Below are 126,162 nucleotides of genomic sequence, written 5' to 3' on the forward strand. Positions count from 1 at the left end.
CCGCATTGATCGCCGTTTGCGTCAGGGGGAGCATGAGACACCGCCTATGGGAGAGGGTTTAGGTTCACGTGAGGTTGCTGCAGGTGAGCCCACAGAGCCTATGCAAATTGCAGGGGTGTCACATTTCAAGCATCGAGCCCCTGAGCTCAGGAAGCAGGGAGCCTGTTTTTACTGTGGTAAAACTGGTCATTTTATTAACATCTGTCCTCTGCTGCCTAAGAAAAACGCAACGTCGGAAAACTTCTGAGCTCAGAGGGTGTGGAGGAGACCAGTCTGAGCTTATGTATATCCTCCATGGTGGTTTCTCAGTGCATGCTCCCTGCTAAGGTTTTTGTTGCTGGTAGTGAGCTGCCAATTACTGTTTTTGTGGATAGTGGTTCAGCCACAAATCTCATTGATGAGGGGTTTGCGCGCACAGCAGGTTTTAGGATTGAAAAACTGTCTCATCCTATCCGCGTGGTCACCATCAATGCTGCTCCTCTCTCTCAGGGGGAGATTACTGAATTTGTGGCTGAGGTGAAACTCCACATTGGAGTTCTACATTTTGAGCGGGTTACATGTAAGGTGCTCAGGAATCTTCCTGCCCAGGTGGTTTTGGGTTTTCCTTGGTTGTCTATGCACAACCCGGTAATTGACTGGAAAACTCAGGACATAATTCGGTGGAGCGAGTTCTGCCAGGAGAATTGCCTGGCCACATGTGTGGCTGCGGTGACCTCAAGCGTTCCGGGAGTCACTTCAGGATTTTGTGGATGTGTTCTCTGAGAAGGGTTGTTCAGAGTTGCTGCCACATCGTCCTTATGACTGTTCTATCAGGTTTAAACCAGGGGCCAAATTACCTAAAGCAAGGATGTTTAACATCTCCGGTCCGGAGAGACAAGCGTTAAAAGATTACATTGCGGAAAGCTTGAGCAAAGGGCACATCAGGCCGTCATCCTCACCGGTGGCAGCAGGGTTCTTCTTTGTGAAGAAGAAAGATGGCGGATTACGCCCGTGTTTGGATTTCAGGGAGTTGAACCAGATTACGGTTCGTGATCCATACCCTATGCCTCTGATACCAGATTTGTTCAACCAGGTGGCAGGTGCTAAGTGGTTCACCAAGCTTGACCTCAGGGGGGCGTACAACCTCATAAGAGTCCGTCAAGGTGATGAGTGGAAGACGGCTTTTAATACCCCTGAGGGTCATTTTGAAAATTTGGTGATGCCGTTTGGGTTGACTAACGCACCTGCAGTGTTCCAACATTTCATCAATGATGTGTTCTCGCATGTTTTGGGGAAATTCGTTATCGTGTACCTAGATTACATTCTCATATATTCTTGCGACCGTGAGGCTCATTTAGATCATGTCAGGCAGGTGTTACAGCTTCTCAGAGAGAATAAGCTGTATGCTAAACTTGAGAAATGTGTATTTTCTGTTCAAGAGTTGTCTTTCTTGGGTTATATTGTGTCTGCTTCTGGTTTTAAAATGGACGCCGCTAAGGTGCAGGCGGTGCTGCATTGGGAACGTCCTGATAACCTGAAAGCACTTCAGCGGTTCCTTGGGTTTTCTAACTACTATAGGAAATTTATCAAGGATTGTTCCATCATTGCTAAACCGCTAACTGACATGACTAAAAAGGGTACCAATTTCTCTGTTTGGCCTGAGGCTGCTGTGCGCGCATTTGAATTTCTTAAGAACAGTTTTGTTTCAGCCCCCATTCTTGTGCAGCCAGACGTATCTAAACCATTTGTTGTGGAAGTCGATGCGTCTGAGGTTGGTGTGGGGGCGGTACTATCTCAAGGCTCATCTTTGAGTGGTTTACGTCCGTGCGCCTATTTCTCCAAGAAACTGTCGTCCGCCGAACGTAACTACGATATCGGCAACAGGGAGTTGTTGGCAATTAAGTTGGCCTTTGAGGAATGGCGACACTTCTTGGAGGGGTCGGTCCATCAGGTAACTTATTACAGATCATAAGAATCTGCTGTATTTGGAGTCAGCCAAGCGTCTGTCCCCCAGGCAGGCTCGCTGGGCATTGTTTTTCACGCGGTTCAATTTTGTGGTCACTTACAGACCGGGGTCTAAAAACACTAAGGCGGATGCTCTGTCCAGGTGTTTTCCGGGGGGAGAACCTCGGGAGGATCCAGTACCCATCCTCCAAAAGGGTGTTGTGGTTTCGGCTCTCACTACCGAGGTTGAGGCTGAGATTGCCGAGGCTCAGGAGGAGGTATCATCTGAGCTTCCCATCAACAAATCTTTTGTTCCGCTTCATCTCCGCCTAAAGGTTTTGGCGGAGCATCATGATGCCGTCCTGGCTGGTCACCCAGGGGTTAGAGGTACCTTGGAGTTGGTGTCACGTCGGTTTTGGTGGCCCAAGATCCGACAGGACGTGGTCTCATACGTGTCAGCTTGTACCACGTGCGCTAGGGCTAAGACGCCCCGCTCCCGTCCTGTTGGCACACTACTTCCTCTTGAGGTACCTAGTAAACCATGGACGGAAATCTCCATGGATTTCATCACTGATTTGCCCTCATCAGCTGGAAACACGGTCATCTTGGTGATTGTTGATCGTTTTTCTAAAATGTCGCACTTTGTGTCTTTGCCTGTGTTGCCTAACGCTAAGACTCTGGCTCAGGTATTTGTGCAGGAGGTGGTCAGACTTCATGGGGTTCCGTCTGACATCGTGTCTGATAGGGGGTCTCAGTTTGTGGCAAAATTTTGGAGAGCGTTTTGCTCACGGCTGGGAATCAAGTTATCTCATTCTTCGGCGTTTCATCCTCAGTCAAATGGTCAGACTGAGCGTATGAACCAAAATTTGGAACAGTACCTACGCTGCTTTGTCTCTGATAACCAGGAGGAGTGGTCTACCTTTCTTCCTTTGGCTGAGTTTGCCATCAATAATCACCGCCAGGAGTCGTCTGGGGAGTCTCCGTTTTTTTGTGTTTACGGGCTACATCCTTTGTACCTTGAGTCAGAGGGGCTCTTCCGGCGTTCCGGAGAAGGAACAGTTAGGAACACCATTGTCATCAGTCTGGAGGAGAGTTAAACAGCGCTTGTTGAGTGTGGGTGCTAGGTACAAACGTGTGGCTGACAGTAGGCATGTGCCAGGTCCGGACCTGAGTGTGGATGACTGGGTGTGGTTATCCACAAAAAACATAAGACTCAAGATACCGTCCCTTAAATTGGGTCCACGGTTTATTGGTCCATTTAGGGTCACCGCCGTCATTAACCCAGTTGCGTACCGATTGGAGCTCCCTATGGTGTATAAGATACATAACGTGTTCCACAGGTCTCTTCTAAAGAAGGTGGTGGGTTCTGTGGACGCGGCGCCTATGCCACCTCCAGTCTTGGTGGATGGTAATTTGGAGTTTGAAGTCTCCAAGGTGGTTGACTCTCATGTAGTGCATCGCACTTTACAGTACTTGGTACACTGGCGTGGTTATGGGCCTGAGGAGAGGTCCTGGGTACCAGCCTCGGACGTTCATGCTGACCGGCTGGTCAGGTTGTTTCACCGCCGTCATCCGGACAAGCCGGGTCCTATAAGCCGTGAGGGCCCTGGGGTCCCTCGTAGAAGGCGGGGTACTGTCATGTCGGACGCTGTTCAGACCAGGCCGTCCGACAGACAGCAGTAATTCCGCTTTTGACCACTATTTACTCATTGGCGTCTGCTAGATTTTGTCTAGCTGTTCCGGTGTTCTGAAATTTGTCGGCATGTCGTAGATAGTAGGGATGGGCGAGGCTACGGAGTCACGTGGCGCAAACTGACCAATCACGGCCAAGCAACAGCTGAAGATGCAGGGTGGAGAGAAGAGGAGCTCTGGGCGGCAACATGCCTGAAAATTTCAGGGACGGGCGTGAGTATGGCACCTGGGGGCCTGGTTAAAACCACAATAGTGAGGGAGGGGGCGTGACAAAGGGAGGGGGGCGTTACTATGCTCAGAAATTTCAGGGCGTCTTCATTTCTGCAAAGGGGGGTGATTAAAGCAGCGGGGAGTGACTACATGCCGAGAAGGGGAGTGTATACATGCCCAGAAATTTCACCAGAGGGCGTGATTAAGGCAGGGGGGAGTATATACATGCCCAGGAAGGAATTGAACACTCAGGACAGATAGCCGAGAGGAGAAAAGCAGTTATGGAGGACGCTACGGCGGTGAGTGCGCTACGACTGCGATCATCGCTCCATCTGAATGAGCCCCTATCTCATCTCTCTCTGTGAATGTGCCCCTATGGTACGATGCTGAAGTTGGTTTCTTATTCGTTCAGTTTCTTATTCGGGCTGAAGTTGGTTTCTTATTCAGCAGTTTCTTATTCGGCTATTTTTTATTTTCTGTTTTTTTCAGGTTTTTGTATAAAAATAAACCATTCTGAGTATATAATAATATGCGGTCATGTGTCCTTTTGTGAATACACTTTAAAACAGATACAAAATTTAGAAGGCTGGCACAAAAATGGGCATCAAAGTGGGCACTGAGGTATGGTATTGAAGGGGTTAAATGCCTTTGTGCCACTGATCTAACACCTGATTTACATACCTACTGATGCCCCACATGAAATCCATGTCACTCCAGCCTGGCACACATGGGTTCTGGGCATCAGAACTGGCATCAAAGTGGGCAAATCACCCATTTTCACAGATTTGAATAAGTAACAGCTATTTTTAAGGGGTTAAATGCCTTTGTGCCACTGATCTAACACCTGATTTACATACCTAGTGATGCCCCACATGAAATCCATGTCACTTCAGCCTGGCACAAATGGGTTCTGGGCATCAGAACTGGCATCAAAGTGGGCAAATTGCACATTTTCACAGATTTGAATAAGTAACAGCTATTTTTAAGGGGTTAAATGCCTTTGTGCCACTAATCTAACACCTGATTTACATACCTACTGGTACCCCACATGAAATCCATGTCACTGCAGCCTGGCACAAATGGGTTCTGGGCATCAGAACTGGCATCAAAGTGGGCAAATCACCCATTTTCACAGATTTGAATAAGTAACAGCTATTTTTAAGGGGTTAAATGCCTTTGTGCCACTAATCTAACACCTGATTTACATACCTACTGGTACCCCACATGAAATCCATGTCACTGCAGCCTGGCACAAATGGGTTCTGGGCATCAGAACTGGCATTAAAGTGGGCAAATTGCACATTTTCACAGATTTGAATAAGTAACAGCTATTTTTAAGGGGTTAAATGCCTTTGTGCCACTAATCTAACACCTGATTTACATACCTACTGATGCCCCACATGAAATCCATGTCACGGCAGCCTGGCACAAATGGGTTCTGGGCATCAAAACTGGCATCAAAGTGGACAAATCACCCATTTTCACAGATTTGAATAAGTAACAGCTATTTTTGAGGGGTTAAATGCCTTTGTGCCACTAATCTAACACCTGATTTACATACCTACTGATGCCCCACATGAAATCCATGTCACTTCAGCCTGGCACAAATGGGTTCTGGGCATCAGAACTGGCATCAAAGTGGGCAAATTGCACATTTTCACAGATTTGAATAAGTAACAGCTATTTTTAAGGGGTTAAATGCCTTTGTGCCACTGATCTAACACCTGATTTACATACCTACTGATGCCCCACATGAAATCCATGTCACTCCAGCCTGGCACAAATGGGTTCTGGGCATCAGAACTGGCATCAAAATGGGCAAATCACCCATTTTCACAGATTTGAATAAGTAACAGCTATTTTTAAGGGGTTAAATGCCTTTGTGCCACTGATATAGCACCTGATTTACATACCTACTGGTACCCCACATGAAATCCATGTCACTGCAGCCTGGCACAAATGGGTTCTGGGCATCAGAAGTGGCATCAAAGTGGGCAAATTGCACATTTTCACAGATTTGAATAAGTAACAGCTATTTTTAAGGGGTTAAATGCCTTTGTGCCACTAATCTAACACCTGATTTACATACCTACTGATGCCCCACATGAAATCCATGTCACTCCAGCCTGGCACAAATGGGTTCTGGGCATCAAAACTGGCATCAAAGTGGACAAATCACCCATTTTCACAGATTTGAATAAGTAACAGCTATTTTTGAGGGGTTAAATGCCTTTGTGCCACTGATATAACACCTGATTTACATACCTACTGGTACCCCACATGAAATCCATGTCACTGCAGCCTGGCACAAATGGGTTCTGGGCATCAGAACTGGCATCAAAGTGGGCAAATTGCACATTTTCACAGATTTGAATAAGTAACAGCTATTTTTGAGGGGTTAAATGCCTTTGTGCCACTGATCTAACACCTGATTTACATACCTACTGGTACCCCACATGAAATCCATGTCACTGCAGCCTGGCACAAATGGGTTCTAGGCATCAGAACTGGCATCAAAGTGGGCAAATTGCACATTTTCACAGATTTGAATAAGTAACAGCTATTTTTAAGGGGTTAAATGCCTTTGTGCCACTAATCTAACACCTGATTTACATACCTACTGGTACCCCACATGAAATCCATGTCACTGCAGCCTGGCACAAATGGGTTCTGGGCATCAGAACTGGCATCAAAGTGGGCAAATTGCACATTTTCACAGATTTGAATAAGTAACAGCTATTTTTAAGGGGTTAAATGCCTTTGTGCCACTGATCTAACACCTGATTTACATACCTACTGATGCCCCACATGAAATCCATGTCACTCCAGCCTGGCACACATGGGTTCTGGGCATCAGAACTGGCATCAAAGTGGGCAAATCACCCATTTTCACAGATTTGAATAAGTAACAGCTATTTTTAAGGGGTTAAATGCCTTTGTGCCACTAATCTAACACCTGATTTACATACCTACTGGTACCCCACATGAAATCCATGTCACTGCAGCCTGGCACAAATGGGTTCTGGGCATCAGAACTGGCATTAAAGTGGGCAAATTGCACATTTTCACAGATTTGAATAAGTAACAGCTATTTTTAAGGGGTTAAATGCCTTTGTGCCACTAATCTAACACCTGATTTACATACCTACTGATGCCCCACATGAAATCCATGTCACTCCAGCCTGGCACAAATGGGTTCTGGGCATCAAAACTGGCATCAAAGTGGGCAAATCACCCATTTTCACAGATTTGAATAAGTAACAGCTATTTTTGAGGGGTTAAATGCCTTTGTGCCACTAATCTAACACCTGATTTACATACCTAGTGATGCCCCACATGAAATCCATGTCACTTTAGCCTGGCACAAATGGGTTCTGGGCATCAGAACTGGCATCAAAGTGGGCAAATTGCACATTTTCACAGATTTGAATAAGTAACAGCTATTTTTAAGGGGTTAAATGCCTTTGTGCCACTGATCTAACACCTGATTTACATACCTACTGATGCCCCACATGAAATCCATGTCACTCCAGCCTGGCACAAATGGGTTCTGGGCATCAGAACTGGCATCAAAGTGGGCAAATCACCCATTTTCACAGATTTGAATAAGTAACAGCTATTTTTAAGGGGTTAAATGCCTTTGTGCCACTAATCTAACACCTGATTTACATACCTACTGGTACCCCACATGAAATCCATGTCACTGCAGCCTGGCACAAATGGGTTCTGGGCATCAGAACTGGCATCAAAGTGGGCAAATTGCACATTTTCACAGATTTGAATAAGTAACAGCTATTTTTAAGGGGTTAAATGCCTTTGTGCCACTAATCTAACACCTGATTTACATACCTACTGATGCCCCACATGAAATCCATGTCACTCCAGCCTGGCACAAATGGGTTCTGGGCATCAAAACTGGCATCAAAGTGGACAAATCACCCATTTTCACAGATTTGAATAAGTAACAGCTATTTTTAAGAGGTTAAATGCCTTTGTGCCACTGATTTAACACCTGATTAACATACCTAATGATGCCCCACATGAAATCCATGTCAATACAGCCTGGCACAAATGGGTTCTGGGCATCAAAACTGGCATCAAAGTACTCAAATCACCCATTTTCACAGATTTGAAAAAGTAACAGCTATTTTTAAGGGGTTAAATGCCTTTGTGCCACTAATCTAACACCTGATTTACATACCTACTGATGCCGCACATGAAATCCATGTCACTCCAGCCTGGCACAAATGGGTTCTGGGCATCAGAACTGGCATCAAATTGGGCAAATTGCACATTTTCACAGATTTGAATAAGTAACAGCTATTTTTAAGGGGTTAAATGCCTTTTTGCCACTAATCTAACACCTGATTTACATACCTAATGATGCCCCACATGAAATGCATGTCACTCCAGCCTGGCACAAATGGGTTCTGGGCATCAGAACTGGCATCAAAGTGGGCAAATCGTACATTTTCACATATTTGAATAAGTAACAGCTATTTTTAAGGGGTTAAATGCCTTTGTGCCACTGATTTAACACCTGATTTACATACCTACTGATGCCCCACATGAAATCCATGTCACTCCAGCCTGGCACAAATGGGTTCTGGGCATCAGAACTGGCATCAAAGTGGGCAAATTGCACATTTTCACAGATTTGAATAAGTAACAGCTATTTTTAAGGGGTTAAATGCCTTTGTGCCACTGATCTAACACCTGATTTACATACCTACTGATGCCCCACATGAAATCCATGTCACTCCAGCCTGGCACAAATGGGTTCTGGGCATCAGAACTGGCATCAAAGTGGGCAAATCGTACATTTTCACATATTTGAATAAGTAACAGCTATTTTTAAGGGGTTAAATGCCTTTGTGCCACTGATTTAATACCTGATTTACATACCTACTGATGCCCCACATGAAATCCATGTCACTCCAGCCTGGCACAAATGGGTTCTGGGCATCAGAACTGGCATCAAAGTGGGCAAATTGCACATTTTCACAGATTTGAATAAGTAACAGCTATTTTTAAGGGGTTAAATGCCTTTGTGCCACTGATATAGCACCTGATTTACATACCTACTGATGCCCCACATGAAATCCATGTCACTCCAGCCTGGCACAAATGGGTTCTGGGCATCAGAACTGGCATCAAAGTGGGCAAATCGTACATTTTCACATATTTGAATAAGTAACAGCTATTTTTAAGGGGTTAAATGCCTTTGTGCCACTGATTTAACACCTGATTTACATACCTACTGATGCCCCACATGAAATCCATGTCACTCCAGCCTGGCACAAATGGGTTCTGGGCATCAGAACTGGCATCAAAGTGGGCAAATTGCACATTTTCACAGATTTGAATAAGTAACAGCTATTTTTAAGGGGTTAAATGCCTTTGTGCCACTGATTTAACACCTGATTTACATATTTAATGATGCCCCACATGAAATCCATGTCACTCCAGCCTGGCACAAATGGGTTCTGGGCATCAAAACTGGCATCAAAGTGGTCAAATCGCCCATTTTCACAGATTTGAATAAGTAACAGCTATTTTTAAGGGGTTAAATGCCTTTGTGCCACTAATCTAACACCTGATTTACATACCTACTGGTACCCCACATGAAATCCATGTCACTGCAGCCTGGCACAAATGGGTTCTGGGCATCAGAACTGGCATCAAAGGGGGCAAATTGCACATTTTCACAGATTTGAATAAGTAACAGCTATTTTGAGGAGGTTAGATGCCTTTGTGCCACTGATCTAACACCTGATTTACATACCTACTGATGCCCCACATGAAATCCATGTCACTCCAGCCTGGCACAAATGGGTTCTGGGCATCAAAACTGGCATCAAAGTGGACAAATCACCCATTTTCACAGATTTGAATAAGTAACAGCTATTTTTAAGAGATTAAATGCCTTTGTGCCACTGATTTAACACCTGATTAACATACCTAATGATGCCCCACATGAAATGCATGTCAATACAGCCTGGCACAAATGGGTTCTGGGCATCAAAACTGGCATCAAAGTACTCAAATCACCCATTTTCACAGATTTGAATAAGTAACAGCTATTTTTAAGGGGTTAAATGCCTTTGTGCCACTAATCTAACACCTGATTTACATACCTACTGATGCCCCACATGAAACCCAGGTCTCTCCAGCCTGGCCCAAATGGGTTCTGGGCACCAGAACTGGCATCAAAGTGGGCAAACAGCCCATTTTCACAGATTTGAATAAGTAAGTGGTGTTTTTAAGGGGTTAAATTCCTTTGTGCCACTGATACCAGAGTGCATACATATAGAACAGGGAGCCCCACAATAAAACCAGGTCTCTTCAGCCTGGCCCTAATTAGTTCTGGGCATCAGAACTGTCATCAAACTGGGCAAACAGCCAATTTTAACAGATTTTAATAGGGACCTGCTGTTTTTAAGGGGTTAAATGGCTTTGGGCCACTGATCTGACACTTAAAATATACAAATAGCGATGCCCTGCATCAAACCCAGGTCCCTCCAGCCTAGCCCAAATGGGTTCTGGGCACCAGAATTAGCATCAAAGTGGGCAAATATAGTGGGTTGGTGTCGGGAATGCCTTGGTTACAGCATCAAAACCCTGTTATTAACTGGGTTAGGTTACTGAGGAAATTGTTCAATGGTCCTTATCTAAGTCCTTGAAGTCTGTATCTGTGTTGTCTGTCGGTCTGGAAGCTATTCCGGAGTATCTGAAGGTCTTTGAAGACGTGTTCTCTGAAAGCGAGGCTGAGGTTCTACCGCCACATCCATCTTTTAATTGTGCCATCAATTTAATCTGTCTTGTCCTGAGCGGCTGGCCATGAAGGAGTATATTGCCGAGAGTCTTCGTAAGGGGCATATCCGCCCTTATGTTTCTCCTATGGCAGCTGGCTTTTTCTTTGTAAAGAAAAAAGATGGTGGTTTGAGTCCTTGCCTCGACTTTCGGGAACTCAACAAAATCACTGTGAGAAACACTTACCCACTTCCTCTCATTCCTGACTTGTGTAACCAGTTGTCTGGGGCCAAATGATTTTCAAAGTTGGATTTGTGGGGAGCCTATAATTGGATAAGTGTTTGAGAGGGAGACGAGTGGAAGACGGCGTTTCTCACGTGAGAAGTTCTTTTTGAGAATCTTTTTACGTCCTTCGGGCTAACAAACACCCCTGGCCATTTTTCAAAATTTTATTAATATTGTGTTTGCTGATCTGATCGGTCACTTTGCGATTATTTACCTTGACGACATCTTGGTTTACTCCCCTGACAGTGAAACCCATTTTCACTATTCGCGTACTGTCCTTCATAGACTCAGGGAAAAACTACTTTTTTCAAAATTTGAAATGTTAATTTTTTGTACAGGAGTTATCATTTTTGGGTTTGATTGTTTCCAATGAGGGGTTTCGCATGGATCCCAAGAAGGTGCAGGCTATTAGTGATTGGGTTCAGCCCCGTGACTTGAAGGGTTTGCAACTAGTGATGAGTGAGTATACTCGTTACTTGGGTTTTCCCGAGCACACTCGGGTGGTCTCCAAGTATTTATGTCTGATCAGAGATTTAGTTTTCCTTGCCGCAGCTGCATGATTTACAGCTACTAGACAGCTTGATTACATGTGGGGATTCCCTGGCAAACAGGCAACCCCCACATGTACTCAGGCTGGCTAGCAGCCATACATTATGCAGCTGCATCAACAAAAACTAAATCTCTGAGCAGTCACAAATACTCGGGAGACCACCCGAGCGTGCTCGGGAAAGCCCGAGCAACGAGTATACTCGCTCATCACTATTTGCAACGCTTCTTGGGGTTTGCAAACTACTATCGAAAGTTCATCAAGTGTTTTTTGCAGGTAGTTAATAGTGATGAGCGAATATACTTGTTGCTCGGGAAATCTCCGAGTATTTGTGACTGCTCAGAGATTTAGTTTTTGTTGACGCAGCTGCATGATTTATGGCAATTATAGCACTTAGCCTCTCTCTTCCCACTGCCCTGTAGCGGTGGCAATGGGGTAATAGTTGGGTGGTTGATGTGACCTTTGAATTGTAAGGTCACATCAAGCCCGGCTTAGTAATGGAGAGGTGTCAATAAGACAGCTGTCCATTACTAATCCTATAGATCTCCTGTAATGAATAAAAAAAAACAAAACAACAATATACCTGTCCGTTGTTCTGTCCCACGCAGTAATCCATATCTGGTGAAAATACAGTTTGCAACCAGGACTGTGCTAAGATGCTACCAGCCCAGCTGCAAACTACTGGGGAATGAGGAGATGCTGCCAGCGCAGCCTCAGTGACTAGCGGTGAAGTCACTGAGTCTACCCTCCCTGCTTGCCTGACCCGCGCTGAACTCTGGAGCGTGGGAAAATGCCAGTTCATTTTCCCACGCTGCAGAGTTCATTGCAGTTCAAGCCGGAAGGGAGGGCAGACTATGTGACATCAGCACTAGTCTCTGTAGCTGCACTGGCAGCATCTCCTCATTCCCCAGTAGTTTGCAGCCATGGCGGTTGCATTTCAGCACCGCTCCTAGTTGCAAACTGTATTTTCCCCAGATATTGATTACTGCGTGGGACAGAACGACTGACAGGTATGGTATATTGTTGGGTTTTTGGTTTTGGTTTTTTTTAATTACAGGAGAACAAGGGCGTTGTATGTATTAGCTGCATAATAAGGATGAAAAACTGTGTTTAGTGTTTTATTTCATTAAAAGACTTTATCCTGGCTGCGTCTTTATTGAACCTGTAACAACTATAGGATTAGCAATGGATAGGTGTCTTCTTGACACTTCTCCATTACTAAGCCGGGCTTGATGTGACCTTACAATATAAAGGTCACATCAACCCCCAAACTATTACCCCATATACCACCGATACAGGGCAGCGGGAAGAGAGAGGCTAAGTGCTGAAATTGGTGAATCTTAAAAATGCGACATTTCTGGGGAGGCTGAGAGCTAGTGTTTGTAGCCATGAGGGGTCAATATCCATGGCCCCTTCCTAGGCTATGAATATCAGCCCGCAGCTGTCTGCATAGCTTTTTCTGGAATTTAATTATAAGGGTACCCCATGTCATTTTTGGGGGGCCACCCTATTTTAATAGCCAGTAAACACTAAAAATACAGCTGTGGGCTCATATTCATAGCCTGGGGAGATCCATGGGTATTAACCCCTTCTTAGGCTATAAACATTGGCCTCCAGTCGCTGGCTTTCCCTCTCTGGATTGGAAAATTATGCGGGAGCCCGCAACATTTTTTCCCCCCAAAATAATCTTTTATTAATTACATACATGTCCTCTAATTTGCACACACACTATACTAATTGTATTGATCACTGACATATACAGTACATATCTAACTATTCTGCATCTACTTAGTGTATGTAAACCATGTCTTCTATCCTGTCGGCTCCAGCAGTGATTTTAGAGAGGCTGACAAATGAATTACCGGCTATTCTTCTATGTATCTCTCTCTGCAATATAAAGACTATATATATATACAGTGTGTATATATATATATATATATATATATAAAACCATATGCAAGAAGAAAGAGAAGGCACTCACCGATCTAAATTTCCCAACTTTATTTCATCTTAATGTTAAAAAAATTCCATGGCCGGGGGAGTGAGGAGCGGAGTTCTTGTGAGCAGGGATAGACGATGGCCGTTTGTGCTTGCGCTTCCACGGGTCAGTATTTTTTTAACATGAAGATGAAATAAAGTTGGGAATTTTAGATCGGTGAGTGCCTTCTCTTTCTTCTTGCATATGGTCATGGATTTTCGTGTTTTTTCAGAAGAGCACCTATGATCTTGATGCATGGCTGATGCTAGGACTATTATTCATTAATACCTGAACCCGAAATTTTTGGATAACCTCGTTTCACAGACAGTGCCGTTCGTTTTTGGTCTTCTTGGCGTTAGATATATATATATATATATATATATATATATATATATATATATATACACACACCCACTAGCTATTGAACCTGTTCTACGCCCGGGTGGCGAGCATTTATATTGGTATATGGTCTCCATCCTGGTATGCGCCTCTTCCATCCTGCCCCCTAATCTTGTCATGTGCTGCTACCATCTTGCACCCCCATCCTGTCATACGCTGCTCCCATCCTGCGCCCCCTTCCTGTCATGTGCAGCCCCATCCTGCGCCCTCATCCTGTTTTGTGCGCCTCCATCTTGTCATGTGCTACTCTTTTCCTGTGCCCTCATCCTGTCATGTGCTGCTCCCATCCTGCGCCCCCATCCTGTCATGTGCTGCTTTCATCCTGCGCCCCATCCTGTCATGTGCTGCTCCCATTCTGCGCCCCCATTCTGTAATGTGCTGCTCCCATCCTGCGCCCCCATTCTGTCATGTGCTGCAACCATTCTGCGCCCCCATTCTGTCATGTGCTGCTCCCATCCTGTGCCCCCATTCTGTCATGTGCTGCTCCCAACCTGCGCCCCATTCTGTAATGTGCTGCACCCATTCTGCGCCCCCATTCTGTCCCATCGTTGATGGCCCCCATAAGATGCTCCATAGCATAATATGCCCCGTATGCTGATGCTGCGATTTAAAAAAAAAAAATGACAGACTCACCTCTCGTCGCTGGGCGCCGAGTGCCTAAGCAGGCGGGAACACCAGCGCACTATGGGGGTCAGGTGCTGGAGTCGCCGCTGGCTAAGGCCCCCGGTGTAACAGCTTGTCCCTCCCCCGGCCTGTGTCCCTGGACTGCTATGTAATCAGGCTTGAGTCAACAACCAGAAGGGGGAGCTTTCCCTCATGGAGGGATGGATCCCAGGACACAGAACAATAGACTCATGTGTTGGCTGATTCAATTGTGTGGTGACTTGCGAAGGGCTGGGATCGTATGCTGAGGCGAGATCCTGGTGCCCGTGTGTGGAGGATTAAAAGCTGCCACGTGGAATGGTGTTGTGTCCCTCATCTGCTGGATCCAGTAAACCCATCCCAGGATTATTTTTCTTTTCCCTGGCTTCGGATTGCCAGGTGGCGCCCCCGGATCTGCTCCCTTTGTGTGGACTCATTGTAGACTAATTACGGACGCTGCAGAATTACTTTGATTTGTGTTGTCCCAGTTCCCTGTTCCGATAAATTTTATTGGATTGATTACTGGCGTGGTGTCTCTTCCTGCTCTGTCGCATGCCCCGTCACACCCGGCACTTGCGATATTCACCTGTCCCTGTTCCACCGCCGCGCGCCACTCTGTCATCCGTGTCCTCTGGCTGTGACTGTTGAGGCAGGGGGCGTGCACTGACCACGTCATCGCGCCCTATGACCTGAACGTCACAGCCAGAGGATGCGGAAGACCCGGCGGTGGAACGGGGACAGGTGAATATAGCATGGCTCACCCTCCCCCTTCATACTCACCCTCCTGGTGCGTCTCTGCTTCTCCGTTGGAGATAGCGGTATGCGTTCAGTGCTTACTCATACCGCGATCTCCTGGGCCACAATCCTCCTCCCCGGATGTGTCACACTGTGGGATCCAGACTGTGCAGACGCGTCGCGCTTGCGCAGTCTATAAAGGCTTTGGACAGAGTGACGCTATCAGCGTTATAATATATATATATATATATATATATATATATATATATATATATATATATATACAATGGTGTTCAAAAGTCCTGCATAGGCGTGAAGAAAACTATATGTTTCATACTTCTGCATCTCTCTGTGGCATTGAGTGAACAAGCTTCTGCAGATGTTCACGAGTGATGATGTGGTTCCAGGCCTGTATCAGAGCCTCAATCACCTCACTCTTGGTCCTTGGCTGTTTTCTAGATATCTCTAATGATACCTTGTGCCACAAATTTTCAATTGGATTGAGGTCCGGGGACTGAGCTGGCCAGTCAATAGTAGCCACCTTGTTCTTTTTTTTCCTTTCCGTTACTGTCTTAGCTCTGTGACAAGGAGCATTATCATCCTGGAAGATGTAATCCCCTGAAAAGAGGTGTTGAGCAGAAGGAAGCATTTTCTTATTAAGGATGTCTATGTATTTTTTTGCATTAACCATACCCTCCACAATATGAAGCCTTCCATCACCATTGGCTGCCATACAGCCCCAGACCATTACTTTCATCGGATGTTTCACAGAGAAGCTCAAACACTCTGGCTTGTACTCTTCATGTGGGAACCTTCTCACATAAGACTTGCCATCATTTCCTAAAATGCAGAAAGTGCTTTCATCACTAAATAGCACTTTTTCCCACTCCTCCTTCCTCCATTTTAAATATTTCAATGCCCACAGTTTTCGCCTTTGTCTTTGTATGGCTGTCATCAATGGCTTCTTTTGGGCCTTGCACCCTCTCAATCCTGCTTCCAAACATCTCTTCCTAACAGTTGATGTTGCTACCTCAATATTGCACTTTTCTTGCCATTCTCGCAGAAGCTGAGGAGAGGTGAGTTTTCGATTGGCAAGGGATGTTCTTATGAGTACTCTATCCTCCCTTTTAGTTGACTTTCTGGGCCAACCAGATCTGGGCCTGTCCTGGGTAATTCCAAGCTGCTTATGTTTCTGCAAAATTCTTACGACTGTACTCTGATTACAGCCGACCTTCCTTGCGATCTGAGGGCCAGTATAACCCTCTTCATGTAGCACCACAACTCGCACACGATCCTCCGCTGAAAAAATCTGAAGGCTCCCATCATAAAACTCTACAGTATGATTCAGCTAGATAGACCAACAGATAAAACAAACAAACAAAGCAGCAGATGGGATGTAATGTGATTGGCTGCCATATCCAGGTTATGATTGGTCACAAGAACCTCATCTGTGATTGGCTAATTTTGGATCTGAAGCTGTACAATATTTAGTTGTGCTTTCAATTCCCATATTGTTGCAATAATATCAGGCAAAACTGCTTTAAAAGCTAAAAATATTACAGGGAGAGAATGCAAAATTGTATTCTGAACAAAACCATATATAATATGTCATATTAGCATTGAAGATATTCGACAGAAAACGTTTAAAACTTGAAAAATCAATTTATCCTATACCTATGCAGGACTTTTGAACACCACTGTATATATATACTGTATATATGTATACACACACACACACCACACATTTATTCTATGTGTATATCTCTATTCTATCGTAATCTAACCTGTCACTCTGATTAAAATGTACGTGGCTGATCATTTGCCGGCTTTTTATCTAGCTATCTAGAATATACAGTGGGGCAAAAAAGTATTTAGTCAGTCAGCAGTAGTGCAAGTTCCACCACTTAAAAAGATGAGAGGCGTCTGTAATTTACATCATAGGTAGACCTCAACTATGGGAGACAAACTGAGAAAAAAAAATCCAGAAAATCACATTGTCTGTTTTTTTATCATTTTATTTGCATTTTATGGTGGAAAATAAGTATTTGGTCAGAAACAAAATTTCATCTCAATACTTTGTAATATATCCTTTGTTGGCAATGACAGAGGTCAAACGTTTTCTGTAAGTCTTCACAAGGTTGCCACACACTGTTGTTGGTATGTTGGCCCATTCCTCCATGCAGATCTCCTCTAGAGCAGTGATGTTTTTGGCTTTTCGCTTGGCAACACGGACTTTCAACTCCCTCCAAAGGTTTTCTATAGGGTTGAGATCTGGAGACTGGCTAGGCCACTCCAGGACCTTGAAATGCTTCTTACGAAGCCACTCCTTCATTGCCCTGGCGGTGTGCTTTGGATCATTGTCATGTTGAAAGACCCAGCCACGTTTCATCTTCAATGCCCTTGGTGATGGAAGGAGGTTTGCACTCAAAATCTCACGATACATGGCCCCATTCATTCTTTCATGTACCCGGATCAGTCGTCCTGGCCCCTTTGCAGAGAAACAGCCCCAAAGCATGATGTTTCCACCACCATGCTTTACAGTAGGTATGGTGTTTGATGGATGCAACTCAGTATTCTTTTTCCTCCAAACACGACAAGTTGTGTTTCTAAGAAACAGTTCCAGTTTGGTTTCATCAGACCATAGGACCTTCTCCCAAAACTCCTCTGGATCATCCAAATGCTCTCTAGCAAACTTCAGACGGGCCCGGACATGTACTGGCTTAAGCAGTGGGACACGTCTGGCACTGCAGGATCTGAGTCCATGGTGGCGTAGTGTGTTACTTATGGTAGGCCTTGTTACATTGGTCCCAGCTCTCTGCAGTTCATTCACTAGGTCCCCCCGCGTGGTTCTGGGATTTTTGCTCACCGTTCTTGTGATCATTCTGAGCCCACGGGGTGGGATTTTGCGTGGAGCCCCAGATCGAGGGAGATTATCAGTGGTCTTGAATGTCTTCCATTTTCTAATTATTGCTCCCACTGTTGATTTCTTCACTCCAGGCTGGTTGGCTATTGCAGATTCAGTCTTCCCAGCCTGGTGCAGGGCTACAATTTTGTTTCTGGTGTCCTTTGACAGCTCTTTGGTCTTCACCATAGTGGAGTTTGGAGCCAGACTGTTTGAGGGTGTGCACAGGTGTCTTTTTATACTGATAACAAGTTTAAACAGGTGCCATTACTACAGGTAATGAGTGGAGGAAAGAGGAGACTCTTAAAGAAGAAGTTACAGGTCTGTGAGAGCCAGAAATCTTGATTGTTTGTTTCTGACCAAATACTTATTTTCCACCAGAATATGCAAATAAAATGATAAAAACACAGACAATGTGATATTCTAGATTTTTTTTCTCAGTTTGTCCCCCATAGTTGAGGTCTACCTATGATGTAAATTACAGACGCCTCTCATCTTTTTAAGTGGTGGAACTTGCACTATTGCTGACTGACTAAATACTTTTTTGCCCCACTGTATATATACATTTTGAAGAATATTACGTTTTAAAACTATGTGTAAATGATTAATAACATTTCTGTATGTAAAATCTCATGTTAAAATCGCACTGCAGTCGGATGTAGATCGGGTGTTAGGTGTGAGAAGTCAGATTGTACTCGCACAAAAAACGCCTGACACTCACATGACACTTGCATTGCACTCGTCAGACTTTCCTAGTGTGTAAATCGCTCGTGTGTCTCCAGCCTGTGTATGTAATAGTGGTGTGAGATCAGTGGCCAAGGTCATTTAACCCCTTAAAATTCAGTTACTTATTCAAATCATTAAAATCAATGCCAACTTTGATGCCAATTCTCACGGCCAGAACCCATTTGGGAAAAGCTAAAGTGACATGAATTTCATGCAGGGCATCAAAATGCATGTAATAATGGTGTCAGATCAGTGGCCCAAAGGCATTTAACCTCTTAAAAAATCACTTACTTATGCAAATATGTGAAAATGGGCTGTTTGCCCACTTTGATGCCAGTTCTGATGCCCAGTACCCATTTGGGCCAGGCTAAAGGGACCTGAGTTTGATGCAGGGCATCACTATCTGTGAATTGTAATCGTCAGATCAGTGGCCCAAAGTCATTTAACCCCTTGAAAACACCAGTTGCTTATTCAAATCTGTGAAAATGGGCTGTTTGCCGACTTTGATGCCAATTCTGGTGCCCAAAACCCATTTGGGCCAGGCTGAAGGGACCTGGGTTTGATGCAGGGCATCACTTTCTGTGTATCTTAAGTGTCAGATCAGGGGCCTAAAGGCATTTAACCCCTTAAAAACATCAGTTACTTATTCAAATGTGCGAGAATGGGCTGTTTGCCCACTTTGATGCCAATTCTGGTGCCCAGAACGCATTTGGGCCAGGCTGGAGTGACTTGGATTTCATGTGGGGCATCATTAGGTATGTTAATCAGGTGTTAAATCAGTGGCACAAAGGCATTTAACCCCTCAAAAATAGCTGTTACTTATTCAAATCTGTGAAAATGGGTGATTTGCCCACTTTGATGCCAGTTCTGATGCCCAGAACCCATTTGTGGCAGGCTGGAGTGACATGGATTTCATGTGGGGCATCATTAGGTATGTTAATCAGGTGTTAAATCAGTGGCACAAAGGCATTTAACCCCTCAAAAATAGCTGTTACTTATTCAAATCTGTGAAAATGTGCAATTTGCCCACTTTGATGCCAGTTCTGATGCCCAGAACCCATGTGTGCCAGGCTGGAGTGACATGGATTTCATGTGGGGCATCAGTAGGTATGTAAATCAGGTGTTAGATCAGTGGCACAAAGGCATTTAACCCCTTCAATACCATACCTCAGTGCCCACTTTGATGCCCATTTTTGTGCCAGCCTTCTAAATTTTGTATCTGTTTTAAAGTGTATTCACAAAAGGACACATGACCGCATATTATTATATACTCAGAATGGTTTATTTTTATACAAAAAACTGAAAAAAACAGAAAATAAAAAATAGCCGAATAAGAAACTGCTGAATAAGAAACCAACTTCAGCCCGAATAAGAAACTGAACGAATAAGAAACCAACTTCAGCATCGTACCATAGGGGCACATTCACAGAGAGAGATGAGATAGGGGCTCATTCAGATGGAGCGATGATCGCAGTCGTAGCGCACTCACCGCCGTAGCGTCCTCCATAACTGCTTTTCTCCTCTCGGCTATCTGTCCTGAGTGTTCAATTCCTTCCTGGGCATGTATATACTCCCCCCTGCCTTAATCACGCCCTCTGGTGAAATTTCTGGGCATGTATACACTCCCCTTCTCGGCATGTAGTCACTCCCCGCTGCTTTAATCACCCCCCTTTGCAGAAATGAAGACGCCCTGAAATTTCTGAGCATAGTAACGCCCCCCTCCCTTTGTCACGCCCCCTCCCTCACTATTGTGGTTTTAACCAGGCCCCCAGGTGCCATACTCACGCCCGTCCCTGAAATTTTCAGGCATGTTGCCGCCCAGAGCTCCTCTTCTCTCCACCCTGCATCTTCAGCTGTTGCTTGGCCGTGATTGGTCAGTTTGCGCCACGTGACTCCGTAGCCTCGCCCATCCCTACTATCTACGACATGCCGACAAATTTCAGAACACCGGGGTTAATTTACCTGATCCTCGGATTGGAAGCTGGGCCATTTCCATGGCCTTTAAATAGTTCTCCTGATCATTGGGCGTCGCCGATTATAGCTTCTGTCTTGCGTTGTTATCTCGGTCTGGAGTGGAGAGCTGGTGGTTGGAGATTCGTTGCTGGTGGTGTATATTCCTTTTTTCTTATTTACTCCTTCCTATATTTGTGTTTATTTTGCCCTGCACATTTATAGTGTATTCCTGAGTGTCTGCGGCGTGGTGTATATTTTCCTTTATCCTTGTCTGTGCTAACTGTGAGTATTACCTCTTCACTGGGTGGTGGGTGGAGGTTTTAGCCTAGGGCTGAGCTCAGGAGTTAGGGTGAGGTTCGAGGCCTGAACATGCACACCATCAGTGTAAACTTCAGGTAGAGGGTCAGTCAGGATTTCCCTAGTCTTAGGGAAATTGCAGGAGCCCGGGTTATTAGCTCTCGCTCACCTAGTCTCTCCCTGACACATGCAACACATTCACACTCCAGGCCACCAGGGGGAGCTTTTGATCCTATTTACTATGTGACTCCCCATATATATGGTAGCTTGTAGGGAATGTTAGTGAGTTCTTGCCAGGAAACAGAATGGAGCAGTCTGAGGCAGAAGAAGGTGTACGGAGCTGTGTAGCCGCAGTGCTGCAGCTCCTGGAAAGAGATAATACGAAAGCCAAATATATTGCAGTGAGCGTGTAGGAGAGCGAAGCACAGGAGAGGAGCACCAGTGGGAGACCAGCCACAAGAAGTCTGCCTCCTTCTGAGGCGCAGAGACCGGGTTGTAAGGCCCTCTACAACTTACATCAGAGACCGGCAGCACAGCTGAACTCCAAGTTACCTCTCCGCCTTAATACCCAGGAGGCACGGTGACACCCATAGAGCCCGGGGCATGCTAGAGTCCCTATAAACAGGCTCAAGTCACCAGTCATACGGGTTATGTCCTATCCTATACAGGGGACAGAGAGAGAACATCTGTGAGGACCTTATCTGAAGCCATAGGCAGTAAGGGAAAACACCACAGCGCTAGAGGAAGGCTTTGATTTCCACCTGGAAAAAGGGACTCCTAACTTGCCTCCAAGATGGCTGGATCCTACCTGTCCTGTGATCTGGTATCCTGGACTGTGGCTGCCTGAAGTCTTCAGTAAACAAGGTAGAGACTGCAAACCTGTGTCCTCGTTCCTTACTGCGACATTTACCATCTTCTATCTACACACCGGGAGCCCTAGGGATATACTTCACCTGTGGGAAGTTATACCATCTAGCTGCCATAGCATCACCCCAGAGGACCCCTTAAAGCAGCGTCGGTCCCCACTGACCGAATACCACAGGTGGCGTCACGAACATAAACTTTATTCCCTTTAAAGACCTTTCCCTTTTACATGGGCGCCCAGGGCCACGGACCGGGTCACCACCGTGACATCCCCCTGTGAACTCAGGACCCGGTACCGAGTACCCCACGGCCCAGGCGGGGAGACTCATCTGTGTGTGTGTGTGCGGAGGTGTGTGTGCGGAACTGTATGTGTGTGTGTGTGTGGGGCTGTGTGTGTGTGCGGGGCTGTGTGTGTGCGGGGCTGTGTGTGTGCGGGGCTGTGTGTGTGCGGGGCTGTCTGTGTGCGGGGCTGTCTGTGTGCGGGGCTGTCTGTGTGCGGGGCTGTGTGTGTGTGCGGGGCTGTGTGTGTGCGTGGGGCTGTGTGTGTGCGGGGCTGTGTGTGTATGCAGAGCTGTATGTGTGTGTGCGGGGCTGTATATGTGTGTGCGGGGCTATGCATGTGTGTGCGGGGCTGTGTGTGTGTGTGCGGGGCTGTGTGTGTGTGCGGGGCTTTGTGTGTGCGAGGCTGTGTGTGTGGGTATGCAGAGGCTGTGTGTGTGTGCGGGGCTGTGTGTGTGTGTGCGGGGCTGTGTATGTGTGTCAGGTATCGTCCGATGGGACAAATAGTCCCATCCGGCTATGCCTGCTACAGTGACAGGTAGCCGGATGATGAAACAGTAGTAGTCCCATCATCCGGATATTGTGTTCAAGGGTTAAAAAACAAACAAAAATAACACACATATATACATACAGTACATACAACATACAGTACATACCATACACCTAATCACGGAAGCCCTTGATCACCTGTAAAAAAACCAATAATAATAAACCAACAATATACTCCCTGATCCGATGTAATCCATGTAATAACGAGTGTCCCACGACAATCTCCCGCGGAGAGCTGTCACATCGGCAGATGCGACCGCTCTCCAGGGGCTTCGGGATACAATGACGGGAGGTATCCTTCCGCACTGTATCCTTCCGCCGCTGTGAGTACAGTACAGGAAAATTCTCACACAGCAGTGCCGTAAAGTGAGAGGCCATTGAACCCTCAGTGATAACATTGCAGGAGCCATTGTCTCCTGTCAGTGTGTCACTGGAGGCCTATAGAGCTGTCACATCTCCTGATGTAACAGCTCTATATGGGAGATCGTCGTGGGACGTTATTAATTGGACTGCGTCGGACCATGGAGTATTTTTCTTGGTTTATGATTTTTTATTTTTTGCAGGTGATCGATGGCTTCGGGGAATTAGGCGTGAATCTTAACCCTCTACCACTCCAGCTCTATTTCCCGCAGAGTGCCACCTCCTTTTGCTTCACTGACAGCCTCTATGCTGTGTTTCCTTCTGGAAAAAAGAGCTGTAAGTCGATCAGGAAGAGGTGGCACTGTGGGGGTATAGAGCTGGAGTAACAGATCTACTCCCTCATTTGCATATGTATGCAAACTTATTTCAGATGAAAGAACTGAACATGTAAAAATATTGCTGGAATTGTCTTTGAAAGAGCTACATGGGCATATACATAGATTCAGACACCTTACTCGTTCCCTATGGGACTTGCGAACTTGTGCGGCACTTGCAGTTTTGCACTTGCGGTGAGACAAAAAAAACACTGCTAGCAGCGTTTTTTTCCATTGCTGCAAGTACCGCATTTGCCAGATCACGGAAAAACTGCAAGTGCCGCACATGTCCGCAAGTCCCATAGGGAATGAATGATGCCGAAAGCAGTGTTGCCGTAAGTGATGCGTTACAAGGCAGATGCAGAAAAACTGCCGGATCTGCCGTGAATGCCAAAAATCGCTGATGTGAAAGTAGCCTAAGTCACTGCTGACAGTGTTTGCATTAGTCATACTCACCAAAGGGAGAGGCAGCACGAAAAGTGCCTAGGGCAGCAGGAACTCTAAATACGGCCCTGGCTGTGTTAATTGCTCAAACTCTAGTTATGGTGTTTTCATTTATTATCAGCAATTTGCATCAGCTTATTCTCTCTTATTGGACTCATATCTAGCTCCTTTGAGCTTTTGAAGGGCTGTTCATATAGATACCAATTTTTTTGCATTTTCTAGGTTTATTATACCACCTTTTGGGAGTATTTCAGGTGGCAGGCTATATTAAGAGCCATTTGATAAATGTGTTCAGGTCACATGTGTGACCGTTTTAAATGTTTTTAATATGTGTTGTGTAGGTTTCTTGTGTTCAATACAGATTTAAAATTTCATATTGATCCATGTTTCAGGTGATCCCCTTTGTTGTGATCTATTCCTCTTGCTCTCTTTATACAACTGGTTGTAGCATGGATCAGGTTGGATCTGTGTATTTCTGTGGTACCCCCTCTTATTTATCTGGCTAAACCACTGTTTGGGCGCATGGCAGAGCTTGGAAGGGAAGGAGCGCTGTTTGACTTGTCAATGCAAAATTGACTGGAATTGAGATGGGACGCAATGTCGCGTTTGGAGAGCCCCTGATGTGCCTAAACATTGAAACCCCCCACAAGTGATACCATTTTGGAACGTAGACCCCCTAAGGAACTTATCTAGATGTGTGGATTCGGGCCTGCATGGAGGAGGAGGTAGGAGACCCTCGGAGCAACACGATCACATCGCGTTGCTCCAAGGGTCTCAGGGAAGCACGCAGGGAGCCCCCTCCCTGCGCGATGCTTCCCTGTGCCTCCGGAACCCTGCGATCATGTGATTGCTCCTGGCAAATAGTGCCGAATGTCAGCTGTAATAATCAGCTGACACCCGGCGGCGATCGGCCGCGCTCCCCCCTAATGGGGGGAGCGCGGCCGATCGCCTATGACATACTATCCCATCACTGGGAATTAAGTCCCAGGTCACCTCGACGGGATAGTAAGTCATATGGGATAAAGGGGTTAAAGAAGAAGTTACAGGTTTGTGAGAGCCAGAAATCTTGCATGTTTTTAGGTGACCATTACTTATTTTCCACCATAATTTGCAAAATAAATCTTGCCAAATCAGACAAGGTGATTTTCTGGATTGGTTTTTTCATTTTGACTCTCACAGTTGTGGTCTACCTATGATGTCAATTACAGGCCTCTCTAATCTTTTTTTTAAGTGGGAGAACTTGTACAATTGGTGGCTGACTAAATACTTTTTGTTCCCACTGTATATCTTAATATTTTAATTAATATCTTAATTATATTAATGGGAACTTTTCAGAATATTTTCCCAGGCTTGAGTTCATATGAGTTCATCCAGCAGAGGGCGCATCACCGCGACTCGAGGTAACTACAGTACATTCCCCTGCATTCCATTCATTCACCAAGTTTTACAGTCAGGAGCACAGCTGCATTAGCAGAGCTCCTGGGTGTAAAATGATTTAACCTCTTCAGATGGATTTACAGCGTGGGACAAGACTGAACGACGGAAGGTATGGAATATTGTTGTTTGTTTTTTTAACAAGGGTCTTCAGGTGGATTAAGAGTATAATAAAATATTACAACACCATGTGTCTTTATTTCATTAAAATACTTTTTAATAATGTGTGTGTTTTATTAACCATTTCGTACTATTGGATTAATAATGGATAGGTGTCATAATTGACGCCTCTCCATTATTAACCTGGCTTAATGTCACCTTACAATAGCAAGGTGACATTAACCCTTCATTACCCCATATCCCACCGCTACACGGGAGTGGGAAGAGAGAGGCTAAGTGCCAGAATAGGCGCATCTTCCAGATGTGCCTTTTCTGGGGTGGCTGGGGGCAGATGTTTTTAGCCAGGGGGGGTCCTATAACCATGGTCCCTCTCTAGGCTATTAATATCTGCCCTCAGTCACTGGCTTTCCCACTCTGGCGGAGAAAATTGCGTGGGAGCCCACGCCAATTTTTTCCGGGATTTAACCCTTTAATTTAATATTTAGAGACCCCAAATTTTACACAGAGACACTTCTTACATTAGTAAAGGGGAATATGTAATAAAATAAGGGATATGAGATGGTTTACTGTATGTAAACCATGTCTCATATCCTGTCGGCTTTGTGAAGGAGATAGGAAAAGCTGGCAATTGAATTACCGGCCTTTCTGCTATCTAGCGCTGAATTAAATATATATATATATGTGTGTGTCTCACTGACATATATATATATATATATATATTTTATGTGTATACATTTATTCTACCTATTCTATTCTGTCAGTGTGATTTTACTGTACACCGCACTGAATTGCCGGCTTTACTATAGAACACCGGTGCGTATTTCTCGCAAGTCACACGCATGGTCCGTGTGTAATCCGTAATTTTCTCGCCCCCATAGACTTTCATTGGCGGATTTTTTGCGCAATACGCTGACAAACGCAGCATGCTGCGATTTTCTACGCCCGTAACATGCCGTATATTACGGATGCGTAATATACGGCAGATAGGAGCTGCCCCATAGAGAATCATTGGGCCGTGTGCAATGCGTATTTTCTGGACGTATTTTCTGCGCTCATACGTCCGGAAAACTCGCTAGTGTGACGCCGGCCTTAGTTGTTAGCACTAAAGTTCTGATTTTTACTGAGGAAATATCTTCACTACAAAGCTATGAGCTGAATTTATACCATCACCATCAGTTTGGGCTGACAGACTCCCTTTAATATTACATATGTGCATGCAAATAACAAATTAAAATGTGTACTTACCTTAGTGACCACTAGATGTCAGCACAATAAGCCTATACTGTGTATACCTTGCCACATGCTTCTTGGCTATCAGTATAAAATGCAGTAATCAGATGGAGCAGGGTGAATATTCATAACTGGATGTGGAATTTAGGATAAAAAAAAAACCAAAAAACAAAAAAGGGGGAATAGTGAAGAATTCTGGACAATGCTATTCTAAAATTATTGCCATGGGTCACGACCCTGTTTCTATGGTAAGCTATTATTATTATTATTATTTATTTTTAGTGCACCATGGTGCTGTATATGAGAGGGGTTTACATACAAAATATAAATACAAATGTCAATGAACAAACTAACAGTGACAGTCTGGTACAAAAGGGAGATGACCCTCACAGGCTTACAGTCTACAGGGTAATGGGGAAGAAGACAGTAGATTGAGGGGGCTGCAGCAGCTCCAGTGGTGGTGACGTACTAGCGGGGTCATTGCAGGCTGTAAGCTTTCACCAAAAGATGGGTTTTCCAGTTCAGTCTGAAAGTTCTGAGTCTTGGAGACAATTGGACGTGTTGGGTCACAGAATTCCAGGGGATGGAGGATCCTCGGGAGAGATCTTGGAGGTGATTGGGTGAGGAACATACAAGAATGAAGGAGAGAAGGAGGTCTTGGGAGGACCAGAGATTACATGTGGGAAGATATTGGGAGATTATTTAGGAGATATACAAAGAAGACAGATTATGGATGGCCTTGTAGGTCAGTGTTAGAAGCATAAACTGTATATGTTAGGAAATTGGGAGTCAATTAAATGGGTATTCCCATCTCCAAGATGCCAACCAAATATGAAGTAGATGTAATAATAATAATATTAGCAAACACCTCCAATAATGTAGTATAGTTTTTCTGATTTGCTATCTGTTTCCTCATATGAATGGATTGCAGGACCTTAGGTATCCATGGTTACGACCACTACCAACTAGCTGTCACTATATCAGTTTTCATAACCATGGATACCTTAGGACTAGGTCCTCCAATATCCGCACATACAGAAAGAGAGATAGCGAATCTGATGAACTATACTACATTTCTAATAGGAGGTATTTGCTATTATTATTATACCTACTACATATTGGGATAGGATATTGGAGAGGGGAATGCCCCGATTTGCTGAGCAAAGAGGAAGAGGAATAGGAGAGGGGTGAATTAGTCTGGCAGCAGAGTAAGGCTATGTGCACACTTTGCGGATTGGGGTGCAGAATTTTCCGCACAAAATCCGCATCTCCTGGCAGAAACCGCAGGTGCGGATTTGCCGCGGATTTTGTGCGGTTTTGATGCGGATTTTGTGCGGATTTTCTCGGTTTTTACCTGTGTGGATTTCTATTATGGAAGGGGTCAGAAACGCTGCAGTACCGCACAAAAGAAGTAGCATGCTACTTCTTTTGTACCGCAGCGGTCTTAATGCGGATTTTTCCGCACCATTAGCACAGCTTTTTTTTCCAATTGATTTACAATGTATTGTAAATCATTGTGCGGAACTGCAGCGTTTCTGCGCTGAAAAATCCGCTGCAGATCCGCACAAATTCCACATCGTGTGCACACAGTCTTTTAACGGTATGTGCACACGTTGCAGATTTCCTGCAGATCTGCAGCTTTTTTTCCCGCGCAGAAACGCTGCACAGTACAATGTAAATCAATGGGTACAAAAAAAAGCTGTGCGGAAAAATCAGTGCAGAAATGCTGCGGATTTAAAAGAAGTGCATGTCACTTCTTTTGTGCGGATCTGCAGCGTTTCTGCACCCTTCCATAATAGAAATTCATCAGTGGTAAAAACCGCAGAAAATCCGCATCAATTCCGCGGCAAATCCGCACAAAAAAAGCGGCAAATCCGCAGCTGCGGATTCTGCCAGGAGATGCGGATTTTGTGCAGAAAATTCTGCATCCCATTCTCTACATGTGCACATAGCCTTAGGACAGACTGGAGAGGTGTGAGAGTGTTAGGCTGGGGTCACACATGCGTGTTTTACGTACGTAAGAGCGCATAAACAACGTCCGTAAAACTCGCATTACATACGGCACAATGCTTCTCAATGGGTCTAGTCCTATTAGCCGTATATTACGGTTCAGTATTATACGGCTTTCTACGGCCGTACAAAATCGCAGCATGCTGCGTTTGTCAGCGTACTGCGCAAATAATACGCCAATGAAAGTCTATGGGGGCGAGAAAAATACGGATTCCACACGGACCAGCAGTGTGACTTGCGAGAAATACGCAGCGCTGTTAGTGAAAAGTCGGAAATTCAATTGCCGGCTTTTTCCTTCTCATGCACAAACCCGACAGGATATGAGACATGGTTTACATACAGTAAACCATCTCATATCCCCCTTTTTTTTGCATATTCCACACTACTAATGTTAGTAGTGTGTATGTGCAAAATTTCAGCGCTGTAGCTGCTAAAATAAAGGGTTAAATGGCGGAAAAAATTGGCGTGGGCTCCCGCGCAATTTTCTCCGCCAGAGTGGTAAAGCCAGTGACTGAGGGCAGATATTAATAGCCAGGAGAGGGTCCATGGTTATTGGCCCCCCCGTGGCTACAAACATCTGCCCCCAGCCACCCCAGAAAAGGCACATCTGGAAGATGCGCCTATTCTGGCACTTGGCCACTCTCTTCCCACTCCCTGTAGCGGTGGGATATGGGGTAATGAAGGGTTAATGCCACCTTGCTATTGTAAGGTGACATTAAGCCAGATTAATAATGGAGAGGCGTCAATTATGACACCTATCCATTATTAATCCAATTGTAGGAAAGGGTTAAAAAACACACACACACATGATTTAAAAGTATTTTAATGAAATAAACACAGCGGTTGTTGTAATAATTTATTGTTCTCGCAATCCATTTGCAAACCCTCGCTTGGCAAAATAATAAACGCACAAGATACATACCTTATGATGTCAGATAACGTCCAACGATGTAATCCATCTGAAGGGGTTAACTAATATTACAGGCAGGAGCCCTGCTAAATGCAGCTGTGCTCCGTGCCTGTAATCCCCGGCGAATGAATGAAATGTAGGTCATTGACCTACATTTCCTTCAGTCGCGGTGATGCGCCCCCTGGTGGATGTCCTCATATGACCTGGAGCGTGGGAAAAAGTTCCCAGGCTGCAGTTCATGAGAACATCCACCAGAGGGCGCCTCACCGCGACTGCATGTAAGTATAGATCACTGCTTTCCTTTCAGTACCCGGGGATTACAGGTACGAGCGAGAGGTTTATCGCAGCTCGTGCCTGTAATATTAGTTAACCCCTTCAGATGGATTACTTCGTGGGACATGATCTGACATCAGAAGGTATGTATCTTGTGCGTTTATTATTTTGCAAAGCGAGGGCCTGGAAATGGATTGCGAGAACAATAAATTATTACAACAACCGCTGTGTTTATTTCATTAAAATCCTTTTTAATCATGTGTGTGTTTTTTAACCCTTTCAAACAATTGAATTAATAATGGATAGGTGTCATCATTGACGCCTCTCCATTATTAATCTGGCTTAATGTCACCTTCCAATAGCAAGGTGGCATTAACCCTTCATTATCCCATATCCCACCGCTACAGGGAGTGGGAAGAGAGTGGCCAAGTGCCAGAATAGGCGCATCTTCCAGATGTGCCTTTTCTGGGGTGGCTGGGGGCAGATGTTTTTAGCCACGGGGGGGGCCAATAACCATGGACCCTCTCCTGGCTATTAATATCTGCCGTCAGTCACTGGCTTTACCATTCTGGCGGAGAAAATTGCGCGGGAGCCCACGCCAATTTTTTCCGCCATTTAACCCTTTATTTCAGCAGCTACAGCGCTGAAATTTTGCACATACACACTACTAACATTAGTAGTGTGGAATATGCCAAAAAAAAGGGGATATGAGATGGTTTACTGTATGTAAACCATGTCTCATATCATGTCGGGTTTGTGAAGGAGAAATGAAAAGCCGGCAATTGTATTACCGGCTGTTCACAGATATCGCGCTGAATGAAATCTAAATACAGAATATATATATATATATGTGTCTCAATGACATATATATATATACTGTATATATGTTTTAATGAACATTTGAGCACATAAATCCATTAGATGTCGGTTTTGCAAGCCTGCGCGAAAATCTCGCAGTACGGATGCCATACGGATTACATACGGAGGATGCCATGCGCAAAATACGCTGACACACCCTGACTACGGATCACTATTTTGGGAACATTTCTCCGTATTACGGCCGTAGTACGGACGTATAATACGTGGCGTATTGTCTTACGCCATGTGTGACCCCAGCCTTACTTGGGAGGCCACAGGAGGATAATGCAGTGGGAGATTTTAGTAGATTCGGGATTGAGGAAAGGATGAATTCTGTAACTATTTTTGAGTTGAAGGCAGGAGGTGGTGGTAAAAGCTTGGATGAAGGACAGGACAGAGTATATTCTTGTGATTTGCATTAGATGGTATATACATATACCTTACACACCACACACACAGCACTGAGCAAAAGTTTTAGGCAGTTGTTGGTAAAATTCTGCAAAATATGAATCGTTACAAAAGTAGAAGTGCTGTTAGCTTATTTTTATCAATTAATAATTTAATTCATCAACCATTTAATGAAGATCTTTCACCAAATTTTTCATGTTGAACTGGACATGCGATATTTATAATAGACACTGCAGAGAAGAATACTTTTTTAATTGTGCTTTTATATTGTAAAGATATAAGCAATCAAAGTATTTGACATTTAAACAGTGCATTTCATGTGGCACTAAAGGGCGTTAGCCTTATTTAACCTATTCAATAAATCATTTTAAAAAAACTAAGTGGGTCCCCCATATTTTTGATAACCGGCTATGGTAAAGCAAACAGCTGAGGGCTTATATTATCAGGTTGGGAAGGTCCCTTGTCATTGGGCCCTTCCCAGCCAAAAAATACCAGCCTGCAGCCACCCCAGAATTAGCTCATCACATGAGATATGCCAATTCTGGTACTTTTCCCCACCCTTCCCGGTTGTCCTGGTGCGGTGGCAATCGGGGTAATGGTATTAGTACTGATGACAGCTGTGATTTGTCAAAAATCACAGCTGCCATCAACTCCTGGGGTTAGTAATGGAGAGGTGTCTATCAGACACACCCATTAAATTAATAACCCAGTAATAAAATTATACACAAAGGAAAAAAAACACTTTATTTGAATAATGGCTCTCCTTCTCTCTCATCCAATTTATTGACAATAAAAATCCTATGTAGGTCCGACATAGTCCATCTAATCCAAAGTAGCCCAGAAAAGGATACCTGAAAAATATAAGAAGGCAGAAGAAAAAACTAAAGACAGTTCATCGTTCACCAATTTATTACCCAAAACATTCATACAAATCTCTGCCGTATTCTACGTTCCCCAATGTCTTCGGTGTCTGTGAATAGCAGTAGACTGCTATTCACAGGCGTTGGGTACTCACAGTGCTCATCAGCGTCACTGGATCCCGCTGCGCTCAGCGAGACCCAACAAGGCTGATGAATGCTGTCATCACTACCCAGCGCCTGTGAATAGCGGTCACTTTACTGCTATTCACAGATGCAGGGAACATCGGGGAACATGGACTACGGCGGAGCGTTGTGGGAACATTTTGGGTAATAAATTGGTGAACAAGGGACTGTCTTTTGTTTTTGTTTCTGTCTTTTTATGTTTTTCAGGTATCCTTTTTTGGACTACTTCAGATATGGTGGTCTCTGGCGGACCTGCATGGAATTTTTTTTTTCTTTCAATAAATTTATGAACAAGGGATAGTATGGGAGAGTCTTAAGTCAAATAAATTGTTTTTTTCTGTGTGTATGATTTTATTTTTTATTACTGGGTTAGAAATGGGGGTGTTTGATAGGCACTAATGATGAGCGAGTGTACTCGTTGCTCGGGTTTTCCCAAGCACGCTCGGGTGGTCTCCGAGTGTTTGTAACTGCTCAGAGATTTATATTTTGTTGAAGCAGCTGCATGATTTATGGCTGCTACCCAGCCTGAGTACATGTGGGAGTTGACTGGTTGCTAGGGAATCCCCACATGTATACAAGCTGTCTAGCAGCTGTAAATCATGCAGTTGAGGAAACGAAAACCAAATCTCCAAGCAGTTACAAATACACGGAGACCACCCGAGCAACGAGTATACTCGCTCATCACTAATAGGCACCTCTCCTTTACTAAACCCAGGGGTTGATGGCAGATGTGATTTTTGACAAATCACAGCTGTCATCAACCCCAATTACCAGTACCCTGATTGCCACCGCACCAGGGTAATTGTGAAGAGCCGAGCAAATCTCTAGAATTGGTGCATCTCATGTGATGCATCAATTCTGGGGTGGCTGCGGGATAGTATTTTTAGGCTGTGAAGGGCCCAATAACCAGGGACCCTCAAGGCCTGATAATATAAGCCTGCAGCTGTGTGCTTTACCTTAGCTGGTTATCAAAAATAGGGAGGACCCACATCGTTTAATTTAAGTTTAAATAGGGCCATGTGAAATGCACTAAAGTGTGCAAGTTTATTACATGTAGGGGGTTAATGAAATTATGTGTCTACAGGATATCTATATATTCTATTTATCTATTATAGCTATATCTGTATATAAGAATGCTTTATTAGGCTGTAGCTGTAAATTAGATAGGAAACTACAGTATGCAAAAGATGATGTTAAAAACGCACTGCATACTGATTGCATACACGTCATACAGATCTTAGGTGAGAAAAATTCTACTCGCATGACACTCGTCCTACTCTCCTGGATCAACACTGGAGTGATTTTTTTACGACCATGTGACTCCAGCCTAAAGGAGTTGTCCACCTTTTTGGGGTCAACTTTTCTTTCTTACTTAAATGCGTGCTATCCGATGTTTTATAGGACAGCACTCAAACCAATGTTATTCTATGGGATGCTGCATTCTATGTTATACTATGGGGCAGTGCAGATTTGCGGGGGGGGGGGGGGGGGGTTCTCACGTTGATTCGGCATGAAAAAAATAAACTGCAGAATGCTGTGAGTGACACTTACTATTACATAGTTACGACACGGTCTTATCCTGCTATTGTTAGTACAACTTGAAAAAAATCTTATACTACCACTTGCGGACTTAAATTATTTTGGCCGCATGAAGAGACCCATATATATATTTAAAATTACAATCTTTATTGATCTGTATCACATAAAAACAAAACAAGACCAGACATTATCAGACATAGTGTCCAAGGAATGGATAGATATAGCTCAAAAATGTTTTTGCTAACAATATATAGCCCAAATTGGATCAATGCCTAACCACTGCTTATTACAGTATTATTGTTAATATCCTTCACCCTAAAGACATACAGGTTATAGTAAACCATATACAATGTCTCCCTTGATAGTAAATGGACACCAGATATTATTTATAAATCCAACATATGCAGCCGCTGTGTATCTAATGCTATGCATGTATTACCAATGTCCACAACATAGTAGAGAGATTTCCTACATGATCAAGTATATGCGGCTACTATAAATCCAAAGCCATAATTACCTACGGAGTGAAATCCCCAAGGAAAAGCAGCGGTACCAGGTGAGAGCCCACAGATCCAATGTTGTGGACATTGGTAATACATGCATAGCATTAGATACACAGCGGCTGCATATGTTGGATTTATAATTAATATCTGGTGTCCATTTACTATCAAGGGAGACATTGTATATGGTTTACTATAACCTGTATGTCTTTAGGGTGAAGGATATTAACAATAATACCGTAATAAGCAGTGGTTAGGCATTGATCCAATTTGGGCTATATATTGTGAGCAAAAACAGGTTTGAGCTATATCTATCCATTCTTTGGACACTATGTCTGATGTCTGGTCTTGTTTTGTTTTTATGTGATACAGATCAATAAAGATTGTAATTTTAAATATATATATGGGTCTCTTCATGCGGCCAAAATAATTTAAGTCCGCAAGTGGTAGTATATTGTATTGAAGTGCCATAACTTATGAATTTGAGGACAATTTGATAGCATTTGAAAAAAATCTTGTCTGATATTAAAAAGGGGATTCATTTTAGGATCAAAAAATGAGCATTTCCACAAGGTAAAAAAGGCATACTTATAGGAAGTGACAGGTGTTCAAGACCGCGCCATTTACCCCATTCCTGACCATGCACATCTTTCGTAAATGTGGTTTAAATTTCTTTCTCGTTCGACTATTCCAATAATTTTTGCATCTTTCGTTTTTGATATATGGGACTTCATTTTCACTTTATTTGTATATTATTGTCATGCTCTTTTTTGTATAATATTGGATGATACAGGTGAGAAAATGAGTGAAATTCGTGCTAGTTTTCAACTTTTTGATGGCCAAAATGTAACACTAAAATACATTTAAAAATGTGTTCTCCTTTCTGTAACAATTATTTTTTCTCCTGTATATAAATCTAGCCTTGCAACAACTGAGTGTGGTCCTCAAGAAGACTCCCATAGGGAAGCGTTGAGATCCAATCTAGTCCAGAAGACAAATTTATGTACAAATTAGTGGGGGCGCTCTCTCGGGGACGGAGGGGCTCGGGAACAAAAGAAAATCAATGCCAGATTCAAGAGAAAGCGCAATTCACACAATGCAAAAAAAAATCACATATTTATGACAAGTGACGGTGTCTTCTTCAAGGGGAAAAAATGTCCTTTTGTGCTTTTACCACAAGTCCAAGAATATTTTTCATCGTTGAAAACATTTATAGAACTGTCAAGAGATGAAATGATCTTGAAGACGTATTCTCACTTGGCGGCACTAGTGTCATGTCTTATTGTCTGTAGCCATGAGCATCTGCGCCTGGCACCGCACCGCCAGAACCCTGGTATCACCTCATTGTACCACCCTCATAGAAAGGTAGAGGCTGTGAGCAATGCCCCGCGTGCCAAGAGGTGATGATGGCTCCGACATCTGCTGAAAGCTGCCATGGAGGACAATTGTGCACTGTGTGTGGCTGCAGCCCTCCTCCCCTGAGCCTGTCCTACCCACTTATTCATCTGTGGATCACAGGGAGGGAACACAAATTCTACACAGCCCCTCCAAAGACAAAGGCACAGAACTGAGGATTTGGGGAAGTCTCTGCAGGGCTGCTGGATTCATGAATGGGGGAATGCTGTGCTGGTGCTGCTGCTCATTTGCCTGAATGAAGGCTGGACATCTCTGACATTGGCATCTGCTCCTTCGCCTGCCTTCTCTTGCATTGACTTGTATGCATCAGTGAACCCTGCTGTGGATGTTGGGGCTCCCTGTACAGAGGGACGATCGGTGGGGTACACAGTGCTGGAAGGTCTGAGGATGAAGAACTTTTCTGGCTGAATTGCCCTGGATGCTGCACATAGCTGGCACTGGTGTGGTGCCCTCCTAGCTGCTGGGTGATGGAGCCTGATATGTGCTGGATGATGGAGCCTGATGTGTGCTGGATGATGGAGCCTGATGTGTGCTGGCTGCTCATCGGTGCAGTGTGAGACGTGTGCTGTCACCACAACACTCCCTTCCTCTTGTCATGCACCGACCATGATTGTCACGATATCATAGCACTATAGCTGCAGCACGATAGCGCGGCTCCTATACACAACACCCTGACACGTGTGCAGCAGGTCTCTCGGCATAGATGCCAGCCTTCCCGTGTGGCACCGTGCCCTCCTGCTGTGTGTGGTGACAGCAGCTGCAGCAGGCAGACAGCGGCGCACAGCTCAGCCGGGACGCGTTGCAGTAATTAGCAGGGTGTTTTGTCCCTGCCTGCTCTCCGTTGGGGAGATGGGAGAGAGCATGTCTAAGCGGCTGAAGCTGCAGTTCGGCGGGGAGGCGGAGATGGAGGAGCGCTCGTTTAATAACCCGTACCCGGACTACCGGCCTCCACCCGACACTGTGGAGCAGGAAGAGGGAGAAGAAGCAGAAGCCGCCTCGGCCGAGCCGGAGGGACTGGAGCTGCCGTGTGACAGAGACGGGAAGGTAAGCTATCTCTGCCCGCCGCGCCGCCTGTGTATCGTGGTTGTGCACTACCACGTGACGTCACGAGCCCCGCCTCCCTCCAGACACTACCACTAATGGCCTTTAACCCCTTCCTTCCTGCATTTTAATGACAGGTTCTGTTTGCTGTTTTTTTTTTTATCTGTGACTTTTTTTTTTTTTGCATTTCCTTTTTCTGTTATAAATACAGCATTTTTTTTTTTAACCCAATAAGGTCCATAGACATAGTTTTACCAGAGAAAGATGGCGGAACAATTACAAGTGCAGTGAAAAAATAAGCAATTTTGCCGTTGTCTTGAGATGTTCGTTTTTGCAGCGTTCATTGTGCGGTACGTGTGAGCTGCCGAGTCTCCAGCGCGGTCCGATTATCCTATATGTATTTACTGGTTACAATACAGTCCGGATGAAGGACATTTCGGGACATTTCTTCTTTTCCATCGATGGCGCTGGATGGGAACCTTTTTTTGGTGCGTTGATGCTTTTCCTGACCACACTTTGGCTACGTTCACATTTGCGCTGCGTCGGGCGCAGGTTCGGCGACGCATGCGTCATGCGCCCCTATATTTAACATGGGGGCGCATGGACATGCGTTGTCTAGCGTTTTGTGACGCATGCGTCATTTTTGGCGCAAGCGTCAGGGCGCAGAGGATGCTGCATGATGCAGTTTTTTTGCCCCAAAAATGGACGGATGCGTCACAAAACGCAAATGTGAACGTAGCCTTGGGGTACATACAGCGTTTTCAGAATCTTTAATTGCTTTTTTTTTTTATCAGTACCCGAAAAACAGCAATTCGCATGTTATGTTTTACCATTAGCTATTCACATTTGGGGGAGGGGCGACTTGAACCCTTTTATAGATAATATATATATATATATATTTTTTTACATTTCTAATTAGTGTGCTAATGGACTTGAACCTGTGGTTTGATCACCTACACAGTAGATTGTGAAGTTTAGCACAGTCGGACCCCTTTAATCACATTCCTTCGGGGTGGGAGAAGAAGGCTGTCAGAATTGGTGGCCACCTTGTTGAATCCTTGTATGTGCCGTCATCATGTTGGTCAGCGACATTTAAGAGGTAAAGCGCCTCTTACTCTTGGGTGCTGGGTATGTAGCACAGTCTGCACCCGCAGTGCACGGAGGTCCATATAGTGGTGCCAGACGTACATGTACTGCAGCGGTCACCAAGGGGTTGACATACCTGGAGGATGAGTATTACTTTTTTAAACACTTATTTGGCATTTTTTCTGATTTTTTTTATCATTATGACTCTTTTTTTTTACTGATTTGTTTCCCTTATAATTGGAGCTGTGATATCTTCTCCACTTATAGGGAGAAGACGGTCCTAGCAGCATGGTCAAATGATCCCTGGGGCAAATAGAGCAGCAATGCCTGCCGCTGCTTCCATTGTATAGAGAGATCAGAGAGGCAAAAACTGTAAAATACCACTCCTGGCTATCATTGATTGCAAGATCAGCCCTTATTACAGAGAAGACAGCATTATTATTTATTAACTTATTATACTGGAAGACAGTAGGCAGGAGTAAATCCCTCATACACATTAAACTAATGTCGTCTGAATGTGATAATATCGTCAGGTTTGGCAGACAGTCTGATTGTCAATTGATGGTCGGGAGGGATGTTGGTCGGGCATGTATGCTTTCAGACTGACTATCACATTATTCTACCATAGATAAGTTTCCGTGAGACGGTGCTAGTGGGGAAGTCACCGAGTTCATGGCTGTTCAAACCGGCTGGGAACGGAGCCTCATTGACCATAGGTAACCTCGATGACGTCACCTCCAGTCACTGAGGCTGCGCTCGCAGTTCAATCATCAGTGGTTCTCAGCCTGGACGGTCGCATTTTGGCACCATCCAAGTTGTAAACCAATTATCCCCCCGACATGGATTATGGTGTGGGATAGAACAACGGAGAGGTGAGGGATATTGTTGTCGGTCGGTCAGGAGGCGACCCAGGACTTAAAAAAAACCTTGCTCAGGTGCCGCCCCCCATATCATCCCCGCCCTAGGCACGTGCTCTCAAGTGCCTAGTGGCAAATACGGCCCTGAGGATACCCTTGAAAACCCTTGTGCAAGTATGTTAGCACAGCTGAAAACAGTTTGGCTGGTTAGAGAACCTATAAAACTGACTTTCCTTTGAACTAGTTGAGAATCTGGAGCATTACATTTGTTGGTTCAATTAAACTCTCAAAATGGCCAGAAAAAAAAAAGAACAACTTTTATGTGAAACTCGACAGTCTATTCTTGTTCTTAGAAATGAAGGCTATTCCATGCGAGAAATTGGCAAGAAACTGAAGATTTCCTACAACGGTGTGTACTACTCCCTTCAGAGGAGAGCACAAACAGGCTCTAACCAGAGTAGAAAGAGAAGTGGGAGGCCCGGCTGCACAACTGAGCAACAAGACAAGTACATTAGCGTCTGTAGTTTGAGAAATCGACGCCTCACAGGTCCTCAACAGGCAGCTTCATTAAATAGTACACTCAAAACGCCAGTGTCAACATCTACAGTGAAGAGGCGACTCCGGGATGCTGGCCTTCAGGGCAGAGTGGCAAAGAAAAAGCCATATCTGAGACTGGCTAATAAAAGGAAAAGATTAATATGGGCAAAAGAACACAGACATTGGACAGAGGAAGATTGGAAAAAAGTGTTATGGACAGACGAATCCAAGTTTGAGGTATTTGGATCACTCAGAAGAACATTTGTGAGACGCAGAACAACTGAAAGATGCAGGAAGAGTGCCTGACACCATCTGTCAAGCATGGTGGAGGTAATGCGATGGTCTGGGGTTGCTTTGGTGCTGGTAAAGTGGGATATTTGTACAAGGTAAAAGGGATATTGAATAAGGAAGGCTGTCACTGCATTTTGCAACGCCTGCCATACCCTGTGGTCAGTGCTTGAGCTTGATTGGAGCCAGTTTCATCCTACAACAGAACAATGACCCAAAGCACACCTCCAAATTATGCAAGCACTATTTAGGGAAGAAGCAGGCAGCTGGTATTCTATCTGTAATGGAGGGGCCAGCGCAGTCACCAGATCTCAACCCCATTGAGCTGTTGTGGGAGCAGCTTGACCCTATGGTGCCAAAAAGTGCCCATCAAGCCAAACCAACTTGTGGGAGGGGCTTCTGGAGGCATGGGGTGACATTTCTCCAGATTACCTCAGCAAATTAACTGCTAGAATGCCAAAGGCCTGCAATGCTGGAATTGCTGCAAAGGGAGCATTCTTTGACGAAAGCAAAGTTTGAAGGAGAAAATTATTATTTCAAATAAAAATCTTTTTTTCGAACCTTGTCAATGTCTGGACTAGATTTTCAATTCATTTGGCAACTTATTTGATAAAAGTATGAGGTTTCATGGAAAACACAAAATTGTCTGGGTGACCCAAAATGTTTGAACAGTAGTGTAGATATCAGTCTGCCCTGATCTATAACGCGGTGTCTGCAGATTAGACTGCATTTTCATAGTGACAGGTTCCCTTTAAAACATTAGAACTGCGTGATCTAAGCTTAATAGTAACGTGTACGATAAGGTTCAGGATCTGTGTGACTGGAGGTGATTCGGCACATGTTACTCTGGTGCAAGTGATCCCCAGAAAACCAAGTGACTACATATCTGTTCACCTTCTATTCAAATGATTACATAATAGAGGTTTTTCAGGTATAAAAAATAAAATCGTACATCCATTTTATTTGGTAATTTTGTAATCTCTAATCTGAGATATGTTTGTTTCCATTTTTGAGCCACTATTTCTGAATCCTGAATTCATCATCCATTTTGAAAAATTGCTAAAATTTATCTTGCACAAAATAAAATAGACTTCCAGCAGAGTAAAGATCAGATTACTCCTGACCACTGAGTTATATGGAGACAGGAGGAGGAGGGAGAAGCAAAGAAAGAGAGACCAATGTCACTGGATTCACAGCTGCTCTGCTCAGTACTGCTGTTGATAATGACATCCCTGGTGCTGCTTCTGAACATTTGCTATTGAGAGATAGGAGAGCAGGAATTCCGTATGTCTGTTTGTGTCCTGTATAGGAGACAACATAGCAGCTAGCTAACCCAGTTGGAGGTGGAGCTGGGACGTAAACCCCCATGGATCTAATTTTGTTGACCCATAAGGTGATCAGTATTGAAGTGCCAAAAAATTCTTTTCATGTCTGAAAAAAAATTCAAACCAATTTTTTATGTAAAATCTTATATACATGTCCTTTGTTATTCTAGGCATACCTATCTCTTGGAGCTCCAGCATTACACCAGATATGTCTATAACATAAGTGTCCATGCAGATCTCCTATGAATATTACCGTGTATGAGAATCTGCAGTAAATCACCATAGGGAATATATTGAGTGTCATTTATTAATGTAGGAGTATTACCCTGTGTATTGTGCTGCTTTTCATTTCCTTTCTACTCAATGTCTAGTAATTCTAATATTATAATAGTAGCACACAAATTGAAGTGCTTGTACCTCCCGAAATGGAAATTATAAAAATACCTCTGACTGATAAAGATCTCTAAGGAATATCCTCTTGCAGAATATGGAAATGAGATGATAAATGTGTCTTTACTATTTCTCTTGCCTAGACATATTTTGAGGTGAGTGGCAGGAGGTGATCAGGCGTGAAGTAAAGATATCATTGCGCTATGTGTGTCCATGTGGCCACCCAGTGGTTGTCACGTGAATTGAAGCTCGTTGAGGGATTTTCTAGCATGTCAAAATAATGTATTGCGTAGCGGAGTCTTTAAATTCTGCAAGGAAATAAATATAGAAATATAGAACTCACCCCAGATTTAAATAGCAAAAAATATATTTCATACTAATTCTAACTTGATGTTGATGAAAAGAAGTGGAGGGGTAACGCACTATGGTAGAATAGAATTGTGGTGAAACACTATGGTAGAATAGATTTATTCTTACTGTTTCTCTGCAATGTCTATATAGAGCTTTACAGCACACACACATTATGTATGCTCTCTGCAGCACACACATATACACAGCATTGCTTCATGCACAGTACATGCACATTCAGCTCTGCTGTAGATGTATACACTACCCTGCTACATGCATTCACGCACAGCTCTGCCACATACATGCAATCCTGCATCTCTAAGTATACAAACAACTCTGCTGCATTTGCACACACACACACTCGCCTCTGCTACAACCTGCACACTGTGTATACACTACCACATTTTAAAATTCTTTCCAGGTATGTGACCGAGCCCATGACCTGATAGATCCTTCAGCTAGACTGGACTTTCAGCACCTGTGCAGCACTAGTGATATGTAGGTCCTGGTAGCTTTCTCTTCTGCCCTGCAACGATCAGACTGATCAGTGTTGGAATGGAGTAACAAGAACTTTGCCGCTGCTTTTGTTAATTCCTTAAGCGGAATGGATCCTGTCTCGGCATACTCCTCGACCATGGGAAGCTCACCTTTTTTTTTTTTTTTTTAGCAAGATTTTTTTTTCTTGATAAAAATTGTAGGTTGTAGTTATTAAAAAAAAAAAAAAAGATAAAAATACCAGATTTTCATTCTTGCAATTTTGCTGGATGGCAAGACATGTGCATGTAGTTATAGATTTTATCGAGACTGTCATTTTGTATGTCATTCTTGATCCAGGGTACGCTGGAGTAAGGTGTACCAACTCCATTAAGAGGTATGCTCATTACTGTCAGATCTCAGTGCACACCTCGATACCTGGCGGCAGTGATGCGCATGGGGTTATTCCAGCTCATATTAGTGGGCTGCCACATGCTGACATTTATTTTTTTAATTTATTAAAAAGTGAAAAAAATGGTGTGGGCTCCTGCGGAATTTTCATAACTAGCAGAGGGAAAGCCAAGGCTGATGTTAATATTCTGGGAAGGAGCCAATAGCCAAAGGTTCCCAGGCTATTGATATCAGCTCAGAGCTGTTTGCTTAGCCTATACTGGCTAGTTTACAGGGGGACAGCAGGAAAAAATTGACATAGGGTCCCCTATAAATTCTAACCAGCATAGGCTAGGCAGACAGCTGAAGTCTGATATTAATAGCCTAAGAAAGGGCCATCGATATTGGCCCTCTCCCAGACTAAAAATATCAGCTCTCAGCCGCCCCAGAAATGGTGCATCAATAAGATGTGTCAAATTGGCGCTTAGCCTCACTCTTCCTACTTGCTCTTATGTTGTGCAAGTGGGGTGATAGTTGTGGGGGTTCATGACGATCTTGTATTGGCAGCTGGCATGAAGCCCAGGGATTAGTAAAGAAGAGGTGTCTATAAGACACCCAATCACTAACCCTATATTCAAATGGTAAATAAGAAACACCCAGAATAAAGTCCTTTTATTTAAAATAAATGACCACAGGGTGTTACACATTTATTTAAGAAATAAAAAAACATATTATGCTCCCTTAACACCTAACACCTAAAAGGGAACCTGTCAAACCCCCCCCCCCAGGTGTTTTTAACTAAAAGAGCCACCTTGTGCAGCACTAATGCTGCATGCTGTCAAGGTGACTCTTTTAGTTTGGGCGCCGCCTCCATTTCCTTCCTGAACGTCCCCGGCACCTGCGCTGTAAGTTCCCATCATGTGAGGGGAGATGAAGGGCAGCTCAAACTGCGCATGCCAGAAAAAAAACTTACAGCGCAGGCGCCGGGGACATTCAGGAAGGAAATGGAGGCGGCGCACGGAGGCCCTGAGTGACGGCTGGGAGGCGTTTGTGTCAGGGGGGAAAAGACATGCCCCCCTGACAAACTGCAGGTATGAGGGGCAAATTCTAAAAACGATTATTTCAGCGTTGGCAGGGACCCAAACTAAGAGCCACCTTGACAGAATGCAGCATTAGTGGTTCTTTTAGTTAAAACCGCCTGGGGGGGGGTGTGACAGGTTCCCTTTAACACCCGATGCCCTTGTCCACTGTAAAAAAAACAACAACCATATACTCACGTGTGTGAAGTGAAGAGATAAAATCCCACGATGACCCTGATGACGTTGAGAGCAATATATGATGTGACTGCTCTCAAGGACAACAGGCGAACACTGACTCAGGAGGGAATCGCTCTTGCAGTGTGTAGCGCAGAGATGGGGTGGGAAAGTTCACCGTAGTTCATCACCTGATGAACCCCGATGAACTCACTGACTTTGCTGCTGCGTGAGAACTTTCTCACACAGAAGTGGTGCCACAAGGGAGATCACCAGGGCTCATCAGCTGGTGAACTCTGGTGAACTTTCCTACCACAGCTCAGCGCTACACACTGCAGGAGCAATTACATGCTCCTGTCAGTGTGTAGCCAGCTGCCTTGTAGAGCATTTGCATCAGCTAATGTGACTTCTCTGCAAGTGATCCGAATCATCGTGGGACAGTATGGATTATGTTGGATACATGAGGGATATGGTGGTTTATTATTTTTTCTCTTTTCCAGGTGACATGGGCATTGGGGATTAGGCGTTAAAGTGAGTATTGGCTTTTTATTTTTCATCTTTTTCAGGAGACAAAGGCTTTAGGGATTAGGTGTACGGTGAGTATATACTGTGTTTTTTTTTTATTATTATTATTACAATATTTCTTTATTTTAACTTTTTCTTTCTTTACTTTGAGCACAGGCACCAACTGATGACTACGCCCATCAGTGGCACCTGCTCTCACTGTTATCAGCGACAGCAGGCGTAGGCTGATGGGAGTAGTAGTATCAGCCGATGCCTGTGACTGGTGGTAAGCTTTTTACCGTTGGTCACAGTAACAGCTGTAGGCTCACATCTGACAGTGTGATGATTTATCGCCGATCAGAGCCACTGGTGTTTCTCACATTGTCGCACAGATAACAGTGTGGGAAAAACCCAAATAAGTTCCGAAAAATGCAAGCAAAAACTCTGGAAATCTGCCTCAAAACATTTTTATACCTGCATTTTTCTGCGTATTTGACTGGCTCATTTGAAATCAATGGGTGAAAAACATGGCAAAAACACACAAGGAATTGACATGCTGCGGATTTAAAGGGAATCTGTCACCTCATTTTTCGCATATAAGCTGCAGCCACTGCCATTAGGGGCTTATCTACAGCATTCTGTAATGCTGTAGACAAGCACCTGATGTAACCTGAAATATAAGAAAAGCAAGTTAGATTATACTCACCGAGTATAATACACAAGGGGGGGCTTATCTACAGCATTACAGAATGCTGTAGTGTAGATAAGCCCCCTAATGACGGTGGCCGCAGCCTGAAAATGTACAGCTCTTCAGGATTCTCATTGACTTTGTTGGTATAAGGATTCCCCAACTTTTTTAGGGCAACTATGCACGGAAAAATGCGAGCAAAAACGTACTGTAAGCTCACGGTCTTACAGTATCAGCACTGTAGAAGAGATTTTGCATGAGTACATACACTTTTCTTGGCTTAATGTTATTTATTTTTTAAAGTGTAATTTTTTTTCTCTTACACTTTACCCTGAAAAATCACCATTTTTGCTCTTCAATTCTGGTGATTTTCTGGAGCTGTGTGCATTAATACATAGTCTCCATAGGAGATGAATATTTAAAAATCTGCTTTGGTGCATGAACAGTTCACTGGAGCTCATTAGAAAGAGAACAGGCCATGAATAGTTAATCTCCGTGCATTACCTTTATGCTACCAATTCAATGAGGCTTTTATCTTGGCATCAGTATATCCTGGTGGTTTGATTGGATTCCAAGGATGAGCATCTGTGAAATGAAACTGATCTGACTTCCTGCCACCCCAGGAGGTATTCTACCCTTGTAGCTGTCTTTCCCCAAAAAGGATCTGTCAGATTTTTAAGATGTACTCAGAATTGACATTTCCTTTATTAATATTGAGCAGATTGATAGCAGTGAATCATGAATGATTAACTTACAAGAATACATTGTGGTGCGTCAACTGAAAAAAACATAGGAACTTAGTTCAGTTTTTTTTTCCTTAAGAAGAGGTTTTGATTATATTCTATGACCAAACTTTTCACCCAGAACTGTCATATCTGATCCCAGAATCTAATTGAAGGGAACCTATCACCAGGTTTTTCCCATATAAAAAGGGCAAATTAGGCACTTTGGAAAGTTTTACATTTAAATTCTGCCTACTGTTCTTGATGTTATCGCAAAAAAAAAGAGTTTAAAAAAACTCTCCTATCAAAGTTTTATCCTGTTAATACGCTGCTCAAAAAAATAAAGGGAACACTTAAACAACAGAATATAACTCCAAGTAGATCAAACATCTGTGAAATCAAACTGTCCACTTAAGAAGCAACACTGTTTAACAATCAATTTCACATGCTGTTGTGCAAATGGAATAGACAACAGATGGAAATTATTGGCAATTATCAAGACACACTCAATAAAGGAGGTTCTGCAGGTGGGGACCACAGACCACATCTCAGTACCAATGCTTTCTGGCTGATGTTTTGGTCACTTTTGAATGTTGGTTGTGCTTTCACACTCTTGGTAACATGAGATGGACTCTACAACCCACACAAGTGGCTCAGGTAGTGCAGCTCATCCAGGATGGCACATCATTGCGAGCTGTGCCAAGAAGGTATGCTGTGTCAGTCAGCGTAGTGTCCAGAGGCTGGTGGTGCTACCAGGAGACAGGCCAGTACACCAGGAGACGTGGAGGGGGCTGTAGGAGGGTAACAACCCAGCAGCAGGACCGCTACCTCAGCCTTTGTGCAAGAAGGAACAGGAAAAGCACTGCCAGAGCCCTGCAAAATGACCTCCAGCAGGCCACAAATGTGCATGTGTCTGCACAAACGGTTAGAAACCGACTCCATGAGGATGGTCTGAGTGCCCGACGTCCACAGATGGGGTTTGTTCTCACAGCCCAACACCGTGCAGGGCGCTTGGCATTTGCCACAAAACAGGATTGGCAAATTCGCCACTGGCACCTTGTGCTCTTCACAGATGAAAGCAGGTTCACACTGAGCACATGTGACAGACGTGACAGTCTGGAGACGCCATGGAGAGCGATCTGCCTGCAACATCCTTCAGCATGACTGGTTGGGCAGTGGGTCAGTAATGGTGTGGGTTGGCATTTCTTTGGAGGGCCGCACAGCCCTCCATGTGCTCGCCAGAGGTAGCCTGACTGCCATTAGGTACCGTGATGAGATTCTCAGACCCCTTGTGAAACCATATGCTGGTGCGGTTGGCCCTGGGTTCCTCCTAATGCAGGACAATGCCAGACCTCATGTGGCTAGAGTGTGTCAGCAGTTCCTGCAAGATGAAGGCATTGAAGCTATGGACTGGCCTGCTCATTCCCCAGACCTGAATCTGATTGAACACATCTGGGACATCATGTCTCACACTATCCACCAACGTCACGTTGCACCACAGACTGTCCAGGAGTTGGCGGATGCTTTAGTCCAGGTCTGGGAGGAGATCCCTCAGGAGACCATCCGCCGCCTCATCAGGAGCATGCCCAGGCGTTGTAGAGAGGTCATACAGGCACGCGGAGGCCACACACACTGCTGAGCATCATTTCCTTGTCTTGAGGCATTTCTACTGAAGTTGGACCAGCCTGTAACTTCATTTTCCACTTTGATTTTGAGCATGATTCCAACTCCAGACTTCCGAGGGATATTTGTTGTGATTTACGTGGATAATTTTTAGGTTTTATTGTTCTCAACACATTCCACTATGTAATGAATAAAGATTTACAACTGGAATATTTCATTCAGTGATATCTAGGATGTGGGATTTTAGTGTTCCCTTTATTTTTTTGAGCAGTGTATATTGCAATCATCATATTATACAGCACTGTGTACTTACAATTGCTCATTTTGCCTTTCTACCCAGCTAATTCTTCTCTTTTTATAAGGTCTATGACATCAGGTGATTAAAAACTGACTAGCTGAATCCATCTAAGCTCTATGTAGGAACAGGAGGTCAATTTTACCTGCGTGAGTCATCTCTGCAAAAGTCCCTGGCAGAAGAGGGGCAGAGCAACTGGGTCAGGACAGAGTTGAAGAGGGGAATGATTTCTGCAGGGATAACAGACTTCCTGTTTCTACATCGAGCAGTGAAAAGAGAACAATTAAGGCAAAATGAGCAATTGTAAGTACACCGTGCTATATAATATGATGACTGCAGTATATTACGAGGATAAAAACTTTGATGGAAGGAGGGTTACTTTAAAAGAAAAGATTACTGTCAAACAACTGGCACAAATTTTTCTCATAGGTAAGTCAGGCGCTTCAGAAAGATTTAGTCCAGGTTTCAGTTCTTCAGGATGTACTGTTAACCATACATTCGCAAAACAACAGAATATAAAAGAAAAGATTAGTTAACGAGTAGCCAACTGGGCCAATCTGCCCCAAATTTGCCACACATGTGAATCAGGCAGCACAGAAGGCTTTAGACCGGATTTCAGCAATGTGGGACTTATTATTTGCAACATATTTATAAAAGAATAAAAATACAAATATTAATTTACATTTCTTCAGGACACTATTAGGGAGATGTAAAATGCCTGTGCACAGTGGCTCAGATACAGATACGTTGGGTTCATATCAGTAGCAAATAACATTTTTAACCACATCCAAATAAACTGATAAAGTGGTTTTCCAGTACTTTATATGGATAGTCTTCTTAGGATAGGGCATCAATATCAGATCGGTGGAGGTGGGACACTCACCACACTCGCCACCCCGCCTATCAACTGTTCATGGTGACTGCCAAATGTGCTCAGTTGCAGAGCAGAACTGCACAGCTCCATCAACTGTATAATGGCCGCAGTCAGGTACTGCACATCCACGCCTATTCATTAGAGCAGTATACTGCCATCATCAACTGAGCACATCTGTCCGGCACCGAGAACAACTGATCAGCGGGCATTGAGGGAGTCGTAAATTTTATGCAACTGCAATCGATGCACAAATGTTGCCACATTTCAGTTTTACACAAGTGACAAGTGACATGGGGAGATTAATGTTAATGTTTTTCCTGTTGATAATGATCATTATTATTTCTATGGTACTAAAACATTAGGTCCCAATTACTGAAAAATTGCCACTTTATATCTGCAACTAGTGTTCACTCTTCAAAATGTTTGATGGTCACATATTGGGCAATACTGAAACCCAAAATTTTTGTAAGGCCAGATTCACATGTTCATATAGTGGCCATTCTTTGTGGTCTGTGTCACAGCTAAAATTCTTGGACCAGCCACGGATCTCCTGATGTGAACTAACAGCCTCAAAGTCTTATATGACACTGAGTTCAGATCAGGAGTGCCATGGTCAGGCCGGGCATAGCAGCTATTATGCGGACTGTAAAATGCGGCCACAATACAATCGTGAATCTAGCCTTGTACTACTAATTCTCTATGGTGAGGGATATTTATCTGTGTATTTCACTGTAAGAGTTCCCATTATAGCTAAAAAAGAAATCTCATTGGTACTGTTAATAATGGACAAAGTGATACGTAACTCTCATGTAAAAAGAAACATTTTGTAACTCATCATGACATGTCAGAAATTCTGATCGTTGAGCGTCCATGCGCGAAGATCTCCACTGACTGCGGCAACAAGGTATTAGGCCCAAATACACAATAGACTAATGGCTGCCGATATTGACAGATTTGGCCGGCGGCCTAATGGGTTTTGGTGCTTCGATAGTCAGAAGAGATGTTGATCGTGCATGTCCGATTCCAAACCTCTGATTGCATTGTTCCCCATGAGATAAACAGCCAGCCGACAATGTCAACCTGCAGCTTTATCATATTGAACTTGGGAGCATTCGGCCAAAGCACTCCTGCATATGGGAGAATTAGCTGAGACAACTGTCCGCCAAACAGTCGGTGGAAGCATCATTGGTCCAACAGCCATCTTGCATGTATGGCCTGTTTAAGATGTTCTCAGCCAAGCACTGCTCCAATCTGGTAGATTGGGTTAGCAGAAGATTGACTCCATAGACTTTCTATGTGCCCATTTTCAGTCTCCATGGAAAGCAGCCCATGGCTGAGAGCTTCTGCCCCTTCATTTTAGTGATCTTTTGAGACCCTAGTAACTGGATCACCACCGATCACAACTTCTTAAATCTTTTAATTTTTTTCTGAATACTGATGTAATATACATTCTTTTAGATAACAGGAAGATTTTCAAGACGTATCCAGTCAAAAATGAGTGACTTGCTACAACAAATGGAAGAAGGTCTAAAGACCGCAGATCCACATGACTGCTCTACTTATACTGGATATACAGGTGAGTCCTATGCCTGATACACATGGTAGCCCTTAAGGTTCATGTATGTCCTGGCCACTCTATTCCAATGGAAGGATCAGGTGCAACATTTACCAGCAAAAGTACAATTACAGTCAATATTAACCCCTTCACCCCCGGAGCTTTTTCCATTTTTTTCGTTTTCGGTTTTTGCTCCCCTCCTTCCCAGAGCCATAACTTTTTTATTTTTCCGTCAATATGGCCATGTGAGGGCTTATTTTTTGCGGGACGAGATGTACTTTTGAACGATACCATTGGTTTTACCATGCCGTGTAACAGAAAACGGGAAAAAAATTCCAAGTGTGATGAAATTGCAAAAAAGTGCAATCTCACACTTGTTTTTTTTTTGGCTTTTTTGCTAGGTTCACCAAATGCTAAAAACTAACCTGCCATTATGATTCTCCAGGTCATTACGAGCTCATAGACACCTAACATGTCTAGGTTATTTTTTATCTAAGTGGTGAAAAAAAAATCCAAATTTTGCTAAAAAAAAAAAGCAAAGGCTTATTTTTCGCGTGCCAAGCTGGCATTTTTAATGATACCATTTTGGTGCAGATACGTTTTTTTGATCGCCCGTTATTACACTTTAATGCAATGTCGCGGCGACCAAAAAAACGCAATTTTGGCGTTTTGATTTTTTTTCTCGCTACGCCATTTAGCGATAAGGTTAATCCTTTGTTTTTATTGATAGATCGGGCGATTCTGAACGCGGCAATACCAAATATGTGTAGGTTTGATTTTTTTTTTTATTGTTTTATTTTGATTGGGGCGAAAGGGGGGTGATTTGAACTTTTATATTTTTTTTATTTTTTTTATATTTTTAAACACTTTTCTTTTTTTAATTTTGGCATGCTTCAATAGCCTCCATAGGAGGCTAGAAGCATGCACAACTCGATCGCCTCTGCTACATAGAGGTGAAGTACAGGTCACCTCTATGTAGTAGAAATGGTGGTGTACTTTGAACGCCGACCACAGGGTGGCGCTCAAAGCAATCGGCCATCAACAACCATAGAGGTCTCAAGGAGACCTCTGGTTGTTATGGCAATGCACCGCTGACCCCCGATCATGTGACGGGGGTCAGCGGTGCCAGCACCTCCGGCCGCGCGGCCGGGAGCGCTAGTTAAATGCCGCTGTCAGCGCTTGACGGCGGCATTTAACTAGTTAATGGGTGCGGGCGGATCGCGATTCCGCTCGCGCTCATTGCGCACACATGTTAGCTGTTCAAAACAGCTGACATGTCGCGGCTTTGAGGTGGGTTCACCGCCGGAGCCCACCTCAAAGCGGGGGATCTGCCAGCTGACGTACTATTCCGTCAGCTGGCAGAAAGAGGTTAATAAATTTTATATATATCTAATATATAAAGCTGAATGTGTGTATGTATGTATGTATGTATGTATGTATGTATGTCCGGGATTGGCATCTGAACCGTCGCAGCTACAGCCACAAAATTTTGCACAGTCACACGTCTGGACCCCGAGAGTGTCATAGGCTATGTTGTGAGGTGAAATTTTAACCCCGCGCTTTCCAATTCACCAAACATTGGATTGGCCGCGGATCCGCAGCGGATTGGCCGCTGCGAATTCGTAGCAGTTTTCCATCAGGTTTACAGTACTGTGTACACCTATGGAAAACCAAATCCGCTGTGCCCATGGTGCGGAAAATTCCGTGCAGAAACGCTGCGTTGTATTTTCCACAGCATGTCAATTCTTTGTGCGGATTCCGCAGCGTTTTACACCTGTTCCTCAATAGGAATCCGCAGGTGAAATCCGCACAAAAAAACACTGGAAATCTACTGTAAATCCGCAGGTAAAACGCAGTGCCTTTTACTTGTAGATTTTTCAAAAGTCGTGCGGAAAAATCTCACACGAATCCGCTACGTGGGCACATACCCTTAGGGTTTGGGTTGGAATTAGGGCTAGGGTTGGAAATAGGGTTAAGATTAGGCTTGTGGTTAGGGTTACGGATAGGGTTAGGGGTGTGTTGGGGTTACAGTTGTGGTTAGGGTTGGGATTAGGGTTAGGGTTGGGATTAGGGTTAGGATTAGGGTTGGAATTAGGGTTACGGGTGTGTTGGGGTTAGGGTTGTGGTTAGGGGTGTGTTGGGGTTAGGGTTGGGATTAGGGTTATGGCTACAGTTGGGATTAGGATTAGGGGTGTGTTGGGGTTAGTGTTGAAGTTAGAAATGAGGGGTTTCCACTGTTTAGGCACATCAGGGGTCTCCAAACGCAACATGGCGCCACCATTGATTCCAGCCAATCTTGCATTCAAAAAGTCAAATGATGCACCCTCCCTTCCAAGCCCCGACGTGTGCCCAAACAGTGGTTTACCCCCACATTTGGGGTACCAGCGTACTCAGGACAAACTGGGCAACAACTGTTGGGGTCCAATTTCTCCTGTTACCCTTGCAAAAATAAAAAATTACTTGCTAAGACATAATTTTTGAGGAAAGAAGAATTATTTTTTATTTTCACGGCTCTGCGTTGTAAACTTCTGTGAAGCACTTGGGGGTTGAACGTGCTCATCACACATCTAGATAAGTTCCTTGGGGGGTCTAGTTTCCAAAATGGGGTCACTTGTGGGGTGTTTCTACTGTTTAGGCACATCAGGGGCTCTGCAAATGCAACGTGACGCCCACAGACCATTCCATCAAAGTCTGCATTTCAAATGTCACTACTTCCCTTCCGAGCCCTGACGTGCGCCCAAACAGTGGTTTACCCCCACATATGGGGTATCACTGTACTCACAACAAACTGGGCAACAAACATTGGGGCCCAATTTCTCTGTTACCCTTGTGAAAATAAAAAATTGCTTGCTAAAACATCTTTTTTGAGGAAAGAAAAATGATTTTTTATTTTCACGGCTCTACGTTGTAAACTTCTGTGAAGCACTTGGGGGTTGAACGTGCTCATCACACATCTAGATAAGTTCCTTGGGGGGTCTAGTTTCCAAAATGGGGTCACTTGTGGGGTGTTTCTACTGTTTAGGCACATCAGGGGCTCTGCAAATGCAACGTGACGCCCGCAGACCATTCCATCAAAGTCTGCATTCCAAAACGTCACTAGTTCCCTTCCGAGCCCTGACGTGTGCCCAAACAGTGGTTTACCCCCACATATGGGGTATCAGCGTACTCAGAAGAAACTGGACAACAACTTTTGGGGTCCAATTTCTCCTGTTACCCTTGCAAAAATAAAAAATTCTGGGCTAAAAAAATATTTTTGAGGAAAGGAAACACATTTATTATTTTCACGGCTCTGCGTTATAAACTTCTGTGAAGCACTTGGGGGTTCAAAGTGCTCACCACACATCTAGATAAGTTCCTTGGGGGGTCTAGTTTCCAAAATGGAGTCACTTGTGGGGAGTTCCTACTGTTTAGGCACATCAGGGGCTCTGCAAACGCAACCTGACGCCCGCAGAGCATTCCATCAAAGTCTGCATTCCAAAACGTCACTACTTCCCTTCCGAGCCCCGGCATGTGCCCAAACAGTGGTTTACCCCCACATATTGGGTATCAGCGTACTCAGGAGAAACTGGACAACAACTTTTGGGGTCCAATTTCTCCTGTTACCCTTGCAAAAATAAAAAATTCTGGGCTAAAAAAATATTTTTGAGGAAAGGAAACACATTTATTATTTTCACGGCTCTGCGTTATAAACTTCTGCTAAGCACTTGGGGGTTCAAAGTGCTCACCACATATCTAGATTAGTTCCTTGGGAGGTCTAGTTTCCAAAATGGGGTCACTTGTGCGGGAGCTCCAATGTTTAGGCACACAGGGGCTCTCCAAACGTGACATGGTGTCCGCTAATGATTGGAGCTAATTTTCTATTCAAAAAGCCAAATGGCGTGCCTTCCCTTCCGAGCCCTGCCGTGCGCCCAAACAGTGGTTTACCCCCACATATGGGGTATCATCGTACTCAGGACAAACTGGACAACAACATTTGGGGTCCAATTTCTCCTATTACCCTTGGAAAATTAAAAAATCCTGGGCTAAAAATCATTTTTGAGGAAAGAAAAATTATTTTTTATTTTCACGGCTCTGCGTTATAAACTTCTGTGAAGCACCTGGGGGTTATAAGTGCTCACTATGCATCTAGATAAGTTCCTTGGGGGGTCTAGTTTCCAAAATGGGGTCACTTGTAGGGGAGCTCCAATGTTTAGGCACACAGGGGCTCTCCAAACGCGACATGGTGTCCGCTAACGATTGGAGCTAATTTTCCATTCAAAAAGTCAAATGGCACGCCTCCCCTTCCGAGCCTTGCCGTGCACCCAAACAGTGGTTTACCCCCACATATGAGGTATCAACGTACTCCGCATAAATTGCCCAACAAATTTTAGGATCCATTTTATCCTGTTGCCCATGTGAAAATGAAAAAATTGAGGCTAAAAGAAATTTTGTGTGAAAAAAAGTACTTTTTCATTTTTACGGATCAATTTGTGAAGCACCTGAGAGTTTAAAGTGCTCACTATGCTTCTAGATAAGTTCCTTGGGGGGTCTAGTTTCCAAAATGGGGTCACTTGTGGGGGAGCTCCAATGTTTAGGCACACAGGGGCTCTCCAAACGTGACATGGTCTCTGCTAGCGATGGAGATAATTTTTCATTCAAAAAGTCAAATGGCGCTCCTTCCCTTCCGAGCCTTACCATGTGCCCAAACAGTGGTTTACCCCCACATATGAGGTATCGGCGTACTCAGGAGAAATTGTCCAACAAATTTTAGGATCCATTTTATCCTGTTGCCCATGTGAAAATGAAAAAATTGAGGCTAAAATAATTTTTTTGTGAAAAAAAAGTACTGTTTCATTTTTACGGATCAATTTGTGAAGCACCTGGAGGTTTAAAGTGCTCACTATGCTTCTAGATAAGTTCCTTGGGGGGTCTAGTTTCCAAAATGGGGTCACTTGTGGGGGAGCTCCAATGTTTAGGCACACGGGGGCTCTCCAAACGCGACATGGTGTCCGCTAAAGATTGGAGCCAATTTTTCATTCAAAAAGTCAAATGGCGCTCCTTTCCTTCCAAGCCCTGCCGTGCGCCCAAACAGTGGTTTACCCCCACATATGAGGTATCAGCGTACTCAGGACAAATTGGACAACATCGTTTGTGGTCCAGTTTCTCCTTTTACCCTTGGGAAAATAAAAAAATTGTTGCTAAAAGATCATTTTTGTGACTAAAAAGTTAAATGTTCATTTTTTCCTTCCATGTTGCTTCTGCTGCTGTGAAACACCTGAAGGGTTAATAAACTTCTTGAATGTGGTTTTGAGCACCTTGAGGGGTGCAGTTTTTAGAATGGTGTCACTTTTGGGTATTTTCAGCCATATAGAACCCTCAAACTGACTTCAAATGTGAGGTGGTCCCTAAAAAAAATGGTTTTGTAAATTTTGTTGTAAAAATGAGAAATCACTGGTCAAATTTTAACCCTTATAACTTCCTAGCAAAAAAAAAATTTGTTTCCAAAATTGTGCTGATGTAAAGTAGACATGTGGGAAACGTTATTTATTACCTATTTTGTGTCACATAACTCTCTGGTTTAACAGAATAAAAATTCTAAATGTGAAAATTGCGAAATTTTCAAAATTTTTGCCAAATTTCCATTTTTTTCACAAATAAACTCAGAAATTATCGATCTAAATTTACCACTAACATGAAGCCCAATATGTCACGAAAAAACAATCTCAGAATCGCTAGGATCCGTTGAAGCGTTCCTGAGTTATTACCTCATAAAGGGACACTGGTCAGAATTGCAAAAAACGGCAAGGTCATTAAGGCCAAAATAGGCTGGGTCATGAAGGGGTTAATAAGCAGACAAACTACAAGAGCAACAAATGTACCATATAGGAATCCGGCAGCTGTCAGTCACATGACCAGTCTATTATGTGTATGTGTGAGCTAATATATACTGCCAGGGGGTGGGCTTACTGTTGGCTGGGGATTTATCAGGCTGCCAATTTAGCTTACAAATACTGAGGTAAAAATACTGACCAAATAACGTGTGAACGAGGTCTAATACAGGAGGAGATGACATACATATATACAGGAGGAGATGACACACAGGTATATACTATATACAGGAGAGATGACACACAGGTATATACTATATAGAGGAGGAGATGACATACAGGTACATACTACATACAGCAGGAGATGACATACAGGTATATACTATATACAGAAGGAGATGACACACAGGTATATACTATATACAGGAGCAGATTACCTACAGGTATATAGTATATACAGGAGGAGATGACATACAGTTATATGCTATGTATAGGAGGAGATGACATACAGGTATATACTATATACAGGAGGAGATGACACACAGATATATACTATATATAGGTGAGATGACACACAGGTATATACTATATACAGGAGGAGATTACATACAGGTATATACTATTGTTGTGAATTTGGATTCTGGGCTCCCCCGGTGGCTACTGGTGGAATTGAACTGGTGTCTTCATCTTCTCTGTTCACCTGTTCCCATCAAGATGTGGGAGTCGCTATATAACCTTGCTGCTTTGTTAGTTGCTTGCCGGTCAACAATGTTATCAGAAGCCTCTCTGTGCTTGTTCCTGCTCCTAGACAACTACTAGATAAGTTGGACTCTTGTCCATGTTTGTTTTTGCATTTTTGTTCCAGTTCACAGCTGTAGTTTCGTTACTGTGTCTGGAAAGCTCTTGTGAACAGGAATTGCCACTCTGGTGTTATGAGTTAATGCCAGAGTTTTAAAGTAATTTCTGGATGGTGTTTTGATAGGGTTTTTAGCTGACCATGAAAGTGTTCTTTCTGTCTTCTGCTATGTAGTAAGTGGACCTCAAATTTGCTAAACCTATTTTCATACTACGTTTTGTTATTTCATCTTAATTCACCGCCAATACATGTGGGGGGCCTCTGTCTCCTTTCGGGGTATTTCTCTAGAGGTGAGCTAGGACTTATTTTCCTCTGCTAGCATTATTTAGTCCTCCGGCTGGTGCTGGGCATCTAGAATCAACGTAGGCATGCTACCCGGCCACTGCTAGTTGTGTGTTAGGTTTAGTTCATGGTCAGCTCAGTTCCCATCTTCCAAGAGCTAGTTCCTATATATGCTGATGCTATGTTCTCTTGCCATTGAGATCATGACAGTTTGACCGGACCGCAAAGTGTTAATTGTTTGGGCTGAAGCAGGAGATAGAGAAGTGTTTAAGGAAAATTTTTTATTTTTTTTTTTCCCTTCAGAGTTTTGCTGTCTAGCCCTTAATTGCTGTCTAGCTGCTTCTTACCTCCTCTTAACCCTTGAATGGCTCTGTGTCCACCTGTTTGTAATGGATCTTCAGAGTGTAACTGCAGGTTTGAATAATCTCGCCACGAAGGTACAAAATTTGCAAGATTTTGTTTGTCATGCACCTGTATCTGAGCCGAGAATTCCTTTGCCGGAATTTTTCTCGGGGAATAGATCTGGGTTTCAGAATTTTCGAAATAATTGCAAATTATTTTTGTCCCTGAAATCTCGCTCTGCCGGAGACCCTGCACAGCAGGTCAGGATTGTGATTTCCTTGCTCCGGGGCGACCCTCAAGACTGGGCTTTTTCATTGACACCAGGGGATCCTGCGTTGCTCAATGTGGATGCGTTTTTTCTGGCCTTGGGGTTGCTTTATGACGAACCTCATTTGGAGCTTCAGGCAGAAAAAACTTTGATGTCCCTATCTCAGGGGCAAGATGAAGCGGAAATTTACTGCCAAAGATTCCGTAAATGGTCTGTGCTTACTCAGTGGAATGAGTGCGCCCTGGCGGCGACTTTCAGAGAGGGTCTCTCTGATGCCATTAAGGATGTTATGGTGGGGTTCCCTGTGCCTGCGGGTCTGAATGAGTCCATGACAATGGCTATTCAGATCGATAGGCGTTTGCGGGAGCGCAAACCAGTGCACCATCTGGCGGTGTCCACTGAGAAGTCGCCAGAGAGTATGCAGTGTGATAGAATTCTGTCCCGAAGCGAGCGGCAGAATTTTAGACGGAAAAATGGGTTGTGTTTCTATTGTGGTGATTCTACTCATGTTATATCAGCATGCTCTAAACGCACTAAAAAGCTTGGTAAATCTGTTTCCATTTGCACCTCACCGTCTAAGTTTATTCTACCTGTGACCCTGATTTGCTCTTTGTCATCTATTACCACGGACGCCTATGTCGACTCTGGCGCCGCTTTGAGTCTTATGGATTGGTCCTTTGCCAAACGCTGTGGGTATGATTTAGAGCCTTTGGAGACTCCTATTCCTCTGAAGGGGATTGACTCCACCCCATTGGCTAATAATAAACCACAATACTGGACACAAGTAACTATGCGTATTAATCCGGATCACCAGGAGATTATTCGCTTTCTGGTGCTGTATAATCTACATGATGATTTGGTGCTAGGATTGCCTTGGCTGCAATCTCACAACCCAGTCCTCGACTGGAGAGTTATGTCTGTGTTGAGCTGGGGATGTAAGGGAGCTCATGGGGATGTACCTGTGGTTTCCATTTCATCATCTATTCCCTCTGAAATTCCTGAGTTCCTGTCTGACTATCGTGACGTCTTTGAAGAATCCAAGCTTGGTTCGTTACCTCCGCACCGAGAGTGCGATTGTGCCATAGATTTAATCCCGGGTAGTAAATACCCAAAGGGTCGTTTATTTAATCTGTCTGTGCCTGAACATGCTGCTATGCGAGAATATATAAAGGAGTCCTTGGAAAAGGGACATATTCGTCCATCGTCATCTCCCTTAGGAGCCGGTTTTTTCTTTGTGTCAAAAAAAGACGGCTCTTTGAGACCATGTATTGATTATCGGCTTTTGAATAAAATCACTGTTAAATATCAATACCCATTGCCGTTGCTGACTGATTTGTTTGCTCGCATAAAGGGGGCCAAGTGGTTCTCTAAGATTGACCTTCGTGGGGCGTATAATTTGGTGCGAATCAGGCAGGGGGATGAGTGGAAAACCGCATTTAATACGCCCGAGGGCCACTTTGAGTATTTAGTGATGCCTTTTGGTCTTTCAAATGCTCCGTCAGTTTTCCAGTCCTTTATGCATGATATTTTTCGCGATTATTTGGATAAATTTATGATTGTGTATCTGGATGATATTCTGATTTTTTCGGATGACTGGGACTCTCATGTCCAGCAAGTCAGGAGGGTTTTTCAGGTTTTGCGGTCTAATTCTTTGTGTGTGAAGGGTTCTAAGTGTGTTTTTGGGGTACAGAGGATTTCCTTTTTGGGATATATTTTTTCCCCCTCTTCCATTGAAATGGATCCTGTCAAGGTTCAAGCTATTTGTGATTGGACGCAGCCCTCTTCTCTTAAGAGTCTTCAGAAATTTTTGGGCTTTGCTAACTTTTATCGTCGATTTATTGCTGGTTTTTCGGATATTGCTAAGCCATTGACCGATTTGACTAAGAAGGGTGCTGATGTTGCTGATTGGTCCCCTGATGCTGTGGAGGCCTTTCGGGAGCTTAAGCGCCGTTTTTCCTCTGCCCCTGTGTTGCGTCAGCCTGATGTTGCTCTACCTTTTCAGGTTGAGGTCGACGCTTCTGAGATCGGAGCTGGGGCAGTGTTGTCGCAGAAAAGTTCTGACTGCTCCGTGATGAGGCCTTGTGCCTTCTTTTCCCGTAAATTTTCGCCCGCTGAGCGGAATTATGATGTTGGGAATCGGGAGCTTTTGGCCATGAAGTGGGCTTTTGAGGAGTGGCGCCATTGGCTTGAGGGGGCCAGACATCAGGTGGTGGTATTGACGGACCACAAAAATTTGATTTATCTGGAGACCGCCAGGCGCCTGAATCCTAGACAGGCGCGTTGGTCATTATTTTTCTCTCGGTTTAATTTTGTGGTGTCATACCTACCGGGTTCTAAGAATGTTAAGGCGGATGCCCTTTCTAGGAGTTTTGAGCCTGACTCGCCTGGTAACTCTGAGCCCACAGGTATCCTTGAGGATGGAGTGGTATTGTCAGCCGTTTCTCCAGACCTGCGGCGGGCCTTGCAGGAGTTTCAGGCGGATAGACCTGATCGTTGCCCACCTGATAAACTGTTTGTTCCTGATGATTGGACCAGTAGAGTAATCTCTGAGGTTCATTCTTCTGCGTTGGCAGGTCATCCTGGCATTTTTGGTACCAGGGATTTGGTGGCAAGGTCCTTCTGGTGGCCTTCCCTGTCACGAGATGTGCGAGGCTTTGTGCAGTCTTGTGACGTTTGTGCTCGGGCCAAGCCTTGTTGTTCTCGGGCTAGTGGATTATTGTTGCCCTTGCCTATTCCTAAGAGGCCTTGGACGCACATCTCGATGGATTTTATTTCAGATCTGCCTGTTTCTCAGAAGATGTCTGTCATCTGGGTGGTGTGTGACCGTTTCTCTAAGATGGTCCATTTGGTTCCTCTGCCCAAGTTGCCTTCTTCTTCCGAGTTGGTTCCTCTGTTTTTTCAAAATGTTGTTCGTTTGCATGGTATTCCTGAGAATATCGTTTCTGACAGAGGGACTCAATTCGTGTCTAGATTTTGGCGGGCATTCTGTGCTAGGATGGGCATAGATTTATCTTTTTCGTCCGCTTTCCATCCTCAGACGAATGGCCAGACCGAGCGGATTAATCAGACCCTGGAGACATATCTGAGGTGTTTTGTGTCTGCTGACCAGGATGATTGGGTTGCTTTTTTGCCATTGGCGGAGTTCGCTCTCAATAATCGGGCCAGCTCTGCCACTTTGGTGTCCCCGTTTTTCTGTAATTCGGGGTTTCATCCTCGATTTTCCTCTGGTCAGGTGGAATCTTCGGATTGTCCTGGAGTGGATGCTGTGGTGGAGAGATTGCATCAGATCTGGGGGCAGGTGGTGGACAATTTGAGGTTGTCCCAGGAGAAGACTCAGCTTTTTGCCAACCGCCACCGTCGTGTTGGTCCTCGGCTTTGTGTTGGGGATTTGGTGTGGTTGTCTTCTCGTTTTGTCCCTATGAGGGTCTCTTCTCCTAAGTTTAAGCCTCGGTTCATCGGCCCGTATAAGATATTGGAGATTCTTAACCCTGTTTCCTTCCGTTTGGACCTCCCTGCATCCTTTTCTATTCATAACGTTTTTCATCGGTCATTATTGCGCAGGTATGAGGTACCGGTTGTGCCTTCCGTTGAGCCTCCTGCTCCGGTGTTGGTTGAGGGTGAGTTGGAGTACGTTGTGGAGAAAATCTTAGACTCTCGTGTTTCCAGACGGAGACTCCAGTATCTGGTCAAGTGGAAGGGATACGGCCAGGAGGATAATTCTTGGGTGAATGCATCTGATGTTCATGCCTCTGATCTGGTTCGTGCCTTTCATAGGGCCCATCCTGATCGCCCTGGTGGTTCTGGTGAGGGTTCGGTGCCCCCTCCTTGAGGGGGGGGTACTGTTGTGAATTTGGATTCTGGGCTCCCCCGGTGGCTACTGGTGGAATTGAACTGGTGTCTTCATCTTCTCTGTTCACCTGTTCCCATCAAGATGTGGGAGTCGCTATATAACCTTGCTGCTTTGTTAGTTGCTTGCCGGTCAACAATGTTATCAGAAGCCTCTCTGTGCTTGTTCCTGCTCCTAGACAACTACTAGATAAGTTGGACTCTTGTCCATGTTTGTTTTTGCATTTTTGTTCCAGTTCACAGCTGTAGTTTCGTTACTGTGTCTGGAAAGCTCTTGTGAACAGGAATTGCCACTCTGGTGTTATGAGTTAATGCCAGAGTTTTAAAGTAATTTCTGGATGGTGTTTTGATAGGGTTTTTAGCTGACCATGAAAGTGTTCTTTCTGTCTTCTGCTATGTAGTAAGTGGACCTCAAATTTGCTAAACCTATTTTCATACTACGTTTTGTTATTTCATCTTAATTCACCGCCAATACATGTGGGGGGCCTCTGTCTCCTTTCGGGGTATTTCTCTAGAGGTGAGCTAGGACTTATTTTCCTCTGCTAGCATTATTTAGTCCTCCGGCTGGTGCTGGGCATCTAGAATCAACGTAGGCATGCTACCCGGCCACTGCTAGTTGTGTGTTAGGTTTAGTTCATGGTCAGCTCAGTTCCCATCTTCCAAGAGCTAGTTCCTATATATGCTGATGCTATGTTCTCTTGCCATTGAGATCATGACAGTTTGACCGGACCGCAAAGTGTTAATTGTTTGGGCTGAAGCAGGAGATAGAGAAGTGTTTAAGGAAAATTTTTTTTTTTTTTTTCCCTTCAGAGTTTTGCTGTCTAGCCCTTAATTGCTGTCTAGCTGCTTCTTACCTCCTCTTAACCCTTGAATGGCTCTGTGTCCACCTGTTTGTAATGGATCTTCAGAGTGTAACTGCAGGTTTGAATAATCTCGCCACGAAGGTACAAAATTTGCAAGATTTTGTTTGTCATGCACCTGTATCTGAGCCGAGAATTCCTTTGCCGGAATTTTTCTCGGGGAATAGATCTGGGTTTCAGAATTTTCGAAATAATTGCAAATTATTTTTGTCCCTGAAATCTCGCTCTGCCGGAGACCCTGCACAGCAGGTCAGGATTGTGATTTCCTTGCTCCGGGGCGACCCTCAAGACTGGGCTTTTTCATTGACACCAGGGGATCCTGCGTTGCTCAATGTGGATGCGTTTTTTCTGGCCTTGGGGTTGCTTTATGACGAACCTCATTTGGAGCTTCAGGCAGAAAAAACTTTGATGTCCCTATCTCAGGGGCAAGATGAAGCGGAAATTTACTGCCAAAGATTCCGTAAATGGTCTGTGCTTACTCAGTGGAATGAGTGCGCCCTGGCGGCGACTTTCAGAGAGGGTCTCTCTGATGCCATTAAGGATGTTATGGTGGGGTTCCCTGTGCCTGCGGGTCTGAATGAGTCCATGACAATGGCTATTCAGATCGATAGGCGTTTGCGGGAGCGCAAACCAGTGCACCATCTGGCGGTGTCCACTGAGAAGTCGCCAGAGAGTATGCAGTGTGATAGAATTCTGTCCCGAAGCGAGCGGCAGAATTTTAGACGGAAAAATGGGTTGTGTTTCTATTGTGGTGATTCTACTCATGTTATATCAGCATGCTCTAAACGCACTAAAAAGCTTGGTAAATCTGTTTCCATTTGCACCTCACCGTCTAAGTTTATTCTACCTGTGACCCTGATTTGCTCTTTGTCATCTATTACCACGGACGCCTATGTCGACTCTGGCGCCGCTTTGAGTCTTATGGATTGGTCCTTTGCCAAACGCTGTGGGTATGATTTAGAGCCTTTGGAGACTCCTATTCCTCTGAAGGGGATTGACTCCACCCCATTGGCTAATAATAAACCACAATACTGGACACAAGTAACTATGCGTATTAATCCGGATCACCAGGAGATTATTCGCTTTCTGGTGCTGTATAATCTACATGATGATTTGGTGCTAGGATTGCCTTGGCTGCAATCTCACAACCCAGTCCTCGACTGGAGAGTTATGTCTGTGTTGAGCTGGGGATGTAAGGGGGCTCATGGGGATGTACCTGTGGTTTCCATTTCATCATCTATTCCCTCTGAAATTCCTGAGTTCCTGTCTGACTATCGTGACGTCTTTGAAGAATCCAAGCTTGGTTCGTTACCTCCGCACCGAGAGTGCGATTGTGCCATAGATTTAATCCCGGGTAGTAAATACCCAAAGGGTCGTTTATTTAATCTGTCTGTGCCTGAACATGCTGCTATGCGAGAATATATAAAGGAGTCCTTGGAAAAGGGACATATTCGTCCATCGTCATCTCCCTTAGGAGCCGGTTTTTTCTTTGTGTCAAAAAAAGACGGCTCTTTGAGACCATGTATTGATTATCGGCTTTTGAATAAAATCACTGTTAAATATCAATACCCATTGCCGTTGCTGACTGATTTGTTTGCTCGCATAAAGGGGGCCAAGTGGTTCTCTAAGATTGACCTTCGTGGGGCGTATAATTTGGTGCGAATCAGGCAGGGGGATGAGTGGAAAACCGCATTTAATACGCCCGAGGGCCACTTTGAGTATTTAGTGATGCCTTTTGGTCTTTCAAATGCTCCGTCAGTTTTCCAGTCCTTTATGCATGATATTTTTCGCGATTATTTGGATAAATTTATGATTGTGTATCTGGATGATATTCTGATTTTTTCGGATGACTGGGACTCTCATGTCCAGCAAGTCAGGAGGGTTTTTCAGGTTTTGCGGTCTAATTCTTTGTGTGTGAAGGGTTCTAAGTGTGTTTTTGGGGTACAGAGGATTTCCTTTTTGGGATATATTTTTTCCCCCTCTTCCATTGAAATGGATCCTGTCAAGGTTCAAGCTATTTGTGATTGGACGCAGCCCTCTTCTCTTAAGAGTCTTCAGAAATTTTTGGGCTTTGCTAACTTTTATCGTCGATTTATTGCTGGTTTTTCGGATATTGCTAAGCCATTGACCGATTTGACTAAGAAGGGTGCTGATGTTGCTGATTGGTCCCCTGATGCTGTGGAGGCCTTTCGGGAGCTTAAGCGCCGTTTTTCCTCTGCCCCTGTGTTGCGTCAGCCTGATGTTGCTCTACCTTTTCAGGTTGAGGTCGACGCTTCTGAGATCGGAGCTGGGGCAGTGTTGTCGCAGAAAAGTTCTGACTGCTCCGTGATGAGGCCTTGTGCCTTCTTTTCCCGTAAATTTTCGCCCGCTGAGCGGAATTATGATGTTGGGAATCGGGAGCTTTTGGCCATGAAGTGGGCTTTTGAGGAGTGGCGCCATTGGCTTGAGGGGGCCAGACATCAGGTGGTGGTATTGACGGACCACAAAAATTTGATTTATCTGGAGACCGCCAGGCGCCTGAATCCTAGACAGGCGCGTTGGTCATTATTTTTCTCTCGGTTTAATTTTGTGGTGTCATACCTACCGGGTTCTAAGAATGTTAAGGCGGATGCCCTTTCTAGGAGTTTTGAGCCTGACTCGCCTAGTAACTCTGAGCCCACAGGTATCCTTGAGGATGGAGTGGTATTGTCAGCCGTTTCTCCAGACCTGCGGCGGGCCTTGCAGGAGTTTCAGGCGGATAGACCTGATCGTTGCCCACCTGATAAACTGTTTGTTCCTGATGATTGGACCAGTAGAGTAATCTCTGAGGTTCATTCTTCTGCGTTGGCAGGTCATCCTGGCATTTTTGGTACCAGGGATTTGGTGGCAAGGTCCTTCTGGTGGCCTTCCCTGTCACGAGATGTGCGAGGCTTTGTGCAGTCTTGTGACGTTTGTGCTCGGGCCAAGCCTTGTTGTTCTCGGGCTAGTGGATTATTGTTGCCCTTGCCTATTCCTAAGAGGCCTTGGACGCACATCTCGATGGATTTTATTTCAGATCTGCCTGTTTCTCAGAAGATGTCTGTCATCTGGGTGGTGTGTGACCGTTTCTCTAAGATGGTCCATTTGGTTCCTCTGCCCAAGTTGCCTTCTTCTTCCGAGTTGGTTCCTCTGTTTTTTCAAAATGTTGTTCGTTTGCATGGTATTCCTGAGAATATCGTTTCTGACAGAGGGACTCAATTCGTGTCTAGATTTTGGCGGGCATTCTGTGCTAGGATGGGCATAGATTTATCTTTTTCGTCCGCTTTCCATCCTCAGACGAATGGCCAGACCGAGCGGATTAATCAGACCCTGGAGACATATCTGAGGTGTTTTGTGTCTGCTGACCAGGATGATTGGGTTGCTTTTTTGCCATTGGCGGAGTTCGCTCTCAATAATCGGGCCAGCTCTGCCACTTTGGTGTCCCCGTTTTTCTGTAATTCGGGGTTTCATCCTCGATTTTCCTCTGGTCAGGTGGAATCTTCGGATTGTCCTGGAGTGGATGCTGTGGTGGAGAGATTGCATCAGATCTGGGGGCAGGTGGTGGACAATTTGAGGTTGTCCCAGGAGAAGACTCAGCTTTTTGCCAACCGCCACCGTCGTGTTGGTCCTCGGCTTTGTGTTGGGGATTTGGTGTGGTTGTCTTCTCGTTTTGTCCCTATGAGGGTCTCTTCTCCTAAGTTTAAGCCTCGGTTCATCGGCCCGTATAAGATATTGGAGATTCTTAACCCTGTTTCCTTCCGTTTGGACCTCCCTGCATCCTTTTCTATTCATAACGTTTTTCATCGGTCATTATTGCGCAGGTATGAGGTACCGGTTGTGCCTTCCGTTGAGCCTCCTGCTCCGGTGTTGGTTGAGGGTGAGTTGGAGTACGTTGTGGAGAAAATCTTAGACTCTCGTGTTTCCAGACGGAGACTCCAGTATCTGGTCAAGTGGAAGGGATACGGCCAGGAGGATAATTCTTGGGTGAATGCATCTGATGTTCATGCCTCTGATCTGGTTCGTGCCTTTCATAGGGCCCATCCTGATCGCCCTGGTGGTTCTGGTGAGGGTTCGGTGCCCCCTCCTTGAGGGGGGGGTACTGTTGTGAATTTGGATTCTGGGCTCCCCCGGTGGCTACTGGTGGAATTGAACTGGTGTCTTCATCTTCTCTGTTCACCTGTTCCCATCAAGATGTGGGAGTCGCTATATAACCTTGCTGCTTTGTTAGTTGCTTGCCGGTCAACAATGTTATCAGAAGCCTCTCTGTGCTTGTTCCTGCTCCTAGACAACTACTAGATAAGTTGGACTCTTGTCCATGTTTGTTTTTGCATTTTTGTTCCAGTTCACAGCTGTAGTTTCGTTACTGTGTCTGGAAAGCTCTTGTGAACAGGAATTGCCACTCTGGTGTTATGAGTTAATGCCAGAGTTTTAAAGTAATTTCTGGATGGTGTTTTGATAGGGTTTTTAGCTGACCATGAAAGTGTTCTTTCTGTCTTCTGCTATGTAGTAAGTGGACCTCAAATTTGCTAAACCTATTTTCATACTACGTTTTGTTATTTCATCTTAATTCACCGCCAATACATGTGGGGGGCCTCTGTCTCCTTTCGGGGTATTTCTCTAGAGGTGAGCTAGGACTTATTTTCCTCTGCTAGCATTATTTAGTCCTCCGGCTGGTGCTGGGCATCTAGAATCAACGTAGGCATGCTACCCGGCCACTGCTAGTTGTGTGTTAGGTTTAGTTCATGGTCAGCTCAGTTCCCATCTTCCAAGAGCTAGTTCCTATATATGCTGATGCTATGTTCTCTTGCCATTGAGATCATGACATACTATATATAGGAGGAGATGACCTACAGGTATATACTATATACAGGGGAGATGACACACAGCAGGTATATACTATATACAGGGGAGATGACATACAGGTATATACTATATACAGGAGATGACATACAGGTGTATACTATATACAAGGGAGATGACAAACATGTATATACTGAGGTGAAAATGAGAGGTGTGAGTTGAAAATGAGGCGTGATGGGAAAATAAGAGAAGTGAGGTGCTATAACTAACCACAGATATTTACTATGCCCAGGCAACGCCGGGCTCTTCAGCTAGCTTAGATTTACAATCTCCATGCTTTTCTCATGGTCAACTTTATGTGGCCTGTTCAAGAGTTGGAACAGCCAAAAATCTGTTTGTCTTTGCACCTGAAGGAAAAACTAAGAATGTCGTTTATCAAAAGGCTCTCGAATAAGTAGTAGAAGATTACTTCACATTACTTGGCCAATTTAGTTAAATCTGTGTGGAATATATCTGGTGTTGAAATATATGTTGTAAAATGCTTCTATTAGCTTAGTTTTTGCCTTTTAATAATTACATTTCTATCTATTTGTTTTGTGTTTTTTTTGTGCAGAATACATTTTTGTTAACACATTCTATTTTGCTAACCTGTCACATGCAACTCGACACACAAAAAGTCGCTACATGCATGTCGCCACACGCAACTCAACACACACAACTTGACACACGAAACTCGCCCTAAAACACACACAAGTCTGTTATTATCCTTCAAAAATAAAAATCTGATTAATAAGCAGACAAACTACAAGAGCAACAAATGTACCATATAGGAATCCGGCAGCTGTCAGTCACATGACCAGTCTATTATGTGTATGTGTGAGCATATATATACTGCCCGGGGGGAGGGCTTACTGTTGGCTGGGGATTTATCAGGCTGCCAATAGCAACCAATCACAGCACAGCTTCTATTTTGCTACAGTTAATTAATCTGAGCTCTGATTGGTTAATATAGGCAACAAAGACATTCTCAGTATAACAAAGCTAATATATGTTGTGAAATTCTTCTATTAGCTTAGTTTTTGCCTTTTAATAATTACATTTCTATCTATTTGTTTTGTGGTTTTTGTGTGCAGAATAAATTTTTGTTATCACATTCTATTTTGCTAACAGCAGTCATTAACCCGGGCGAAGCCGGGTAGTACAGCTAGTATATATATATATATATATATATATAGATGCTCAGAAAGAAAATATTGAAGGTAAAAGGTTCATGCGTTAAAAACCTAGATAGGCCTCTCCCGTGTGATTGTGAGGCCTGTGGCATCTCATTTCGGGACCTAACACAGCAGTATGTCAGTGCTGAACAAAAATATCTGGAGGGGATATACATGTCTGTCTCGTGTATATAACATGTATAGTTGGTGATCATCTTGGTTGATTGGGACTGCAGTAGAATGATTATTATTATTATTATTATTATTATTATTGCTGTTCTCTCCTAGGCATAGCCTTGCTCTACTTGCAGCTGTATCGTGTCACCAAGGACCAGGCTCATTTGCTGCGTTCTCTTGATTATGTGAAGAGAATTCTGCGGAACCTGAATGGCCGAAGAGTGACATTCCTGTGTGGCGATGCCGGGCCGCTCGCTGTAGGTGCTGTCGTCCATCACAAACTTCAAAATGAAGTGGAATCCAAGGATTGCATTACAAAGTAAGGACTAACTTCCACAAGATTACTAACATACAAACTAAAAGCACTTTTCCATAGCCATATTTTGGTCAGTACTATGTCTCCGACACCAGTAGTGGAACCTACAGCAAAAAGATTTGGATCAATTCCTAGATTTGGCTTACAAATTACAGTAGGAGAATACTGACCAAAATTTACCGACATCCTGCAAAGGAAAAACCATTACATTCTATACACTTGCATAGATTATTCTCTTCTACATCAAGGGAGGAATGAATCTCAAAGCTCAATATTATTTCCATAGCTAATCCTGCTGACACAAGCGCAATGACCAGACACTGATTAATTACTTTGCGAGTTCAACTCCGGACGTTTATGTGGTTGTCAATGCTCGCAAAAGTCTTAATATGCCTTGATAAGCCATAACATTAAATCCTAATATTGTGTAGGTCCCCTGATGTAGCTGAAACACATTTGACCCACTCAGGCATGGAGTCTACAAGATCTTTTAAGGGAGTGTCTGGCACTAAGACATTAGCAAAGGATCCTTTAAGTCTTGCAGGCTATGTTCGTCATTTTTTGATAGGTATTTTGAAACCTATTCTGCTCCAAAATCCATAAAAGAAATTAACATATGATGTGAATAAGCTTCCTATATATTTCAATGGGAGAACATACTGGTTGTGCACATGGTGCTGTTTGTTTGTGTTATCTGCACTGAATAAAGCAACATGGCAGTTCTTCTTTCTTATTTTCTTCTTCTTCCTGCCCCAGCCCCAGCTTCATGTCAGATATGCGCATGCGCTGGAGCTGCTCTGAGTCAGCGGCTACATGACGGGTGGGGGCGCACACTATACGCGTCACTGTGTCTCTGCACTCCAGAGCATGCGTCCATCTGATAGGAGGCTAGAGCTGTACATCCACAGTCAGTGCGCATGCCCAGAGATTGGATGGGCAGTGCGCACGCACAGGATTTGTACGTGGTTGCAGTGATGTTGGGCACATCGCATCACTAACTGTGCACTGGGGCCAGTTTAATAGCTAAAATCGAGGTGACGGGTTCCCGTTAAGTTATGTGGGGTCACTTTTACAATGGGGAAAGAAAACCTGATTTATCAACTAGACCTGCTTTTTCCATTAAAGAAGACAATTAATAGTAGGCTTGGTGTTAGTGTTGGCAATTATATCAATCAGTCTAAATAGAAATCATCTCTTCCCTGCAGCAATAAAGGGTGGTGTCATTCCAGAGGAGGTAGACACTCTGTCGGTACTATAATAATGATGATAATAATAATAATATTATATATATTTTTTTTTTATTTGCCCTGATGTTTTGCACTTTCTTGATACATCTTCTGTGACATCTCCCCATTTCTTTCCTTGGGAGTCACAATCTCACCACATTATTATGGAGTTATATTAGTAATGACGTGCATGTGACCTGTTATGGTGTTATTTTATTACTAACGTTTTAGCACTTGTTGAATTACACTTCATTTTATTACACTTCCTTCTGATGATCATTTCGCCATTGCTTCACTTTTTGTAAATGTTTTTTTTTTTTCCGCATTTAAAAAGTTTTATAATTTTTTATTTATGTGAATCATGTGTATTTGATTTGCCTAATGCCCACTATCTTTGCACCGGGTCGTCCCTGCAGCAGTAAGCTTTCTTATTGAATTTTTTTTTATGTAATTCCACTTTGAAATTTTCTCACCACTCCTCGTCAGAAGCAGTCTTTGGCCTTTCCCCCCTGTGCCAGACTGCAAGCCATTCTTCCTCCCCTACAAGTTCAGATTGGTACCATAGGGTGGAGCCCTTTCAGTCCAAGAGAGGTCTTTTGTCTAAGTTACAAATCCAAGTAAGAAGGAAACAGCTGCACTGATACACTGATATAATTTGCAAAAGTTATCTCTTGTTTGTTACATGTGCAGAAAAAAACAAAACAAAACACCACAGCAAGGTGAAATAGTGATGGAAAGGTAACGTTTCGACCCTGCCTGGGTCTTTGTCAAACCTCACTGTAAAACAAATACATACAATATTATTAAATCAGTCACTACCCCTTTCTCTTTCATTGTTTATGTATTATGGCTTTTTTATACATTTTTAACATATTTTTCTCAATGAAAATGCATTAAGATTTCGAATATATATTGCTCTGAGGTCCATATTTGTTTGTTTGGTTTATACATACAATATTGGTGTGCTGTACAACACGTGATATTATTTACATAGTAATAAAGATTCAACTAAACAAAAGTAAAATTCCTTTGCGTCATAGAGAAAATTAAGCCAAGTTTCTCTTCCCTGTTTTTTTTTTGTATGTATACCTTACAATTAATTCATCTATATCCAGATCAGGATTCATAGATTAGTCCTATAGAATAAGAAGATAAGCATATACAAATGTTATTAAAGGGGAAAAAAATACAACTACTACCTTAGAGAACACCTCAACTGGTTTCGCCTCACCATGCTTTCTCAAGGGTAGTAGTTGTAGTTTTTGTGAAGTGAGCTGCTTTTTGTTACATACTAGCTGTTTCCAGCCAGCTAACGCTCGGCACGCTCTTTGCTATCTAATTAACGCTGCTGGTGATTAACCTAAAGTAAATAATGACAACATTCAATATGCCTACGCAGGTGGTAAATTAACTTAAAATTAAGTTAATAACAATAATACTCATTAAAAATCTGAATAATACTAATAATACATTTTATTCACAGTGTAAAATAAAAAACAAACTGGATTCAGTAAGATGTGCGTTTTTTATTAATTCCAGCATCTAATTAAATTTCATAACGAAACATAAATTGCTGGGGGGCGGGATTATGTGTGGTGATGTGTTGGGAGCGCGGGATTTATGTGTGGTAATGTGGTGGGGGCGAGATTATGTGTGGTAATGTGGTGGGGGGGCGGGATTATGTGTGGTAATGTGGTGGGGGGGCGGGATTATGTGTGGTAATGTGGTGGGGGCGGGATTATGTTTGGTAATGTGGTGGGGGGCGGGATTATCTGTGTTAATGTGGTGGGGGGGCAGGATTATGTATTGTGATGTGGTTGGGGGGCGGGATCATGTGTGGTAATGTGGTGGGAGGGCGGGATTATGTGTGGTAATGGGGTGGGGGGGCGGGATTGTGTGTGGTAATGTGGTGGGGGGGCGGGATTATGTGTGGTAATGTGGTGGGGGCGGGATTATGTTTGGTAATGTGGTGGGGGGCGGGATTATCTGTGTTAATGTGGTGGGGGGGCAGGATTATGTATTGTGATGTGGTTGGGGGGCGGGATCATGTGTGGTAATGTGGTGGGAGGGCGGGATTATGTGTGGTAATGGGGTGGGGGGGCGGGATTGTGTGGTAATAGGGTGGGGGGGCGGGATTGTGTGTGGTAATGGGGGGGGGTGGGATTGTGTGTGGTAATGGGGTGTGGGGGCGGGATTGTGTGTGGTGATGTTGTGGGGGGTGGAGCTACTGTGCAGGGGGCGGGATTAGCGAGTAATCACGATGCCTCATATATATAGACTAGATGTTTCCAGCCAGCTAACGCTCGGCACGGTCATTGCTATCTAATTAATGCTGCTGGTGATTAAACTAAAGTAAATAATGACAACATTCAATAGCGCTTACGCAGGTGGTAATTTAACTTAAAATTAAGTTAATAACAATAGTGTGGTGATGTGTTGGGGGTGGGATTATGTGTGGTGATGGAGTGGGGGGGCGGGATTATGTGTGGTGATGGTGTGGGGGGGCGGGATTATGTGTGGTGATGGGGTGGGGGGCGGGATTATGTGTGGTGATGGGGTGGGGGGGCGGGATTATGTGTGGTGATGGGGTGGGGGGCGGGATTATGTGTGGTGATGGGGTGGGGGGGCGGGATTATGTGTGGTGATGGGGTGGGGGGCGGGATTATGTGTGGTGATGGGGTGGGGGGCGGGATTATGTGTGGTGATGGGGTGGGGGGCGGGATTATGTGTGGTAAAGGGGTGGTGGGGGCGAGATTGTGTGGTAATGTGGTGGGGGGCGGGATTATGTGTGGTAATGGGGTGGGGGGCGGGATTATGTGTGGTGATGTGGGGGCGAGGGATTATGTGTGGTGATGTGGTGGGGGCGGGATGATGTGGGGTGATGTGGTGGGCGGGTGGGATGATGTGGGGTGATGTGGTGGGCGGGCGGGATGATGGGTGATGTGGTGGGCGGGCGGGATTATGTGTGGTGATGTGTTGGGGGAGCGGGATTATGTGTGGTAATGTGGTGGGGGGTGGGATTATGTGTGGTAATGTGGTGGGGGGCGGGATTATCTGTGGTAATGGGGTGGGGGGCGGGATTATGTGGTAATGTGGTGGGGGGGCGGGATTATCTGTGGTAATGTGGTGGGGGGCGGGATTATCTGTGGTAATGTGGTGGGGTGGCGGGATTGTGTGTGGTAATGTGGGGGGCGGGATTATGTGTGGTAATGTGGGGGGATTGTGTGTGGTAATGTGGGGGCGGAGCTACTGTGCAGGGGGCGGGATTAGCGAGTAATCACGATGCCTCATATATATAGATTTTGTATTACATTTAAGGTATGGTGAAGTAACTTTTAATCAGGATCTAAGCAGTTTATTTCTTTCTGTCCTCTCTATTTCCATTATCATCTTTCTGTGAACTACAGCTGTTCAAAATAAAATGGCACCAGCTTTTGGAAAAGAATTATTGCACTTACAACAATGAGAACTGCTCTATTTTGAACTGTTTGATTAGTTTGGAGACAAACGTGTATCCACTGTGTGGTGTCAGTCTGCACCAGATAGGGATGAAGTATCGCTCCTAGTCTGGAATAGCGGGGAAGGACACTTGGCAAAAGCCAGGGAGCTGCTTCCGACAAGGAGTGGTGAGAAAAATTGTAAAGTGGAATTAGATAGAAAAAAATCCATTAGGCTTCTGATCACTGCGGGGTTAGACTCTTACTAACTGGGCAGATTGATAAACTTTCCCACACTATTTCCAAGCCTACTATTAATAGTAATAGCTCTTTTATTGTGTCTTGTCTTTATCTGCAGTTTGGGAGGTAGTAGAGGTTTGTATTGAGTTCAGCTATAAGTTTTGCGCTCTGCAAGTTTTAAATATAACTTTGTATGTGTATCTGCTTTTCCATCACTTGGTGATCTATTTCTGATGATCACTTACCCATTGTAGGCTTTTTTGGCAGTGGTTTACACAGCAAGCAAGATGCATTGTGTGGAGAGACCCCTTTCTGTCAAAGCCCCTTCCTGTCAAATATTTGTGTGTTTTTCAGTCTTCAGTACCATTGTATCCTGTAGAGCAGGGGTTACTCCACCTTGTAAGACTACAGCTCCCAACATACCTTGACAGCCTGCACCTGTGAGGGGATGCTGGGAATCTGCAGTTTGCAGACCTAGCTGGTTGAGCACATATATCAAACTCTGGCCTGTGGGCCAAATCTGGCCCTCAGTGTGAGTATATTTGGCCTACAACACCGGGCAGGTCCCTGTTTTTGCATCGAATTTTCAACTTTATCGGCATCCTTGATTCCGATACAATGGAAAGCAATGATGAAGGAGGGAGCAGCAACATCATGGAGCACCATGTGAGGCCATTATATCGTATGGAGCACTATGTGGGGGTTATTATACTGTATGGAGCACATTTTGTGGCCAATATACTGTATGGAGCACTACTTGGGGGCTATTATACTGTATGGAAGGCAATGCAGGGCTCGTTATACTGTATGGAGCACTATGTGGGCACAGGTCCCACTGGATGTGAAACTCATGGGAGGGGCATTTTTCTTGGCATCATGCTTTATTATTTGTATTAATCAAGGTTTTTTTTATCCTTTTATTATTAGATATTTAAATTAGGCCATATGCCTTTTACTGCTCTTATATGGCATATTGTATTATTCCAATATTTACTCTAAGATCTTTTACTTAAAATATACTTTGTACTTCCTCAGTTGTAGACATTTTTTTTAATAAATATCAAGGTTGGCCCGTTACTTTATCCAATCTTTTAATTTTGGCCCTTTGTCTTTTTGAGTTGGACATCTCTGTGGTAGAGGGATCAGTAGTACTGCATGGACAGAGGCACAGTTTGCTGGCTCATGCCCTGCCCTGTTTTGCCCATAATGCTGTTTTGGTTTATTTAGTAATCTGAAGTGACTGGGCATGTTTGTTATTGGTGTTGCTAATTATGCTTTGACATACATTAATTTCCCTAGTGGTTTTCCTTCACGGCAGTGCAGCTAAATCCATGAACATCCCATTTATATCCTTAATGTGAATCCTTAGTTACGTTAAGGCAAGTCGTTAAAAAGAAAAAAGAACCTGTCTCATATTGGGTAACATCACGTTTGTTCTAGCTAATGGAAATGTGAGACTTTTAAGGATGCTTTTATTTAAAAGACAGCACTGTCCCTCTGGGAAGAGGGATTTCACAACCTGGCATGTAAATTCTTGCTGGTTTTCACTGTCACCTGTAGCTGAACCACTCTACATCTTAACTATTTCACTGTCGGGAGAAGATGCTTTAGTTGGTTGGTACAGATAACTTTCACCTTAAGGGCACAGTCAGGCGACCGTCTACAACGGATGACAAGATTCGAATCACAATGCTCGGACTGACCGGCAGCTCTCCTGGCCTGAACATGACGGCCTGTATTTCTATGGAGCTATCACACTCGAGTCAGGAGAGGTACCGGCCAGTCCGACAATTGTGATGTAACCGATGTCCGTGTTTTATGGCCCTCTAACTGCTCCCTATCACAGTGGATTATCATTTATAACTGCCCTTAAACAAGTTTATTTTTCTTCTCCCACATGCACAGTAATTCACGTGAATCTCACAGAGACAGTCCTAGGCCTTCCGACCTCTAGCTAAACCTTAGGACTTCCTAGTTGTAAGCCCTATCACCTCCAACGTTTTTTCATATATAATATATATAATTTCATACTCTATATGAGGGTCAGAAGTCCAATTCGCTGTCATAGAGCACCAAATTGCCTGATACTATTCCATGTCACAAAATTCCTTGTCTTCCTTTACACATACAGTGGGGAGATGTAATAAACAAAGTTCATTAAAATCGGGCTTAATTTGGGTACAAAAATTTACATCACATTGTGTAGTTTTTGCTCAATGCTGAAAAATCAGGCATGGGTTAGCAAGAAGTGGTCTTACACACATTAAGGGGTATGGCCCATGATACAACAATTCCCCAAACTTCTGGTAGCAATTGAAAATTGGCACCAACTAATAGGTGGTGTAAACGTATGCCAAATATTTCATCCTCCATGAGCCACTGTGATAAATTTAGTAAATTTTACTACTGTCTAGTAGCAGATCATACTGTCTAAGAGGGAAGAAATTACCGTTGACTGTGTTAGTGCAGTCTGCTCCATAGATTTATATTACGTAACTATGTCTCCTAGTATTCCTAATAAACTTAAGCCCTACATACATTAGGCACACACATCTTATAATTTGCTTATATGGATATTTATAAAAAAAAATTAGTTGAAGGGGACCTGAATTGTGTTTTTATATTGAGTATATAATGTATATGTTATTAAACTGTCTAAGGGGTTCAGGCAAGTGTGGAAAAAAACACAACAGGAGGACGAAAAGGAGGAAAAGACCTCCACTATTCTAGAGAAAACAGCACAGAAAAAACAACAAGCAAAGGTGCTTACCTGTCCAGGCCTCAACTCAAATGCACTAACATGGTGCAGCGGGCCCAAGTAATGATGGCGACTACACAGGTGCGGTAATACCAAATGAGACAGCCAGCCTACAATCAGGGATTGGCCACTTGGCACACCAGTGCAAATAAATAATCTGCAGCAGTGTTCACAGAGAGTATGCAAAGCATCTGGATCATAGCCTATTAGTATTGCGGGCTGCCCAGTGCTAACTGTAATGCGTCCCATGTGAACAGAGGCCACAACTTACAAAGCCATCAGGGCCCAACTGCACCTCAAAAAGTAAAAGTAAAAAAGTGCACAAGAACATATCAAAATATGTAAGGTATTAGTTAATTTTATGGCCACAATATGTAAGCTGGCAACCAACGTCACGGGTCCTCACGCTTGCCAGTCCTACTCTAACAGCAAAAACCACAACAGGAGGAAAAAAAGGAGGAAAAAACCTCCACTGTTCTAGAGAAAACACCACAGAAAAAAACAGGCAAAGGTGCTTACCTGTCCAGGCCTCAAATCAAATGCACTAACATGGTGCAAGTAAAGATGGCGACTGCACAGGTGTGGTTTTTAAGTTGTGGCCTCTGTTCACATGGGACGCATTACAGTTAGCAGTGGGCAGTCCGCCACAGGACGTTACTAATAGGCTATGATCCAGATGCTTTGCATTCTCTGTGTGAACACTGCCGCATGCAGATCTATTTGCAGTGGTGTGCCAAGCGGCCAATCCCAGATTGTAGGCTGGCTGTCTCATTTGGTATTAACGCACCTGTGCAGTCGCCATCTTTACTTGGGCCCGCAGCACCATGTTAGTGCATTTGATTTGAGGCCTGGACAGGTAAGTACCTTTGCCTTTTTTTTTCTGTGGTGTTTTCTCTAGAAGTGTGGAAAAAATTCAGAAAAATAAGAATGTGTTCAAAACAACCTCCCCTTTGTCAGTTTGGTTTTTCCTCGCACAGTTTTAAGCCTCAACTGTTTCACTTATTAGGTTTGTCCGATACATGAAATATCGAATTTTAAATTTGATCACCCACTCCCTGACGCAGGACATCATCATGGTTGAGCGTTGCATTCACTTACCACAAATTTTTTCACCTCCTTCGACGTGATGACCTCTCAGATCAATCGCAGTGAAAGAAGAAGGGAGGAGTGACCGCAGCACCGCCACACAGCTCCTGTCACTGCCATGAAATGGATCATCATCAGGGTGCAGCGGTGATAGAAGCAGGGTGAGTGTGCGCAGCTGTGCCCCCCGATGACAAACCATTTCAGGTTGGTCTAAAAGGTGTGGGGCAGCACCGCAGTTAGTCCTTTCTGCTTCTTTCACAATGATCGATTCAGTACTTCACTAGGGGGCGTAGATGAAAGAAGCTGTGGTTAGTGAGCACCGCGCACCCCCATTTTGGCTTTAGGGTTTTTTTTGGAGGAGGAGGTGAATAACGATACTGCGAGGAAGTGACTGCAGAGTAGCTTGAGAATACACAGTGATAGCTGGGGCTCGGAAGTAAGGTCACAGCAAGTAAGGTACAAAAACAGCTTAAGGGTATGTGCACATTTATTTTGGAGCTTTGAGAAATCCGCAGGTAAAAGGCACTGTGTTTTACCTGCGGATTTACCCTGGTTTTTATGCGGATTTTGTGTGGATTCAACCTGCGGATTCCTATAGAGGAGCAGGTGTAAACCGCAGCGGAATCCGCACAAAGAATTGACATGCTGCGGAAAGTAACCCACAGCGCTTCCGCATGTTTTTTTCCGCAAGATGGGCACTGCGGATTGCATTTTCCATAGGTTTATATTGTACTGTAAATGCATGGAAAGCTCCTGCGGACCCGCAGCTGCAGATCCGCAGCAAAATCCGCAACGTGTGCACATAGCCATAGGGATTAGCTGTATAGGGAGAACAGTAGGGCATTTGGTTAGTGTGTAAAGGACATTTTATGTATCGGACAACCCCTGTAATGACTCAATCTACAAAGGAAAACAATGACCGGGATCACCTGTTTGGTATAACTGGTTACTCATATACAGCACCCCAGAGTCCTGGTCGTTGCAGTAATGTCGTTCTTCCACCAGGGGGAGTGATATTACGTCTGATGGCAATAAAGGAGATCTACCTACCAGGTATCACAAACCATACACCACACTTCACACTCCAGTCCACCAGGGGGAGCCTTGCTCCTATCTACTAGGGCACTCCTCACAGAAGGGTAAAACTGGTGGGCTGGATAGAAAGTTAGAGAGAAGCTGACTGGGCTTTGCCCAGGCAACACCTGTCAGGCAGACAGGGGGAAAGGAGGAACATCGGAGCTGCAGACAGAGGGTCCCTGACAGGGGTGGGATCCTGACAGAGGCCTAGCTAGACAGAAATACACGGAGCTGCGCCTGCCCCACGTGCGGCAGCATCCTAAGAAAGGACACGAAGAGAATTGTGTTGTACAGGGTGAGAAACGAAGTCATAGCACAAGGAGAATACACCAGAGGGAGTTCTGCCCTGTAAAGGCTGCCTCCTTCTGAGGCGCGAAGCTGGTGGCCGGAACACCGAGGGAGCAACTTTCTCTAAGCCTTGCTCCAGAGACCGGCAGGACAGTCAATTCCAAGTTGGCTGCCCGACCTTAATACCTAGGAGACACGGTGGCAACTTGTGGGGGTCGGGGCGTCTCTAGGGTCCCTATAAACAAGCCTCAGGCCATCAGTCATACGGGTTTGTCCTATCCACACCATCTGGGGGACAGAGAGGAAGAAATAACATCTAGAACATCTACAACAGTTGTGAGGACCTTACCGACAAGCTCAGCAGGGAGGTACTACAACACACAGGCGCTAGTAAGAAGGCTACTGATTTCCACCTGGATAAGGGGACTCTGGATTTGCCTTCAGACCGGCTGGACTCTGCCTGCCCTGTGGTCTGTACCCTGGACTGTGGATGCTGAAGCCCCCAATAAAGGTAAAGAGACTTCAACCTTGTTTCCTCGTTATTCTCTGCGCCGTACATCATCCACCATCACCATCTACACTTCTGGGAAGCCCTGGGGATACACTTCACCTGTGGGAAGGTATACCATCAAGCTGCCATAACATCACCCCAGCGGACCCCTAAGCAGCGTCGGTCACCCTGACCGAATACCACAGGTGGCGTCACGAACTTCCCCTTTAAAGACCTTTCCCAAAACATAAAAACTCACTATTCCTTTTATCGGACGCCCCTCGAAGGGCCACGGACCAGGTCGGGCCACCGTGACATCCCCCGAACCGTAGGACCCGGTGCCGAGTACCCCATTGCCCTTACGTGGGGGCGATCCACATACACCTGATTATAATCCTGCCAAATCCTTGACTTTGTGCAAGTGATTCTGGAAGAGTTGATGCTGTTCTGAAGGTGAAAATGTGCTCGCACCAAATATTCATTTGATTTAGATTACTCTTTTGTTCATTCAGTTTGTATTTTGTTAATTGATTGAAATGTTATTATTTTTTTTCTATCTTTGACCGTATACTTACTTTGGAAACATTTTAGGCAGGTGTGGGAAAAAAAATCTGCACCGTTTATAATTATTCTTTTTTTTTCAATTTAATTTTCCATGCCACAAGGTAGTATAATGAGTGCGAGGGCCACAGAAGGAAACTCTAAAATCTACTTATGCTGAGAGAATGCCAGAGCAGTGCAGCTTTGGATAATGGACTGATCTCATGAAAAAACTGGCACAAAATAATCCAAAATCAGTAGTAGAAAAAGTGTTTAAAATAATACATTGTTTCTTGTTTCACAGGGAATTACTTACCCTTCCCCCTTACACACTTTCCCTCCCCTTTTCCCTCTCCCTTATAAAAATGTATAAAATCAATAAAAATTATTGGAAAATAAATAAATAAATAATACATTGTTACTAATCACAAGTATTACAGTGCTGTCAGAATGCCTTTTCCACACAATTCATAGCCTTGCTTGTGATTTTTACCCTTCAGGTTACTGGCGTTGCATCGAGGGGTGGTCAGCACGGACTCTGAGCTCCCGGATGAGTTGCTGTATGGGAGAGCTGGTTACCTCTATGCTTTACTCTACCTAAATGCTGAGATCGGTCCGGACACCGTGCCCCAAGCTACAATCAAAGAGGTTAGTAGTGAGGAGTTGACGCAGCATTTCTTATTTCTAATCACATTAATGGCAGTTGTCCCACCTTTGAAGAATGCTTGCATTGCTTTCTGAGGCTTGGAGGTCGAATGGGATAAAAGAAATGTCAGAATTAATAGCCTTTTTGTTAAACTGACTACTGTTCAGTGCTGTAATCGTCCTTCATTGTGAGAGTCTACTAGCAGGGAGGTGAAAGCGGCTTTATAACTCAGTCACTATACTGTGTAAATCCAAGGTTATCAGCGGTGACCGAGCCTTCTGTCAGAAAAAAGGCATGATGAAGACGGAGATGGCCCACCATAGCTAGGGGAAAAGTATTGAATGAAGGTGATCACCAAATATCTGAAGTTTTTGGAGCTACTATCTCATCATTGTATGTTTCTAAATAAAAAAAAAAAAAGGTATTTTATATCTATGCTAATCAACCATGTATCTATCAATAGCTGGTAGATGCTATCATTGAATCTGGGAAGAATCTGTCCAAAGACGAGCACAAGACAGAGCGATGTCCTCTGCTGTATCAGTGGCACAAGAAGCAGTACGTGGGGGCGGCCCATGGATTGGCTGGAATCTACTACATACTGATGCAGGTAAGCCATATGTAGGCCGGCAGATATTGCAGGACCCTTCCATTAATCTGGTGTTCCTAGTGCCAAATGGTCAAATATTATGGATTATTGGCCATACACAGAAGTGTTTATAAGGGTGCCTGCAGACAAATTTATGAAAATTTTTCCTAGTTTTAGCTACAAAACTTGGACAATTTTTGTCTGATTTTTATCTATGTGCCATCTTTGTACCTGTTTTTTATGTCCATGTACAATCATTCATTTTCATACAACTACATTAAAACATGAACATGATCCTATACAGTTTCCTAGGTTTACAATAGAAATCTATCTGTTAAAATCAGATGCCACTCTGATCCGATTTTTTTTTTTTCCTTTTTTTTTTTCCTTGCACCCCTTAGACTTGAATGTGTGAAACTCATCCGAGTTTCATATGAAAGTAGTGCATGTTGGGATTTTATTTTTTTTTTGCTCACAGGCAGTCAGAAGAAGAAAAAAAGTTGTTCATGAGAACAGCCCTATAGAATAACATGGGTGAGTGTGCTGTTCGTGTGCCATCTGATTAAAAATCGGATATCACACATTCGATTTGTACGCTCGTCGATCTGCATGACTGAGTGGACTCTTTAGGCCTAGTAATTATTTCAATTTGTTTTCCTTGTTAGCTGGAAGGATGCAAGAGCTAGCTGTCCAATAGCTGATAGCTATAGAGTGCCTGCGGGTAGCAGACTAGTCCGGGACCACTGTCAATCAATGTCACTGCGCAGTGGGAGGATACCCACAGCAATGTTACTGACCATCCTAGTGTGTGGCGGGAGAGCTGGGTGGAGGAGAAGAGGTCTTAACTTTGTGTTCTACCAATTTTTATCCATTTTGTGGTCAGAGAACTCAGTTGTGTGTTGTCATGTCGCCACTCGGCAGCATTGTGAGTCATCGTACAAACTAGTCGTCCGTCTCATACAACGTGCTTGACTTCCATTGAACTAGAATGTGATGTCACTTGTAAAAGGCATCTGTTTCTCAGCCCTCCTACATGATGATCATTGATACCCCATCCCCTTGCCTATGAATTCCCTTCACGTCTTCCAAAAATGAAATCTTTTCCATCAAGTGGATACATTTTTGCACAACTTGGAGTTGTGCAGAAATGTTGCAACTTTTTCAGTTTTCACACCCGTTTGAATCGGCTCCACTAAATGCACAGAGCAGAGGAGGATCCAATTCAACAAAACTGTTGCCGTTTTGCACGGCAGAAATGCTACTCCAGTCTCTTACTGGAGTACCATTTCTGGTGCAGTGCACGCCACTTAGACTGAGTACTCAGTACTCCATCAAGACTGGCAGAGTGCGACTGTGTGCTATGCCAGTCTCGATAAATCGGCCCCATAGTCTATAATTTAAAAACAGCACCAAAAGAAGTGTTTGTAAAGATAGAAAGATTTATTAATATACTATGAAATATTATCCATATAAGTATCCAAAAAGAGAGAACCGGTCTTAGTAAGCGCGCTTCCACGTAAACTAATAATCCAAAAGAGAATAGGAATCCGGAGCTTATCAAGTAAAATTTAACATTTTATTACAGAATGTATCAAAATACATTCTCAAGTGGTGAATGCCACTGAGAAAAATGAAGTGAAGGAGAAAATGCTAGTAAAAGCAAAATATTTATTATGAAACTTGTTCTAAAAGCATGTAATACATGAGACAATTATAAGAATAGACAAAAAGGGGGGGAACGGAAACCTCCAAATACCAGGGGAGACTAAACACAGCACTATGCCCGAAAAACAGAGAGCTAAATTATACAAATATCATAGAGCTCATAGAGTTATACACAAAATTAGGTAGCACATAGACTCAGTTTTGGCATATGATAGTAGAGGCAAAAATCACTGAATGTGCAGCATTAAATCAGATGTACCCAGAGTGGTAGCAAGAATTTGCTGTAAGTCCCTGGGGAGTGAAAAGACACACTATGTGGCCTGATTTATGTGCGATGAAGCCAAAGAAGGTAGCTAGAGATAGTGATTTACCTGCAATTAAATGTTCCGGATCTGTGCGCCTAAGACAAGGTGCTGTGAGGGCTCCCCTGCGCCCGACAAGCGCCGTTTCGCAAATAGCTTCTTCAAAAGGGGCGTCCCTCTCTAGCTATCTCTAGCTACCTTCTTTGGCTTCATCGCACATAAATCAGGCCACATAGTGTGTCTATTCACTCCCCAGGGACTTACAGCAAATTCTTGCTACCACTCTGGGTACATCTGATTTAATGCTGCACATTCAGTGATTTTTGCCTCTACTATCATATGCCAAAACTGAGTCTGTGTGCTACCTACTCTTGTGTATAACTCTATGAGCTCTATGATATTTGTATAATTTAGCTCTCTGTTTTTCGGGCATAGTGCTGTGTTTAGTCTCCCCTGGTATTTGGAGGTTTCCGTTCCCCCCCTTTTTGTCTATTCTTATAATTGTCTCATGTATTACATGCTTTTAGAACAAGTTTCATAATAAATATTTTGCTTTTACTAGCATTTTCTCCTTCACTTCATTTTTCTCAGTGGCATTCACCACTTGAGAATGTATTTTGATTTATGCTGGAGTGACTTTAGCCACTGCTAAATATAAGGACTATGGGAATAATTACAGAATGTATGTAAACAACAATATCCAAAGTAATAAAAACCAAGGCAAGGAGGTGGTGACAGCCAAGTGCCATGCAAAACGGGAAGTACACAATAATAAGGCAAGGGATAGTGTATCATAGACTGTTATTCCACCCCCCAAGAAGCCAGAAGGCGAAACGCACGTTGGGGCCACTCTCCACGCTCATACTGTTTTTTTTCTGTTTTATGGGCAAGTGAGATTACTATGTCCTATATACCCTTATGTAGACTGCTCCACAACCAGTTGGGATTTGATCTTTATGCTATATTATATGTATTATCCTTTAGTTTGGTTTATGCACATGCAAATATTTACCAGATTTCTGATCCTCTATGTATCAATTTGATATGTGCTCATTCATTTTGTTATAAGAATTTATTACACACTTATCCTCTGTATGGTACTATCCAAGATGTTGCTATTAATGATACTGTTCAGCACATTCACTTTATGTACTGGACTGCTTGGATATAGCTGCCTCATATATTTTGAATATATCTATTATAGCTTTTGTATGAATACTGGTGTCATGGAGGTTGAGGCTGCATGTAGTACTATTGCAATGATGCATTTAACATTTTTTATATACGCACCGTGTTCCAAATTTTTTTTTTTAAATTCGTTTATTAACAGCAAAATGAATCATGTTACATATACATTTGTTCCCAAAAGTCTGATTACAATAAACAGTGCATTAGAATCATGCATTGACAAGCATACAGTAGAATAATATTTCAGTTATGACCAGCGCTTTTTGAAACTGTAAAGTAAAGGCGTTAAGTTATTGGTAACATATAGAAATATGAATCATAAATTGTACCTATCTCTATTCTAACTACTAATACGCCGCATTACCTCGTACCTGTCGCCTGCATGGAGTCCCCACTCATCCCCAAAACCAGTCATATTGTAATTATAGAGTAAGATGGGAAGAATTCCATCTACCCCAAATTTTTTCAAACTTTCCCGGACACCCCCTGTTCTGATACAATGTGCGTTCATATGGGATGATTGAATTTACCAAATCAATCCAGGTTCTCCGAGAGGGGAATGAGCCCCCCATCCACCGCAATGCCAGTGCCTTTCTTGCCATAAAAAGGGTTTCCCGTAGGAGGATCCCAGTGTAGTGATCCCAAGTCTCTTCCTCCCATACTCCAAATATACAAATTAGTGGATCAAGGGGAACAGGAAGCGATAACAGCGAAGTAAGTAAGGATGTCACCTCACTTCTCATTATTGGAGGAACAGGAGAACTCCAAATCATGTGAATAAAGTCTGCATCCAATGAGTGACATCGCTGACACTCTGACGTTTGATACCGACCCATTTTATAAAGCCGTATCGGAGTTAAATATGCTTGATGCAATATATATAACTGGATCATCCTATTATTAACCGATGGAGACACCCCAACTGGAGACTCAAGAACGTCCTCCCAATCCTCCTCCTGTATATTGGAAAGAAGACCCTCCCATTTTCCCTTAATAGAAGTAAGAGCAGATGTGGCACCTGAAGATAGCAAATAGGTGTAGAGGGAGGAGATAAGACCTTGAGGGCCTTGGGATTTGAGGATCCCTATCAAGGGCAAAGAAGAGATAGCACGACCCACACCCGAATGTCTCATATACGATTGAATAGCGGACCTTAATTGTAAATGTCTAAAAAATTGGGATCGCGGTATATTGTGTTTAGCTTGTAATTGTTCGAACGATACAAAAATTCCCCCGTCATATAGATCACCTATGGAGAAGACGCCATGTGCCACCCAGAAGTCAGTGGACGGGTGGTTAGATAAAGCTGGGAAATAGCCATTATTCCACAGGGGCATCTCCGCTATAATGGCTGTAAATTTAATAGATCTTTTAATTTGCCTCCAGACTAATCGCGCCAAACGGAGCAAAGGTAGCAAACGTGGGGCATTGGTTTTCTCCATTTCCAGAAAGTGCAGTGGACAATCAATTTGAGCTGACTGAAAAAGGTGATTTTCAGAGTTGGGAGGGGACCTATTGGGCATCCACTCGTTGAGAGCTTTAGCTTGACCTGCCAAATAATAGAAATAAAAGTCCGGTAACGCTGCCCCACCCCGCTGTTTTGGCCTCTGTAGCGTGGACAGATTAAGTTTGGGTCTGGGAGTACCCCATATGAAGGTTGTGGTTTGAGAATTTAAAGTGGTAAAAAAGGGTTTAGGGATCGGCACCGCGCTGTGTTGAAGGAAATAATTGAGTTTAGGGAGTAATATCATTTTAATTAAATTAATGCGACCAGCTACAGAAAGTGGGAGTTTAGACCAAGCTGCAAATTTAAGTTTAACCAGTTCTATCAGGGGAAATATATTAAGTTGTAAATCAAGCCCACTACGTTGAGAAATATGTATGCCTAGATATTTAAAACTGGTTACGATGGGAAGGGGAGACAGGGTCCCAAGGCGAGGTGTTGGAATGTGGGAGAGAGGCATCAATGCGGACTTATCCCAATTAATACATAGGCCTGAGTATCTACTAAACACGTCTATAGTAGCTATCACCTGTGGTAATGTTTCCTCCGCTTTATCCATAAAAATCACCATATCAGCATACAGACCGATGGTATCCACCCGACCAGCTATGTCTATGCCTTTAATATCTGGAGAGGACCTCATGCGTATCGCCAAAGCCTCTATCGCCAGAGCGAAGAGGGCCGGAGAGAGGGGGCACCCCTGGCGGGTTCCTCGATGTAATGAAAAGGGTGCAGAAATTGTACCATTTACAATTAGACGGGCTCTAGGTTTAATATACAATAGACCCACCCATTTTAGAAATTTGTCTCCAAAGCCATATTTTTGTAAACATGCTAAGAGGAAGGGCCATTCGAGGGAATCGAAGGCCTTGGCCGCATCCAGCGATGCCAGTGCCCAGGAGTTATCTAATACTAATGAACTGTATTGGACTACCGATTGAACTCGCCTAATATTAATAGAGGTATTCTTGCCTGGCATAAAACCTGTTTGGTCTGGGTATATAAGATCTAGTATAATTGAGTTTAGTCTGGTAGCTAGAATTTTAGTGAAAATTTTATAGTCCACATTCACCAGAGATATAGGACGGTAAGATCCACATTCCAAAGGGTCCTTCCCCTCTTTTTTAAGTACAATAATGTTTGCCAATAATGTTTTGTAATAGGTGTCAGGCATAGAGCCTGCCTCCCACAACCCCCGAAATATTTTCAACAAAAGTGGCGCCAATATACTCCGATATTTCTTATATAATTCAATGGGAAACCCGTCTGGACCAGGAGCTTTCCCGGAAGCCATATCTGTCATGGCACATTCAATTTCCTCCAAGGTAAACTCAGCGTCCATATAGTCTCGCTGTGCTGAGCTTAGTGTGGGAAACGTTATATCCGATAGGTAGTTTAGGTTTTCCGAGACATCAAAGTCACACTTGGATGAATATAGTGCCCTATAATATTCATGAAAACAGTGGAGTATCTCCTCGGTCGAGGACACCAGTAGTCTGTCAGCTGTTCGGATCTGCAATATAGTATTGGATATACAGTATTATGTTGGCGTACCAAAAAGGCTAAGAATTTACTAGCTTGGTTGCCCAATTCAAAGATTGACGCGTAAAGAATAGCTTATGCTTGGACTTAGTGTCCATATGTTGAACATATAGTCTCTGAGAGGATAGCCATTCAAGTCTATTGCCATTAGTGGGATCAGATATATATGCAGATTTTGAATCTCTCAGTCTCCGCTCAACCTCGTCATCCTCCCCTGAGGTCACCCTCTTTATATAGGAAATTGTGGACGACAGACATCCCCGCAAATATGCCTTAAGGGCATCCCAGAATATATTAGTATCCTGGGGCTCCGGGTGGGATGAGAGAAAACACTCCAGCTGATCAACAGTTCTATCATTAGAATCCAGTAATTTAAGCCAAAACGGATTCAATTTCCAAAGTATGCCATTATTAGGGTGTCCAAATTTAAGTTTAAGGATAATTGGTCTGTGCTCAGATATTCCCCTATTACCATGTTCAATACTGTCAACCCACATTGCCACCTTCTCGGAACCAAATATGTAATCTAAGCGGGAGAGGGTGCGTCTGGTAGATGAATGGCAGGTATATCCTTTCACCCCGGGGTGGCGCGCTCTCCACAGATCTAGCCGTCCACTTCTCTCCATAAACAAAGCTAGTTGGGAAGGGGCTCGTGAAGGAGGCTCCCCAGTCGTCTCGTCACCCAGTCTCAGTCTATCCAGGCGATTATCCATAACCAGATTAAAGTCCCCCATGCGGATAACGTTAGCTTCCGGGAAGCCTAGAGCAAAACTCAGTGCCTTCCGAAGAACCGAGATGCCAGCCGGAGGGGGGTTGTAAACACACAGTATAACATATTCACAAGAGTTCATTAGAGCATGTACAAAGACAAAACGGCCTTCGGTGTCCCTTCTAGTTTCTCTGACCTCCCATCTAACGTCCCTGTGAATGAGCAGCGAAACCCCTCTAGAGTAGCTAGTGTGAAATGCGTGGGCGGACCACTGCACCCATGGTTTCTGTACACAGCGGACCGAGTCTCTAGTCAAATGTGTCTCCACCAGCGCCACCACGTGAGGGTGATGCCTCTTGATCTGAGAAAAGACCTTAATCTTTTTCCGAGGTGATTTAATACCCCGTACATTCCAGGTCATGCAGACTACCTCAGACCCCATACCGATATTTTGAAATGTAATAAAGGAGTGGCGTCCGGGCTGAGACTGGGGACAACCCATACAAGGCAGGAGAACTGTTGGCGGCGATTTCTACCTACAAAACAAATAAAACCAGAATAAAAACAGAAACAGAACGAAAACCAAACATTATAGGAGTAAAATCCTGTGCTCCTACTGACAAGCAAAAACGGGGATACCCTCGCTAGATTCAGCGTCCGGTATTGTTGTTAAGTGGGACGTCCACATAGAGAGCTCCAATATGAAATGATTAGCACAACTACATTAGGATTTTTTTGCATTGGACATCCCGTGGGTTCGCAGCCATTCAGTCGCCTTCTCCGGATCAGTGAAAAATACAGAGGTGCCATCGTGAACAACACGCAAACGAGCTGGATAAATCATGGAATATATAACATTTCGGTGTCTGAGTTGTTTCTTTATATCCAAAAACCGTGCCCGCTGTTTCTGTAGTTCCATTGAGAAGTCTGGGAAGATTGAAATAGTAGTAGCATTGTGAAATTTAATAGGGCTCTTCTGCCTCGCCAGGCGCAGGATAGTGTCTCTGTCTTTACAGTTAAGGAGACGTGCCAAAAAGGGTCTCGGCGGGAGGGGTCTCGTAGGAACTCTATGGGCTCTTTCCACGGAGAAGGTTGAGGAGAATTCACCTCCCAGAGAGGTCTTGAGCCATTCCTCCAGAAATTCTTCAGGACGTTGACCCTCGGAGCGTTCCGGCAGACCAATAATACGGATATTATTCCGACGTAGTCTATTCTCCAGGTCATCCGCTTTTTGTTTCCAAGCATTAATGGAGCCAGCCACCTTTGTCAAGTTGGCCTCCATGGGAGGAATGATGTCCTCCACTTGTGACACTCTTGTCTCCACCTCTGTGATACGTCCACCCATAGTTTGCATATCATGTCTCAGGCGGCCAACCTCAGTGTGCACGTTCTCTATTTTTCCGTAAGAGAAGATCTAGTTAAAGAGATGGCCTGCATTAATTGTTCAGAAGCCTGCTTGAGGGTCAGATCTTCTTGTTCACCCTCTTCAACACTGTCTGACAGGTGGCTTTTCCGTGGAGCCTGTGCAGGATTATTTCTAAGGGTTCGCCCTCCATTCAAATGTTCCTCTCTAGCAAATTTCTTCAATTTGTCAGCAGCTCCCGAACTCTTTGAGTGCTGCATTACTGACAGAGATGAAGGACAGCCGGATAATCAGGAAAACAAAAGAGGCAACTACACTCACAGAGATGACAGAGTAATACGAGTCCCGTATACAGAGCCTGGCAGGCAGCACAGAATGAACAGGATATTTATAGTGGCAATGGAGTTCATTAAACACAGCAGTGCCCAGTTCAGGTTAAATTTTGTACACTAGGGCAAGGAGGGGAGAGCCTGCAGCCCCCGCAGAGAAAGCAGCCAAGAGGGGAGCCAATCCCTCAAAGTCTTTAGTGCTGATAAGGATAGGTGACTGCTGAGTAAATGGAGCACGGGGCCCAATTTCTCAGGGCACACTCCGATTATCCCCACAGCGTAGATCAGGATGTGTGCACACCCCCAGAAAGCGCTTTAAGGATAGCGTTCAGCGCCGCGTCTCTTCTGATTAGGAGCGCGCTTATGAAATGACCGCCGGTACCGCCGCCCAGCTCCCTCCAACCTTCGGTGTACACAAGTCCAGCCACTCTCCGCAGAGCCTCCCAGGCTCAGAAGGGTCCCAGCGGCGACGGAGGCCGGCACCGCTCTGTGGTTCCTGAGCGCGTGTGTATAGAAAATGGCCGCCGCCTCGTGTGTGCCTCACCGCTCTCACTAGCTTTCCGGGATCTCCGCTCCTCTTCCTGCACCGGAACGCTCCCTACAGCAGCCGCTCACCCTCCGGGGTCCTAGAGGGTCTTCAAGCTGTGAGAAGCCCACATTGGAAGGGGTTTTAGGTGCCAGGATTTGTTCAGGATAGCAGGAGCTCTCCCCGGGTACGTCCTCTCGCTCCTGTTACATAGCCACGCCACCGTGTTCCAAATTATTGTGCAAATGACATTTTTTTTCGGATTTTCCTAAATGGTCAGTGCAAATGATAGTCAGTCTAATAAAAGTCATCACCCGTTAGAGTATACAGTACGTCGAATTTTATTGGAGAAACCTCCCAATGATAACAGTATAATCTCCAAAATGAGTAAAAACTCAAAATGCACTGTTCCAAATTATTAGGCACAGTAGAATTTCTAAACATCTGATATGTTTTAAAGAACGGAAAATGCTCATTTGTGGAATTTGTATCAATAGGAGGTCACATTCACTGAACAAAAAAGCTATTTAACTCTAAAACATCCTAACAGGCCAAGTTACATGTTAACATAGGAACCCTTCTTTGATATCACCTTCACAATTCTTGCATCCATTGAACTTGTGAGTTTTTGGAGAGTTTCTGCTTGTATTTCTTTGTATGAAGTCAGAATAACCCCCCAGAGCTGCAGTTTTGATGTGAACTGCCTCCCACCCTCATAGATCTTTTGCTTGATGATACTCCAAAGGTTCTCTATAGGGTTGAGGTTAGGGGAGGATGGTGGCCACACCATGAGTTTATCTCCTTTTATGCCCATAGCAGCCAATGACTCTGCTAGGTATTCTTTGCAGCATGAGATGGTGCATTGTCATGCATGAAGATGATTTTGCTCCTGAAGGCACATTTCTGCTTTTTATACCATGGAAGAAAGTTATCAGTCAGAAACTCTATTTACTTTACGGAGGTCATTTTCACACCTTCAGGAACCTTAAAGGGCCCTACCAAGCTTTTTCCCCAGAATTCCGGCCCAAAGCATGACTCCTCCACCTCCTTGCTGACGTCGCAACCTTGTTGGGACATGGTGGCCATCCACCAACCATCCACTATTCCATCCATCTGGACCATCCAGGGTTGCTCGACACTCATCAGTAAACAAGACTGTTTGAAAATTAGTCTTCATGTATGTCTGGGCCCACTGCAACCGTTTCTGCTTGTGAACACTGTTTAGGGGTGGCCGAATAGTAGGTTTATGCACCAAAGCAAGCCTTTAAAAGATCCTATACCTTGAGGTTCGAAGGACTCCAGACGCACCAGCAGCTTCAAATAGCTGCTTGCTGCTTTGTAATGGTATTTTGGCAGCTGCTCTCTTAATCCAATGAATTTGTCTGGCAGAAACCTTCCTCATTATGCCTTTATCTGCACGAACTCTGTCTGTGCTCTGTTTCAGTCACAAATCTCTTCACAGTATGATGATCACTCTTAAGTTTTCGTGAAATATCTAATGTTTTCATACCTTATCCAAGGCATTGCACTATTTAATGCTTTTCAGCAGCAGAGAGATCCTTTTTATTTCCCATATTGCTTGAAACCTGTGGTCTGCTTAATAATGTGGAACATCATTTTTAAGTAGTTTTCCTTTAGTTAGAATCACCTGGAAAACTAATTATCACATGTGTTTAAGATTGATTTCAGTGATCCATTGGGCCCTGAGACACAATACCATCCACGAGTTTATTTGAAACACAAAACAATTAATTCTTTATGACACTTAAATCCAATTTGCATATTAATTTGGAACACCGTGTATTGCCAAATATATGATGCACTAGTATTTTATTTTCTTGTAGGATCATGCTGTCTGCTAAATTGTGACCTTTTTTGCATTTATTGCCTGACGAATCATGTTGCACTTGTGACTAGCTTTGTCTTTGAGACCAACAGTTTCTTTGGCCTGATTACAGTCTATGATGCGCTGTCCCTTATTATTGTGTACTTCACCACCACCTCCTTGCCTTTTGGTTTTTATTCCTTTGGATATTGGTTTTTACGTACATTCTGTTTTTAAAAAATGTAAATTTTACTTGATGCAATCCTGATTCCTATTCTCTTTTAAAATATTATCCATGTATAACAACATTATAGCACAGTGGATCCAAGAACATATACGGTACATGTGTCCTCGTCACTAACATACAGAAAGCTGGTCTAATCTAAAGCAATATGAAAATTTGCCAATGTCACAGGGACTCGCATAAGTGAAAATATATTAGAATACACCTCCATAGAGATGTACACAGAGTTATGCAATAATTTCCAAATATTATTAGTGTCTCACTACAAAAACCCAATAAAGATGCTAAAATTAGTTCCAAACCTGAATAAAATAATAATAATAATGCAGTTAGGTATAAATAATGCTAATGGCTAATGCCGCTGTACAGCAACATTATACAATGATGCAGATCCAGTTGCAGCTGACCCTTTATAGGCTGAATTCTGCTGCTGAGTTGCATTGATAATTCAGGCACATAGTCTTCATAGCTTACCCCAGTGGCCCGTGAGCCAGGGGAGGGCCCGGTGCCAGCGCTGGCACCAGATCCCCCGCCTGTCATTGCACATTCAACTGTATCGGTATCTCAGATGAGAGAGGGAACGTCAGCTGACTCTATCTCCCATCATTCCCCCTCTGCGTTTGACATCTCAGTCCAGCGGGCACAATGACGTCACTACAGGATGTGCGGCGCTTCAGAACGCTCGCTGCAGAGACAAGGAGAAGAGGTGAGTATTGTATTGTTTTATTTTATTTTTTTTTATTTTTTATTTTTTTAAATTAGCGAGGACATTGTGGTGGCCATAATACTGTTTGGAGGTCTATGGCGAGTGCTACTGTATAGAAGACTATAGGGAGTGCACTATATTGTATGGAGGACTATGGGGAGTTCATTATACTATTTGGAGGGCTATCAGGAGTGCCTTATACTATATGGATAACTATAAAATGCATTATACTGTATGGAGGACTGTGAGGTGCATTATACTCTATGGAGGACTATGGGGAGTGGATTATACTATATGGAAGACTATTGGGTGCATTATACTTCATGCAGGATTATGGGGTGCATTATACTATAAGGAGGACTATAGGGAGTGTGTTATACTGTATGGAGGACTATGGGGGGCATTGTACTGTCTACACTCTGGTTTGTATTATTCTACCTGGAGACCAATGGGAAGTGCATTATTCTGTATCGAGGATTAGAGGCTGCAGTATACTTAATGGAAGATTATGGGTTTCAGTATACTATATGGAGGACTATGGGCCCAGTACACTATTTGAGTGCTACGTGGGTGCTATTATAATATTTGGAGGGCTATGTGGGAGCCATTAAACTGTATGCAAGCAATCATACAGTGTGAAGGTTTGTGTGGGTTGCATCATGTTTTGTGTAGGCCATTATACTGTTTGGAGAGATAGTGGGGGTCATTATACAGTGTGGGGAGGTGTGAGGCCATTATACTGCATGTAGGTCCATTATACTGCGTGGAAGGCTGTGTGGGTGTCTCAGTTGGGGGATCATACTGTGTTGTGGTTACCATATATTTGCCATTTGAGGGGGGTACAGTGTAGGTTCATCATACCGTGTGTGTGGAGGGTACTGTTGGGGTATCATACTGTGTTTGCGGGGTACTTATGTTGGCATCATACTTTATGGGTGCAATGAAAGGGAATCGAGGGCTTCAGTAACAAGAAAATTACTTTGTAAGGATTGCAAAGTTGTGAAATATGCTGTTCTGTGACCCTTCTGAATATTATTATTGTATTATTTTTGTTGGGGAAGGGGGGCCCCAATTAAAACTTCTGCTATGGGGCTCCATAATTTCTATGTATGACTCTAGCTTACACCGCAACATTACAGTAGATGCGAATCCAAGATCATGTCCTCAACTTGCGTTTCTCTTGAGATCCAGCTCCATCAGGTGTAAAAGCTTGACATGCTCTGTATAGTGCTTCTCTCCTCTTATCTTCTAAATAGCAGTAACACAATTCAGGGGAAATCGTCCTGGGGATCCAAACTATGTATTTTACTGTCTGCTCTGAGGTTTGTGTGTAGATATAAACAGTTTCTGACATTGAAGAGAAATATTCAGTGCAGATCTTGGCAGGGAAGGTAAGTAAGTCTACTTTAGGTGAAGAAGACCACAGGAATAAACTAAGATGGCGAGTGCATTGGAGTGTGGCTACTGAGCACAATGTTTAGGTACTCTAATTTGAATGTTCAAAACTTTTATTTGTGTCATGAAAATGAGGGAATCCAGAAAAAAATCAGAAAGCTTCTTTTATCCTTTGCCTAATTGTTGCATGTTTATACAGATCCATCAATTGGATTATGTGGCAGCACACAGAGTTACTGCATTGTGGAATCTCGTATTACATTTATTATTATGGTGTGTTTTCTTTACAGCCACTAGCAAAGGTAGACCAAGAAACATTGACGGAGCTTGTGAAGCCAAGCATTGACTACGTCCGCCACAAGAAGTTCAGGTCTGGCAATTATCCTTCATCGTTAAGCAATGAAACAGATCGGTTGGTACATTGGTGCCATGGAGCACCAGGAGTGATACACATGCTTCTTCAGGCCCACAAGGTACACATCACAATGCTGCAATTTCTATAGTCATAAAGTATGCGTCTAGTGTATACTTGGTTCTCCTGAGGTAGACTAGAGCATTTTTGTAATCTGTTTGCTACCTTAAAGGGTTGTAAAGGGGATAATATGATCTTTACTTACAGTCTTTGTTGTATATTGTGATTGGTGGGGACACCTTTAAGAATAGTGTGGCCCTTTTAGACTCACTTTATCAGGTCCTTGACCACTATACTTATTAGTACCCTGATTGCTTTCTTTACAGGGAAGGATAGCAATCACCAAAAAAAAGGCAATAGTAGTACTATATGTAGACCATAGTAATATGTTTTGTGGCTTAAAGATGACCTGTTATCTCTTGGAAAACTTCATGATGTATAGAGACCAAAATATAAAATCTTTCTCCAATATACATACCGTATTTAAGATAGCTAAAAAAAATTCCTGTAAAAATGTAGTGATAAAATCTCTGGCCCTTTAAAGGGAACCTCACAGATTCCCCATGCTCCCTGGCTCCCCAGCATTTGTATCTTTTTTTTTGTAAACACCCTGCCTAACAAGCCCTTTATTACTTTTGACGCATTAACAGATCTTTAGAAAAAGCATTTCTGAAGTCCATTTTTCATATGCAAATTAATCTTTTGACTAGTCGATGGGGCGTTTGTTTCTTCAGGCTAGTTGCCCTACTCAGCATGTCATCACGCCCTTGTGGGCATGATTACATGATTTGCAAGAGCGGGCGTCATGCGACTTCTTTTCATACAAGTCATTGCGCCTCATAAGCTGGGATGTACTCTTCCCGGCTTTAGAGTCGCCCTATGCATGTTCAGAAGCTGAAAAGAAACCTGACATCAACTGATGAGCCGAAGGTCAAGCTCCTTCTTCACATGCGGACACGAAGCATCATAGACATGAAAGTACTCATATTAAAAGGCAACTTCAAATCTCGGAAAGATTATGACAACCTTTGACACACTCAGTAGTAATGAATGTGTCACATGGATTTTTGTCTTTCTACATCATCAACTAAGGAATGTGCTCCTCGGACCATTTGGGGACATCACAACCATTGACCAGACCTCAATCACAGGACAATAACACTTTCACACTCCTGATCTATGAACCGTTCCAATATTTATGGCCACAACTGTTTCTCCCCTTCCCATACTGATAGTTCTGCTTCAAGTCACTTGTCTTATCTATTGCGTTATTCCTGAGTTACTAATCTCACATATTTGAGAAAAGTCTTATTTCATCCACTTTCATTTTTTATATTTTTTCCCAACTATTGAAAGTTCTTTTAAAATTTGGTAATATGTCTGATTATTTACCATTTTTTCCATGCATTTTTTTGAAAATTAGAGATTTAAGAAAGCTTTTAAATATATACTTTTTTTTGTAATTATAGTAAAATGTTACCACAAATTAAGTTATAGATATCATAAGAAATTCTTGTTGCAGATACACAAAGGTTATAGATATCGAAATAATATTAACTTCATGTTAAATAAATGTTGGTTTCTGTGTTTTCTTTTTGTTTTGTTTTTTTACTTCCTAATTGCATAAAATTTTGGGCTTTTTTTAAGCTGTTCAAAGAAGAGAAGTACTTGAAAGATGCTGTCGATTGCGGTGATGTTATTTGGCAAAGAGGCCTCCTTAGAAAAGGATATGGCATTTGTCATGGAACTTCAGGGAATGCATATGCCTTCCTATCGCTCTTCCACCACACCCAAGATAAAAAGTATCTCTACAGAGCCTGCAAGGTATGGGGACTTGGGAATTGTACAAGTAGTATCAGTGCCCAGTAATAGAGATGATTATTTTATTATGGACCACCAAGCTATGAGTCTTAAAACACTTAAAAAGAACCTGGCAGCTCATGCATGCTAACCGATACATGGGCTGCATTAATCAGTTACTGGCTGTATGTATGAGTTTAGCCATATGTGTTTAATAGTGATGAGCGAATATACTATATATATGCTCAGAGATTTAGTTTTTCTTGCCGCAGCTGAATGATTTACATCTGTTAGCCAGCTTGATTACATGTGGGGATTCCCTAGCAACCAGGCAACCCCCACATGTACTTTGCTGGCTAACAGATGTAAATCATTCAGCTGCGGCAAGAAAAATTAAATCTCCGAGCACTAAAAAATAGTCGGAGGACCCCTGAGCATGCTCAGGAAATCTCGAGTAACGAGTATATTCGCTCATCACTAGTGTTTAACTCTGAAACATTGCGACCTTTCAGGGAAGAACATAATTTAATAGCTGAACTGGAGACTAGTCAGACAGGTGGATCTCCATCGGTTTCTCCCCGCCTACTGCCCTTGATTGATATGTCTTGCCCTATGCTCGCACTCAGGAAGTGAGCAGTCACTCAAAGAGGGGGAGAGAAGCCACCATAGACCCTACTGTTTGACTAGCTTCCAGCTTGGTTCGGTCTTTGGCGGACATTGAACTATGGTTTTCTTTGAAACCCCATAGCATTTCAGAATTAACCGCTTAGTGACAGGGCCAATTTTAATGACCAAGCCCAATTTTTGAAAAACTTTATTAACTTTGTGTTAATAACTCGGGAATGCTTCAACATTCTGAGATTGTTTTTTCGAGACATATTGTACTTTATTTTAGAAGTAAAATTAGATCCATATATTTTGTGTTTATTGGTGAAAATATCGACATTTTGGCTAAAATTTTCTATTTTTATAGTCATGCTGTACAAAATAATGAATAATGTAAAATTTTTGTATTTACATAATCTTTTTTCAAATGTCATTTTACGTTATTAGGATGTTAGAAGGGTTAAAAGTCTAGCAGCAATTTTTCACTTGTTTCTTTAGAGACCTATTCAGATTTAAATGAACTATGAGGGTCCTTTATATTGTAAACTCTCCAAAAGTGATACCATTCTAAAAAAAAAGCACCTTCCAAATTTTTCTAAACTGCGCTCAGGAAATTTGTTAACCCTTGAGGTGCTACACAGGAATTAATGCAAATTGGAATGAAAAAAAGAAAAATTGTAATTTTTCCTCTTAAACGTTTCTTTAGCCTAAATTTTTCCCTTTTACAAGGGATAAGCATGAGAAAACCCTACAGTTTGTTACCTCATATGTGGTCAGAATCCTCTGGAAAAACAGCAGGGCTCATAAGGGAAGGCGCACCATTTGAATTTTGGAACACAAGTTTGGCTGAAATAGATTGCAGATGTAATTTCACATTTGCAGGGTCCCTAAGGTGTCTCCTAAGGTGTCTAAACAGCAGACACCCCCCCACCGCTGAAGCAATTTTTTAAACTACACTCCTGAAGAATTTTATTTTATTTTCATTTATACTATTTTTTTTTTTTTTTTTACATATGAATTTTTGATCTCTTTTTTTTATTTTTATCAATTCTTTGTGTGTGGTGACAGCTCCATTTTGGCATGTTTTTTTTACAGTGTTGAATTTATGGAATAAATAACATAACGGTTTTATAGTTTGGGTCGTTCTGGGCGTGGTGATATGAATGTGGGACATTAATATTTTTCACTTTGCTCGCTGGTCTCATACACTGCAATGCTTGTGGACTACTGTGCATGAGACCTGTCAGTTTTTCACTGACATAGCCTGTGAGATCTGGCTTATAGCTGGGTCTAACAGGCCACCGCACCCTTGTGCCAAGACAATTATCTACACCAGCGATCACGATTACAGATGGCAATAGTGTTTAACCCCCTGTTAACCACTTGGATGCCTCTATTGCAATCGACAAAGGCATTTTAAGGGTTAATGAGCCTCGATCTTCTAAAGCTGTTTGGGACTGATGCCACAGAGTGTCAGTGGTCATACACAGCTGTCACCCTTTGGATTTTCTCCCACGGGTGGGGCACTATTCACTTATTTCTTACCGCCGTTTTAAAACGGTAATGAGGAATTAGGCCCCTTAGTGACCGCTGTTTTTATGTTTATCTGTGGTCGTTAAGGGGTTAAACATATACGGCTTAAATTATACAGCCAGTGTCTGATACATGCTGCCCACAGATCAGGCAGCATGTATCTGCTCTCATATTCTCTATAAATTTCTCGTACATATTAGATAGCTGTCTTCCCAAATGAACTTTCAGCTGATGGCTATCTCTCTCGATTCCCCCATAAACAGGGAAATGTAATATACAATTGCAATATGACTTAGGATAAGAGCCAAATCAGTATCTCAATTCGCAGACACGGTGTTTCAGGCTGTTGGCCCTCGTCAGTGCGAAGCATGAGAACTGATTTGCCTAGGTGAGAGGCTCTGGACTGGGGTCTAAGGGGTAAGGTTTCTCCTTGTGGAGAGTGACAAACCAGCTCTGGCTTGTCAAGGTAAAGAGGCTTATTCGCCGTGCAATGCTCCTCTGGGAAATGTAATATGCAAATTGCCTCTTCAGAGAAAAAGAGGACTCTATAGCGCCACATCAGTTCTCATGCTTCGCACTGACAAGGGCCAACAGCCCGAAACACCGTGTCTGCGAATTGAGATACTGATTTGGCTTTTATCCTGAGTCATATTGCAAGACTCCTTAAAGGGTTGATTGTGACTTGTAGGATCGCTACTTCCAACATTTGGCACTATAGAGTTCAAGTCCTCTTTTTCTCTGAACAGGCATGAGCCAGCAGCTGTGAAGGAAAGTTTACCTTCAGCCAACACCTGCTGCCGCTAATAACAGTGAGAGCAGGAGCGGATGATGGGAGTAGTCATCAGCCGACTCCTGCACTGTAAATAAATAATTTTAAAAAACCCTGCGTGGGTTCCCCGTATTTTTGATAACCAGCCAGGCAAAACTTACAGCTGCGGGCTGCAACTCTCAGCTGTCAGCTTCAGCAAGGCTGGTTATCAAGAATAGAGAAATCCCCATGCTGTATTTTTTAATTATTTAAATATATTAAAGAAATTGTGTGGGTCCCCCCATTTTTGACAACCAGCCTTGCTAAAGCACACAGCTGGGGGCTGGTATTCTCAGGCTGGTAAAGGGCCATGGATATTGGTCCCCCCCAGCCTAAAAATAGCAGCCCGCAGCCGCCCAGAAAAGGCACATGTATTAGATCTATTACATCTATTCTGGCGCTTTGCCCAGCTCTTTCCACTTGCCCTGTAGCGATGTGAAGTGGGTTTCATAATTGTGGGGTTGATGTCACCTTTATATTGTCAGGTGACATCAAGCCCATTGATTACTAATGGCGAGGCATCTATAAGACACCTATCCATTACTAATCCTATAGTTGTATTGTAAATAAAGACAAATCCAGAATAAAGTCTTTTATTTGAAGTAAAACAAAACTTTAACTTTTTTATTTAAAAATAACAAACATTCTCACCTAACGCCTAATTCCACTGAATCCCTTGTATTCTGTAATAAAACAAAAATAAAAAAAAACAACATCCCTCACCTGTCCGTTGTTCTGTCCCCACGCCGTAATCCATGTCTCGGGAGAAATGGTTTTCAACCTGGATGGTGCCAAGATGCGACTGTCCAGACTGAGAACCATTGATGAATGAGCTACTGTGAGCCTACCATCAGTGACCAGCGGTGACATCATCGAGGTTACTGCAGGTCTCTGAAGCTGCATTCCCAGCCGGGCTTAACTGCGGTGATCTCGGTGAGATCCCTGCTAGCACCATAAGAAAGTCACTTGGTGCAGAGTCAAGTTCACCCCAGTTCATATTCACCGCAGTGAAATTCTCCCTGTGAACTCGCCTCTGCACCTTTCAACTTTCTCACGGTGCTAGTGAGGATCTCACCGAGGTCACCGCAGTTCAGCCCGGCTGGAAACGCAGCCTCAGTGACCTGCGGTAACCTCGATGATGTCACTGCTAGTCACTGACACTGTGCTCGCTACGGCTTATTTCCCAGTGGTTCTCAGCCTGGATGGTCGCATCTTGGCACCGTCCAGCTTGAAAACTTTATTTGATTACGGCATGGGACAGAACGACGGACAGGTGATGGATATTGTTGTTTTTTATTTTAATTCTTTGGCAGGCTACAATGACGCCACTGGAATGGGCGATGCTTTAAGTATGGTTTAATTAAAATTTATTAAAGGAATCTGTGTCATTCTTTCAGTTAAAGGACTTTACTCTGAGTGTGTGTTTTTATTTTTATACAATATGACTATGGGGTTAGTAATAGGGGTATCTTATAGACGCCTCTCTACTACTAACCTCTGGGCTGGAAGTCACAAGACAATACGAAGGTGACAGCAACCCCCCAACTATAACCCCACTTGCCACTACTCCAGGGCAAGTGAGAAGAGCGAGACTAAGGGCCAGAATTGGCACATTGGCCTTTTCTGAGGTGGCTGAGAGCTGATGTTTTTAGCCGAGGGGCAATATCCATGGCCCCTTCCTAGTCTATTAATATCAGAAAACAACTATCTGCATAGCCTTTGCTGGTTATTAATTATAGAGGGACCCTACTTCATTTTTTGGGGGGGGTCCCCCAATTAATAGCCAGTAAAGGCAAGTATACATCTGTGAGCTGATATTAATGGCCTGGGAAGCTCCATGGGTATTACCCCCCCCCCCCCCTTTCCAGGCTATAAACATCTGTCCCTAGCCGTCGTCTTTCCCTCTGCTGGTTAAGAAAATTACACAGGCGCACACGCCATTTTTTTCAGAAAAATAATCTTTTAATAATTAAATACACGTACAGTAAGCTGCACACACACTGCACTAATTGTGTATGTCACTGACATCTATATATCTACCTATTCTATGTGTATAAACTGTATGTAATCCATCTATTCTGTCGAGTCCCGATGTCATATTACTGTGCGCAGCTGCTGAATTGCCGGCTTTTCAAAGGATCTAGAGGTATGGTTGTACAGGAAGTAGTTTTTTTTTTCTTCTCTGGTCGAACTCAACTTTAGTAGCATGCACAAAGAGACACAAGTTAGCCCCAAAGATGCATTACAAAAAAGCACCAAAACAGCAGCAACACCGCATCAAAAACGCACCATAACATGCGTTTTAGCTTCTTTCCTACCAAGAAATCAGGTTTTGCTGCAGAAAAAAAAACATCCAGTGTGAACTTACCTAAGTGTTATTATTTTACTGGTGGCAGATGGTGACTCAGAAGGGGTTGTACGAAACGGTGTCGAGACAAAGGAAAAGTACAAAACTTCTTGGATGAGGGACCTGAGAGTGCTGAAAGTACCGTAATTTGTAATTTTAATGACTGTAAATTAGAAAAAAAATACTACAAGTCCTAATGACTTCAGTAAATTTTTATATTCTGGAGAACCCTTTAACTTTAGAAAATGAAATGCATATCGATTAATTACAAGGAAATGTCTACATTCAATTTTTAAGTCTCCTTTTTTTGTGCTGTAATGTTACGATTCGGTAAAATCCTCTTGTAGTTGACCTGTGTTTTCTTGGCCCTTAAAGCACCTAGATTCCCAAACTTGTAATGAGTATCTAAATGTTTTGCTGCTCTGAGGTGTTTCATGGCTGCCTGGCCAATGTAAATTGCATCTGAAAGCTCATACACTATATTTTATGATCAAGGAAATAACTCTATGGGGAAATCCCCAATCCTTCAGGATGCATTTGGGTCTAAAAATTCCCGCTTTAGTAGACAGCTTGTGAAATTGACTTGCATTAACCGGTTCACCGCTAGCACCATACTATTAAAAATGCAAGAGTTTTCCTTCAGGTGCTGTCACTTCAAAGAAGAGGCATCATAAAAAGGCACATGAATAATTTGATGGCGGAGTTGCAGTGTGGATTTATGTATTGTTTCTGTTGTTATGTATTGTTTGTTTTATGCCTTTTGATGTATTGCATTTTACATCTGTTTGGTCCTATTTAGGAGTGCCTATGGAAGGGAAAAGTCGTCTTTTACAATTTGTTCATAACATTTCTGTAGGTTCAGTAAGTAATGATGCTTTAACCTTTTCGCTGCCAGTGATCTCTTCAAATTGGACATTATCACGTGTACAAATGAAACCTGAATCCGTAAATAATGCATTGATATTAATCGAAAACACTAATATGGACACCTGGCACTTTGTCAAATTGCCACTCAGCACTTTATACTCTTAGTTCTTCATGCAACAAACTGAAATAAAAAAATGCATTAAAGAATGTAATATCAGTGGTTAAAGAGTGTGAGCCAAACTGAGAATTAGATAATCCAAGCCTCCTTAAAATAAAAGTGTAACATGTGCAGAGCCCATACATACCACCTACATTTTATATATCTTTATAAAATCATTAGAACTGGAAACACAAAAATTCTGGCTTTGCATAACAATAATTTTGGAATGCCTTTACATATCCCCCTTTTTCTGACATTGTTTTTTCATGATGTATTGTACTTTACGTTAATAGTAAATTTCACAGATGAAAGCAGGTTCACACTGAGCACATGTGACAGTTGTGACAGAGTCAGGAGACGCCGTGGAGAGCAATCTGCTGCCTGCAACATCCTTCAGAATGACCGCTTTGGCAGTGGGTCATTAATGGTGTGGGGTGGCATTTCTTTGGAGGGCCGCACAACCCTCCATGTGCTTGCCAAGGTAGCCTTACTGCCATTAGGCACAGAGATGAGATCCTCAGACCCCTTGTGAGACCCACTTGCTGGTGCGGTTGTCCCTGGGTTCCTCCTAATGTAGGACAATGCCAGGCCTCATGTGGCTGGAGTGTGTCAGCAGTTCCTGCAAGATGAAGGCATTGAAGCTATGGACTGGCCCGCCCGTTCCCCAGACCTGAATCCGATTGAACACATCTGGGACATCATGTCTGGCACCATCCACCAACGTCACGCACCACAGACTGTCCAGGAGTTGGCGGATGCTTTAGTCCAGGTCTGGGAGGAGATCCCTCAGGAGACCATCCGCCGTCTCATCAGGAGCATGCCCAGGTGTTGTAGGGAGGTCATACAGGCACATGGAGGCCACACACACTACTGAGCATCATTTCCTTGTCTTGAGGCATTTCCACTGAAGTTGGATCAGCCTGTAACTTCATTTTCCAGTTTGATTTTGAGCCTCATTCCAACTCCAGACCTCCGTGTGATATTAGTTGTGATTTACGTTGATCCAGATCCAGATCCAGCAGGTCACTTACACTACCTTTTCTCACACTAGAGCAAGCTTCAGTTGTCTCCTCATCACATTGTCACTAGTCTGTCACGTCCTCCTGGGAGATCTGGGGTTAGGCTAAATGGAAGATCTGCGAATCACAGTATGTAAATATCGCCTGTGTGTTTTGTTCTTCATATTAAATGGACTTTGTTTCCTTTGGTGCTGAAGAGGTTAACAACTTTGTATGCTAGTTAAAGACATGCAGCTCCATCTCCCAGCTGCACCTGACCTACTCCTTTTCTCTCTATAAAACCTGGCTAGACCTTCTCATCCCCGCCTGTGAAAGTTTTGCTTTCTGGCTTGCTGGGGTTGTGCTGAAGTTGGAGTTCGTAGTTCCTGCTGGAGATTGTTTTGTCTGCTGATATGCTTTCTCCGTTATTATCCTATTCTCATTTGGTTTGTACATTCCTATCTTTCCCTTTATTCCTCTCTACCCTTGGTGAGTGTTTTTGTATGTAAGTTGCTTTTTTGTTATCCCTGTTTATCTTACCTGTATATACACTAACACACCTGTCCCAGGCCTCCCTGGGGAGGGGGATGGGACAGGTTGTGACATTAGCAGGAGCATAGTAAGGTTGAGGTTTCTTTCTATAAAAAGGAGCACTCGAGCACCCCTGGGAAAGGGATAGTTAGGGTCCCAGTTCCAGGGACAGTTTGAGGAACCCCCTTTCTTACTGAAGACTGTCTAGCATGACACTCATGAGCCATGTGGTGTTAGTCCTTTATGCAGACTCTGCTAGGCCTGCTCCAGAGAAGTTACAAGAAGTGCAGCCATTGGATAAGTGAAATCTACACCCACTAGAACTCTGCTTCTGCTGACTGCCTCCCAATCACCGGTCATTTGCACTGCACATGCATAGTACAAACTTTACCAAATTATAAAAAAAAACATGGAAAAATGGCAGAAAAAAACACCTCCTCCTGTCTCTTTTCTTCTGATGCTGATGGCTACAGTGATACCACCAGAAGTGTACTTGGACAGTGCTCACTCTGTGAAGCGAGCACTGTAAATCAGAAGTGAAGAAAAGCCCCCAATATTCAAAAGAGGAGGCTTAACAATGCACCAAACGCTTGGCTATGCCAGAGATGCATTAAGCCTCCTCATTTGCTTCTGAATTAAGTAACTTTCTCAGGCACTGTACCTGTAGCAGTAATTGTGCTAGTATGGTTGTTATAGGGGTGTTGTAGCTGTTTGTTCTGACTCAAAGTCAGATTACGAGATCACCAGCCAAATTGTGGTACTCTGCCCTCTGTCACGAGCGCGCGGAAGAAATAAGTGCACACCATTGTTTGCATAACAATTCTGTCTATTCCCATGAGCAGGTTTGTAATAGCATTTACAGACAAATGTAGTTTCTATTGAAAATTTTCATTAGCTGCCTCCTTCAAACAAACGTGTTATTTTTTTACCTATTTTGTCTTTCTGAGAATATTGCCTATAACACAGTTTTCTCAAAATATTGAGTACGGTAAGAGATAGAAAAATATTAGCCAAATATGAAACCTTAAGAAAATCTTAAACAAAATAGAAGACTGGGACTAGTTAATGCTAAAAAATTATAGAATATTTCAGAGAAGCCCCCTATGTCCCCTACAAAACTGTATAGCCCATTTAAAATGGATTTTGTGGGTGATTGACTGTTTAAAAATCGCTTCAAAGCATACCGTACTTCCTTGAATTATCACATTTCTAATTAACCTTGTGAATACATTTTTATGACATACTGCAAAAATTACATATGCCACCACGTATATTCAGAAAAGCTCATTAGGCACCTAGATCAATTCCTTGATGGGTGTAGTTTGTAAAATTGGGCCATCTATGCACCACTCTAGATGTATTCCTGAGGGATGTACTTTTGAATGGGGGTCTGCTTTTCTGACACCTCCAACCATTGCAGCTAAATCTGCACTACTAAATGGCGGTCCTTCTTTTCTGAACGCTTCAGTGTGCCCGAATAGTATTTCTCAATCACATATTGGGGTATTGGTGTAGCCAGGAGAAAATGGGTAACAAATTGTGGGTTTCATTTACTCCTACCACTCCTTGCGAAAATGAAACATTTTAGTCTGATACAACATTTTACTGGAAAAAGTTAGTTTTTCTTTTTTGCGTCCCAGTGTTATAAAGTTCTGTGAAACGCCTGTGCTCTCAAAATTTGTAAATTGTAAAATGGACTTACTTTTTTGTTGGTTATAGCTGTTCGGACACCTCTGGGGCTCGGTTAATGTGACATAGCATCCACAAACCATTTCACAAAACCTGCACAAAATATCGCTCCTTCTCATCTGAGCTTTGTGATGTCCCCAAATAGTAGTTTCCTAACACACATAGGGTATTGCAGCATTCAGGAGAAATTGGGTAACACATTTTTTGGTCTATTTTCTCCAGCCGAACCTCGTGAAAATGAAAAAATTTGGGACTACAGCAATAAATTAAATTTTTCAAATTCACTTCCCAATGTTATAAACTTTTTTGAAGCACTTGTATGTGTCAAAAATGCTCACGTCACCTCTAGATGAATTCCTTGATGGGGGTAGGCTCTAAAATAAGTTCACTTGTTGGGGGTTGAGTTGAGAGTTTTGCTTGTTCAAAACCTCAGGGTAACTGAAAATCTGACATGGTTTTCACTATCCAGACAAGTTTGCCCTCCAAATTTAAATAACACATCTTCTCTTTCGTGTCATGTTGTGAGCCCAAACAATCTATTCTGACCACATACAGCGTGCGACAGTGTTCAGTAAAAATTGCATGAACATATTTTTGGTGCATTTTCTCTAATTGCAGCTTGTCAACATGAAACATTTCAGACTAAAGCAATATTTTATTTGAAAAAATATAATTTTTTTTTTCATTCCATTTTGCTGTGTTAATTCCTATGAAGCATCTGAACAAACTTCCTGAATGTGGTTTGAATACTTCAAGAGTTGCCATTTATAACATGGTGGTACTTTTGGGGTTTTCTAACATATTATCCTTTCGAAGTCACTTCAAAACTGAACAAGTCCGTAAAAATGAAAAATTTCTGATAAACGTAACCCTTCTATAACGCCCTAACAAAAAATTAAAGTTTGGCAAAGTATTCTGATGTAAAGTAGACATGGTACATGTTATTTAATAACTATTTTGTAAAGTTGTCTGTTATATGGGCATAAAAATTAAAAGTTTGAAAATTGGTTATTTTTTCTATTTTTTTTTCAAATATTTCTATAAATATACACAAATTTTCATCTATTTAAATTCGCCACTACCATGAAATACAAAGGGCCTGATTCATAAAGATTGGCTGTCTTCACACCGGTCTTGATCACGAGATGTGCTGGAGTTAGACACTCCTGATTCATGAAGAGATGTAAGCCTCCTAACAATTATGCTGGAGTAAGATTTGTTTCGTAGTGAGCGCCACCTCTTATCAAAAATGTGAACGGTGGCAGTCACCACTCCCCAGCTCCTCTCACTTTATCAGGGCTGGATGAAAATTGTGTGAGAAGGCCAAAAAAAGGAAAAAATTAATGCAGCCTCGAGTTTTGCCTGTGACGCTAGTCACTACTCACGGACATGCTGTGAGGCAGGGTAGTCGAGATTGCAGGGGTCAGATACCAAGAGAGCTTGTCGTAAACTAAGGGGAAAGACATAGGTACAGTCAGGTCACAGTCCGAGGTCAGAATTCAAAGTAGCTAGCAGATGAAGACAAAGGGGCTAGGCAAACGGATGGTGAAAGGCAAATCCAAGGTTGGACAACAAAGATCAGAATAAAAGAACTCAGGGAACAAACCCAACACACACCACGTGAGCTAAGCTACAATTGGCAGTAATTGTAGGCAATTGCTAGATAATGACTCTGAACTGAAGGCACATGGAGGAAACCCTGCACGCTCAGCTTTGATTTGGCATCTGGACTGTCACTAAAAACACTGACAGCTCAGCACATCCTAGCCCTAGATTGGAATGCTGAGCTGTCACTCACTGTGTCCAGACACACCAATAGGAGGAATTGTGACAGCGCCAACATTTTTAGAAATTTCAAAGCTTTGATGAATCTGGCCTAAAGTGATTATAAAACCAGCATCAGAATCACTGGGATTGGAAGAAGCATTGCAAAGTTATTACCTCATAAAGTGACATATGCTGAGGTCTGGTTAGGATAGAAGCGCACAAAAGGGCAAGAGAAATGAGAGAGGGTGAGGGTGGTTGTGTATGGACGCAGATCCAATAAGAGCCCCGTGGCTGGAGGAAAAATTCCTCTAGATAGAAATTCACTTCAGTGGAGCGATCACGTGATCCCTTCACTGAAATGAATAAAGTTACACAAGTCAGATTTGAAAAACGCCGCTCTGTCGGGAAGGTTGTAACAGGCTTTTGTGGTGAGGAGGGACAACCTTTTCTTTGAATTTCGTGTTCTTAAGTAAAGCTAGAAGAAATAATTTATTTTCTCACAGAATTTTATAGTTCATTTTACCTACATGGGAACAGAAGAACTTTTTTCATGTCTTCACATTACTTTGGCAAAATGAGTTTCTTATTTCATTTTATATTTTTGACGGATTTATATCCAAATTGTTAATTTTGTAATATTGAACTTAAAACTTCAGTGCTGTATTTGGATAGACTGTGCTACTGGCCCTGGTGTATGTAGTGTGGACAGCTGTGTGCTCCTTTCAACCTTATCTTAACTAACACATGCGTCTGTTTTCTCTTTTAAGTTTGCAGAATGGTGTTTAGATTATGGCACACATGGATGCCGGATCCCTGACAGACCCTACTCTCTCTTTGAAGGTAACCCAACCATCTGTGTGCTAGTGTAATGTGGCTACCTTATGAAGACTTGATTATCTTCTTCCCGGGAGCTCTGTTTGGGCATATGGATACATAGAATGGGGTCACCACTCAGTATCATCCTCCATGAGCTAGACCAGAGACCACCTCTGCAGGGGTGGGATTCAAATTTTTAACAACAGGTCCTCTAAGTCGCGGCGGCCGGAATTTTGGCCACGCCCATTTTCAATAACCCCGCCCATACTAATAAGCCACGCCCAGTGGCACGATTCATATTTTTTGAAGCAGTTTGTCTCCCTTAATGACAAGAATACGTTGTGACATACGGTATTAAAGTCATTCAAAGAAACAAACGACTAAAGCAAATGTACTGCACAGGACAATTCACTCGTATATCAGCTGAGAATCGCCAATGCAAGTCAATGGGTGCAAAGAAAAAAAATCCTACAGCACTCGCACCATGCGAGTGCTGTCCGATTTTTATGCACCGGCGTCCTTTGAAAAGCCGGTAATTCATGTCCGGTGTACAGTAAGATCACACGGCCTCATTCATTCCCTATGGGACTTGCGGACATGTGCGGCACTTGCAGCAACGGAAAAAAACACCGCAAGTGCCGCACATGTTGGCTAGTAGCCATCACTACCTGTCCCTAGTGAATCAACCACAGGGCATGCTGGGATTTGCAGTCCCTACAGTACCAACCACAGGGCATGCTGGGGATTTGCAGTTTCTACAGTACCAACCACAGGGCATGCTGGGATTTGCAGTCCCTACAGTACCAACCACAGGGCATGCTGGGATTTGCAGTCCTACATCTCCATAATTAGAACGACAGGACATGTAACCTAAACCTGTAGTTATTCTGCAGCTACAGAATAAAAAAGTCAGGGCGTGAAGGTACAAGTCCCCCTTACACAAAGGCTGGGAATGCTGGAATTTATGGTTCTACAGCAGCTCCAGAATAATAAAAACAAGCCTTGCTGGAAGGTGTACATGGGGCAGGGCGGCCACATACTGCAGAGGCCCCCTAATTGAAGCAGGACATTAACCATGTCCTGATCACTGTGATGTTCCTCTCAGCACCTCCCCCTCTGTTCACAGCCTCATGTCAGCAGCAGGGCACAGGCAGCAGCAGAGGGAATCACAGCGTGAGGCTCCGTGTGATGCTCCTTCCCTCACCGCAGACGGCAGCATCAACAAGAACAGGGCCCCTGCTGTCAGCATAATCTTGTGCAGTCTGTAGCTAAGCGGGCCGGCCTCTCCTGCTAGCGCTGAAGCTGTCGGATATGCTGGGACCAGCAGTTACACACCAAGCACCGGACAACTGACCTGGACACAACAATCCTCACACCATCCTCCCCCGCAGCTGGTGCTCAGGCAGGAACCAACTGAACTTGGCGCCACAGCGAGGAGGGGGCGGGGCCTGCAGTGAGACGTATTTCTCCTCCAGCTCCCGGCCTCCACTGCAGCATATGTGATAGCGCAGCGCAGGGGCCAGAAGAGGGAGATAGGGAAGAGATAGGGAAGAGAGAGATAGGGAGGGCGGGTGGGTTTGGATGGGCGCTACCCCGCATTATTAAAAAAAAAAAAAAAAAACACACCTTGCTCAGGCGCCGCCCCCCCGCATCCTCCCGCCCCTAGGCACGTGGGAAATACGGCCCTGATTACCGGAACGCTGGCAGATAGAAATTTTAGTAAACGGCTGCCCCGTACCGGGTCGTACCGGCTGAATCCCACCCCTGCACCTCTGTAAGGGCTACTCTAGTTCTAGCAACCTGGATTACATGTAGTAAAGTACATTGATAGCCATTCATTCATGTTTTTTGTAAACATTTTGCTTTCGTTAATTGAGCAAAAATACAGGGATACAAAAAGCCAACAATGTGAACTGAGAACAATGACATTTTAAATAGTTTACCTTTGACTAATGAGAGAGGGGAAAGTGTGGGGAAAGAACAAGTGTGAGGGGTAAACAGTACCTATCTATTGGTATTTTTGGGGTTATGCAAAAGTATTTTTTAGACAGTAAGACGCACTTAATTTTTGTTCTGTAAAGCTATATGTGTTGTAGTGCAGTGGTAGCACATGTGCGCAATGATGAGGCAGTGACCCAAAACAGTTCAAACAAAAAGTCTCTTTAATGCATTTACAGTACTTCACAGCATTAAATGTCCAACTCAAAAAAAAAACAACCCAGCATTAATGTCCAACTCACAGCTCTACATAGTAAACGATATCCTCTGGATCGCAGCCGGGAACCATATCCTCCATATTACAGTCCTTAAATATGCCAGTCCAGCTCTGACCGGTTGCCATGGGCGACTGCACCGCTGTGTACGCTGCGGGTGCCAGGAGTTCGCTCTGCTGGGCTCTGTGTTACTGTCACCCAGATCTGAGCTTTTGCAGAGCCGTCTGCTTTGCTTGCTGCAAACTCCACTCCGATACTGACACACCCAAACTCTTTACTGTAGGGATTTTTAAACTAAAATCTGTGGCCTTAGGCCACCTGTAAGACCCGGCCTGGAGGAAACGGACCGGCCCCACTTCTTTCCCGCAGTGCGTTTCAAGAATAAAAGCCCATACCGGACTTTTTCTGAACAACCCCAGGCGAGATAGCTTGACCAGGCCCACGCTTACTTTTATTTTGCCTTGTGACTCACAGGTGTCCTGCTGTGACCACAAGGCACTCCAGCGGGTCTAATAGGGCTCCGTCCGCATCCTGGGGGGAACACACAGCGACCCATACATGTCATACCGGTCATTGCCTCACAGTGTATAACACATACTCTGCAGAGAAACACTAACAATCGATCTATTACCTCCATACTCTACCCCATTGTATTAAAATTAGTGATATCTACCCTTCAACTTCTTTACATCTCAGGGCAGTAGGAAATACAGTATGCCTTTCCCTTTTTCTGCTGTCTAAACTCTGGGTGCACCCTTTAGTAAAGTGTGCCCTATAGTCCAGAAAATATGGTAGTTATTTAACTTAAAGGGAATCTGTCACCATGTTTTGTACCACATATGAGAGTATGACGAAGGAGCTTCCGCTCCGAAACGCGCGTCGGGTGCTCGTGCGGGACCGGTCCGGGCTTCCTTCTCAACATCCCCCCGTTTACAGGTAAACTCCCGGCCGCAATTGCGGCGACTAGTCCTGGTTTTCCAGGCATTTACATGGCGAGTTGTACGGTCTTAGAGGACCATGGGGTAATGATATATATGTTACAGGTTTGATGTATTCTTGGAGAGGGTAGCCTTAGGTTACTGGTCCGCACGTCTTCTAGGCATGGTGGCTACTTGATGGGTTTATTGCCACCATTATTGCACCTTGTTCTGTCTTCTGTCTTGAGCCTAAGTAGGTTTTTTTAAAAAAAACTTGTCTATGTTGATTATTAATAAAGATGTTGTTGTATTAGCACCCAGTTTGGTCGTTTTTTATGTGGTTTTCCACATTCCCATCTTACACATATGAGAGTAGCATAGTATAGGAAAAGAGACCCTGGATTCAAGCCATGCATCGCCTAGATTACTCGGTGCTCTGAGAGTTACATAGTGTAGGAAAAGAGACCCTGATTGAAGCCATTCATCGCCTAGATTACTCTGTGCAGCAGTTGTGACAGAAAGCTCTTTTATATTTAGCAATGCAGCAGAGCTCATAAAGCTAACCCCACCCACACCAGGCTCTCTATGTAGTTTGTCTATTAACAGTAAGCTGCTTATCAGAAGAGAGGCGGAGTTGGCCCAGTGCTCATGTGCACTGATCAGGGCAATGATAATCTACTGGTGATAAAACCTTCATTGTATGGAAAGGAGCACACAGCCTAATAAATAACACATCACAGACTTCAGTGTGTCAGCTGCTACCTCATGCTGTCCTCAGATTACATACCAAAAACATGCTGGCAAATTCCCTTTAATAGGAAACAACAGTTCATAAGGTACTATAGAGGTGTATTACATAAAAGGAGGAATCTGGGACAGTATTTTATCTTTTGTTAATATTGCTCATATACAAAAATAAATGGTAAAAAATACAGTATTTTTCCCATTTTTTTTTATTTTTTTTTCATGATCTTCGAATTACAAAATTCTCATTTCCTCTGTCCTTTTGCAGGAATGGCTGGCACAATTCATTTCTTGTCAGACCTGATGACACCAGAGACTTCACGCTTTCCTGCATTTGAACTTTGATTGGCTGGTGGGAGAATATGGAGAGGAATTTGAGAAAACGAAGAGCTCAGACTTACTACATTTGGTGCCTCCACCTCATCTTGCCAACCTAGACTACTCACCTGTTTTTACAGAAGAGCTGTTGCAGTGTTTTCTCTAGACACCACTGGAAACATTTCGACTATCCTGAAATATGTCATTAACCTTGTGATACCGTTGTATGTTTGTTGAAATGGATAAATGATTTGTTGTTGTTGTTTTTTTATGTTACTTCAGTTTGGTAATGGAAATGTTGGCATTTATTGTTGACCCTCTTAAGACAAACCATTGAAAAAGAACAGTTTCATTTGTAGTGTACATTATATTCCAGCATTAAAGGGTTATTACTAAAATCACAAGTTACAACTTATTGGCAATATAGGGGATAACTCGCTTGGATCGCTGGTGATATGACTGCTGGGGTCCTCACCGATACTTGTGGAAGCCTGAGAACCGGCTCTGCAACCCCATCTCAAACGGAGCAGCAGTAATGCGCATGGGCGGCCTCTTCTCCATTTGTTGGCAATGGGATTGTCAGGAATTGTTAGTTAAAGCACTCGTCTTCCTCCAGCAGTACCATGGATAGGACATAACTTGTGATTGGGGGAAAATTATACTATGAATCTGGCCATTGTAGTACTTGCAGAAATGGATGTAGACCGTACAAGAGAGATGATTGGGTGGCTGAACATCAGCACTCCCTGTGGACAATCTCATTTAAAGGAAAACTTCAGAATAGTAGAGAACTAAGAGTAATCCTGCCTCAGAGGTTTACAATTATGCATGAGGTTCAGTAGAGGTTGTATCCTCAAATTAATTTTAAATGGATTACCTGGGCAAGAAATAAACTTTAAGGGATATTTTTGTTTGGATGACCCGCTTCCCATTAGGGGGAATGTAAAATATTGTTTTTAGTGCTTGTATTCTATTTTCTGTACATCTTTATGTAGGCAGCCATCTTGCCTTAGCTACTGTTAAAGGGAATCTCTCAGCAGGTTTTTGCTATGTAATGAGAGAGCAGCATAATATAAGGGCTGAGAGCATGATTCTATGGATTTGTCACTTACTATGATCTGTTTGCTGATTTAATACAATTGTTATCACTACAGGACTAGCTGCCTCATGCCTCCTAGTCCAACCACACCCCCAGCACTGATTAGCAGCTGCCTCTCACTATTCAATGTGCACAGTAAGCTGCCAACCAGAGGTGTGGGCGGGGTTACATGGAGCTCAGCATTCAAGCTCTGCTAGAAATCAATGATTGTCTCAAAATGACAGCATGCAGACCAGAGACAACTGTGATTATATCAAAACAGCTGCGCCCAGTAATTTAAGTGGTACATCTCTGGAATCAGGGTGGTCTCTGTTCCCACACTATATTGCTGTCAGATTACGTGCTGACAAATTCCCTTTAACAGCTTTAGAGATGTGCTTTACTTTGTGGCTTTATACAAGCCCCATAGACAGGAATTGTTTGCAGATATTCACTCCCATTTATACAAGATCACTAGATCTGCTGCTATGTGATGCGGTAATGTTTTCATGTGCTTGTAAGATAGGCACGTCCTTCACATGTCTGATATACACATATGACATAAGGGGTTTTTTTGGACAACCTTCTAAGTCCTGGCCTCAAGTATCTCTTTACACGATTGGCATGTACCTTAGCCTTCTTAAGGGAATCTGCTACCTGGTTGGCGCCATCTGAGAGCAGCAGAGTTTGTCACTTACTGGGCTTCCTGTTGTTGTGTTGATAAAAATCCCTGTTTTATCTGCTGTAGATCTACCAGTTCTCTGAATGCTGAGCTCTGTATAGCTCCGTTCACATCAATAATTGGCAGCTTTCTGTGTACACTGTGGGGGCGGGGTTATGCAGAGCTCATGAATATGGAGGACTACATGGCAGCAGGTGTACTAGTCCTCTAGTGTTAATCTGCTACTAAAACAGTGAATTTATCAAAACTGCAGCAAGTAGCCCAGTAAGAGGCGCATTACTTTAAGCAAGGCTTCTGACCCTACATTATGCTACACTCAGATTATGGTGCAAAAATCTGGTAACAGATTGATGCCATTTATCTACAGATTGTTTGTCCAATAGTGACTCCACGGACGTCCCTGCGTGCACCATTTGTACTGAGCAGGGCTTGGTCTTCATGTGAGTGTTTGCTGGTAACTCTGTAGTGTGCGGCTGAGGTTTGTGCTAGTCTGCAGCGTGAGGATTGCGCATTCTTCGATTTGTGGTATTTAGGATTAACATAATAATTTACAAATTGCCCTTGGTTAAATGTGATGTAAAACAGATCAAGTATGTGGTGGGTACATGTCCTAAAATAGGGGAGCAATTTTCATATTTTGTAATAAGTCGGTTAAGACTCGTCAGAAGATTTGATCTATCTTAATATGAAAATCCATTGATTTCAGTGATATACTGCCTGAGGCATTATCATACTCCACTGCATTGCTCTTAGATGAGGGATTAGATGTTGTTTGATTTTATGGATGTGTGTCTGTCTCTGATGCTCAGTGTGTATCTGAAATATTAGCGGTAACTTACCTGCAGCCCTGTTCACGTGTTCTGTGTTTCTGTGTATGTGACCTTTTATTGCTGTGGTCAAAATATAAAAAGCTGATAACAATTGCCTGTAACTTTTAAATGTAAGTCTTCTGCAACAAAACTACAGTAAATTCTGTTTATATGAATCAGTATATTTTGATTGAATACATAAAAAATCAATGTGCACATATGAAGTGGAAGTCACTGTTCTTTTCCCACCAGAGTTGTGTACGGTCACGTTTCCATCCTTATAATGAGTCTGACATATGCTAGAAAGTGTTCTTTGGCCTCTAGTTCGCTGTCATACTATACATCCACAAATATTTTGTTCTTAATGTATTGGAAAATATTGGCTCAATAGTGATAAAAATCAATGTATGATACAAACTGCTATATCACATCCTCCTTGCATTACATTGTGTAACGATAGCTGCTTTTATATTGACTATTGTGTCAAAAAAGGTACTCCTATAATATGATACATAGAACTTTTAAAGAAAAGCCACCATCTACAATGTTTCAATCTAAAGAAATGACCAAGATTTAGCTTGGAGGTTGATATAAACTGCGTAGTACTGAAGTTTATGTCAGTGCATAGCTTTGCTAACATTAAATGTGCAGTATATACAGTTGTGGCCAAAAGTATTGACACCCCTGCTATTCTGTCAGATAATACTCAGTTTCTTCCTGAAAATGATTGCAATCACAAATTCTTTGGTATTGTTATCTTCATTTAATTTGTCTTAAAGGGAACCTGTCACCACGTTTTTGGAAGATGGGATAAAAATAGCGTTAAATAGGGGCAGAGGTGGGCGTTACATTAGTGTGTGTGTTATGCGTTTATTACCCACCTAAGTTGCCGAAATAACTTTGCAAAGTCTCCGTTTTCGCCTGTCAATCAGGCTGGTCAGGTCGCATGGGCGTTGTCTTCCCCCAGATTTGGCGTAGTTTTCCGTTGGTGGCGTAGTGGTGTGCGCATGCCCAAAGTCCGGAATCCTCTTCCAGGTGATTTAAAATAGCGCGGTGTTCGTTATTGCATTGGTGATCGGTGGGCGCGGCCATCTTCCTTTGGCCGCGCGTGCGCAGAAGCGGCGCTCTGCTGGCCGCGGCTTCAGGAAAATGGCCGCCGCGATATCCATCTGCGCACGCGCGGCATCCCGCGGCCATTTTCCTGAAGCCGCGGCCAGCAGAGCGCCGCTTCTGCGCACGCGCGGCCAAAGGAAGATGGCCGCGCCCACCGATCACCAATGCAATAACGAACACCGCGCTATTTTAAATCCCCTGGAAGAGGATTCCGGACTTTGGGCATGCGCACACCACTACGCCACCAACGGAAAACTACGCCAAATCTGGGTGAAGACACCACGCCCATGTGACCTGACCAGCCTGATTGACAGGCGAAAACGGAGACTTTGCAAAGTTATTTCGGCAACTTAGGTGGGTAATAAACGCATAACACACACACTAATGTAACGCCCACCTCTGCCCCTATTTAACGCTATTTTTATCCCATCTTCCAAAAACGTGGTGACAGGTTCCCTTTAAATGAAAAAACACAAAAGAGAATGAAGCAAAAAGCAAAACATTGATCATTTCACACAAAACTCCAAAAATGGGCCAGACAAAAGTATTGGCACCCTCAGCCTAATACTTGGTACTTGGTTGCACAACCTTTAGCCAAAATAACTGCGACCAACCGCTTCCGGTAACCATCAATGAGTTTCTTACAATGCTCTGCTGGAATTTTAGACCATTCTTCTTTGGCAAACTGCTCCAGGTCCCTGATATTTGAAGGGTGCCTTCTCCAAACTGGCATTTTTAGATCTCTCCACAGGTGTCCTCTGGGATTCAGGTCTGGACTCATTGCTGGCCATCTTAGAAGTCTCCAGTGCTTTCTCTCAAACCATTTTCTAGTGCTTTTTGAAGTGTGTTTTGGGTCATTGTCCTGCTGGAAGACCCATGACCTCTGAGGGAGACCCAGCTTTCTCACACTGGGCCCTACATTATGCTGCAAAATTTGTTGGTAGTCTTCAGACTTCATAATGCCATGCACACGGTCAAGCAGTCCAGTGCCAGAGGCAGCAAAGCAACCCCAAAGCATCAGGGAACCTCCGCCATGTTTGACTGTAGGGACCGTGTTCTTTTCTTTGAATGCCTCTTTTTTTTCTCCTGTAAACTCTATGTTGATGCCTTTGCCCAAAAAGCTCTACTTTTGTCTCATCTGACCAGAGAACATTCTTTCAAAACGTTTTAGGATTTTTCAGGTAAGCTTTGGCAAACTCCAGCCTGGCTTTTTTATGTCTCGGGGTAAGAAGTGGGGTCTTCCTGGGTCTCCTACCATACAGTCCCTTTTCATTCAGACGCCGACGGATAGTACAGGTTGACACTGTTGTACCCTCGGACTGCAGGGCAGCTTGGACTTGTTTGGATGTTAGTCGAGGTTCTTTATCCAACATCCGCACAATCTTGCGTTGAAATCTCTTGTCAGTTTTTGTTTTCTGTCCACATCTAGGGAGGTTAGCCACAGTGCCATGGGCTTTAAACTTCTTGATGACACTGCGCACGGTAGACACAGGAACATTCAGGTCTTTGGAGATGGACTTGTAGCCTTGAGATTGCTCATGCTTCCTCACAATTTGGTTTCTCAAGTCCTCAGACAGTTCTTTGGTCTTCTTTCTTTTCTCCATGCTCAATGTGGTACACACAAGGACACAGGACAGAGGTTGAGTCAACTTTAATCCATGTCAACTGGCTGCAAGTGTGATTTAGTTATTGCCAACACCTGTTAGGTGCCACAGGTAAATTACAGGTGCTGTTAATTACACAAATTAGAGAAGCATCACATAATTTTTCGAACAGTGCCAATACTTTTGTCCACCCCCTTTTTTATGTTTGGTGTGGAATTATATCCAATTTGGCTTTATGACAATTCTTTTTGTGTTTTTTCATTTAAGACAAATGAAGATAATAATAACAAAGAATTTGTGTTTGCAATCATTTTCAGGAAGAAACTGAGTATTATCTGACAGAATTACAGGGGTGTCAATACTTTTGGCCACAACTGTAAACTATGAAAAAAGTAATCATATTGCTGCAGTAGTTACCAAAAAAAAATACACATGCTGTACACGGCAGACTCTGACGATAACTCCAAACAGGACATTTGCACCACCTGCCATGCCCACATCAGCAGGGGTAGCAAAACTACCAGCCTGACCACCAACAGCATGATCAGGCACATGGCAGCAAAGCACCCGACTTTGTCGGCCAAACCCCAGGGTCCAGGAACACTGCGGGTGACACCACTGCTTCCGCTGTTGTGCGTGGAAGCCAATCCCCTGTCCATGGTGCCTGCGAAGATGCTTCCTGCCCTGCACCTGTCGCACACTCAACTAGCACCATCATCAAGCACGTCCTTGTCCCAGCGCAGTGTTCAGTTATCTATACCCCAGTCCTTGGAGCGCAAGCGGAAATACACTGCCAACGCCCCACAGGCCACACTACTAAATTCACACATTTTTCGTCTTGAAATGTTGCCTTTTCGGCTCGTGTAGACGTTAGCTTTCCGCAACCTGATGGCGGTGGCCGCCCCAAGGTACTCGGTTCCCAGCCGCCACTATTTCTCCCAGTGTGCCATCTCCGCATTACACAAGTACGTTTACCACAACATTAGCCGTGCCCTCATCAATGCTGTTACTGGGAAAGTCCACCTAACCACGGACACGTGGACAAGTGCTTGTGGGCAGGGACAGTACTGACAGTACTGATCTCACTGACGGCACACTGGGTTAACATAGTGGAAACCGGGACCTAGTCAGACCTTTGGATGGAACACGTCCTCCCAACACCAAGAATCGCGGGCCCTATGTCAATCAGGGTTGCCCCCACAGTCTACAGCTCCTGCACCTCCTCTTCAGCCTCCATCTCCAAGATGACCACATCAGTCACAAGCTGGAAGCACTGCAGCACTGCCTCAGCCAAGCGGCAACAGGCTGTGCTGAAGCTAATATGCTTAGGTGACAAACCGCACAATGCTTAAGAGTTGTGGACAGCTCTGAAAGAGCAGGCAGATCTGTGGCTGACAATGTCGGAACCTGGTGGCTCTGAAGCGAGGTGAGCTCACACACGTACCATGCCTGTTCCATGTGCTTAACCTCGCTGTTCAACAGTCTCTCAAAAGCTACCCGGAGCTGCTGGATCTGCTTGTGAAAGTACGCTTCCTGTGTGCCCATTTTATAAAGTCAGCTACAGCTTCCGCCACCCTTGCTGTGCGTCAGCAGTGTTTGCAGCTTCTGGCTCACCAACTGGTGTGTGATGTCCCCACACGTTGGAACTCTACACTGTATATATTGGAATTTGTGAGCAGAAGAGGGCAGTTGTTAACTACCAACATTAACCATCCCATCGGTATTTAGTTCAGACTCCGCGCATAAGACCTCAGGAGTGGACATGGATGTCAGAAATTTGTTCCATCCTCCAAAACTTTGAGGAGTCCACCAAGATGGTGAGCGGCGATGACATCATAATTAGCCTCACCATCAAAGAGGATGCATTTCAGGCAGAGCACGATGAGATAGAGCAAGGAACCATACAGGGGGATTACACACAGCCCAGCCACATGTCATCCCAACATGGACTGGGTGACAATGAGGAAGAGGAGGAAGAACATGAGCTACTTTCATGCGCTATAGACTGTACTACAAGCACAACTGTAATACCTTCTGTTCAGTGTGGATGGCCTGAGTACAGGAAGGAGGACGAGAGCATGGTCAGTCATCCTCTTGGTGAGGACACGGAAGTCTTGCCTGTTAGCAGTCTGGCACGCATGGCTGACTTTATGTTGCGCTGCCTTTCCCATGACCCTCGTATTCTCAAAATTTTGGGTGACAGTCATTGCTGGTTGGTGACACTTCTAGACCCACGCTACAAGAACTTTCAATCTCTTCCAGAGGCAGACAGGTCTTCTAAAATGGGGCAGTACCAGAAAGCCCTTGTTGCGGAATTATTTAAAAAGTTCCCATCTGAAAACGCTGGCGGCAGATGTCTCAGTTCGTTGGACAACCATAGAGTACAGGCGAGAGAGATACAACTCCAATCCAGCAGAGGCAGGGGAAGACTGTCAAAGTTCTGGGAGAGTTTTCCCAGACCCTCCCATCGCATAGGCACTGAGGCATGGGGTAATGTCACAAGGAGTGCAAAGTTTGGGAAGATGCTAAGGGAGTACCTTGCTGACCGTACCAACGTCCTCTGTGATTCCTCTGTGCCTTCTAATTATTGGGTATCCAAGCTGGACACGTAGCATGATCAGGCTCTCTATGCCTTGGAGATCCTGTCCTGCCCTGCCGCTAGCATTTTGTCAGAGCGGGTTTTTAGTGCCGCTGGTGGAATTAAAACTGATGAGCGCATCCGCCTATCAACTAAAAATGCTGACAGGCTGACTCTTATAAAAATAAACTGGATTGCTGGATGCTGGATTGGGCCAGACTTCTCTACACCACTGAATGATAACAGCTAAACATAACCTCAAATCCAGTGTCATTTTTTTTTTTTAGGTATATTCCCATGCACCTCTTCACAGGTGCCAGGAGTTTGCTCTGCTGGGCTCTGTGCTACTCTCCCACAGGCTGTGCTCTTGCAGGGCTGTCTGCTCTCCACCATGCAAACTCCACTCTGACACACCCAATGCTCTGCTGCAGGGGTTTTTGCCAATAAACCTGTGGCCTTAGGCCACATGGAAAACCCAGCCAGGCATGAAACGGACTGCAACCACAGTTGTGCCTGTGACTGCAATGTCCTCTCATGACCTTAATATGCCTCCTGGGGGAAACATACAGCAACCCCTACAGGTAGCACCAGTCACTGCTTCACACCTCCCTTTTGCCCCAATAAATATAAAATACACATATTTAGTAAAAAAAAAATCTAAACCTCAGAATTACAGTTTTTTTGTCCACCACAACATTGGAATAAAGTGCAGTATCAGGCAACAGAAATATGGTATCAGTAAAAAAGTCTGCTCAGGGCTCAAAGAATCACCCTCACATAGCCTCATATTGTCATCGGTGTGTTTGATACAACAGACTGTCACTCTGTATCTGGCTGCAGAAGGTCTATTTGTACCATCTCATCTGCAGCGCAAAGTAATTAAGAAACATCACAACTCTGTGCTTGCTGGTCATCAAGGTGGTAAGTCAACTGTGGGCCTCATTTCTCCTCGTTTTTGATGGCCGGGGTTGCATCGGGATGTGGTTGAACACGTGTCTTCTTATAGTATCTGCACGTGTTCTAAAGTATCGCATACCCGCCCATCTGGTACTCTTCTTCCGCTACCTATTCCTAGCAGGCCATGGACACACTTGTCCATGGATTTTATTACTGACCTACTGATATGTGCAGTCAAGACTGTGGTTTTGGTGGTTTTAGATAAGTTCAGTAAAATGTATCACTTATCAGCACTTCCGAATGCCAAGACTCTTGCTCAGGTGTTTATAAATGAGATCGTGAAGCTTCGTGGGGTTCCCTCCGATGTGGTGTCAGATCAGGGGACCAACTTTCCAAATTCTGGAGGGCGTTCTGTTCTCGACTGGAGATGCAGCTGTCCTTTTCCTCTGCCTTCCATCCCCAGTCGAATGGAGAGACCGAAAGTGTTAATCAGAATTTGGAGACTTACCTCAGGTGTTTTGTCTCTGAAAATCAGGAGGATTGGGCAGCCTACTTACCGCTGGCAGAATTTGCTATAAATAATTATCGTCAAGAGTCTACTGGCAGGTCACTGTTTTTTGCTGCATAAGGTTACCATCCACAGTTTAGTATTTTTAGTGGGGGAGGGGCTTCAGGAGTTCCTGAAGAGGAATGTTTTGCTTCGTTGCTCATCTCAGTGTGGCGGGGGTTCTGAGTAATTTGAAGATCATATGAGACACTTACAAACGTATGGCTGACAGAATGCGCTTGTCAGGTCCGGGCCTGAATGTGAATGACTTTGTATGGTTGTCTACCAGGTATATCAAGTTGAATGTTCCTTCCTGGAAGTTGAGACCTAGATTTATTGGTCCCTATGAAATAACCGCCATCATTAACCCAGCAGCGGTTTGTCTTGAGCTACCTCAGGATCCACAATGTCTTTCACAGGTCTCTGCTCTAGAAATATGTGGAACCTCTTGAGTCCTCACAATTACCACCACCCCCAATAATGGTTAATGGTAATTTGGCGTTTCAGATTTCAAGAATTGTAGATTCTCGTCTCCAATGTTGTTCCTTACAGTACTTGGTGCACTGGAAGGGTTATGTTCCAGAGGAAAGGATGTGGCTTTCAGCATCAGAGGTGAATTCACCCAGGCTGGTTCATTCATTCCGCACGTCTTATCCTGAGAAACCTGGTCCTGAGTGTCCGGAGGCCACTCGTAGAAGAGGGTGTACTGTCACGGGTGTGTCAGATGCAACAGACTGTCACTCTGCATCTGGCTGCAGAAGGTCTCTGCGTTTGGCATTACAGATACCTCCTTAATGTTTCTGACTCTTGGACCCAGTGGCAACCTCTTCTGGCTCTGGTTGACACACCTGGACCTGGGAGTTTATAAATCCCCAGTCTGCTGCAGAGAGTCGCAGGTGATATTAACATTTTTCCCTTATGAAGGCTTGGAGCTTTAGCAGTCGGCTTCCTCTCTGGAGCTGTTTGAGGACGTTTGGTGTTACCTCTCGGAGTCTGCTCAAGCTAAGTTCATTCCCTTCTCTGTCTACCTTTTTGTCTTTGGTTTACAGTGGGGACTGACTAGTGCTCATCTCACCGCCTCCCTATGCAGGGTTTAGCTCTAGGGAGATACAGGGCTTAGGTTTTCTGTTCAGCGATTGGTGAGGAACAAATTTAGGGATGGTAGGGTGTTTTTATATCTGCCTAGGGGTCTCCACTCACCCTTTCAATAGTGTCTGAGCTTCCTTCCCCTTATCCCTTCGTGTTGCACGTAGTCTTTCCCACACTGTGCGTGACATATATCCTGAAAAATGACAACGTTACAGGTCACGGAAAATGACAACAAAAGCAAAACATTTTTTTTTTTTTTACAAAGTAATGAATTTTTTTCACCACTTAAATAAAAAAAAGCTACATCAGTTTTACCATATCGTAAACATGGTGAATAAAAAAACAAACAAAAATTGTAAAATTACACCTTTTTTTGCAGTTTCAAAATTCTTGGAATTGTTTTCCACTTTTCCAGTACACTATGTAGTAGTATGGCTGTCATTCAAAAGTCCCGCAAAAAAACAAGCCCTCAAATAACTACGTGTTTAAAAAAAAAAAAAAGCTATGACTCTTGGAAGAATTGGATAAAAGAGAGCGCAATGTAGCCCTGTCATGAAAGGGTCACCTGTCGATCAGATTATATCTCCTAGACTGTACATGTGGCCTTCAGTATATAGGGTATATAGGTTGTACCATTCAACCTCTAGGAAGTCATATAACAAACACAGGATTAATGTATCCACTACGTAGTGTTTCCAGATATAGGGCAATCCATCACAATTGCAATTTTGGAGATTTTTACATCACCCCTATTGAACAAATTAATTCCAACATTCCTCATTTAGCCACCTAAAGAAAACAAGAAATATATATAAATTCCAAATATTAGCTCCCACAGGCATCAATGAAAGCCTTGAAGAAATTTGTTTTCTTAGTATACAGTACCTATGTACCTACCCCTTTCCTTTCTGGTGTTGTGACTAGAGATGAGCAGATGTTCGGGTTGACTGGGTTCGGCTGAACTGTCCAAAGTTCGGTTCAGGAATCAGAACTTGACATCGAACCCAATAGAAGTCAATGCTGACCCGAATGTTCGTGCTGTAAAATGGTCATAGTAAGGACTAGGGGATTACAAAATGGGGACAAAAGCAGGATAATTGCCCTGCAAATAAATGTTGATGTGAAATGACTTAGCGCCTTTCTGACATCGGACATAATAATCCGCCCATGTGACCCTGGGCCTATTTGATCACGGATGGATTATTATGTCTGCGCGATCGCCCACGCACACAGGTGATGTGTGGGAGATCACTGCCGGGTGTCAGCTGCCGGAACTTTAGCTCCTGAAATGCTGCAAAAAGAAATAAAACCAATTCACCTACTGTTCATTTTTTGATTCTGCCTTCCAAAGATCACAGTAAGGCATGGCGCACATTTGGTTTCCGTGTAAATCTCTGAAATACGTGATTCAGATGGAACCTCAGGCGGAAGATTCCCTATAATGAGGCAGATGGATGCACTGTGGATTCTGTCTGACCTGTGATCCAGCGGTGTCCATCTTTTTAGGATTGCATAAAAGTGCTCTCGGTCACGGTTTTGTAAACTTCTGAAAAGATACTGCTGAACAGAGAGAGGCCTGACGGACTCAAGAGTAACTCTGCTGCCTCATTATAGTGAATTAATCCCTCCAGGGTTTCATCTGAATCACATCACTCAGAGATTTAGATAGAAACTCCAAAGTAAGTGCTCAGCGTAGAGCGCCGTATAAATGTGATCCCAAACTTTATGTAAAATGTTCCATATAAGAGCTTCAACTCAATCCACAAAAAAGCAAGCCCTCACTCAGGTCTGTCATATGTTAACGGAAATATAAGGAGCTTCCACGTTATTGGTAGTACAAAGGCTCTGGAAAGTGAAATAGCTACATAACCCTCCAAAAGAAATTCGGCAAATTCTGTGCTCCCAAATCCAAATGCCCCCTCCCTTTTGAGCCTCACTGTGTACCTAAACCACATATAGCGTTCAGATGTTTGGCATTTCTGAAGCAATGAGAGCCCACCTAACTTCCGGGTGCATGTCACCAGAAGCACGGGCTGGGCATAACGTACTGGTGACTGCAAGGTACTGGTCACTATAGCTTACTGGTCACTACAACAGCAGTTTACAATTTTCACTTGGGAACATTCATTGCTGCTTGTTTCTGGAAAACACCCATGGAGTCAAAATTGTCACTACAACTGTAGATAAATTCCCAAAGGGGTATAATTTCCAAAATGGGGTCACTTGATGGGGAATTCTGGTCTTCTAGCAATTAGGGTCTCTGTATATGGAGTCCGCAAACTCTAGGAGAATCTGCGTTCCAGGAGGCAAATAGCGCTGCATTCCTCCCGAGTCTCTCCGTATGGCTAAATAGCACTGTACAGACACATATGGGGTATTGCCACGTTCAGTAGAAATTGTGGGACAAATTTTGTGCCATTTTTACCCACTTTTTGCTTGAAAATGTAAAATCTGTAGCTAGAATTAAATTTTGATGATAAAAATGTAGTTATTTTTTCTTCACTGCTCAATGGTATAAAATTCTGTGACACACCCATGGTGTTGATATGATCACTGCACCCTTAGATGAATTCATTGAAATGTGTAGTTTGTAAAATGGGGTCACTTATGGGGGGGTTCTGCTGTTCTGGAACCTCTCCCAGTAGGACACGGCACCTGCAAACCATTACCGTAAAATCTGGTGCGCCTTGCCTTCTGAGCTTTGCACTGTGTCTGAAAAATATTTCCTGATTACATGTAGGGTATTGGCGCACTCAGGAAAAATAGACCTCAGTTTGCTGTAAAAAAGAACTCTTATTAGCCCTTAGAAAACAACTTATTTGTGAGGAAAATGTGATTTTATTATTTTCACGGCTCAACGTTATAAACTTCTGTGAAGCACCTGGGGGTTTATGTC

At 43.6% G+C, this 126,162-nt stretch overlaps 1 protein-coding gene across 1 annotated transcript; it reads left to right on the plus strand.

Annotated features, from left to right (window-relative positions):
* Nucleotides 1–35,015: 35,015 nt before the first annotated feature.
* Nucleotides 35,016–115,658, plus strand: LANCL2 (LanC like glutathione S-transferase 2). Its single transcript, XM_077269150.1, has 9 exons — nucleotides 35,016–36,697; nucleotides 49,807–49,924; nucleotides 68,464–68,671; nucleotides 80,311–80,458; nucleotides 80,920–81,066; nucleotides 94,634–94,816; nucleotides 96,403–96,579; nucleotides 108,629–108,701; nucleotides 112,820–115,658. The coding sequence occupies exons 1-9, from the start codon at nucleotides 36,503–36,505 to the stop codon at nucleotides 112,894–112,896; spliced, it is 1,326 nt and encodes a 441-aa protein (XP_077125265.1). The 5' UTR covers nucleotides 35,016–36,502; the 3' UTR covers nucleotides 112,897–115,658.
* Nucleotides 115,659–126,162: the final 10,504 nt, after the last annotated feature.

The sequence above is a fragment of the Ranitomeya variabilis genome, chromosome 6 (assembly GCF_051348905.1).
Source record: "Ranitomeya variabilis isolate aRanVar5 chromosome 6, aRanVar5.hap1, whole genome shotgun sequence".
Classification (NCBI taxonomy): Eukaryota; Metazoa; Chordata; class Amphibia; order Anura; family Dendrobatidae; genus Ranitomeya; species Ranitomeya variabilis.

Coding starts and splice junctions, on each gene's coding strand:
- LANCL2 (XM_077269150.1), top strand. CDS start 36,503: ATGGGAGAGAGCATGTCTAAGCGGCTGAAGCTGCAGTTCGGCGGGGAG. Junction 68,672..80,310: donor TCCAAGGATTGCATTACAAA/GTAAGGACTAAC, acceptor TTTACCCTTCAG/GTTACTGGCGTTGCATCGAG. Junction 80,459..80,919: donor CCCAAGCTACAATCAAAGAG/GTTAGTAGTGAG, acceptor ATCTATCAATAG/CTGGTAGATGCTATCATTGA.